This window comes from Gymnoscopelus microlampas (genome assembly GCF_963454915.1).
Source record: "Gymnoscopelus microlampas genome assembly, chromosome: 21".
NCBI lineage: Eukaryota > Metazoa > Chordata > Actinopteri > Myctophiformes > Myctophidae > Gymnoscopelus > Gymnoscopelus microlampas.
In genome coordinates, this window is record NC_139958.1 from 9,373,547 (window position 1) to 9,496,726 (window position 123,180).

At 42.7% G+C, this 123,180-nt stretch overlaps 4 protein-coding genes across 9 annotated transcripts; 1 reads left to right on the plus strand and 3 right to left on the minus strand.

The window, feature by feature from the left end:
- Nucleotides 1–31,374: 31,374 nt before the first annotated feature.
- Nucleotides 31,375–78,906, minus strand: apc (APC regulator of WNT signaling pathway). Of its 4 annotated transcripts, none has more exons than XM_084047359.1 (22): nt 78,749–78,906; nt 63,975–64,127; nt 63,084–63,131; nt 59,450–59,522; nt 58,411–58,648; nt 58,203–58,311; nt 57,212–57,325; nt 56,071–56,127; nt 55,807–55,857; nt 55,570–55,668; nt 54,522–54,699; nt 52,885–53,085; nt 51,328–51,423; nt 50,337–50,476; nt 50,155–50,232; nt 49,554–49,670; nt 45,805–46,019; nt 44,817–45,147; nt 42,967–43,575; nt 41,499–41,879; nt 37,794–40,327; nt 31,375–37,067 (listed from the first exon to the last, which is right to left on the minus strand). In XM_084047359.1, the coding sequence occupies exons 2-22, from the start codon at nt 64,107–64,109 to the stop codon at nt 34,022–34,024; spliced, it is 8,850 nt and encodes a 2,949-aa protein (XP_083903485.1). In that variant the 5' UTR covers nt 64,110–64,127; nt 78,749–78,906; the 3' UTR covers nt 31,375–34,021. The 4 variants fall into 4 exon arrangements, with proteins under 4 accessions (XP_083903485.1, XP_083903484.1, XP_083903486.1 ...); XM_084047358.1 differs by having other exon boundaries at nt 59,450–59,537; XM_084047360.1 differs by lacking the exon at nt 63,084–63,131 and having other exon boundaries at nt 59,450–59,537.
- Nucleotides 78,907–82,216: 3,310 nt separating this feature from the next.
- Nucleotides 82,217–103,382, minus strand: ythdc1 (YTH N6-methyladenosine RNA binding protein C1). 2 transcript variants are annotated; one of them, XM_084047463.1, is made up of 16 exons: nt 103,118–103,382; nt 96,889–96,990; nt 96,263–96,477; nt 94,557–94,935; nt 93,483–93,557; nt 93,278–93,378; nt 92,503–92,611; nt 92,200–92,317; nt 91,725–91,809; nt 90,699–90,958; nt 86,718–86,797; nt 86,005–86,041; nt 85,697–85,736; nt 85,233–85,298; nt 84,031–84,258; nt 82,217–83,103 (listed from the first exon to the last, which is right to left on the minus strand). In XM_084047463.1, the coding sequence occupies exons 1-16, from the start codon at nt 103,143–103,145 to the stop codon at nt 82,861–82,863; spliced, it is 2,166 nt and encodes a 721-aa protein (XP_083903589.1). In that variant the 5' UTR covers nt 103,146–103,382; the 3' UTR covers nt 82,217–82,860. The 2 variants fall into 2 exon arrangements, with proteins under 2 accessions (XP_083903589.1, XP_083903588.1); XM_084047462.1 differs by having other exon boundaries at nt 94,557–94,938.
- A 973-nt stretch (nt 103,383–104,355) lies between these two features.
- On the plus strand, nt 104,356–105,912 carry ufc1 (ubiquitin-fold modifier conjugating enzyme 1). The gene is made up of 3 exons (XM_084047611.1): nt 104,356–104,555; nt 104,956–105,109; nt 105,499–105,912. Exons 1-3 carry the CDS (start codon nt 104,477–104,479, stop codon nt 105,764–105,766), a joined length of 501 nt encoding a protein of 166 aa, XP_083903737.1. The 5' UTR covers nt 104,356–104,476; the 3' UTR covers nt 105,767–105,912.
- Nucleotides 105,913–106,908: 996 nt separating this feature from the next.
- Nucleotides 106,909–119,665, minus strand: fktn (fukutin). Of its 2 annotated transcripts, XM_084047609.1 has the most exons (11): nt 119,381–119,665; nt 119,264–119,302; nt 119,070–119,126; nt 117,364–117,564; nt 115,811–115,957; nt 113,934–114,064; nt 113,320–113,452; nt 110,059–110,188; nt 109,019–109,152; nt 108,767–108,891; nt 106,909–108,559 (listed from the first exon to the last, which is right to left on the minus strand). In XM_084047609.1, exons 1-11 carry the CDS (start codon nt 119,480–119,482, stop codon nt 108,346–108,348), a joined length of 1,413 nt encoding a protein of 470 aa, XP_083903735.1. In that variant the 5' UTR covers nt 119,483–119,665; the 3' UTR covers nt 106,909–108,345. The 2 variants fall into 2 exon arrangements, with proteins under 2 accessions (XP_083903735.1, XP_083903736.1); XM_084047610.1 differs by lacking the exon at nt 119,264–119,302 and having other exon boundaries at nt 106,913–108,559.
- Nucleotides 119,666–123,180: the final 3,515 nt, after the last annotated feature.

A 123,180-nucleotide genomic window follows, 5' to 3' on the forward strand; every position in this document is an offset into this window, starting at 1 on the left:
CACAGAGGTCCTTACATGTTCTGTTGACTTGCGTGGAATTTGTCTGAAAGATTATATAAAGGTAAAAGCCCCAGGTAAAAGTTAGAAAGATGTCCTTGCGAGATTTGAACTCAGGACCTTCAGTGTGTAAGGCCTGAATCTTAACCACTGCTCCATCATGGTACATACTTTCTATGGTGTCTTATACGCTGTTCAGTGAAAGATCAGATAAAGGTGCAAGAGTCAGGTATTTGTTGGAGACCTGTCCTGGTTGGATTTGAACCGGTAACCTTCTGGTTGCAGGTCCTGTATCTAAACCACTGCACCACAGAGGTTCTGACTTATTCTGTTAACTTAGCCTTGAAAACTTTGTACCCTTTTCCCTTTAAATATCCATTGCCATTGACAATGCATTAGGCGCTTAAAGTTAAATATTTCAAAAACTACAAATCATTTCAAAGTAAAACATCTCAAGGATGCATGTCCACAGAAGGGGGAATTTTTGAACTGTGAATGGAGTTTCTAGGTGAAAGTGTTTTTTTGAGGTCCCAAAACCTTCCATCCGCCTCCATTCTAAATCTCTGAACTTTTAAAGGAGTACAATTCTAAAACTATGCAACATTTCAAAGATTCCTTTTCAGGCAAACATGTCCAGAGTAAGACGAACATTTTAAAGTATGAATGAGGTTACTAGGCGTAAGTATGTAGTTGTAAGCCTGCCTTTAAATGTCCATTGCCGCATCGACAATGAATGGGGCGCTTAAAGTTAAATATCTCCAAAACTACAAATGATTTCAAAAGAAAAAATCTCAAGCATGCATGTCCACAGTAAGGTGGAATTTTTGAACTGTGAATGGAGTTTCTAGGTGAACGTGTTTTTTTGAGGTCCCTATAGCCTAACCCTAACCTTCCATCCGCCTCAATTCTAAATCTCTGAACTTTTAAAGGAGTACAATTCTAAAACTATGCAACATTTCAAAGATTCCTTTTCAGGCAAACATGTCCAGAGTAAGACGAACATTTTAAAGTATGAATGAGGTTACTAGGCGTAAGTATGTAGTTGTAAGCCTGCCTTTAAATGTCCATTGCCGCATCGACAATGAATGGGGCGCTTAAAGTTAAATATCTCCAAAACTACAAATGATTTCAAAAGAAAAAATCTCAAGCATGCATGTCCACAGTAAGGTGGAATTTTTGAACTGTGAATGGAGTTTCTAGGTGAACGTGTTTTTTTGAGGTCCCTATAGCCTAACCCTAACCTTCCATCCGCCTCCATTCTAAATCTCTGAACTTTTAAAGGAGTACAATTCTAAAACTATGCAACATTTCAAAGATTCCTTTTCAGGCAAACATGTCCAGAGTAAGACGAACATTTTAAAGTATGAATGAGGTTACTAGGCGTAAGTATGTAGTTGTAAGCCTGCCTTTAAATGTCCATTGCCGCATCGACAATGAATGGGGCGCTTAAAGTTAAATATCTCCAAAACTACAAATGATTTCAAAAGAAAAAATCTCAAGCATGCATGTCCACAGTAAGGTGGAATTTTTGAACTGTGAATGGAGTTTCTAGGTGAAAGTGTTTTTTTGAGGTCCCAAATTCGTCCATCGACCTCCATTCTAAATCTCTGAACTTTTAAAGGAGTACAATTCTAAAACTATTAAACATTTCAAAGATTCCCTTTCAGGCAAACATGTCCACAGTAAGATGAACATTTTAAAGTTTGAATGGGGTTTCTATTCTATATATGACATTTTGAATCATTACAGTCAGTTCACCTTCTTTTGGGTCTTGAGTCGAACCAATTACTCCCGCGGAGACATCAAATTTCTCTTTTGGGCCTTGAGTCTTGGGACTCATGGCCCAAAAGAGAAATTTGATGTGTCCGCGGGAGTAATTGGTTCGACTCAAGACTCTTTTGGGTCTTGAGTCTTGGGAAAGAAAAAAAAGTGTGCCAGTTGGATTTGAACCAGGAATCTTCTGGTTGCAAGTCCTGTATCTAAACCACTGCACCACAGAGGTCCTTACATGTTTTGTTGACTTGCGTGGAATTTGTCTGAAAGATTATATAAAGGTAAAAGCCCCAGGTAAAAGTTAGAAAGATGTCCTTGCGAGATTTGAACTCAGGACCTTCAGTGTGTAAGGCCTGAATCTTAACCACTGCTCCATCATGGTACATACTTTCTATGGTGTCTTACACGCTGTTCAGTGAAAGATCAGATAAAGGTGCAAGAGTCAGGTATTTGTTGGAGACCTGTCCTGGTTGGATTTGAACCGGTAACCTTCTGGTTGCAGTTCCTGTATCTAAACCACTGCACCACAGAGGTTCTGACTTATTCTGTTAACTTAGCCTTGAAAACTTTGTACCCTTTTCCCTTTAAATATCCATTGCCATTGACAATGCATTAGGCGCTTAAAGTTAAATATTTCAAAAACTACAAATCATTTCAAAGTAAAACATCTCAAGGATGCATGTCCACAGAAGGGGGAATTTTTGAACTGTGAATGGAGTTTCTAGGTGAAAGTGTTTTTTTGAGGTCCCAAAACCTTCCATCCGCCTCCATTCTAAATCTCTGAACTTTTAAAGGAGTACAATTCTAAAACTATGCAACATTTCAAAGATTCCTTTTCAGGCAAACATGTCCAGAGTAAGACGAACATTTTAAAGTATGAATGAGGTTACTAGGCGTAAGTATGTAGTTGTAAGCCTGCCTTTAAATGTCCATTGCCGCATCGACAATGAATGGGGCGCTTAAAGTTAAATATCTCCAAAACTACAAATGATTTCAAAAGAAAAAATCTCAAGCATGCATGTCCACAGTAAGGTGGAATTTTTGAACTGTGAATGGAGTTTCTAGGTGAACGTGTTTTTTTGAGGTCCCTATAGCCTAACCCTAACCTTCCATCCGCCTCCATTCTAAATCTCTGAACTTTTAAAGGAGTACAATTCTAAAACTATGCAACATTTCAAAGATTCCTTTTCAGGCAAACATGTCCAGAGTAAGACGAACATTTTAAAGTATGAATGAGGTTACTAGGCGTAAGTATGTAGTTGTAAGCCTGCCTTTAAATGTCCATTGCCGCATCGACAATGAATGGGGCGCTTAAAGTTAAATATCTCCAAAACTACAAATGATTTCAAAAGAAAAAATCTCAAGCATGCATGTCCACAGTAAGGTGGAATTTTTGAACTGTGAATGGAGTTTCTAGGTGAACGTGTTTTTTTGAGGTCCCTATAGCCTAACCCTAACCTTCCATCCGCCTCCATTCTAAATCTCTGAACTTTTAAAGGAGTACAATTCTAAAACTATGCAACATTTCAAAGATTCCTTTTCAGGCAAACATGTCCAGAGTAAGACGAACATTTTAAAGTATGAATGAGGTTACTAGGCGTAAGTATGTAGTTGTAAGCCTGCCTTTAAATGTCCATTGCCGCATCGACAATGAATGGGGCGCTTAAAGTTAAATATCTCCAAAACTACAAATGATTTCAAAAGAAAAAATCTCAAGCATGCATGTCCACAGTAAGGTGGAATTTTTGAACTGTGAATGGAGTTTCTAGGTGAAAGTGTTTTTTTGAGGTCCCAAATTCGTCCATCGACCTCCATTCTAAATCTCTGAACTTTTAAAGGAGTACAATTCTAAAACTATTAAACATTTCAAAGATTCCCTTTCAGGCAAACATGTCCACAGTAAGATGAACATTTTAAAGTTTGAATGGGGTTTCTATTCTATATATGACATTTTGAATCATTACAGTCAGTTCACCTTCTTTTGGGTCTTGAGTCGAACCAATTACTCCCGCGGAGACATCAAATTTCTCTTTTGGGCCTTGAGTCTTGGGACTCATGGCCCAAAAGAGAAATTTGATGTGTCCGCGGGAGTAATTGGTTCGACTCAAGACTCTTTTGGGTCTTGAGTCTTGGGAAAGAAAAAAAAGTGTGCCAGTTGGATTTGAACCAGGAATCTTCTGGTTGCAAGTCCTGTATCTAAACCACTGCACCACAGAGGTCCTTACATGTTCTGTTGACTTGCGTGGAATTTGTCTGAAAGATTATATAAAGGTAAAAGCCCCAGGTAAAAGTTAGAAAGATGTCCTTGCGAGATTTGAACTCAGGACCTTCAGTGTGTAAGGCCTGAATCTTAACCGCTGCTCCATCATGGTACATACTTTCTATGGTGTCTTACACGCTGTTCAGTGAAAGATCAGATAAAGGTGCAAGAGTCAGGTATTTGTTGGAGACCTGTCCTGGTTGGATTTGAACCGGTAACCTTCTGGTTGCAGGTCCTGTATCTAAACCACTGCACCACAGAGGTTCTGACTTATTCTGTTAACTTAGCCTTGAAAACTTTGTACCCTTTTCCCTTTAAATATCCATTGCCATTGACAATGCATTAGGCGCTTAAAGTTAAATATTTCAAAAACTACAAATCATTTCAAAGTAAAACATCTCAAGGATGCATGTCCACAGAAGGGGGATTTTTTGAACTGTGAATGGAGTTTCTAGGTGAAAGTGTTTTTTTGAGGTCCCAAAACCTTCCATCCGCCTCCATTCTAAATCTCTGAACTTTTAAAGGAGTACAATTCTAAAACTATGCAACATTTCAAAGATTCCTTTTCAGGCAAACATGTCCAGAGTAAGACGAACATTTTAAAGTATGAATGAGGTTACTAGGCGTAAGTATGTAGTTGTAAGCCTGCCTTTAAATGTCCATTGCCGCATCGACAATGAATGGGGCGCTTAAAGTTAAATATCTCCAAAACTACAAATGATTTCAAAAGAAAAAATCTCAAGCATGCATGTCCACAGTAAGGTGGAATTTTTGAGCTGTGAATGGAGTTTCTAGGTGAACGTGTTTTTTTGAGGTCCCTATAGCCTAACCCTAACCTTCCATCCGCCTCCATTCTAAATCTCTGAACTTTTAAAGCAGTACAATTCTAAAACTATGCAACATTTCAAAGATTCCTTTTCAGGCAAACATGTCCAGAGTAAGACGAACATTTTAAAGTATGAATGAGGTTACTAGGCGTAAGTATGTAGTTGTAAGCCTGCCTTTAAATGTCCATTGCCGCATCGACAATGAATGGGGCGCTTAAAGTTAAATATCTCCAAAACTACAAATGATTTCAAAAGAAAAAATCTCAAGCATGCATGTCCACAGTAAGGTGGAATTTTTGAACTGTGAATGGAGTTTCTAGGTGAACGTGTTTTTTTGAGGTCCCTATAGCCTAACCCTAACCTTCCATCCGCCTCCATTCTAAATCTCTGAACTTTTAAAGGAGTACAATTCTAAAACTATGCAACATTTCAAAGATTCCTTTTCAGGCAAACATGTCCAGAGTAAGACGAACATTTTAAAGTATGAATGAGGTTACTAGGCGTAAGTATGTAGTTGTAAGCCTGCCTTTAAATGTCCATTGCCGCATCGACAATGAATGGGGCGCTTAAAGTTAAATATCTCCAAAACTACAAATGATTTCAAAAGAAAAAATCTCAAGCATGCATGTCCACAGTAAGGTGGAATTTTTGAACTGTGAATGGAGTTTCTAGGTGAACGTGTTTTTTTGAGGTCCCTATAGCCTAACCCTAACCTTCCATCCGCCTCCATTCTAAATCTCTGAACTTTTAAAGGAGTACAATTCTAAAACTATGCAACATTTCAAAGATTCCTTTTCAGGCAAACATGTCCAGAGTAAGACGAACATTTTAAAGTATGAATGAGGTTACTAGGCGTAAGTATGTAGTTGTAAGCCTGCCTTTAAATGTCCATTGCCGCATCGACAATGAATGGGGCGCTTAAAGTTAAATATCTCCAAAACTACAAATGATTTCAAAAGAAAAAATCTCAAGCATGCATGTCCACAGTAAGGTGGAATTTTTGAACTGTGAATGGAGTTTCTAGGTGAAAGTGTTTTTTTGAGGTCCCAAATTCGTCCATCGACCTCCATTCTAAATCTCTGAACTTTTAAAGGAGTACAATTCTAAAACTATTAAACATTTCAAAGATTCCCTTTCAGGCAAACATGTCCACAGTAAGATGAACATTTTAAAGTTTGAATGGGGTTTCTATTCTATATATGACATTTTGAATCATTACAGTCAGTTCACCTTCTTTTGGGTCTTGAGTCGAACCAATTACTCCCGCGGAGACATCAAATTTCTCTTTTGGGCCATGAGTCTTGGGACTCATGGCCCAAAAGAGAAATTTGATGTCTCCGCGGGAGTAATTGGTTCGACTCAAGACTCTTTTGGGTCTTGAGTCTTGGGAAAGAAAAAAAAGTGTGCCAGTTGGATTTGAACCAGGAATCTTCTGGTTGCAAGTCCTGTATCTAAACCACTGCACCACAGAGGTCCTTACATGTTCTGTTGACTTGCGTGGAATTTGTCTGAAAGATTATATAAAGGTAAAAGCCCCAGGTAAAAGTTAGAAAGATGTCCTTGCGAGATTTGAACTCAGGACCTTCAGTGTGTAAGGCCTGAATCTTAACCACTGCTCCATCATGGTACATACTTTCTATGGTGTCTTACACGCTGTTCAGTGAAAGATCAGATAAAGGTGCAGGAGTCAGGTATTTGTTGGAGACCTGTCCTGGTTGGATTTGAACCGGTAACCTTCTGGTTGCAGGTCCTGTATCTAAACCACTGCACCACAGAGGTTCTGACTTATTCTGTTAACTTAGCCTTGAAAACTTTGTACCCTTTTCCCTTTAAATATCCATTGCCATTGACAATGCATTAGGCGCTTAAAGTTAAATATTTCAAAAACTACAAATCATTTCAAAGTAAAACATCTCAAGGATGCATGTCCACAGAAGGGGGATTTTTTGAACTGTGAATGGAGTTTCTAGGTGAAAGTGTTTTTTTGAGGTCCCAAAACCTTCCATCCGCCTCCATTCTAAATCTCTGAACTTTTAAAGGAGTACAATTCTAAAACTATGCAACATTTCAAAGATTCCTTTTCAGGCAAACATGTCCAGAGTAAGACGAACATTTTAAAGTATGAATGAGGTTACTAGGCGTAAGTATGTAGTTGTAAGCCTGCCTTTAAATGTCCATTGCCGCATCGACAATGAATGGGGCGCTTAAAGTTAAATATCTCCAAAACTACAAATGATTTCAAAAGAAAAAATCTCAAGCATGCATGTCCACAGTAAGGTGGAATTTTTGAACTGTGAATGGAGTTTCTAGGTGAACGTGTTTTTTTGAGGTCCCTATAGCCTAACCCTAACCTTCCATCCGCCTCCATTCTAAATCTCTGAACTTTTAAAGCAGTACAATTCTAAAACTATGCAACATTTCAAAGATTCCTTTTCAGGCAAACATGTCCAGAGTAAGACGAACATTTTAAAGTATGAATGAGGTTACTAGGCGTAAGTATGTAGTTGTAAGCCTGCCTTTAAATGTCCATTGCCGCATCGACAATGAATGGGGCGCTTAAAGTTAAATATCTCCAAAACTACAAATGATTTCAAAAGAAAAAATCTCAAGCATGCATGTCCACAGTAAGGTGGAATTTTTGAACTGTGAATGGAGTTTCTAGGTGAACGTGTTTTTTTGAGGTCCCTATAGCCTAACCCTAACCTTCCATCCGCCTCCATTCTAAATCTCTGAACTTTTAAAGGAGTACAATTCTAAAACTATGCAACATTTCAAAGATTCCTTTTCAGGCAAACATGTCCAGAGTAAGACGAACATTTTAAAGTATGAATGAGGTTACTAGGCGTAAGTATGTAGTTGTAAGCCTGCCTTTAAATGTCCATTGCCGCATCGACAATGAATGGGGCGCTTAAAGTTAAATATCTCCAAAACTACAAATGATTTCAAAAGAAAAAAATCTCAAGCATGCATGTCCACAGTAAGGTGGAATTTTTGAACTGTGAATGGAGTTTCTAGGTGAACGTGTTTTTTTTAGGTCCCTATAGCCTAACCCTAACCTTCCATCCGCCTCCATTCTAAATCTCTGAACTTTTAAAGGAGTACAATTCTAAAACTATGCAACATTTCAAAGATTCCTTTTCAGGCAAACATGTCCAGAGTAAGACGAACATTTTAAAGTATGAATGAGGTTACTAGGCGTAAGTATGTAGTTGTAAGCCTGCCTTTAAATGTCCATTGCCGCATCGACAATGAATGGGGCGCTTAAAGTTAAATATCTCCTAAACTACAAATGATTTCAAAAGAAAAAATCTCAAGCATGCATGTCCACAGTAAGGTGGAATTTTTGAACTGTGAATGGAGTTTCTAGGTGAAAGTGTTTTTTTGAGGTCCCAAATTCGTCCATCGACCTCCATTCTAAATCTCTGAACTTTTAAAGGAGTACAATTCTAAAACTATTAAACATTTCAAAGATTCCCTTTCAGGCAAACATGTCCACAGTAAGATGAACATTTTAAAGTTTGAATGGGGTTTCTATTCTATATATGACATTTTGAATCATTACAGTCAGTTCACCTTCTTTTGGGTCTTGAGTCGAACCAATTACTCCCGCGGAGACATCAAATTTCTCTTTTGGGCCATGAGTCTTGGGACTCATGGCCCAAAAGAGAAATTTGATGTCTCCGCGGGAGTAATTGGTTCGACTCAAGACTCTTTTGGGTCTTGAGTCTTGGGAAAGAAAAAAAAGTGTGCCAGTTGGATTTGAACCAGGAATCTTCTGGTTGCAAGTCCTGTATCTAAACCACTGCACCACAGAGGTCCTTACATGTTCTGTTGACTTGCGTGGAATTTGTCTGAAAGATTATATAAAGGTAAAAGCCCCAGGTAAAAGTTAGAAAGATGTCCTTGCGAGATTTGAACTCAGGACCTTCAGTGTGTAAGGCCTGAATCTTAACCACTGCTCCATCATGGTACATACTTTCTATGGTGTCTTACACGCTGTTCAGTGAAAGATCAGATAAAGGTGCAGGAGTCAGGTATTTGTTGGAGACCTGTCCTGGTTGGATTTGAACCGGTAACCTTCTGGTTGCAGGTCCTGTATCTAAACCACTGCACCACAGAGGTTCTGACTTATTCTGTTAACTTAGCCTTGAAAACTTTGTACCCTTTTCCCTTTAAATATCCATTGCCATTGACAATGCATTAGGCGCTTAAAGTTAAATATTTCAAAAACTACAAATCATTTCAAAGTAAAACATCTCAAGGATGCATGTCCACAGAAGGGGGATTTTTTGAACTGTGAATGGAGTTTCTAGGTGAAAGTGTTTTTTTGAGGTCCCAAAACCTTCCATCCGCCTCCATTCTAAATCTCTGAACTTTTAAAGGAGTACAATTCTAAAACTATGCAACATTTCAAAGATTCCTTTTCAGGCAAACATGTCCAGAGTAAGACGAACATTTTAAAGTATGAATGAGGTTACTAGGCGTAAGTATGTAGTTGTAAGCCTGCCTTTAAATGTCCATTGCCGCATCGACAATGAATGGGGCGCTTAAAGTTAAATATCTCCAAAACTACAAATGATTTCAAAAGAAAAAATCTCAAGCATGCATGTCCACAGTAAGGTGGAATTTTTGAACTGTGAATGGAGTTTCTAGGTGAACGTGTTTTTTTGAGGTCCCTATAGCCTAACCCTAACCTTCCATCCGCCTCCATTCTAAATCTCTGAACTTTTAAAGCAGTACAATTCTAAAACTATGCAACATTTCAAAGATTCCTTTTCAGGCAAACATGTCCAGAGTAAGACGAACATTTTAAAGTATGAATGAGGTTACTAGGCGTAAGTATGTAGTTGTAAGCCTGCCTTTAAATGTCCATTGCCGCATCGACAATGAATGGGGCGCTTAAAGTTAAATATCTCCAAAACTACAAATGATTTCAAAAGAAAAAATCTCAAGCATGCATGTCCACAGTAAGGTGGAATTTTTGAACTGTGAATGGAGTTTCTAGGTGAACGTGTTTTTTTGAGGTCCCTATAGCCTAACCCTAACCTTCCATCCGCCTCCATTCTAAATCTCTGAACTTTTAAAGGAGTACAATTCTAAAACTATGCAACATTTCAAAGATTCCTTTTCAGGCAAACATGTCCAGAGTAAGACGAACATTTTAAAGTATGAATGAGGTTACTAGGCGTAAGTATGTAGTTGTAAGCCTGCCTTTAAATGTCCATTGCCGCATCGACAATGAATGGGGCGCTTAAAGTTAAATATCTCCAAAACTACAAATGATTTCAAAAGAAAAAAATCTCAAGCATGCATGTCCACAGTAAGGTGGAATTTTTGAACTGTGAATGGAGTTTCTAGGTGAACGTGTTTTTTTTAGGTCCCTATAGCCTAACCCTAACCTTCCATCCGCCTCCATTCTAAATCTCTGAACTTTTAAAGGAGTACAATTCTAAAACTATGCAACATTTCAAAGATTCCTTTTCAGGCAAACATGTCCAGAGTAAGACGAACATTTTAAAGTATGAATGAGGTTACTAGGCGTAAGTATGTAGTTGTAAGCCTGCCTTTAAATGTCCATTGCCGCATCGACAATGAATGGGGCGCTTAAAGTTAAATATCTCCAAAACTACAAATGATTTCAAAAGAAAAAATCTCAAGCATGCATGTCCACAGTAAGGTGGAATTTTTGAACTGTGAATGGAGTTTCTAGGTGAACGTGTTTTTTTGAGGTCCCTATAGCCTAACCCTAACCTTCCATCCGCCTCCATTCTAAATCTCTGAACTTTTAAAGGAGTACAATTCTAAAACTATGCAACATTTCAAAGATTCCTTTTCAGGCAAACATGTCCAGAGTAAGACGAACATTTTAAAGTATGAATGAGGTTACTAGGCGTAAGTATGTAGTTGTAAGCCTGCCTTTAAATGTCCATTGCCGCATCGACAATGAATGGGGCGCTTAAAGTTAAATATCCCCAAAACTACAAATGATTTCAAAAGAAAAAATCTCAAGCATGCATGTCCACAGTAAGGTGGAATTTTTGAACTGTGAATGGAGTTTCTAGGTGAAAGTGTTTTTTTGAGGTCCCAAATTCGTCCATCGACCTCCATTCTAAATCTCTGAACTTTTAAAGGAGTACAATTCTAAAACTATTAAACATTTCAAAGATTCCCTTTCAGGCAAACATGTCCACAGTAAGATGAACATTTTAAAGTTTGAATGGGGTTTCTATTCTATATATGACATTTTGAATCATTACAGTCAGTTCACCTTCTTTTGGGTCTTGAGTCGAACCAATTACTCCCGCGGAGACATCAAATTTCTCTTTTGGGCCATGAGTCTTGGGACTCATGGCCCAAAAGAGAAATTTGATGTCTCCGCGGGAGTAATTGGTTCGACTCAAGACTCTTTTGGGTCTTGAGTCTTGGGAAAGAAAAAAAAGTGTGCCAGTTGGATTTGAACCAGGAATCTTCTGGTTGCAAGTCCTGTATCTAAACCACTGCACCACAGAGGTCCTTACATGTTCTGTTGACTTGCGTGGAATTTGTCTGAAAGATTATATAAAGGTAAAAGCCCCAGGTAAAAGTTAGAAAGATGTCCTTGCGAGATTTGAACTCAGGACCTTCAGTGTGTAAGGCCTGAATCTTAACCACTGCTCCATCATGGTACATACTTTCTATGGTGTCTTACACGCTGTTCAGTGAAAGATCAGATAAAGGTGCAAGAGTCAGGTATTTGTTGGAAACCTGTCCTGGTTGGATTTGAACCGGTAACCTTCTGGTTGCAGGTCCTGTATCTAAACCACTGCACCACAGAGGTTCTGACTTATTCTGTTAACTTAGCCTTGAAAACTTTGTACCCTTTTCCCTTTAAATATCCATTGCCATTGACAATGCATTAGGCGCTTAAAGTTAAATATTTCAAAAACTACAAATCATTTCAAAGTAAAACATCTCAAGGATGCATGTCCACAGAAGGGGGATTTTTTGAACTGTGAATGGAGTTTCTAGGTGAAAGTGTTTTTTTGAGGTCCCAAAACCTTCCATCCGCCTCCATTCTAAATCTCTGAACTTTTAAAGGAGTACAATTCTAAAACTATGCAACATTTCAAAGATTCCTTTTCAGGCAAACATGTCCAGAGTAAGACGAACATTTTAAAGTATGAATGAGGTTACTAGGCGTAAGTATGTAGTTGTAAGCCTGCCTTTAAATGTCCATTGCCGCATCGACAATGAATGGGGCGCTTAAAGTTAAATATCTCCAAAACTACAAATGATTTCAAAAGAAAAAATCTCAAGCATGCATGTCCACAGTAAGGTGGAATTTTTGAACTGTGAATGGAGTTTCTAGGTGAACGTGTTTTTTTGAGGTCCCTATAGCCTAACCCTAACCTTCCATCCGCCTCCATTCTAAATCTCTGAACTTTTAAAGCAGTACAATTCTAAAACTATGCAACATTTCAAAGATTCCTTTTCAGGCAAACATGTCCAGAGTAAGACGAACATTTTAAAGTATGAATGAGGTTACTAGGCGTAAGTATGTAGTTGTAAGCCTGCCTTTAAATGTCCATTGCCGCATCGACAATGAATGGGGCGCTTAAAGTTAAATATCTCCAAAACTACAAATGATTTCAAAAGAAAAAATCTCAAGCATGCATGTCCACAGTAAGGTGGAATTTTTGAACTGTGAATGGAGTTTCTAGGTGAACGTGTTTTTTTGAGGTCCCTATAGCCTAACCCTAACCTTCCATCCGCCTCCATTCTAAATCTCTGAACTTTTAAAGGAGTACAATTCTAAAACTATGCAACATTTCAAAGATTCCTTTTCAGGCAAACATGTCCAGAGTAAGACGAACATTTTAAAGTATGAATGAGGTTACTAGGCGTAAGTATGTAGTTGTAAGCCTGCCTTTAAATGTCCATTGCCGCATCGACAATGAATGGGGCGCTTAAAGTTAAATATCTCCAAAACTACAAATGATTTCAAAAGAAAAAAATCTCAAGCATGCATGTCCACAGTAAGGTGGAATTTTTGAACTGTGAATGGAGTTTCTAGGTGAACGTGTTTTTTTTAGGTCCCTATAGCCTAACCCTAACCTTCCATCCGCCTCCATTCTAAATCTCTGAACTTTTAAAGGAGTACAATTCTAAAACTATGCAACATTTCAAAGATTCCTTTTCAGGCAAACATGTCCAGAGTAAGACGAACATTTTAAAGTATGAATGAGGTTACTAGGCGTAAGTATGTAGTTGTAAGCCTGCCTTTAAATGTCCATTGCCGCATCGACAATGAATGGGGCGCTTAAAGTTAAATATCTCCAAAACTACAAATTATTTCAAAAGAAAAAATCTCAAGCATGCATGTCCACAGTAAGGTGGAATTTTTGAACTGTGAATGGAGTTTCTAGGTGAACGTGTTTTTTTGAGGTCCCTATAGCCTAACCCTAACCTTCCATCCGCCTCCATTCTAAATCTCTGAACTTTTAAAGGAGTACAATTCTAAAACTATGCAACATTTCAAAGATTCCTTTTCAGGCAAACATGTCCAGAGTAAGACGAACATTTTAAAGTATGAATGAGGTTACTAGGCGTAAGTATGTAGTTGTAAGCCTGCCTTTAAATGTCCATTGCCGCATCGACAATGAATGGGGCGCTTAAAGTTAAATATCCCCAAAACTACAAATGATTTCAAAAGAAAAAATCTCAAGCATGCATGTCCACAGTAAGGTGGAATTTTTGAACTGTGAATGGAGTTTCTAGGTGAAAGTGTTTTTTTGAGGTCCCAAATTCGTCCATCGACCTCCATTCTAAATCTCTGAACTTTTAAAGGAGTACAATTCTAAAACTATTAAACATTTCAAAGATTCCCTTTCAGGCAAACATGTCCACAGTAAGATGAACATTTTAAAGTTTGAATGGGGTTTCTATTCTATATATGACATTTTGAATCATTACAGTCAGTTCACCTTCTTTTGGGTCTTGAGTCGAACCAATTACTCCCGCGGAGACATCAAATTTCTCTTTTGGGCCATGAGTCTTGGGACTCATGGCCCAAAAGAGAAATTTGATGTCTCCGCGGGAGTAATTGGTTCGACTCAAGACTCTTTTGGGTCTTGAGTCTTGGGAAAGAAAAAAAAGTGTGCCAGTTGGATTTGAACCAGGAATCTTCTGGTTGCAAGTCCTGTATCTAAACCACTGCACCACAGAGGTCCTTACATGTTCTGTTGACTTGCGTGGAATTTGTCTGAAAGATTATATAAAGGTAAAAGCCCCAGGTAAAAGTTAGAAAGATGTCCTTGCGAGATTTGAACTCAGGACCTTCAGTGTGTAAGGCCTGAATCTTAACCACTGCTCCATCATGGTACATACTTTCTATGGTGTCTTACACGCTGTTCAGTGAAAGATCAGATAAAGGTGCAAGAGTCAGGTATTTGTTGGAAACCTGTCCTGGTTGGATTTGAACCGGTAACCTTCTGGTTGCAGGTCCTGTATCTAAACCACTGCACCACAGAGGTTCTGACTTATTCTGTTAACTTAGCCTTGAAAACTTTGTACCCTTTTCCCTTTAAATATCCATTGCCATTGACAATGCATTAGGCGCTTAAAGTTAAATATTTCAAAAACTACAAATCATTTCAAAGTAAAACATCTCAAGGATGCATGTCCACAGAAGGGGGATTTTTTGAACTGTGAATGGAGTTTCTAGGTGAAAGTGTTTTTTTGAGGTCCCAAAACCTTCCATCCGCCTCCATTCTAAATCTCTGAACTTTTAAAGGAGTACAATTCTAAAACTATGCAACATTTCAAAGATTCCTTTTCAGGCAAACATGTCCAGAGTAAGACGAACATTTTAAAGTATGAATGAGGTTACTAGGCGTAAGTATGTAGTTGTAAGCCTGCCTTTAAATGTCCATTGCCGCATCGACAATGAATGGGGCGCTTAAAGTTAAATATCTCCAAAACTACAAATGATTTCAAAAGAAAAAATCTCAAGCATGCATGTCCACAGTAAGGTGGAATTTTTGAACTGTGAATGGAGTTTCTAGGTGAACGTGTTTTTTTGAGGTCCCTATAGCCTAACCCTAACCTTCCATCCGCCTCCATTCTAAATCTCTGAACTTTTAAAGGAGTACAATTCTAAAACTATGCAACATTTCAAAGATTCCTTTTCAGGCAAACATGTCCAGAGTAAGACGAACATTTTAAAGTATGAATGAGGTTACTAGGCGTAAGTATGTAGTTGTAAGCCTGCCTTTAAATGTCCATTGCCGCATCGACAATGAATGGGGCGCTTAAAGTTAAATATCTCCAAAACTACAAATGATTTCAAAAGAAAAAAATCTCAAGCATGCATGTCCACAGTAAGGTGGAATTTTTGAACTGTGAATGGAGTTTCTAGGTGAACGTGTTTTTTTTAGGTCCCTATAGCCTAACCCTAACCTTCCATCCGCCTCCATTCTAAATCTCTGAACTTTTAAAGGAGTACAATTCTAAAACTATGCAACATTTCAAAGATTCCTTTTCAGGCAAACATGTCCAGAGTAAGACGAACATTTTAAAGTATGAATGAGGTTACTAGGCGTAAGTATGTAGTTGTAAGCCTGCCTTTAAATGTCCATTGCCGCATCGACAATGAATGGGGCGCTTAAAGTTAAATATCTCCAAAACTACAAATGATTTCAAAAGAAAAAATCTCAAGCATGCATGTCCACAGTAAGGTGGAATTTTTGAACTGTGAATGGAGTTTCTAGGTGAACGTGTTTTTTTGAGGTCCCTATAGCCTAACCCTAACCTTCCATCCGCCTCCATTCTAAATCTCTGAACTTTTAAAGCAGTACAATTCTAAAACTATGCAACATTTCAAAGATTCCTTTTCAGGCAAACATGTCCAGAGTAAGACGAACATTTTAAAGTATGAATGAGGTTACTAGGCGTAAGTATGTAGTTGTAAGCCTGCCTTTAAATGTCCATTGCCGCATCGACAATGAATGGGCCGCTTAAAGTTAAATATCTCCAAAACTACAAATGATTTCAAAAGAAAAAATCTCAAGCATGCATGTCCACAGTAAGGTGGAATTTTTGAACTGTGAATGGAGTTTCTAGGTGAACGTGTTTTTTTGAGGTCCCTATAGCCTAACCCTAACCTTCCATCCGCCTCCATTCTAAATCTCTGAACTTTTAAAGGAGTACAATTCTAAAACTATGCAACATTTCAAAGATTCCTTTTCAGGCAAACATGTCCAGAGTAAGACGAACATTTTAAAGTATGAATGAGGTTACTAGGCGTAAGTATGTAGTTGTAAGCCTGCCTTTAAATGTCCATTGCCGCATCGACAATGAATGGGGCGCTTAAAGTTAAATATCTCCAAAACTACAAATGATTTCAAAAGAAAAAATCTCAAGCATGCATGTCCACAGTAAGGTGGAATTTTTGAACTGTGAATGGAGTTTCTAGGTGAAAGTGTTTTTTTGAGGTCCCAAATTCGTCCATCGACCTCCATTCTAAATCTCTGAACTTTTAAAGGAGTACAATTCTAAAACTATTAAACATTTCAAAGATTCCCTTTCAGGCAAACATGTCCACAGTAAGATGAACATTTTAAAGTTTGAATGGGGTTTCTATTCTATATATGACATTTTGAATCATTACAGTCAGTTCACCTTCTTTTGGGTCTTGAGTCGAACCAATTACTCCCGCGGAGACATCAAATTTCTCTTTTGGGCCTTGAGTCTTGGGACTCATGGCCCAAAAGAGAAATTTGATGTCTCCGCGGGAGTAATTGGTTCGACTCAAGACTCTTTTGGGTCTTGAGTCTTGGGAAAGAAAAAAAAGTGTGCCAGTTGGATTTGAACCAGGAATCTTCTGGTTGCAAGTCCTGTATCTAAACCACTCTACCACAGAGGTCCTTACATGTTCTGTTGACTTGCGTGGAATTTGTCTGAAAGATTATATAAAGGTAAAAGCCCCAGGTAAAAGTTAGAAAGATGTCCTTGCGAGATTTGAACTCAGGACCTTCAGTGTGTAAGGCCTGAATCTTAACCGCTGCTCCATCATGGTACATACTTTCTATGGTGTCTTACACGCTGTTCAGTGAAAGATCAGATAAAGGTGCAAGAGTCAGGTATTTGTTGGAGACCTGTCCTGGTTGGATTTGAACCGGTAACCTTCTGGTTGCAGGTCCTGTATCTAAACCACTGCACCACAGAGGTTCTGACTTATTCTGTTAACTTAGCCTTGAAAACTTTGTACCCTTTTCCCTTTAAATATCCATTGCCATTGACAATGCATTAGGCGCTTAAAGTTAAATATTTCAAAAACTACAAATCATTTCAAAGTAAAACATCTCAAGGATGCATGTCCACAGAAGGGGGATTTTTTGAACTGTGAATGGAGTTTCTAGGTGAAAGTGTTTTTTTGAGGTCCCAAAACCTTCCATCCGCCTCCATTCTAAATCTCTGAACTTTTAAAGGAGTACAATTCTAAAACTATGCAACATTTCAAAGATTCCTTTTCAGGCAAACATGTCCAGAGTAAGACGAACATTTTAAAGTATGAATGAGGTTACTAGGCGTAAGTATGTAGTTGTAAGCCTGCCTTTAAATGTCCATTGCCGCATCGACAATGAATGGGGCGCTTAAAGTTAAATATCTCCAAAACTACAAATGATTTCAAAAGAAAAAATCTCAAGCATGCATGTCCACAGTAAGGTGGAATTTTTGAACTGTGAATGGAGTTTCTAGGTGAACGTGTTTTTTTGAGGTCCCTATAGCCTAACCCTAACCTTCCATCCGCCTCCATTCTAAATCTCTGAACTTTTAAAGCAGTACAATTCTAAAACTATGCAACATTTCAAAGATTCCTTTTCAGGCAAACATGTCCAGAGTAAGACGAACATTTTAAAGTATGAATGAGGTTACTAGGCGTAAGTATGTAGTTGTAAGCCTGCCTTTAAATGTCCATTGCCGCATCGACAATGAATGGGGCGCTTAAAGTTAAATATCTCCAAAACTACAAATGATTTCAAAAGAAAAAATCTCAAGCATGCATGTCCACAGTAAGGTGGAATTTTTGAACTGTGAATGGAGTTTCTAGGTGAACGTGTTTTTTTGAGGTCCCTATAGCCTAACCCTAACCTTCCATCCGCCTCCATTCTAAATCTCTGAACTTTTAAAGGAGTACAATTCTAAAACTATGCAACATTTCAAAGATTCCTTTTCAGGCAAACATGTCCAGAGTAAGACGAACATTTTAAAGTATGAATGAGGTTACTAGGCGTAAGTATGTAGTTGTAAGCCTGCCTTTAAATGTCCATTGCCGCATCGACAATGAATGGGGCGCTTAAAGTTAAATATCTCCAAAACTACAAATGATTTCAAAAGAAAAAATCTCAAGCATGCATGTCCACAGTAAGGTGGAATTTTTGAACTGTGAATGGAGTTTCTAGGTGAAAGTGTTTTTTTGAGGTCCCAAATTCGTCCATCGACCTCCATTCTAAATCTCTGAACTTTTAAAGGAGTACAATTCTAAAACTATTAAACATTTCAAAGATTCCCTTTCAGGCAAACATGTCCACAGTAAGATGAACATTTTAAAGTTTGAATGGGGTTTCTATTCTATATATGACATTTTGAATCATTACAGTCAGTTCACCTTCTTTTGGGTCTTGAGTCGAACTAATTACTCCCGCGGAGACATCAAATTTCTCTTTTGGGCCTTGAGTCTTGGGACTCATGGCCCAAAAGAGAAATTTGATGTCTCCGCGGGAGTAATTGGTTCGACTCAAGACTCTTTTGGGTCTTGAGTCTTGGGAAAGAAAAAAAAGTGTGCCAGTTGGATTTGAACCAGGAATCTTCTGGTTGCAAGTCCTGTATCTAAACCACTGCACCACAGAGGTCCTTACATGTTCTGTTGACTTGCATGGAATTTGTCTGAAAGATTATATAAAGGTAAAAGCCCCAGGTAAAAGTTAGAAAGATGTCCTTGCGAGATTTGAACTCAGGACCTTCAGTTTGTAAGGCCTGAATCTTAACCACTGCTCCATCATGGTACATACTTTCTATGGTGTCTTACACGCTGTTCAGTGAAAGATCAGATAAAGGTGCAAGAGTCAGGTATTTGTTGGAGACCTGTCCTGGTTGGATTTGAACCGGTAACCTTCTGGTTGCAGGTCCTGTATCTAAACCACTGCACCACAGAGGTTCTGACTTATTCTGTTAACTTAGCCTTGAAAACTTTGTACCCTTTTCCCTTTAAATATCCATTGCCATTGACAATGCATTAGGCGCTTAAAGTTAAATATTTCAAAAACTACAAATCATTTCAAAGTAAAACATCTCAAGGATGCATGTCCACAGAAGGGGGATTTTTTGAACTGTGAATGGAGTTTCTAGGTGAAAGTGTTTTTTTGAGGTCCCAAAACCTTCCATCCGCCTCCATTCTAAATCTCTGAACTTTTAAAGGAGTACAATTCTAAAACTATGCAACATTTCAAAGATTCCTTTTCAGGCAAACATGTCCAGAGTAAGACGAACATTTTAAAGTATGAATGAGGTTACTAGGCGTAAGTATGTAGTTGTAAGCCTGCCTTTAAATGTCCATTGCCGCATCGACAATGAATGGGGCGCTTAAAGTTAAATATCTCCAAAACTACAAATGATTTCAAAAGAAAAAATCTCAAGCATGCATGTCCACAGTAAGGTGGAATTTTTGAACTGTGAATGGAGTTTCTAGGTGAACGTGTTTTTTTGAGGTCCCTATAGCCTAACCCTAACCTTCCATCCGCCTCCATTCTAAATCTCTGAACTTTTAAAGGAGTACAATTCTAAAACTATGCAACATTTCAAAGATTCCTTTTCAGGCAAACATGTCCAGAGTAAGACGAACATTTTAAAGTATGAATGAGGTTACTAGGCGTAAGTATGTAGTTGTAAGCCTGCCTTTAAATGTCCATTGCCGCATCGACAATGAATGGGGCGCTTAAAGTTAAATATCTCCAAAACTACAAATGATTTCAAAAGAAAAAATCTCAAGCATGCATGTCCACAGTAAGGTGGAATTTTTGAACTGTGAATGGAGTTTCTAGGTGAACGTGTTTTTTTGAGGTCCCTATAGCCTAACCCTAACCTTCCATCCGCCTCCATTCTAAATCTCTGAACTTTTAAAGCAGTACAATTCTAAAACTATGCAACATTTCAAAGATTCCTTTTCAGGCAAACATGTCCAGAGTAAGACGAACATTTTAAAGTATGAATGAGGTTACTAGGCGTAAGTATGTAGTTGTAAGCCTGCCTTTAAATGTCCATTGCCGCATCGACAATGAATGGGGCGCTTAAAGTTAAATATCTCCAAAACTACAAATGATTTCAAAAGAAAAAATCTCAAGCATGCATGTCCACAGTAAGGTGGAATTTTTGAACTGTGAATGGAGTTTCTAGGTGAAAGTGTTTTTTTGAGGTCCCAAATTCGTCCATCGACCTCCATTCTAAATCTCTGAACTTTTAAAGGAGTACAATTCTAAAACTATTAAACATTTCAAAGATTCCCTTTCAGGCAAACATGTCCACAGTAAGATGAACATTTTAAAGTTTGAATGGGGTTTCTATTCTATATATGACATTTTGAATCATTACAGTCAGTTCACCTTCTTTTGGGTCTTGAGTCGAACCAATTACTCCCGCGGAGACATCAAATTTCTCTTTTGGGCCATGAGTCCCAATGGTTCGACTCAAGACTCTTTTGGGTCTTGAGTCTTGGGGAAGAAAAAAAAGTGTGCCAGTTGGATTTGAACCAGGAATCTTCTGGTTGCAAGTCCTGTATCTAAACCACTGCACCACAGAGGTCCTTACATGTTCTGTTGACTTGCGTGGAATTTGTCTGAAAGATTATATAAAGGTTAAAGCCCCAGGTAAAAGTTAGAAAGATGTCCTTGCGAGATTTGAACTCAGGACCTTCAGTTTGTAAGGCCTGAATCTTAACCACTGCTCCATCATGGTACATACTTTCTATGGTGTCTTACACGCTGTTCAGTGAAAGATCAGATAAAGGTGCAAGAGTCAGGTATTTGTTGGAGACCTGTCCTGGTTGGATTTGAACCGGTAACCTTCTGGTTGCAGGTCCTGTATCTAAACCACTGCACCACAGAGGTTCTGACTTATTCTGTTAACTTAGCCTTGAAAACTTCGTACCCTTTTCCCTTTAAATATCCATTGCCATTGACAATGCATTAGGCGCTTAAAGTTAAATATTTCAAAAACTACAAATCATTTCAAAGTAAAACATCTCAAGGATGCATGTCCACAGAAGGGGGATTTTTTGAACTGTGAATGGAGTTTCTAGGTGAAAGTGTTTTTTTGAGGTCCCAAAACCTTCCATCCGCCTCCATTCTAAATCTCTGAACTTTTAAAGGAGTACAATTCTAAAACTATGCAACATTTCAAAGATTCCTTTTCAGGCAAACATGTCCAGAGTAAGACGAACATTTTAAAGTATGAATGAGGTTACTAGGCGTAAGTATGTAGTTGTAAGCCTGCCTTTAAATGTCCATTGCCGCATCGACAATGAATGGGGCGCTTAAAGTTAAATATCTCCAAAACTACAAATGATTTCAAAAGAAAAAATCTCAAGCATGCATGTCCACAGTAAGGTGGAATTTTTGAACTGTGAATGGAGTTTCTAGGTGAAAGTGTTTTTTTGAGGTCCCAAATTCGTCCATCGACCTCCATTCTAAATCTCTGAACTTTTAAAGGAGTACAATTCTAAAACTATTAAACATTTCAAAGATTCCCTTTCAGGCAAACATGTCCACAGTAAGATGAACATTTTAAAGTTTGAATGGGGTTTCTATTCTATATACGACATTTTGAATCATTACAGTCAGTTCACCTTCTTTTGGGTCTTGAGTCGAACCAATTACTCCCGCGGAGACATCAAATTTCTCTTTTGGGCCTTGAGTCTTGGGACTCATGGCCCAAAAGAGAAATTTGATGTCTCCGCGGGAGTAATTGGTTCGACTCAAGACTCTTTTGGGTCTTGAGTCTTGGGGAAGAAAAAAAAGTGTGCCAGTTGGATTTGAACCAGGAATCTTCTGGTTGCAAGTCCTGTATCTAAACCACTGCACCACAGAGGTCCTTACATGTTCTGTTGACTTGCGTGGAATTTGTCTGAAAGATTATATAAAGGTAAAAGCCCCAGGTAAAAGTTAGAAAGATGTCCTTGCGAGATTTGAACTCAGGACCTTCAGTTTGTAAGGCCTGAATCTTAACCACTGCTCCATCATGGTACATACTTTCTATGGTGTCTTACACGCTGTTCAGTGAAAGATCAGATAAAGGTGCAAGAGTCAGGTATTTGTTGGAGACCTGTCCTGGTTGGATTTGAACCGGTAACCTTCTGGTTGCAGGTCCTGTATCTAAACCACTGCACCACAGAGGTTCTGACTTATTCTGTTAACTTAGCCTTGAAAACTTTGTACCCTTTTCCCTTTAAATATCCATTGCCATTGACAATGCATTAGGCGCTTAAAGTTAAATATTTCAAAAACTACAAATCATTTCAAAGTAAAACATCTCAAGGATGCATGTCCACAGAAGGGGGATTTTTTGAACTGTGAATGGAGTTTCTAGGTGAAAGTGTTTTTTTGAGGTCCCAAAACCTTCCATCCGCCTCCATTCTAAATCTCTGAACTTTTAAAGGAGTACAATTCTAAAACTATGCAACATTTCAAAGATTCCTTTTCAGGCAAACATGTCCAGAGTAAGACGAACATTTTAAAGTATGAATGAGGTTACTAGGCGTAAGTATGTAGTTGTAAGCCTGCCTTTAAATGTCCATTGCCGCATCGACAATGAATGGGGCGCTTAAAGTTAAATATCTCCAAAACTACAAATGATTTCAAAAGAAAAAATCTCAAGCATGCATGTCCACAGTAAGGTGGAATTTTTGAACTGTGAATGGAGTTTCTAGGTGAACGTGTTTTTTTGAGGTCCCTATAGCCTAACCCTAACCTTCCATCCGCCTCCATTCTAAATCTCTGAACTTTTAAAGCAGTACAATTCTAAAACTATGCAACATTTCAAAGATTCCTTTTCAGGCAAACATGTCCAGAGTAAGACGAACATTTTAAAGTATGAATGAGGTTACTAGGCGTAAGTATGTAGTTGTAAGCCTGCCTTTAAATGTCCATTGCCGCATCGACAATGAATGGGGCGCTTAAAGTTAAATATCTCCAAAACTACAAATGATTTCAAAAGAAAAAATCTCAAGCATGCATGTCCACAGTAAGGTGGAATTTTTGAACTGTGAATGGAGTTTCTAGGTGAACGTGTTTTTTTGAGGTCCCTATAGCCTAACCCTAACCTTCCATCCGCCTCCATTCTAAATCTCTGAACTTTTAAAGGAGTACAATTCTAAAACTATGCAACATTTCAAAGATTCCTTTTCAGGCAAACATGTCCAGAGTAAGACGAACATTTTAAAGTATGAATGAGGTTACTAGGCGTAAGTATGTAGTTGTAAGCCTGCCTTTAAATGTCCATTGCCGCATCGACAATGAATGGGGCGCTTAAAGTTAAATATCTCCAAAACTACAAATGATTTCAAAAGAAAAAATCTCAAGCATGCATGTCCACAGTAAGGTGGAATTTTTGAACTGTGAATGGAGTTTCTAGGTGAACGTGTTTTTTTGAGGTCCCTATAGCCTAACCCTAACCTTCCATCCGCCTCCATTCTAAATCTCTGAACTTTTAAAGGAGTACAATTCTAAAACTATGCAACATTTCAAAGATTCCTTTTCAGGCAAACATGTCCAGAGTAAGACGAACATTTTAAAGTATGAATGAGGTTACTAGGCGTAAGTATGTAGTTGTAAGCCTGCCTTTAAATGTCCATTGCCGCATCGACAATGAATGGGGCGCTTTAAAGTTAAATATCCCCAAAACTACAAATGATTTCAAAAGAAAAAATCTCAATCATGCATGTCCACAGTAAGGTGGAATTTTTGAACTGTGAATGGAGTTTCTAGGTGAAAGTGTTTTTTTGAGGTCCCAAATTCGTCCATCGACCTCCATTCTAAATCTCTGAACTTTTAAAGGAGTACAATTCTAAAACTATTAAACATTTCAAAGATTCCCTTTCAGGCAAACATGTCCACAGTAAGATGAACATTTTAAAGTTTGAATGGGGTTTCTATTCTATATATGACATTTTGAATCATTACAGTCAGTTCACCTTCTTTTGGGTCTTGAGTCGAACCAATTACTCCCGCGGAGACATCAAATTTCTCTTTTGGGCCTTGAGTCTTGGGACTCATGGCCCAAAAGAGAAATTTGATGTCTCCGCGGGAGTAATTGGTTCGACTCAAGACTCTTTTGGGTCTTGAGTCTTGGGAAAGAAAAAAAAGTGTGCCAGTTGGATTTGAACCAGGAATCTTCTGGTTGCAAGTCCTGTATCTAAACCACTGCACCACAGAGGTCCTTACATGTTCTGTTGACTTGCGTGGAATTTGTCTGAAAGATTATATAAAGGTAAAAGCCCCAGGTAAAAGTTAGAAAGATGTCCTTGCGAGATTTGAACTCAGGACCTTCAGTGTGTAAGGCCTGAATCTTAACCACTGCTCCATCATGGTACATACTTTCTATGGTGTCTTACACGCTGTTCAGTGAAAGATCAGATAAAGGTGCAAGAGTCAGGTATTTGTTGGAGACCTGTCCTGGTTGGATTTGAACCGATAACCTTCTGGTTGCAGGTCCTGTATCTAAACCACTGCACCACAGAGGTTCTGACTTATTCTGTTAACTTAGCCTTGAAAACTTTGTACCCTTTTCCCTTTAAATATCCATTGCCATTGACAATGCATTAGGCGCTTAAAGTTAAATATTTCAAAAACTGCAAATCATTTCAAAGTAAAACATCTCAAGGATGCATGTCCACAGAAGGGGGATTTTTTGAACTGTGAATGGAGTTTCTAGGTGAAAGTGTTTTTTTGAGGTCCCAAAACCTTCCATCCGCCTCCATTCTAAATCTCTGAACTTTTAAAGGAGTACAATTCTAAAACTATGCAACATTTCAAAGATTCCTTTTCAGGCAAACATGTCCAGAGTAAGACGAACATTTTAAAGTATGAATGAGGTTACTAGGCGTAAGTATGTAGTTGTAAGCCTGCCTTTAAATGTCCATTGCCGCATCGACAATGAATGGGGCGCTTAAAGTTAAATATCTCCAAAACTACAAATGATTTCAAAAGAAAAAATCTCAAGCATGCATGTCCACAGTAAGGTGGAATTTTTGAACTGTGAATGGAGTTTCTAGGTGAACGTGTTTTTTTGAGGTCCCTATAGCCTAACCCTAACCTTCCATCCGCCTCCATTCTAAATCTCTGAACTTTTAAAGCAGTACAATTCTAAAACTATGCAACATTTCAAAGATTCCTTTTCAGGCAAACATGTCCAGAGTAAGACGAACATTTTAAAGTATGAATGAGGTTACTAGGCGTAAGTATGTAGTTGTAAGCCTGCCTTTAAATGTCCATTGCCGCATCGACAATGAATGGGGCGCTTAAAGTTAAATATCTCCAAAACTACAAATGATTTCAAAAGAAAAAATCTCAAGCATGCATGTCCACAGTAAGGTGGAATTTTTGAACTGTGAATGGAGTTTCTAGGTGAAAGTGTTTTTTTGAGGTCCCAAATTCGTCCATCGACCTCCATTCTAAATCTCTGAACTTTTAAAGGAGTACAATTCTAAAACTATTAAACATTTCAAAGATTCCCTTTCAGGCAAACATGTCCACAGTAAGATGAACATTTTAAAGTTTGAATGGGGTTTCTATTCTATATATGACATTTTGAATCATTACAGTCAGTTCACCTTCTTTTGGGTCTTGAGTCGAACCAATTACTCCCGCGGAGACATCAAATTTCTCTTTTGGGCCTTGAGTCTTGGGACTCATGGCCCAAAAGAGAAATTTGATGTCTCCGCGGGAGTAATTGGTTCGACTCAAGACTCTTTTGGGTCTTGAGTCTTGGGAAAGAAAAAAGTGTGCCAGTTGGATTTGAACCAGGAATCTTCTGGTTGCAAGTCCTGTATCTAAACCACTGCACCACAGAGGTCCTTACATGTTCTGTTGACTTGCGTGGAATTTGTCTGAAAGATTATATAAAGGTAAAAGCCCCAGGTAAAAGTTAGAAAGATGTCCTTGCGAGATTTGAACTCAGGACCTTCAGTGTGTAAGGCCTGAATCTTAACCACTGCTCCATCATGGTACATACTTTCTATGGTGTCTTACACGCTGTTCAGTGAAAGATCAGATAAAGGTGCAAGAGTCAGGTATTCGTTGGAGACCTGTCCTGGTTGGATTTGAACCGGTAATCTTCTGGTTGCAGGTCCTGTATCTAAACCACTGCACCACAGAGGTTCTGACTTATTCTGTTAACTTAGCCTTGAAAACTTTGTACCCTTTTCCCTTTAAATATCCATTGCCATTGACAATGCATTAGGCGCTTAAAGTTAAATATTTCAAAAACTACAAATCATTTCAAAGTAAAACATCTCAAGGATGCATGTCCACAGAAGGGGGAATTTTTGAACTGTGAATGGAGTTTCTAGGTGAAAGTGTTTTTTTGAGGTCCCAAAACCTTCCATCCGCCAACATTCAAAAACTCTGAACTTTTAAAGGAGTACAATTCTAAAAATATGCAACATTTCAAAGATTCCTTTTCAGGCAAACATGTCCAGAGTAAGATGAACATTTTAAAGTATGAATGAGGTTACTAGGCGTAAGTATGTAGTTGTAAGCCTGCCTTTAAATGTCCATTGCCGCATCGACAATGAATGAAACCAGGTTTCCTGGTGGAACTTTTAAAGGAGTACAATTCTAAAACTATGCAACATTTCAAAGATTCCTTTTCAGGCAAACATGTCCACAGTAAGATGAACATTTTAAAGTATGAATGGGGTTACTAGCAGTAAGTATGTAGGATTAGTAGCCTGTACTCGTTTCCCTTTGCCGCATCCACAATGCATGGGGCGCTTAAAGTTAAATATCTCCCAAACTACAAATGATTTCAAAGAAAAAATCTCAAGCATGCATGTCCACAGTAAGGTGGATTTTTTGAACTGTGAATGGAGTTTCTAGGTGAACGTGTTTTTTTGAGGTCCCAAATTCTTCCATCGACCTCCATTATAAATCTTTGAACTTTTAAAGGTCTACTGGTCGATCGCTATCTACGTAATGGGCACCCCTGCTCTAGGATCACAATCTATATGGACAGTCCCTGGCAACGGCATCCTAAGTAGCATGGAACTTCCTTCTTTGCACAGGAACAGTTTTTCTGGCAGCCTTTGATGCCAGCTTTGATGCCAGCTGCATGATATTGCCTTGTTCATTGACACAGGCCAGGCTGGCTCGGTAGATGCAAGGGGGACTGCATTGCTAGCACTGAGAGACCATCCATACTCTGCGAAAGAGGGAATATCCGGCTTGGCGATGTGTGCACATTTATCTATTATGGTTGCGAGAGCAGCTCTTCTCAGGTGCAGGTCAAAGACATTCTCTGTCGGGGGCAGCAGCCTGATTGATGACGTCATCTGAGAGGGAATCAGAAGAGTTTTCACCAAACTCCTCAAGTGCAGGGAGATCCAGACACATGCTGGCCTTGAACCATGCCTTCTTCCCAATGAAGAGGGGATAGCTGGTGGTATCTCTGCCACTTAACCTATGGATAAAGGGCAGGGCACGACACTGTGCGAGCCCCAGTGCTGATACCATTTGATGGATAGGAAGGTATTAATTTTGCTCTGTTCTCACCCACAGCTCTGGAAGGCATCTGAGATGGGTTGCTTTAAGGCACATGATGATGATGTCTGTGTCATTGGCATGGATGACAACTCTGTCAACGTTGTCATTCTGGACACTGTACACTGTGTACAGGGTGTGGAGTATTATTCTTGTATCAGCCTCCTGTTGTGTGGATTCTAGTGCAGGGACATCTTCAATAGACCCCTCATTGATCACCACACTCATTGTCTCTTCTTTAAACTCCCCACCCAGGTAAAGATGTGTTGGACCAAGGGCCGACTTAAGTTTCTCATTTTCACACCATTCGTCACAGAGGAAACTCAATAGGTATGCCTTGTTAGCTGACACAGCAAAAAAACTCCCGAGGATCTGGAGCTGTGTAATGCATACTGACTTCATATTCTTTGGAAGGTTTTGGTCGAGCATATCTGTGTTCTTGCTCAGCTGTCTTAAGACTAGGTCCACTGTACAGGTCACAACAGAAGTGAATGATCTCTGTGCCAGCAGGCACATCATTCAACAGCAGACGTTGGTATCGTTCAGCGATTGTTCCAAATGCTTCACCTAATCACCTTTCAGGAACGACCAATTTGGGTCATGCGCAGGAGGGCAGTAATTTCATTGCTCTTGCCAGGTGCTGAGGTTTTCCCCTTCGATTTTTTGGATTTTGGATTGAGTGTGGAAAGTGTTAAGCTTCATTATGCTTGTCTTCTTCTGATCACTGGACAGTGATTCACACAGTGCCTTCAGACCCAGTTCTTTCACACTCATCAAGTCGTCCTTGACTGTGGAATCAGCACACTGTCCTGTAGATATGTTGATCATGGATGATGTGCTCACTGTAAATGGGTTAGTCTCCACTGCTGCCATGACCTTGACTACCATCTCTGCATCCCGGGTTACACGACTCTGACCAGACTCATGGTGTGGGTTGGAGGAGTGGAGGTGGAGCATAGACTTGAGCTCTGCAGAGACAGCTGCAGTGAGTGGTTTTGTGTAGATACATTTTGTCCGGGCAGCATGGCTGAGTGTAATGCCATCCAGACCGCTTGCTTCCTTGGCATCAGCATTATAGGTCTGCTCCAGTAGCATGTCAAGAGCAACACTGTTGTGGCTGCCATCTGCTCGTCTGCCAACAAATACACCTGCCATCAGTGCTTCATGTACCTCTGAAGCTGTTTCTGGTAGTTTCTTCATCTCAGCCAAATACAGAGGTAAATATTGCTGCAGGCCAAAGATAGTGGCCTGCTGCAGTGAGGTAGGGTAGCATTCTTGCTGATTCACAGAGATGTCCTGTCCAGTCACCTTCCCGATCGTAGTAGATAAACCTTTGGAGAATAGGCTATCTGACATCTCCAGGAAGGTTGCCCAGAGGACTGCAGTTGGTTGCCCATTCAATGAATCCTGAAAAAGCAGCAGCTGCTCTCCTAGGACTGCCATCTCTGGACGCCTCGACTGGATAGCAATGCAGTCCCCCTTGCATCTACCGAGCCAGCCTGGCCTGTGTCAATGAACAAGGCAATATCATGCAGCTGTATCAAAGGCTGCCAGAAAAACTGTTCCTGTGCAAAGAAGGAAATTCCATGCTACTTAGGATGCCGTTGCCAGGGACTGGAGACACAATGCAGCAGGATCAGTGCAACACGTGACAACAGTGACAGTGAATAGCATTGTACCATAGTATCATTGGCTTTAGAAGCAGGCAAGACAGCACCATAGAGGTCAAAATGAACCTTTTGTAGGCAACCGCAAATCCGCTTTTACTCTGTTAGTCACTAAGTAGTCTATATTTTGTTATGTTACTTGAATGCATACCACTATGTTAATTTGTATAGCCCTAAAGTTGAAGTTTTTGGCAAGTCTGGGAGTGTGCAGGTGTCTGTTTATATTGTAGTTAGTTTATTAAAATGATACATTGTGGGGTTTTTCTCAGATTTTTCTCTGCAATCATCCCCACAACTATAGATAGAATATGAGCAAAAATGTAATACCATACATTATTTATGACTGCAGCCATATTGACAACATAGAAATTAAAGCTCAAACTGACCAAATGTGTTCATATTGCTTAAAAAGCAGATTTTTTGCCATAACAGTTAGCTGTCATCGTAAAACTCATTTTCGGGTGGCGTCCATCTTGGAAATATGCAAAGTAAAGGTCCAGACACACCTAATCATAAAGATAAGTATTCCATTGAGTTTGTCATGCTCTGAAACCATGAAATAGACACCAAGTTTGCATTTCTAGCCCATCTGGTTCAAAAGTTATCGCCAAAGCTATTTTCTGATAGGGGCCAATATTGAGGCGGCCATATTGGATTTCCAGCAAAAAATTGACCGGGTTGTCCATATAGGTTGTGATCCTACTGGGTCACAGATATTATTTCTGGTGGCCGCCAACCTTTTATGGCAGGGCAAATGCAGGGGGGTACCCTTTGCCCCCTGGGTAGAAGTTGAAAAACTCCAGCATTGAACTATGGGGCTGAGATTTGGACATGGAATCTCTGTACTGAGAGTCTGATCATTAGAACACTTCACTCACACTTAGCAGGTCACTTAGTACTGTTGAAACTGTGTCATCAAAAATGTGGAATGCCCTACCAAAAGGAGTAAAGGAGTGTAAAACCCTACTCACTTTCAAAACTGCCCTAAAAACACACCTTCAGGAGGCTGCAATTCGAAAATGGCCCCTGTCCTAGTCTTAACCTACCCCCTACCCCCCACCCCCCTTTTTCTTTTTCTTCTCTTGTACATATTTTTCACTCTTCATACCAGTAACCTGTAAGCTGATTGTATGACATTCCGTATAGTAGTGTGTATATCTGTCTGTCTCTTATGTCATCATGATTTGTGTGCATGGGGATCTCAACTTAAACAAGCTCAGTGCTTAATGAGGCTTAATGTTCTCATGTCTTACTAAATAAAGTACATAAATCAATCATGTAATTTAACTGTTCTACCCCAGATTTGTCTTTTAGTGCTTTTGAGTTGTTCTTTTGTAGTTTGGCCTTCATAATTTCAGAGTCAGCAATGAATAATAGTAGAACTGGGACTTGAACAAAATTTCAGCTGGCCAGGGTTTCTTCAGACATAACCCATGTTTACCTCTCAGGAAACAGGGGGAGAGACATGGTCCCCCTGTCTGTCTCTCATGCAGTGGTGTAAAGTACATTTACTAAAGTACTGTACTTAAGAACAATGAGGTATTTTTCACTTTACTGGAGTATTTCCCATATCAGTACTTTTACTTCTACTCCCAATACATCTCAGAGGTAAATATTGTACTTTTACTCCACTACAATTATTTGAAAACCTTTACTAGTTACTTTGTAGATTTGGATTATTACAAAAACTACATTAGCCACTTCAGCCCTATATACATTTCAGCCATTTGAAAATAGCCGACCTACAAGCGTGACCAGTGTTGTTGAGACATTATCTACCAAGGGTGGCCTATAGACTTTACTGCCAAGTATGTTTTGAAGACGTAACATCCACAAACTATTTACTTAATGACAGCCACAACAGAAGAAACAAACTGCAAAGGCGACTTCTGAGCCTGCATGTTCTCAAAACCTGATTACACCCTGTATTTTCTGTATTTTAAATACATAAAATACATAAAAATGTACACATTTCAAACAGTTAAACAGGTTACCTCATTTGCATCTTTGGAAATAAATGTTTCCAAGCAATCAATCAATGACTCAACCAACCAACCTTTATTTAAACCTCAACGTTTATTAATTCAACCACCACTTTTATTTATTTGTACATTTGGTAAAACGGACTCACCATTTATTCATTTTAAAATTGCGTTAAAATTAGCAAACAGGAAAGAAAATAAGAGACTTTTTGTTATTCCTTTTTTTTTGGCAAAAAACAAACAGAAAAACAAGTCAGTTCCTTTTTTTCCTAATCTCATGCAACGGCGTGTCCAGAGTGTTTTTTGACTGGGGTGGCCCAAGTGAGGCACTGATTTATGTATGCGGGGTGAATGAAGCACGAGCGCATGTGCATACGTAGACGCACGCACATAAGCGGACACATGCTTCTCATTGTTACCACTTTTTCTCTCCACAACCCATTTCTACTTTAATTACTAACAATACAGTGTCTTACATTCCTGTGATTCAAGTTTAAAGTTGGTAAATATGCTCTGAATCAGATTTCATAGTGCTCTGATTTCAGAGTGCTCGGGTGTTGACGTTATAGAATGCTCTGACGTCAGAGTGCTCTGGTGTTGACGTTATAGAGTGCTCCGTTATGTTTATTCACGAACAGTCAAGTCGATACTCAGCGTTGCCATTTACATCTTTTGAAATTCATTCAAATGAACGTAAAGTCACCCCATCTATACACATAATAACAACCTGTTTAACCTGTTACACGTACTGTATGCATGTTGAAAACTCTAGTCTAGAGGACCAAAGAACCATCACATTTTGCAATAATTTCATCCATCACTGTTATCACAAATGTTCAGACGCACGTCGGACAACCTGGCTTTTCACTCAGAGTGGTCATTGTGTGCTGCTCCAGAGAATCCAGGGGTGGCTTGTGCCACTTTAGGCAACTCCTTGGACACAGCACTGCTCTCATGTGCTTTGTGAATTTTAACAGTGAGAGAGAGAGACAGACAGACAGACAGAGAGAGGTGTAACGAGTGTTTACGAAATAAATCCGAAACCTTTATACGAGCAATAAGTTATTTTTTACAAGTGATTATTTTAACTCTACGTTAACGTCGTTTTTTTCTGCAATTGTTAGCTTTAGCCTAGCATAGCGTGCGTTCATACGACTTTCATGTCTACCATATGAATACTTTCAGGATATAAAAAAAGCCCCTCAAATTCTGCCCCTCCTCTGCAAAATGGCGGTAACCACTTCCTGCTTCGCTTTTAAGAAAAAGGTTAGAGCCTAGAGGTCATGGGATTTCAGCTCAATTCAGAACAAATTATGCCCGGAAATGAGACCCCATATTTATACTTAGAATAATTATTCTTCTCAGGTGGTTACTGCTCTTTGGCCTTGACGAGGGGGTGGTGGGGTAGCTACTATTCCTACTGTTGCTGTTGAACTCTGGGTAAATTACAGAACAGGGTGCTTTTAAGCTGAAAACTAGAAGTTAGACAAATTTTGGCTTCATTAGAATATTTCAGACAGACAGTAAAGTGACTGAAAACAAGGCAGCGGATACGATCGACCATTTAGGGGGAAGGATTTCATTCAGCGGACGTCCCGATTTCATCGACAAGCGATGACAGTCTTGTGTGATGTGCTACTCAAGTAGGATCTAATCTAGCAAGTACATAGATTTTAGGATTGTTCCAAATAACGCTATAAATTAATGTCGGAATATTGGCCTCTCCAAAAGCGAAATCCTTCCCTTTCATGCGGCATATATTTCTTCTTTTCTTCATATCTATTTACACAAGACGTTAAGATGCCGTGTCAATGGTGACGCATGTTCCAAAAAACTATACAAAACAAAAAAAAAGACATGGGCCGAAACTTGGGTTTCTTGTAGTCTTCTTGCGAAGAAAAAGAAGAGGAGAAAGACAGTGAGAGACTGCTGTTGGGGGGGGGGGTCTAACCTTTTGGGAGGCAACATGCAGAAAAGGGCAGGTGGGGTATTATATATATATATGTATATATATACACACACACACACACACACACACACACACACACACACACACACACACACACACACACACACACACACACACACACACACACACACACACACACACACACACAGGCTGGACCCCCGTTGCAGAAAGTGAGCTCAGAGAGGGGGAAATAGAGGGGAGAGGAGTGAGGGAGTTGTAGTTTTAAATAAGTTCAATGTCTGTACAGCAAACGATTCCCATGTACGGGTCCTCATAAATATTGCTCGCTTTTTTTTTTCCTTTTCTTTTTCTTTTTACATGGATGAGGAACTCTTCTCCTGTCCAAAAGTTCCTTCCTGTCCGAAAGTTCCTCCTTCACCCCAAAATTCTTTCCCCCATCCCACAGCAGTTGATTAGCTGTTGTATTAATATTTACATGTCAAACCGTTCTGTCTTCCAGGGAGGGGTCCGATACACCGCCAATGAAAGTAAAGGGAAACAAATTCCAAAATAAGCACAATTGAAGTCCATGTCTGACGATAATCAATAACCGACGATATTCCATCTTGTGTTTTATATTAAAAATAATAATAATACGGAAAAAACATCTCGAGGGGAAGGAGGAGTGAGATGACGGGTTGTTAGGGAACGCCCCTTGGCGGACGGGAGAGTTAAGAAAACTTAAATAAATAATGGAATACTCTCACTGCAAACTTTACCCTCTTCCACAAACCCGTTCTCCTCTCTCCCCTGTGTGACTCAAACCGACGTCACAATGTACGAGCCGCTCTCCCCTCCCGGCACGGTCTCCGCTCCGCTGCCCCCTCCTCCTCCTCCTCCCTTGTCTCCTCCTCCTTGGCTCCCCCCCTTCTCGCCCGCGTCTCGCTTCTTGCCGCCGCCCGCGTTGATGGGCGTGGGGATCTGCGAGGGCCGACCGGCGCTCTGTGGGCCGTCGCCTCCCGCCGCTGCTGCGGTGGTGGCGGCGGCGGCTCCGGCAGCTCCTCCCCTCCGGGGGCTCGGCGTGTAATTGAACGGGCTCACCCGGGCGGCCAGGAGCGCCTGGCTGGCGGAGGGAGGCGAGGCGGAGGGAGGAGCGAACGGGTTCGAGCGCTGCTGCTGCTGCTGCTGCTGTATCTGTGGCTGTGGGTCAGAGACGATGCAGGGGTTGCTCCGCGCTAGCCGGCGCCGCTCCGACAGGAGGTGGTTGAGGTTGGTCTCCGAGGAGGAGGACGAGACGCCGTCGATGACGGGAGGGGCGTTGCCCGTCGTCCCCGGGGTGGAGCGCGGCTTGTTCACGGGGCAGTCCTCGATGCGCACCCACACGTCCTCCTGGTTTGACGAGGAGGTGTCCATGGGCGACGTCGAGGAGGCGGCGGCGTGGGCGTTCCGCGTCTTCCGCCGCCACGTGCCCTTCCGCTGCTTCTTGCGCTCCTCCTCCTCCTCGCTCCTCACGCCGCGCTCGCTGGACTCGCTGGAGGCCGACAGGATGGACGAGGCGCTGCCGGCACGCTTCCACGTCCCCACGCGGGGGAGCGAGGACGTGGTGGAGGACGGGTTGTTGGCGGTAGTGCCTCCTCCTCCTCTGCCTCTTCCCTCCCTCTTCCAGGTTCCCGCCAGGGGCCGTGGTCGGGGGGAGGGGCTCTCTGAATGCGAGCGGTTGGGATCTCCACCGCCTTCTCCTCCTCCTCTCCTTGCGCTTCCTCCCGTCTTCTCCTGATTGGACGTGGACGAGGGCTTGGTCCCCGGGAGGAGCGGCTGCTGATTGGACGAGGGGACGGGGGACATGTCGGGGAGGGAGGGGCTAGAGGAGAGCGACTCGACGGAGGCCGACTCCTCCAGTTTCCTCTTCAGTGTTGGACTCGGCGCCTCCTTGATGAACGTTGATTGGCGCACGAGGCCGGGGGGTTTGTCAGGACGCTCAGAGGTAGAGGAGGCGGAGGACGACTTCCTGGGCCCTCCTCCAGCACCTCCTCCTCCCAGGGCCTTAGACGACGACTCGCTGCGCGGGATCCCACTGTTGGAGGAGGTGTTGTTGGTGGTGATGGAGGGGGAGGAGGTCTGGCGGGCGGGGGAGGGGTGGTGGCTGGAGGAGGAGGAGATGCGGCCGGACGACAAGGACTTGGTGGAGGAGGCGGAGCTGCCTCCTCCCGGGGAGGCCGTGCGAGGGAGGTGGGAGGAGAGTTTGGAGGCCGGGGAGGAGGAGGTGGGCGGGGTCAGAAGGCTCTGACCCCGCCCCGGGGAAGCGGAGGAGGACGAGGAAGGTCGGAGGCCGGCTTTGGGCCCCGGGGGTCCGGGCATGGGCTTCACGGCTCCTCTCAGGGCGTTCTGATTGGACGGGGCGCCGGCGGCGGAGGAGGAGAGAGCAGGGAGCGCTCCTTGCTTGACGGGAAGCTTCTTCTGAACGGGGGAGGTGCTGGGGGACGAGCTCCGGCCGCCTCCTCCGGGGAGGTGGGCGTTGCTCCGGCCCCGGGGCCCCAGCAGGGCCGTGGGAGGAGCCGCGGGATCCCGGGGCCGGCCGGTGATCAGGCTCCGGTAGACTTTCTTGCCTCCCTTCACGGCGGCCGTCTCTTTCTCCTCGACCCGCCGCGCCTCCAGGGAGCTCCGCTCGCCCGGCTTCAGGATGCGGGGGCCCGCGCCGGGGGGGCCTCCTGCCAAGCCTGGACCTCCTGGAACGCTTCCTCCTCCCGGAACTCCTGTTCCTGTTTTAGAAGAAGGAGCAGAAGAAGGCGCGGCAGGCAGAGAGGAGGGCAGCGGGGGCTTGGAGTTCTCCTCCTTGTTGTTGTTGCTGTTGGACATGGAGGGGAGGTGAAAGGGAGAGCCGATGGAGGACCTGAGGGAGAGCACCGAGTCAGAGTCCTCGTCAGAGGAGGAGACGGAGTCGGTGAAGGAGCGGTGGGAGAGGCGCGGTGTAGCGGCGGCGGCCTGGTGCAGGCTGCACACCACCGAGTTGGCTCCCTCCTGGATGGCCTTCCAGTCCAGCGTCTCCTCCCCTTCCTCGTCCTCTTGGACCTCCAGGTGCTCCTCCTGGGTCTCTTCCTGAGGCACTACTTCTTCCTCCTCCGCCTGTATCTCCTCTTCCCCTTCCGTCGCCTCCTCTTCCTCCTCGTCCTCCGCCCGGCCCTCTGGCTCCTGCTCCTCCATCTCCCCGTCGTCCGGCATCCTGAGAGCTCGCTTGTCCTCCTTCTCCGGCTCCTCCTTACCCATGCTTCCGAGAGCGCCTCCTCGGCCCCCGTCTCCGGCAGAGAGAGGAGGCGTGGCTTGCTTGCCGCCGTGGTTCGATGCCGACGGCGCCTTGGCGGAACCGGCCGTCTTCTTCTTCTTCTTGGGCATGGCCGAGGAGATGCACTCCTGCAGGAGGTCGTCCTCCGAGTCCACGACGCTCAGCGACGACAAGGAGGAGTTGCGGGAGAAGCAGACGGGCGTGTCCTCCACGTGGAACGCCCGCGGCGCGTACGCCGAGGAGGGAGGAGGAGGAGGAGACGAGGAGGCCGGCAGGGCCTGCTGGCTCTCCGTCTGGCAGGAGGAGGCGGGAGGTGGAGGAAGGGAGGAAGGAGAGGGAGGCGATAGAGTAGAGGAGTCGACTCCTCTGTCCGCTTCTGTCGGCCCGTGGCGTGACCCGGGCGGCGCCTCCTTGTTGTTGTTGTTCTCCTGGTCCACGTCGCTCAGGTGACGAGAGGAGGATGAGGAGTAGAAGCGGGGCCCGTCCTCGCTCCCCTCCTCCCTGGTCGGCTGCTGCTGGCGGGCATCTGGGAGGCGCCTGGGAGGCTCCGTCCCCCCGTCCTCATGCTCCTCCCTCTGCCGAGAGCTGTCACGATTACAAATTGAAGTTGACGATTAATCACTCAAATAATTGCGATTAATGATTTAATTGTGTGTTTGGCTGCATTGAACATATGAATAAAAAACATTTCTGTTTGCCTTTTAGGCTTCATAATCAAACATTGCACAGGCCAGGTATGACACATAACTATTGACATATTTAATAATTTTATACATTTGAAAATAGCAGAAATAGCTGATCTACAAGCTTACAACGCGTCACAAAGTCACAAAGTGACGCGTTGTAAGCTTGTAGATCTGCTATTTCTGTTGTTTTTTTTGGTTTTTTTTAAATGTGTGAACAATTTTCAACATGGAAACGATTATGCAAAAATAATTGCGATTATCGTGTGTTTGGCTGCATTGAACATTGGAACATATGAATAAAAACAAACATTTCTGTTTGCCTTTTAGGCTTCATAATAAAACATTGCACAGGCCAGCTATGACAAATAACTTAAATATCCAAATAAACTATTGACATATTTAATCATTTTATACATTTAAAAATAGCAGAAATAGCTGATCTACAAGCTTACAACGCGTCACAAAGTGACGCGTTGTAAGCTTGTAGATCTGCTGTTTCTGCTTTTTTTTTTATATTTGAAAATGTGTGAACATTTTTCAACATGGAAACGATTATGCAAAAATAATGGCGATTATCTCAAATAATTGCGATTAGACAATGACGTAATAACTGTGACAGGCCTACCTCTGCCCGGGCCCCAGCGGCCTGCCTCCTTCCTCCTCCTCGTCCTCGTCAAAGTCCAGCGAGCTCAGCGAGTCGTTGCGCGAGAAGCAGCAGGGCGTGCCCTCCACCGGCGTGTAGCGGTGCGGCGAGTCCAGGGAGAACCCGGCGGCGGTGGACGGGTTCCGCTTGGCCCCCAAGCCGCCGCCGCCTCCCCCGCCCGGAGGCGCGGGCGGGGGAGGAAGAGTCGAGGAGGAAGGAGGGAGAGACGAGGGATGAGGGTGGGTGGGAGGGGAAAGGTCGCGGGGGGTTCGCCTGGTCATGGGCTTGACCGGCGAGGTGGGCTTGCTCCTCCGCCGGTCCTCCTCCCTCACCTCCTGCCGGTGGAAGGGCGGGTGGTGGTGGTGGTGGTGAAGGAGGTGCTGGGGGAGGTGGGAGGGGGTGGGGTCGGGCCTGGGTCCCCTGGGGAGGTTATGGGCGGCGGGAGGAGGGCGGCCCTTGGGCATGGCGGCGCTGATGCACTCCGCCAGGATGTCGTCGCCCGCCGCCTCGCTGTCCAGACAGGGGGGGCCGCGGCGGGAAGGAGGTGCCGGCGGCAGGAGGCGCTGCTGCTGCTGCTGCTCCTCGTTGCCCTCGGCGACGGCGTGCATCCGCTCGTTGGGCGGAGAGTCGATGGTGAGGTCACTGAGCGACGAGGCGGCCGTGGAGAAGTTGAGGGGCGTGTCCTCCACGCAGTACACCCGGGGAAGCTCCTCCCCCGCGACCGCCACGGAGGAAGAGGGAGGGACGGGTCCTCCGCCGCCCCGTGGGGGGAGGAGCTTGTAGACGGGGAGCTGGCTGGGCGGAGGCAGCTTGCGTGAGGAGGCGGCGGCGGAGGAGGATGTGGGGTTGTTGTTGGCGGGAGGAGGGGCCGGTTTCTTTGGCTTCCGCGAGGAGCGCGTGGGCATGGCCGAGTTGATGCACGCCTCCAGGATCTCGATGTCGTCGCCGTCCGAGTCGTCCAGGAGGTGATCGGGCTCCTGGAGGAGAAGAGGAGGAGGAGGAGGCGGCGGTTGAGGCGGCGGCTGCTGGGGCGGAGCCTGTCTCGTCATCTCCTGCACTCTGAGGGGTGGAGGAGGGGGAGGAGCCGCCGTGGCCGCCACGTGGGACATGCGGTCGGCCTCGCGGAGCTGCTGGGGCGTCCGGAGGAGGAGGAGGCTCCCCGGGTCCCGGCGGATGAACGGCTCGTCCAGACTGAGCGCGCTCAGACTGGAGCAGCGGGACAGGAAGCCGTCGGGGGTGCTCTCCGTGGCGAAGTGGAGCAGCGCGTCTCCCCCCACGCCTCCCCGCACCTCCTCCTCCTGGAGGAGCAGCAGGCGGGGCCCGCCGACGCCGCCGCCGGCCGACGGGGGCGACGCCTCCTCCACCACCCGCTCGCCTCCCGCCGGCTTCTGGGCGGCCCGGTCCGGGCGGCCCGGCGCTCTGGGCATGCCCTTGTGGCACACGGGGAGCTCGCGGACCTCGCGGTAGTCACCTTCGGCGCCGTCGGAGACCGCCGGGGCCCCCGTGGGAGGGGAGGCGGGCTGCGGGGGGGGCGTCTTGGAGCGGCTGGGGGGCATGGTCTGCCCGGGGCTGTCGGGGAGGTCGCTGGGGCTGATGAGACCGCTGCAGCAGCCTCCGCCCGCGCCGTCCTCCCCGTCTCCGCTGGACGGGATGGAGCTGGCGATGGAGTGCGTCCCGAAGCTCTCCAGAGAGCTGACGGAGGTGCAGCGGCTGAACATGAGCGGCGTCTCGTGCTCGACGTGAGCGGGAGGGGGCAGAGGAGGAGGCTGGGAGGAGGAGGACGCGGGAGTGCCGCCGGAGGACGTCGCCGACGGATGAGGCGGGGTCTGGGAGCCGGGGCTGGTCTTGTGGGGGAGGACCAGGTGCGGGTGGCCGGAGCCGGGGGGAGCGTGGTGGTGGTGGTGGCGCGCCTTCATCCTGCCGTGCTCCTTGGAGGAGGAGGTCGGGCAGGGAGCCGCGTTGGCGCCGGCCCCGTCCTTCTGAGCCATGGGACGGGCGGTGGGCTCCTCCCCGTCCTCGTCCTCCTGCGAGGACAGCGACGACAGGCTGGAGCCGCGCGAGAAACAGATGGGCGTGTCCTCCACGCAGTACGTCTGGAGGGTCTCGTGATTGGCCGCCGCGGGCCGGCTGGCCACGCTGGCCCCTCTCTCGGGGGGAGGAGGCGGCTGTTTGGGCCTCCTGGACGAGCTCTTCATCAGGGAGGCCTCTTCCTTGGAGGATGAGCCGGAGGTAGCGGTCGCCACCGCGGAAGGAGGCGGCTGCAGCTTGCCGCCACGGAGGAACAGCTGGGGCTTCTGGGAAGGCGCGGCGGCGTGGCCGTCGTCGCTGGACCCGCCCCCGTACTTGAGGCTGTAGTCGATAGGCTGCGGGTTGGCGTCCCTCTGACTCTCCTGGCGCTCCTCGTCGTCGTATCGCTCGCTGTAGTTGATGGGCTTGTCGTCGTCGTCGTCGTCGAAGGAGGCGACGGCCAGGGTCTGCGGGGAGGTCTTCTTGGGGTCCGAGGACCTGAAGGGGGCCTGGATGTAGAGGGGTGAAACGTGTCACTGATTAATAGAAATGTTACGGAATTAAATTCTGTCCATGACTTTATTAGCTTATTTCACCATCATTTTATGGTCTTAACCCATTAAGACCTGAAGCCGATTCTACAAATGTCTTCTAAATCCTAACAGTTTTCTGAAAAACGTATGTTTCTATATCAGTGGTGCTCAAACTTTTTTTTATGTCATGGACCCCCAAAATGATATGAATTTGGCCGCGGACCCCATCTCAAAATATTTTGTTCCAGGGACCCCCAGAAGATTTGCACACATTTTCCAGATTTTTCAAAAATATCAGATCTACAAGCTCGTAGCGCGGTGCGCTACGAGCTTGTATATCTGCTATTTTTGAATAGCCAAAGTGTAAAATAATGCTTTTTAGCTCAAATGAAAAAGTGACACAGACGCGTTCCAGGTCTCAATGGGTTAAAGGGCAAGACCACTTTGGTAGAGGTTTGGGTTGTGTAGTTACCTTGCCATGATGTAACTCCAAAGGTGGACAAGAAATCAAAAATAATTGCTCCATTGATTAGAAATTGATCATTCTAAATATGCTCCTCATTGGCTTACATTCTACGGAAAAAAAGCTCTCAAAAGTCACTCTTTTAGCACGTAAACAAACACATACAAAGTTGATTCAGACAGCAGAGAACATCACCAAACCCAGCACATAAAAATGATAACTTCCTGTTGGTTTTGATATTTGTATTAAGAAGAACACCCGGACTGGAACCGCGAATCCGGATCTTCAAATAGTAAAATCAGCAGGAAGTTAACATTTTTATTTTAAAAAATGAACAGTACTGGGTTTGGTGATGTTCTATATTGTCTGAATCAGCTTTGTTTATGTTCGTTTATGTGCTGAAAGAGTGACTTTGAGAGTTGTTTCACCGTACAATGTAAGTCAATGAGGAGCATATTTAGAATTATCAATTTCTAATCAATGGAGCAATTATTTTTGATTTCTTGTCCACCTTGGAGTTACATCATGGCAAGGTAACTACACACCTTAAACCTCTACCAAAGTAGTCTTGCCCTTTAACTCTAGCATACATTAATGTAACAGAGTAAAGGATCAAGAGATTAATGGAATAACAGAGTACTGAAACAACAGATTAATAGAATAATAGAAAGTATCGTTAAGGACCTGGATGTGGTACTTCCTCTTGAGCAGTACTTTCTCCTCGCCCTCGTTGGCCGCCACGTTAGCCCCGTTGCCCCCGTTGTCCTGGTAGTGCGTGGGACGGTAACCGGGGCTCCCCGGCGCGCCCCTCCCCGGGGTCGGAGCGGTCGCCCAGCGGTCGGCGGGGTCGCAGGTCGGGCTCTGGCGTCCGGAGTTGAGCTGCTCGTCCGAGTACTTGAGGCTGTAGTTGATGGGGGTGTCCAGCTCGGCGCCCTCGCCCGCCTCCATGTCGTGGTTGGCGCTGTGGATCTTGTGCGCCAGGTCGGCCGGGTACTTCCTGTAGGATGCCGCACAGCGGACACCGCTCGAGGCGTTCGAGCCGGAAGACGCAGAGACCTCGTCGTCCTGGAATTGATATGCAGCAATTAATGGGGAAATGTGGGGGTTAAAGAAATAGTTCACCCAAATATGTTTTTATTTTCTATCAATTACTAATAGGAACCCCATGAAGCCTTCCTGCATTCCGCATTCCTGAGCCAATAATTTGATGACCGGGTGTATTTCCGGTAGGAGACTCAAAGAGTCTACTTTGTGTCTCCTACCGGATACATTAGCATCTTTCCGCCGGTAATCAAATGATTGGCTTAAGAATGCGACAAAAACAAAAACATCTCCATGAATTCAATGCTTCATGGGGTGTGAAATTGATATAAAATAAGTACTTTTTTGGGTGAACTACTCCTTTAAAATGGGAAAATACGGCAATATATGGGAAATAATGCGACTATGTATATATACGTACTTCTACTACTGCTACTACTTTACCTACTTGAGTACTACTACTGTACTGAATCGATTTAATTGTCACTTCCATAATACATATTCAGAACACATGGGAGCAAAATACCGTTCTCCGTAACTCTGGTGGTGCTTGTCACATTAAAAACAGAAGAAAAAATAATAATTAGTTCTACGGCTCCTACTACTATTAGTAAAACTATTATTACTAGTACTCCTAATACTATACTGGTACTACTACTAGGGCTGTCACGATTACAAAATTGAAGTTGACGATTAATTGTCATACAAATAATTGCGATTAACTATTTAATTGAACATTGGAACATATGACTTTTGCCTTTTTAGGCCTTGTAAATCAAAAATTCCACAGGGCAGATATGACAAATCACTTAAAAATACAAAGAAATTACTGACATATATAATAATTTTATACTATATATAAAAAAAGGAAAAAATAGCAGATCTACAGGCTGATCTACAATGATCTACAAGCTCACAGCTTGTAGATCTGCTATTTCTGCTTTTTTTTATTTTGACGATTATGCAAAAATAATTGTGAAATCTCAAATAATTGCGATAAGACGATTTATCTACAACTTAATATTACTTCCACTATTAGCACTCCTACTACTAGCACTAGTGCTACTAGTATTGCTATTCATACAGCTAGTCCTACCATAACTCCGCCTACCTTGTGGGCCAGGTCTGGGGGGTACTTCCTGTACCCGTGGCGACTCCCCGACGTAGAACCCGCGTCGTCGTCTTCAGAGTAGTTGGAGTCGGCGGCCGCCGCCCGTTCCCGCCGGCCGTAGCCGTCCGCACTCGTGACGCTATTGAGGCTGTCGCTGGAGGCGCGGGCGTACGCCGAGGTCACGGCGACCGGCGGAGGAGCGGTCGGTCTGGTCTGGTCGGACGGAGCGCCTCGCTTGGCCTCCGGGTCCATGTGGAACGCCCCTGGGCCTCTTCGCTCTCCTCCGCTCCCTGCTCTTCGGTCCCTCTCTCCTCCTCCTCGCCCTACTCCTCTTCGGTCTCTCTCTGCCACTCCTCCTCGAGAGGAAGGACTCGATAGGACGGGGGTGTTGACGTAAGGCGAGCGTCCTCCGGGGCCGTTCGGGCTCCCCGTCGTCGCCTCGTAATCCCCGTAGCCCCCCGTTCCGGCGCCGCCGCCACCTCCGCCGCCTGCGCCGGGCTTGGCGCCCCGCCCGCCCGCCTTGCCCCGGTGCATCTTGGGGCTCAGGTTGTCGATGTTGTCGAAGGTCTCAGAGAGGTCCTGGGCGTCCAGCTCCTCAATGAGAGCTTTCTGTTCAGGAGGAACGGAGTGAGGGAGATTTGGAGAGAGAGGGAGAGAAAATGGAAAGGAATTCAGAATGGATCCTCTGCTATTTTATACAAAACACGTACAGTATACTACTACAACTATTAATACTAACAATACTAATATTACTACTACAATCACAAATGCTATGCCTTGTACTACTATTAACCCTTTCCCAGCCATCGACGGAGATCTCTGTCAATAAAAAGAAAATCATGTTTTTTGTGATTACGCTAGAGGGCGCTCTTCACCAACCCATGAATGATGCCTCTAATGCGAGATAACCGGAAATGACGTCATCCAAAAACAAATAACTCTGTCCACTCCAATGTTATGTGATGTAGAAAAACACATCTAGCTCGGATTTCTTCTCCCAGACTGCGTTTTTTTTGTGCCACATTCAACTGCCGATAACAACAGAACGGACTATCGCGGTTACAATGTTTTGGTTCGGGTGGAAAGAGGAGAGACTCGTCTCCCCACGGAGGAGACATCGTTTGTTTACATCCGGGTTGAAAAAAAAGATTGGCGGATCGTCAAAATTCAAAACTCAAACTAAGGTAAAGCTGCTGGCAGTGACGGATGAATGAATTAATGAATACCTGGCAATGAATGTGTTACTACTAATAATACAGCTGAATCTACTGTACAACTGCTAACACTACTACTAATAATAACTAAGAAATATTGCATCGCCAACCGGTTTAGGGTCTGTCAAGGCTCATATTCAGTATGTAGTTTACTAGTGGTGGGGAAAAAAGGCTCATTTCAGTGAACGAACGATTTCGTTCACGTTCATGGCAATGATTCGTTCAAATGATTCGTTCACGTACTCGTTCAGTAGCGCTATTTTCTAGTGTTCAAAATTTACTCGAGTAAAAGTACAAAAGTATTGGCATCAAAATATATTTAAAGTACCAAAAGTAAAAGCGCTAACATATTTGAAAATAGCAGATCTACAAGCTCACAACGCGTCGCGATGCGACGCGTTGTGAGCTTGTAGATCTGCTATTTTCAAATAGCCTAGGTATAAAATAGGGTTAAAGTGGTTAATGTGTGTTTTATAATGTGTGTAAAACACCATCGCGGGAGCGTATTTTTTGTGCGTCGCGCGCAAACGTAGCGGTTTCAGAAAGTGAACGAGCTCGTTCGCGTTCACGGGAAAAATGAACTAGATAGTTCTTTTGAACGAATCGATCATGAACGACACGTCGCTATAGTTTTACCTGCTTCCTGGCGTGCAGCGACGGCTGCTGCGCCCCGCCGGCGCCGCCGGGCGGCGACATCACCACGTTGGCGTCCTTGTACTTGGGCGGCCGGTTGGCGAGGAGGTTCCTCAGCGCCGCGGCGCTCCCCATGGCGATCATGCGGTGCTTGGAGTGCACCAGGTTGCGGAGCGCCGAGACGGCGCCGGCGTCCCACAGCGCCTCCTGGTCCCGGGCGCAGCGGGCCGACAGGTTCCACAGCGCCCCGCAGGCGTTGGACACGATGGTCAGGCTGTGGGAGCGGAGGTGGCGGAGGAGCACGTGGAGACAGTCGTGGTCGCGGAGGATCTGGCTGTTTATTATGGTCAGGGATGGAGAGAGAGAGAAGAGAGAAGAGAAGAGAAGAGAGAGGGGGAGGCAAGGCAGGCAGAGAGGGGTGGGAGGGAAGTAGAGAAGGAGAAGAGAGAGAGAGGGGGATAGAGGAGAGAAGGGGGTTAGTACATTTAGTAAACATTTAGTAAAAAAACATTTTTTTTCTGAAAAACGTATGTTGCTATATCAGTGGTGCTCAAACCTTTTTGGGTCAATGACCCCCGAAATTATATATATTTGGCCGCGGACCCCCATTTAAAAATATTTAGTTCCAGGGACCCCCAGAAGCGATGGTTTGAGTTAAAAATGTTCGCTTTAAAAAATATCTATATTCAAGGATTTGCACAAATCTTCCAGATTTTTTTTAAATAGCAGATCTACAAGCTCATAGCGCGGCACGAAGTGACGTGCTATGAGCTTGTAGATCTGCTATTTTTGAATAGACAAAGTATAAAATGACACAGATGCTTTCCCGTGTTTTAATGGGCTAACAGGTGTTTGCGGATGAAGATCGTTCAGCACTTGTCGATGCGCGAGGCCATGGGTTGCCCAGCGTGTCCCTTCTTCTGCCTCGTTGTCAAGCGATATGTAAAAAAACGTCATGCATTTGTTGTGAAACCATTAAATGGTTATTTACCGGTAATCCTCGTTGGTCGCTATCAGACTGGAGACGTTGCGCAGGATCCCGCCTCCGCTCTCGACCACGGCCAGCGTGTTGCTGTGGCTACGATGAGAGAGGGCGGCGACAAGGAAGGCCAGGGCTCCGAGGACGCGGCAGATCTCCGCCTTGTTCTCGGTGCAGTGAGCCGATAGGTTCCACAAGGCTGAGAGGACGGACTTCAGGGTGGACTCCTTGGGTGATGAGATGGGATGGAGAGAGAGGAGGAAGAGAAAAGGATAAGAGAGAAGGAGGGAAGGAGTAGAGAGAGGAAGAGGCAAGAGATTTCATAGAATTGTCATTTCTTTTTATACATGTATTGTTTTCCCAAAGTATACATATTCATAGATACTGGAATGCTAAATGAGGACAAAGAAGGTACTGTAAATCTATTTTATGGATGTTTTGCGGGGTAAAAAAGTAATGGACATTTATTGAACAGGGGCGGTTTCTGAGGATTTAAACAACGCCAAGGGTGTTTTAAATACTGGCAGACATGGGTATGTATGTTGTACACTAGGGATGTGCATGCTACCACCACACTTTATCACTCTGCCCTCAGATTTCTAACAGGGGACAGCTACAACACCCATCACTGCATACTGTATAATAGGGTTGGTTGGCCCTGACTTGCGACTAGGAGAGATCAAGCATCGTTTTGTATTTATCTATAAAGTTTTAATTGGGAGTTTACCCCTTTACTTAAATCATTGGTTCTCAAAGTGGGGTCCGGGGACCCCCAGGGGTACTTGAGGGGGTTCCAGGGGGTCCCCAGCTAAATTATGGATAGGAACCAAATGGACCCTTATGGGTCTTTAACTCTGAAAGTGTACAAATGGAACCAAATGGACCCTAACGGGTCCATTTGGTTCCATTTGTACACTCTCAGAGTTACATTAACATTGATTTTACAATATGAATTGGGGTCCCAGAGGTATAAATACCATTAAATGGGGGTACGTATCCTAATGCATGTCAAACTGGGGGGTCCTTGAAATTAAAATGGTTGAGAATCACTGCTAGAGCCGTAACAATCTTCTCTTATGGGGAGTCCCTGACATATCTTTTCAAATGGGGGTCCGTGGGCTAATAAGTGTCAATTTGGGGGTCCTTGACGTGAAAAAGTCTGAGAACCACTGACTTAAATTATCTTTGGAGGTGGAAAACTAGTACTGATCACACACGCTCTCAGGACTGTTTCATGCTTGAGATTCTGCGTGTCTGCACCGAGTTTGGAAAGTCTGCTTTTCAGTTTTGTACTCTGCATACCTGAACTAACGTACAGGGTTTGTCTCTTGTTCCTCTTGGTAATTTTCAGTTGGATATATCAACTCTGGTCAAGCTAAATGCACCTGTTTTAATAGATGCTGATAAATCATGTGATGTCATTTTCTTTTAAATTATGTTATTTTATGTGTTTTTTGTTATCTCTGCACCACTGGAAGAGATGGTATCAATCAGTGTGTTTTCTGAAAATTAAATAAAGGCTGAAATCAAATTATATGAAACAGCATAGCACTCGCCTATTAAACAAACAAAAACAGTAGCATGTGCATCTTTTAGATTATTATAACTAAACCAAATAAATTAAGAAAACACAAGCTTCAACAATGAAAATGGCATTCATTCTGGTACCCTTATTAATGTGTTTGTGTGGCTAACATAACAATGCTAATGCATACCAGAAAAATGTTTTACTACTAGGCATACCCTAAAATGTAGTTACTGTGGTCAGCCTTCGGATGGCAGTATATACAGTAAAGAAAATGTATTAAAAGGCATCAACACATTTCTAATGGGACTTATATCTGAGTTTTGCTAATGGTATTAAGGACAGCACTTCTTTGATCCGATGTGTGAATGATTCAGGCTTATCAGTCTTCTAACTGGCTTGGGGGCAATTGTAGTATGACAAATACCCGAGGAAGCTACAAAGATACAATCCTAAATGCAAGGATGTGCATTCCCAAAACATGGCCAACTGTGGCTGGCTTCAAGTGGCACCTAATACAGGTAGGTGCAACTTTAGGAAACATTTTGGACAGTTTCTCTCTCATGAGAGCATGTATGGTCAAAAGAATTAAAAGGACAATCTGCCGTGCTGTAATCGTGTTAACCAGCAATACAAACAATGTGCTTTATATGGAGACACAGGCTTCCTCTGCATTCCCATACCAGATCAAATATTTTGGGGCGGAAAAAGATGACTATGTGTCATGTGTATATGGCCACATGTACTGTACTATGGTTATTGGAGAAACATTGGCATTAGACACGACAGCATCTCCAGAAGAGCCCAGGTGGGGCCCTGTTTATTTATCTTACTGAGTGCTCATATCAGCTATATTTGCTGACCAGTTCTAGAAGGGTTCTTTTAGCTCACGGGTTGGATATATTCCAAATAAAATACGGAGATGTGACTGTCAAGATCTCGGAACATAGATTTAGGTAGAAAGAAAGGAATAATTTGAAACAGATACGGCAAATGAGGCAACACTGTCATTTTAAATCGTGTTAACCATGGCCCGCCACGGAAACCGGCAGTGATGCCCATCTCACGAGATCCAATTTTGTATGGTCTAAAAGTGTTTAAAAGGGGGAAAGCCACTGTCCTATTTCCTCCTAAATAATGATCATTGGGTGTTATTATATATGCATCTGTGTCACTTTAGATTTCTTTGGCTATTTTTGAAAAATCTTGGGGAAAAAAATAGATTTTTTTTCAAAAACTGTTAGGATTTAGATTTTTTTTAAGAATCGCCTCAGGTCTTAATGGGTTAAAGAATACCAGGTTGGGAGCTTAGGATCACCCACTTCATACATAATCAATATCTACAGCTACTTGCAAAAGGGACTGAGGTACTCTGCCTTTTAATTTATTTAGTTCGTATTGATTGATTAGACACGACAGGCATGTTACTTGGAGTGAAGTGATTGAATATTAATATTAATGTGACTGAAGGGAGGTAATATGACCTTGGGTGCATCATAACTTAGAAACAAACTTGACTTATGATAAGTCAAGTTTGTTTCTACCCGCCTGTTTGAAAGAGGAGCTTGCTGCTTACAAAAAAACAAACCAAAAGCACACAGGGAAGGCGTTTAACCCCATCGTGTGGCCTAGAGGAGTAACGTCAGCTCCACAAACACATAAAAAACTAAACAAAATGTTTATAAGTTATGTCTGTATAAATCTTTGTTGGATCATGTAACAGAAATTCCAAGATAATATTCCAAGATTTTCTATCAATTATACACCCCATGGAACCTTGAATTCATGGAGATTTGTTTTGTTTTTGTCGCATTCCTAAGCCAATAATTTGACGACCGCGGCATCACTCTTGACTATCGGCTCAGGAATGCGACAAAAACAAAACAATCTCCATGAATTAAAGGCTTTATTGGGTGTGTAATTGATAGAAAATAAGTATTTTTTGGGGTGAACTACTCCTTTAATGTGGTTAATGTAGATAGTATTTTTAAGACTCCTTCCCTATTTGCCCGTGGACCGCTGAAACTCCTTCGACGACCCCCTGGGGGCGTCCCGGGACCACTGAGCAAGTAGTGATCGAGGTGTTTATTTATCTCTCACTCACACCACCGGTACAAGCAGTGAAACGTTGCTGTGACAACGGTCTGCAAGACTGTGCAACATCAGCGATACAATATACACAAGACAATAATAGCACTGTGTTATTATAATTATCATGATAGCGCTATGTTCCTACCTTCTGGACTTCCAGGGCGCACTCCATCAGCGCACGTACGCTGCCTACTTCTCTCAGCGTCTTCTTGGAGTTGACGTCGGCCCGCCAAGACAGGTTCCTCAGGACGCTGGCGATCACCTGCAGCACACGACGACGGTGCAAAACGGTTACTTTTCGGGGTTCAAATAAAGAAAATAGCAAATCTACAAGCCATTGGTAAATCCATTTACCAATGGATTAGATCAGTGGTTTTCAACCTTTTTCATGCCAGGGACCCCTAAATTGATATACATTTGGCCGCGGACCACCATCTGATTTTTTTGTTGTGCCAGGGACCCCCAGAAGCAAAGATTTGAGTTAAAATGTTCTCTTTGAAAAATTTATATATTCAAAGATTTTCACACATTCTCAAGATTTTTCAAAAATAGCAGATCTACAAGCTCATAGCGCGGCATGAGCTTGTATATCTGCTATTTTTGAATAGCCAAAGCTAAGTGGTTAAAATGATTCTGAGGCTATGTTAACTAATTCAGCTGGGGGGACCCCCCTGCTAGCCCCCCAAGGACCACTGGTTGAAAACCACTGGATTAGATTATTAGGCTACATTAGCCTCGTCCCATACCTGTTGCAGATCTTCGCTCTCCGATTTGAGCTGAGCGACCATCGCACGCATGCATGCCTTCATGGAGCACAGTGTGGCCTGATGGGAAAAACAGAACAAAAACCATCACCACCCACAGGTTAGACAGATCGACAGATTACACAGATCGATAAATCTCCAATCAGAGGGATAAGACTTCAAACCTTGTTGGCCACGTCTCCGAAGGTGAGGTTGGTCAAAGCCATGCCTGCGTAGCGGCGTAGTGTGATGTTGTAGTGCTCGCTGGTCAGTCCGTAGATCTCGCAGTCCACGTGGAGCAGCTCGCCGATAGCCTGCAGACCGCCTGAGGACGAATGGGACAACGATGAGCCAGGGTGAGAGTAAGGGACGGTCAGTAAGGTCTGTGAGTATAACGCTTGGTCAGTAAAATGGTCCGTCAGTGAAACTGTTGCCAAGTAAAATGGTCTATAAATAAAACGGTAGATGAAATAGTCGCAATAAAAATAAATAATAATAGGCCTGACCTCGATTAGTCGACTAATCGATCGAGGGAGTCTGAGTCGACTGCCAATCTCTTAGTCGAATAATATATTTAAAAAAAAAATAAGTTTATTTGACTGAGAGATTGGCCTAATTTGTTATGTTAATTAACTAATAGTTTGGAGAAAAAAAATGGATATACATCATGATTTATTGGGAGAAACCAAGCAAGTATATGTTAAATCAGACATTAAGCACCCCTACAGCCCAAATGGAATGTTCCTCTATTGCATAACATCTTGTTTGCATGATTCGACTGAGAGATTGGCAGTCGAATCAGACTGATTCGACTGCCAATCTCTCAGTCGAATCATGCAACAAAAAAGTAAAGTCGATCAGAGTCGACTATACTGCCCTGCCAAGCCAAAGAGCAGTAACTACGTTTTTGTACACGCCGACTTATTTGTGTATCCCAAAGGTCAAATTAGCCTTTGTGATTTTGGGGGATAAACAATTACCTCAAGAACAGATGCACAATTAGTGTAATATCACTTATATGCCGATATCTCATTTGGCTGACCAGTTGAATCACTTTTAAACCCATTTTTCAGTGATTTTTGATTTCGTAGTTACTGCTCTTTACCTTGGCAGGGCAGTATAGAAATCCTTAGTTGGGGACAGGCCTAAACAATAATAATAATGACGACATTGTACCCAGTTCGTTCATGGCGTGCCGGTGTTCCTCATCAAACGACAACTTCATGAGGACACACACCGCCGGACAGATCTGGTGGTCCACCGGAGACGGCACTTAAAGAGGACAGACAGACAGACGCATGTAAGTTTATTCTTCCCCTACAGTCTCACTGTGTCACACAGGAGTCTGTCAAACTAGGTCTCAGTAGGCTGTGGAAGGTCTCAGGATGTCTCAACTGGGTCAGTTGTTCTACAAATGCAACAGGAAATCTCATGACATTTCAGGACATCCTAAAATATCTTAAGACATCCTGACATAACTTAGGACATTCTGAGACATCTTAGAACATCCTCACATGCTTTAGGACATTCCAAGACATCTTCGTACTGTACATGCCGACACGTGTTAGGTCGGGACATTCCGGGGCGTCTTAGGACATTAGAAAAGGAAGGGAAGAAATGTATTAAGTTGACATAATACATTTTTCTACAGGGAGCTAAGACACAGTGTGCGGACTTCCCTTTCTTTTCTAATGTACGTATTTTAGTTCAGCACCTATGAAACAAAATGTGTTGGGAATCTGTGCGTGCTTCCCTTTGGACTCTACGTCTTAGGACATCCTGACATGCGTTAGGACATTCCGAGATGTCTTGGGACATACTGACATTTTAGGACATCCTGAGGTTTTTGTAGGACCAAGAAAACACAGCAAAGCCCATCTGTTCATCTGTTCATCCGTATAGGACTTAAGGACGTTCGTTCCTAAAGACATTTTGGAATATCCTAACACATCATGATGTCTTAAGATATTTTGGAATGTCCTAACACATCTAGGACCTAAGGTGTCTCCAAATGCCCTAATACCTGAGGATGTCCTAAAACGGTGCAGCCATCAGGACACAAACATAAATGTGTTGTGACAGATCACACAAACATTGACAATACTACACAACTCCTCTCTTACAGAGAGAAAAATAGAATAGGCTATATCAGTCATAGTTCGAGGGCATCACATATCACATGCGGCATCACATATCGGGTGCATTGGGTGCATTCTATCCCTGGTAATAGCCTTCCCCTTTCCTAAGTACCCGGAAACCATAACCACAATTTTAAGATCAACTGTCCTAAAACATCTAAAAAACACGTCAAGGTCTAAAGGTCCTTACACACCGGGGGCGATTTTTTTCATACGAATAATATGTTTTTTTAAAAACCTTATAAAGTCAATGCAAGCTTCCACATCAGTTTCGCGGAGCGAAAAAGCGTCTTTTATTTATTCAGACCGAGTCCGAATTTTGCGTATATTCGCATAATCGCCGGTGTGTAATGACCTTTAGAGTTCTTTATAAGGATTCCCCCCGGTATGGTCTAGGACTAGTCCTGGTTTCCCCCGTGTAATCCTGTAATCCTGGTCTAGATTGAAGGGGTCTTTTTAGGGATCTCACCTGGATCTAGTCCTAGTAGCCCCCCAGGTCTAGGTTTAATCTAAAAGGAAGAGGTCTTTTTAGGTACCGTCTAATCCTAAATCTAATCCTGGATTTAAAAAAAAGGGATGTTTTAAGGGAACTTACTAGGGTTGTGGTCCTGGTCCAGTCCCTGTTCGTGGGCGTCCTGCCAGGCCCAGCATGCCTCGCAGTAGACCCGGATCTGCTCCAGGAGGTGCAGGACCCGGATCTCCCTTCGGCCGCGCTTGTCCTCCGGCCGGCTGTGCACAATGTTATGGAGCGCAGCGCTGGCACGTGCACGCGCCTCCTTGCTTCCTCTGGAATTACCTGATAGGACGGACAGGTGGGCAGGTAAGATCAGGGCCTGAAATACATTTCTAAAGTTTCTAAATGTGTGTGTATGGGTGGGGGGGGGGGGGGGGGGGTCCATGGCTAATAAGCCTTAATACAGTACATTATAATTGCCCTCTATAACACAAATTAAAAATGTAAAACTATATTTTAAATATTTTACTTATTTTAGAAATAGTTAATCTTTTACTCAAGGGTGACAATGCCCGTGGCAAGATGATTGATGAAATTTGTCCACGTGAAAAACAAAACAATATTTTAAATACATTTTTAGCACATGCATTCCATACATTCCATGAACAAATGACATCATCAACTTGCGACGGGTGCTGTCGCCCTTGAGTAAAAGATAGTATAGAGTACAGAAGTCCTGACGTCACTCGTTCATCCCCTGGTTCGTAAAGTCATTTCTCTATGGAGAATAACATTGGGTCATCTTAGAATCGTCTCATATAAGAATTGTGGTCCAAAAATAAACAAACTGTCTCGGCGATATTGTCAGGGGTGGCTCTGTATCGTTTATGATAGTCAGTCACTCATATTTGAAACAGTCTGTTTCTGGCGAAAATTTAACTAATTCGTCGGAAGTAACATTTTCGTTTTCTCACCGTCAGTTGATGATTCATATCCATAAGAGTAAAACCGCCGGGGTCATTTGTTTATTTTTGGAACACAGTTCTTATTTGACGTGATATTAAACACGTCTATGGGAATTCAGAACGGGGGGGAAAAAACGCGACCCAGGTAGGATGTGTAAATTACATCAGACTTCAGCGCTCTATTGAAGGTGTTTTACATTTTTAATTTTAGCTATAGAGGGCAATTATAATGTATTAAGGCATATAAGGCTTATTGGCCAGGGATCCTTTTAACTACTTCACAGAGGGAGGATTTATACACTTTAGTGGATAATGCTATCTTGTGAGCTTAACTAAAAAGGTCTTACACTGTCCGTCTCAGATTGCATTTCGTCGCTCTGCTCCAACTTAATGTGTTCTCTGAACTATGCTGTAGACGGATGTCTCTTTCTCCTTCTACTCTCAGTGCTCTATTCTTGTACTCGGTATCCTTGACTTCACGTCTTTCCACTTAACTTTACAAAGTTAAGTTTTACACACAGACTCACACACACACTGCAGTTACAACTGCAGTGTGTGTGTGTGTGAGTCTGTGTGAGTGAGTGAGTGAGTGAGTGAGTGAGTGAGTGAGTGAGTGAGTGAGTGCGTGTTATACACTACTCTTTGGAAAGTTCCTCAAAATAATGGGGAAAGGGAAGAAAAATAGAGAACGAACATAGACGTTTGTGCCAGTACTTTAGAAGTGCTCTAGAGAGAGAGAGAACGCACGCCCATCTCTCGCGCATTCACGTCGGCTGATTATATTAATTAACATTGCTGTAAATGGATTGTTACCTAGCAACAGGGAGTCCTTGTCGTTGCCATGGAGAAGCTGAATAAGCAGGGGGAGACATCCGGACTGTCTCATGGCGATGCAGGAGTCCTGGGACGAGGACATCGCCAGCAGAGTGCGAGACATGTCGTCTTTATCATGTGTCCCCAACATGGACAACAGACTGTACACCATCTCAACCTGGCAATACATCATCATCATCATTATTATTACTACTATACTACGACTATTATGAGGAATGAGGAATAGCGGTTAATGTCAGTGGTGGACAAAGTATATACTCAAGTAAATACTATTACTAAGTATTCAAAAGAACAAATTGCGAAGTACATTTTCTTTTTAACACATCGGGTGCCAAACACGGTCTGGACCGTGTTTTTACATAGTAGCGCTCTGATGCCGATCACGGTCCGAACCGAGTTTGGTGTCTTTTTTTTTTTTTTTTTTTTTTTTCATACGGGAGGGGCTGGAGCAGCTTTGGGATCACCCACGGTGAATCTGAGAAGGATGGGCCAGATGCATCATCGTGTCAAAAAACATGGCGCACATCCGCTTCCACTCTATTTCCTTCTCTAAAACCCCTATAACTCCGAAACTTTTTACTCTGGGGAAAACGACTCATTTTGTATGCGCGATTGCTCCGCCATTGTTACTCGCGTGAGAGATGTTATCGTTCCAGGCCTTAGCCAGGACCATCGGGCAAAATGGAGGCATGCTTTTTTTTCTCATGGAATGCACGTCGTGGAGTCTACAGCTTAAACAGCGCTGCGCAGCTCAACAGTGAGATTTCGGCACCGAACGTAATCCGTTATTATAAAATGCTGGCACCCGATGTGTTAATATCAATGCATACATTCATTTCAATACAACGCTGTATTGCTAACTATTTTCACTATTTGATATAGGGTTTAAGTGGTGAATTCATAACATATTTATACTCAAAAGTGCCAAATACTCAAACAATTTACTTAAGTACATTTACTTAGTTTACAGTCCACCACTGGTTTAAACTAACAAGCTAGCAGTTAGCAACGGGTTTACAATTATCACCTTGGTTCCCAGGTGACTGGTGAGTCGCCGAGGGGCGGAGTAACCTCCCACACAGCTAATCTCGTTTGACGGCTCATGGTCCAATCGGCTGCCAGCAACCTGGGCGGACAGAAAACATTAGAAAAAATTAAAAAATATTTAAAAACATCCCGACATGAACAATGAATTATAAAGTACTTTGAATTGCCCTGAAACGTCCCATACAAATAACCTTCCCATGCACAGTAGTATTATTACCTGTGAGTCTGCATTCACTCCGTCAACCTGTAGCGTAGTACTGGAAGGAGACTGGAGGATATATAGATGGAGAGAGAGAGAGAGAGAGAGAGAGAGAGAGAGAGAGAGATAGATAGTGTTAAAAGAAAAATACCACTATCCGGTATTCTGACACTCTATTCTCTCTCTTTCACGTTCTCAATCTTCCACTCTCTCAGTTATTCTCAGTTTTCCCCCGTTCCTCATATTTTCTCTGTCTCTCTCTCTTATTCTGCCCATTATTACCTCTTGTCGATGTTGCCGGAGTTCTTTCTCGATGTATTGGATGCGCGCAACTCGGGCCTGGCGGTGGGGTACGGTTCAGCACACAGGAGTAACAAATGCACATGAAAGCACAAGAGAGAACAGCATACAAAAGTACATGAGTACACGTCATCATGGCTGCCTCGAAAACGAGGATCCGCACAAAAGTAGGTGAGCGTACACAAAATTTGTGTACATTTAATGTACAGTAGATTACAGTACACAGTACATGAGTACACAAACAGATGAAAGTAGATCAGAATAGGCAAAAGTACACAAGAGTGCACAATAATACAAAGTGCAACTGTGCTACAAATAACACTCAGCAATAACTACATGCTGTGGACATATTAGTTATTTATCCATCTAGCTCTCTCTACACAGACGATATTCAAATGTTATCATCGGGCCTCATGCAGGAAGCAACATACAGTAAGACAATAATACAAAAGTCCTCCAAGCTCCAGTGTTTTCTTATTTTTGCTCTTCTCTTAGGCATGAGCAAGTTTTAAGTTGCCCAGAGCACTCAAGAGGAAAACATCTAGTTTTCAGTCCACAAAGTATTTGTCCAATGCAAGGAAACATACGCTTAAAATCTGAGGAAAACAAAAACTGCACGTATATCATGTAATCAAATTTAGATGATTATTATTATTATGTTTTAGATTAATTATAATGAGTATTATTACATCTGTGGTCTACTTTCACTCATAAGGGTGAAAGGGCTAGGGTTATTCACTTATTTTCAGTCATCAGAGTGAAAGTAAGTAAAAAGATGAAATATACATATTACGTTTATTTAACCCATTACAACTGGGAAAGCATCTATGTCATTTTAGATTGAACGTTGGCTATTCAAAAATAGCAGAGATACAAGCTCACAGCGTGTCACGTCATGTCCCGCTGCGAGCTTGTACATCTGCTATTTTTGAAAAGAATCATGAATAATTTAGAATTTTGAACGTTTGAGAACTACTGATTCAGAAGGCATTTGTAGAATCGGCCTCAGGTCTTCATGGGCTAACAGTGCTGCGGTGCTTTTGCGACACAAATTTGACCCTCTGTCTCCTGCTCCTCCCATTAGGCCTCTCCTCTCTCCCTCCACCCCTCCTCCATCGTCTACCTGTCCTCTCTTCTCCATGTCCTGACAGGTCCCCAGCTCCTCCTCCATGGCCGCGCGGAGCTGCCGCGCTTCGAACTCCAGCTGTCGGCGAGTCATGTCCGTCTGCAAGGAGAACTGATGGGAGTAATGAGAAGGAGATGGAAAGGAGGAGACAGGAGGTTAAGAGATAAGGGGGGAGGAGAGCCGAGAGAGAATAGAATCAAGGATGTAAATAATTAACACAAAATCCAATCATACCCAAATTGAATTGTAGAGAAGCCTCTATAGAGGGCACCTGCAGAAACGTCTTCACAGCTGCCCATAGGGACTCATACATACTCTATTACCCCCCCCCCCCCCCTCCCCCGGGCCACCTGTTTCCTTGTGGCCTGGCTGCTGCAACACATTCATTGATTGACACAGCCCTGGGTAGGCCATCCCGGCCTGGCGGAGATCTGTGCTTTGAGCAGCGCACTTTTCTAGTCTTATTCTACTACTAATGTAGTACCAGCAGCAGTGTTGATTTCGTCGACTATCTTTCTTCACTGACAAACTAAATAAAAACAAAATAAAAACTAACCTACGATGACTAAAACTTTATTTGTTGACGGAATTATCAATATATTTAGACTAAAATGTTAGGGAGGGACTAGTGGAGAAGAGATCCAGTAGAACTAAAAGACAAGTCATTTCATGTTTGTTTGCGCTCGGGTGTTGCGCTCTTAAAATAGCAGATCTACAAGCTCACAACGCGTCGCAGCACGACGCGTTGTGAGCTTGTAGATCGGCTATTTTCAGCATGCAACCAAGTGTAAAATCAGCCATTACGACGCCATCAAGGCACCGGCAAAATACATTTTTGACTAAAACTAGACAAAAACCAAAACATTTCAAGTGACTAAAATATGACTAAAACTAAATGGAATTTTATTCAAAAGACTATGAAATCAGAAATTTGCTGTCAAAATCAACACTGACTAGCAGTGCATGTAGAAGTAACAATACTACGTACGTTCTCCGTCAAAGGGAGGCTATCGATCCTCTTCGTGAGGTTCTGCAGTTGAGCATAATACCAATCCTTCTCTTTCTCCTCCTTGTCCAGCTCGGCCAATAGCAGCGACCTGGGGGATACAGACACGGACGTTAGCCAATTAGGAAGAGTGGAGGCTCCCGTAACAGCCAATCAGTAGCCCCAACGGGTCAACCGATCGAAAGCTCACCTCTCCTTCTCCAGCTCGTCCAGATAGCCAGGCTGCGGGGCGTCTCTGGGGTCCCTGACGCCGGGCGTCGGGGGGTCTCGAGCCTCCCTGCCTGGCGGCAGAGGTATCCCTCTCCGGGGAAAGCCCGTGGCAGAGGGCCCGGAGCCCTGGGGGTTGTTGCCCGAAGACGAGGCACCGAGCTGGGGCTTGGAGCGAAGCTTCACCCCCTGGAAACCTCCGTTTGGGTCCATACTCATTTCTGCCAGAAAGAGAGAGAGAGTATTAATCCAAGTACTATTTGGGTGTACTTTATAGAGTACTGAAGTCCTGACGTCACTCGTTCATCCCCTGGGTTGTGGAAGTAATTTCTCTATGGAGAATAACATTGGGTCATCTTAGAATCGTTTCATATAAGAATTGTGGTCCAAAAATAAACCCCGTCCCGGCGATATTGTCGGGGACGTGGCTCCGCATCGTTTATGATAGTCAGTCACTCATATTTGATACAGTCCATTTCTGGCGAAAATGTAACTAATTCGGCGGAAGTAACATTAGCGTTTTATCGCCGTCAGTTGATGCTTCATATCCATCCATCAGACCGTTTGTTTATTTTTGGACAGTTCACAGTTATAAAATAGCAGATCTACAAGCTCATAGCGCGGCACCGAGTGCCGCGCTACGAGCTTGTAGATCTGCTATTTTTGAAAAATCGTGAAAATGTGTGCAAATCTTTGAATATATATTTTTAAAGCGAACATTTTTAACTCAAATCTTTGCTTCTGGGGGGTCCCTGGAACAAGATATTTTGATGGGGGTCTGCGGCCAAATACATATCATTTTGGGGGTCCTTGACATGAAAAAGATTGAACACCACTGACATAGAAACATACGTTTTTCAGAAAACTGTTGAGATTTAGGAGACATGTAGAATCGGCTTCAGGTTCTAGTCTATGGGAATTCTGAATGGGGAAATAAACCGCGACCCAGGTAGGATGAGTAAATGACGTCAGACTTCGGTGCTCTGTTTGTTGATCTTGATCTTCATGTATTGTGTACTCGCCTTTCAGTCGATCAATGAGCAGCTCCGACTGGCTGGGCACCTCGTTCGGCTCTTCTTCGATGCTGCCCTGTAGCTGCTTGAGGACTTCCTGAAACGACAGGAAGAGGAAGTGATGCATCAGGGGCGACATAAAGTCCATCCCTCTTTGCTTATGTAATACCATCGATGGTAACAATGAAAGTATATACTGTACATAAAATCTATATGATATACAAGATTGTATATATGAGTATATTAATTACTTTATATATTAATACATCCAGTATATATATCGTCACCTTCGGGTGGAAACCTTGCATGTCCAAACAAAATAAATAAAGTTGTGTTCCAATGGATCCAATGCAGTTATTTAGTCAAAACCTGTTGTTAAAGCGGCACTATGTAACTTTTCTTAAATCAATCTGTACGGTAGAGAATGTTAATGTTAATACAATATAACTTATAACAATTGGGGTGATTATATTTTGACTCCCTGCTCTCCTATTGAGTCATTTAGATGGTGTCAAAGGTCACGTCTCACCTAGAAACAGGATCTGACCCGAATTTTGACCTGATGGTCAAGATTCAATTTATCCCCTGAGCAAGCAGGCAGGCTCTATTAAAATGTCAGCACTTACACAGGAAACCGGGTTCCCGGGGCAGAATAGAAAAGTTACATAGTGCAGCTTTAATACTTTTTCATTGATTGAATATTTTTAAAACCCATACTTAAAGCTCTATTATGGAACTTCTTTCAGTGAATAAAATGTTATTTTGTCCAATCTGTATGGTAGAGTATGTTAATACAATATAACTAATAATAATCTTGAACAGGGGTCCCCCGCTGGCACAAAATATTTTCAGATGGAGTCCCACGGACAAATACATTTTGGGGTCCTTGACATGAAAATGTTTGAGAACCACTGGTTTAAACAGCATTAGGAATGAAGCCCAAATAAGCAACTCACTACACTTTAAAAACAAGCCCAAAAACAACAGAGACCGCAACTACCAATATTAACAAGCAACTTTACAGAAAAACAAGCCCAAAGTCGCTTACTATAAGCGGACCTGGTGGCAACACTGGGTTCAGTGTCTTTCTCAAGGACCAACGACACTTCCGACACTAAGCCAGGATCCAAGAATCGAATCAAGAGTCACCGTATTCTACTAGTACTTTTCCACTAGTACTACGACTACTATTACAGATACTAGTATTACTACTGCTAAAGCTACTCCTCCGAAGCCGATCTACTAGCGCCCTACTGTAGGGGTGAAACGCTTATTGGAACTAATCAATATAAACCATTTAGACCGGGAAAGTATCTGTGCCATTTTAGATTTCTTTGGCTATTCAAACATAGCGGATCTACAAGCTCATAGCACGCTATGAGCTTGTAGATCTGCTATTGAAAAATCGTGAAAATGTGTGCAAATCTTTGAATATATATATATTTTAAAGCGAACATTTGTAAAATATTTTGTTCCAGGGACCCCCTAGAAGCAAAGATTTGAGTAAAAAATGTTTCAAAAAAATATATGTATCCAAAGATTTGCACAAAATGTTCCAAGATTTTCCAAAAATAGCAGATCTACAAGATACGAGTTTGTATATCTGCTATTTTTGAATGATAACAATTAAGTATAAATTAATGGTTATAACTAAAATGACACAGTAGCCTATGCGTTCCTGGACTTAATGGTGTTAAAGAGTTATGACAACTGTATTACTCACCACTATGAATCGACATCTCTTATAAAGCTTCAAGTCCATAAATCGACATCTCTTGTAAAGTTTCAAGTCCATTCAGGAGCTGAGTGAGAAGCCAGAGTGAACGTACTCTCAGCCTAACTACTCTCATGGAAGTCTACTAGTATTCTGTCAGTAGTCTAACTAGTAGTCCAGAATGTCTACTAGTCGTCCAGAATGCAGAGCGAATGTCAACCGCCCGATGAAAACGCCAGACAACACCTCTCCCCCTTTCTCTTCCTCCCTGAGGAAGGAAGCCAGCATTTCCACATACATACGGAAATAAAAGCATTTCCCTTCTATTTTCAACACAATAGCTAGCTTGTGTGACGGGGCTAACTCTCAATATGAGTGTGTGCGCGTGTGTGCGTAAGACCTTTGAACACCCCCCCACACACACACACACACACACACTGATGAATGATGATGTCACCAGGTCAACACAACAGGAAAAAAAAAATACAAAAAAAAAACACTGAGTTCTTCTCTCCGAACACAAAAATACAGGAAGGGGATGGGATGGGAGGACGGCCGAACGCAGGCGCACACAGACAATGAATCACAAGCCAGTCACATTAATCGTGTGTGTGTGCGTCTCAAACAACGAATCTTGTTGTTGTGCGAGTCTCACGACTCACGAGGCCCTTTGGAGAGGGAGGGTGTCATTGAGTTCCACCAGCATGTCATTTTGAACACTTTCATGTCGTTTGTTCATACATGGATAGAACTTAATTGAACAGAAATCAGTCCCCTTTTTATCATCGGGCGTATTTTACCTTTCTAACCCGGCTAAGATAATGGGTCACTTTGCTATAGTTAGTTATAGCCGTTTTCTTGTACACGTGGGATGTCGAACGGTTTAACGCAGTTAACTGTTGCGTGATGTTTACAGCAAACAAATTAACATTGCAGTGCACATCATTGGACACAGAAACTGTATCATAATATGTAGCGCAACTGAAGCGCTGTCAGCAGTGCAGTGAACGAAGCCATGATCTCTGACGTACTTAAGATACTTTCCAGAACTGTTCAGTTTGTTGTCACTGCTAGCATCACCCGTCACACGGACCGACACATCAAAGCAGAGCACATATCATTAGGAAACGCTCGCAAGAACTAATCAATGTGCTAAATCCAGTCTGATAATTAACTGCTGACCCGTCACTTTGAAAAACAGAACGAGCGTGTAACACTTCTCTAGAGCAGTGGTTCTCAAACTTTTTCATGTCAAGTACCCCCAAATTGACACTTATTAGCCCACGGACCCCCATTTGAAAAGATAAGCCAGGGACCCCCATAAGAGAAGATTTTTTAAGGCTCTAGCAGTGATTCTCAACCATTTTCATTTCAAGGACCCCCAGTTTGACATGCATTAGGCTGCGGGCCCCCATTTAATGGCATTTCTATCTCTGGGACCCCAATTTAAATAGTATAATCAATGTTAATTTAATACTGAGTGTGTACAAATGGAACCAAATGGACCCGTTAGGGTCCATTTGGTTCCATTTGTACACTCTCAGAGTTACAGACCCATAAGGGTCCATTTGGTTCATAAAATCATTTAGCTGGGGACCCCCTGGAACCCCCTCAAGGACCCCTGGGGGTCCCCGGACCCCACTTTGAGAACCAATGCTCTATAGTCTTATGTGATGATAGTTCTCAAAACCTTTCAAAACCCCCAAATTGATATATATTTAAAATCCCCTTCCGTCCACTCCTATGTTATCAGTTGTAGGAAAACACATGTAGCTGTAGGATTTCTTTCTTTTTTTGAGAAAACAAGCCTTATTCAACGGCCGGTATAGCAACAAAATGACCGGTTAGTACAACATTTTTGTTCCGGTGAATAGAGGAGACCCCCCCCCCCTCCCCCCACACACCCATTGTTTACATCTGTGTACACACCGTGGTTCCCGTGGGTCTCCGTGGATCGTCAAAATAAGGTAAAAACCGCTGGCATGGGGATGAAAAACGATGTTTTAATGTTGGCAGTCAATGCGTTAACAGCAGTGATGATAGTACTGTGGTAGCTACAGCAGTAGTAACACTAGCAGCAGTGGTAATGGTAGTAGTACTGGTAGTAACAGTAGGCATGTAACGATTTATCGTAAAATCGATTAAAATCGATTCAAACTGGTTGCAATTTAAATCGATTAATAAAAAATGTATCGCGACGGAAACAGCAGGAAAAAATGAAGAAAATACAGGATCTTTGTAAGTAAATTGATTTAAAAAAAAAAAGGTTTTCAGTCATTTGCTACTGCATTGAAAAGAGGATAAGATCAAACACAATATTGTAAAAAAATAAAAAAAATAAATAGAAAATGTCTCCGCCAGTACTGTTCCTGATTAATCCTGTCTTACCTATTTATATTACATATTGTCACGTGTCACTTGACCAATGTTAGCTTGGCTGATGGAAGCTCACTTCAAAAAATATAAATGATTTTTTTAAGTGACATACCTATTTATAGGTTTCTATTTCGTCATGCGTCTCGCTAGCCAATCAAAAGCATTGGTGACAACATATTGTCACGTGAAGCTTGACCAATGTTAGCTTGGCTGAGACGGACGGACACACGGAAGGACAAGAACGAAAACATACTCTCCACAGACAATAAAAGAGAAGAAAATACTGGATTTGTGTAAGAGAAATACTAATAGTTTTTTTTGGCAGATGTCTGTGTTTAAAAAATTATGAAAAATCATATTGTCAATCAAGATTCGAATCGTATCGTGACTTGAGTGAAGTGAATCGTTACATGCCTACAGTCAACAGTATTACCAGGTACTCACTTTCATATTAAAGGCTTCAGACTCCAGTTTGGTCAGATGGTTGGAATTGTCCTGTAACTCCTGTCGTAGGTTGGAGTTCTCCATCTTCAGCGCCTCAACCTGCCTGAGGAGCTGATCGTAAGACGCAGCACACATCTTCTACTTCCTGCTGACCTGCGGGACACACAGAGGTTATGGGTTATTAGGGGTCTTCAATGTTTTTTTTACATGCCAAGGACCCCCTAGCTGAGAGAGAGAGATGAAGCAGGGGCGGCAGTGGGCGGCAGTGGCTCAGGGGTAGAGTGGCCGGCCGGGTAGAGTGAACTGGAAAACCGCAAGGTTCCCAGTTCGATCCCGGACTGGGGCGCTCCCCTGGGCAGTGGCGTGCACAGACATTTTGAGGGGCAGGTCTCAAGTAAATTATACTTTTTTTTGTTTACTTGGTCTGCTCTTTTTTCCCTCTACACCTATACCTCTTTGCCAAAAATAGCCGATCTACAAGCCCACAACGCTTGTAGATCTGCTATTTTTGGCTAAAGTTGTCCTCAGAAAAGGGATGCTAGGTTTCAAGTGGTTATGGTAAAAAGAAAAATCATATCACATAAAGATTTGGCAGACCCCCTGTAGTAACTCTGAGGAACCCCTAGGGGTCCCGGACCCCCTGTTGAAGACCCCTGCTGTAAAGCACCACCTAGAGTCTATCTGTGCACGTCCCTGCCCCTGGGGTTAGTGTCGAAGTGTCCTTGAGCAAGACTCTGAACCCCTAATTGCTCCCGATGAGCAGGTTGGTGCCTTGCACGGTTTCCTCCGCCATCGGTGTATGAATGGGTTAATGGCACAATCAATGTAAAGCGCTTTGGATAAAAGCGCTATATAAATGCACCATTTACCACACATATTGTATATAATTGTGTTGCAGATTAAACTTTTTCGCAGATAGCTTCATAGACATGTTTGACCTTACTGTCATCAATGCAGGTTGGATCCATGTTAACGAGTATTTTCAGGCACTTAAACACTTAAAACGGTCAATGCTTAGTAAACTTGACCTTTCACCTCTGTACTTGGTCTACTTCCCCCCCCCCCCCCCACACCAAACCTCTTTGCCTGAAAATAGCTGATCTACAAGCTCACAAGGCGTTGTGAGCTTGTAGATTGGCTATAGACCACCGAAGTCCTGACGTCACTCGTTCATCCCCAGGTTCGAAAAGTAATTTCGCTATGAAGAATAACATTGGGTCATCATAGAATCGTCTCATATAAGAATTGTGGTACAAAAATAAACAAACTGTCTCGGCATAATTGTCAGGGAGGAGGTTCTGTATCGTTTATGATAGTCAGTCACTTATATTTGATACAGTCTGTTTCTGGCGAAAATGTAACTAATTCGGCGGAAGTAACATTATCGTTTTCTCACCGTCAGTTGATGCTTCATAACCATAAGAGTCAAACCGCCGGGGTCACTTGTTTATTTTTGGAACACAGTTCTTATTTGACGCGATATTAAAGACGTCAATAGGATTCAGAATGGGGGTGGAAAACCGCGAACCAGGTAGACAAACCAAGGATGTGTAAATTATGTCAGATTTCGGTGGTCTATTTCCTCCCCAGAATAGGGATGCTGGGGATAAAGTGATTAATGTATCAAAAAAAAGTTCCTATTACACAAAGATTTGGCAGCCCCCCAGTAATAACTCTGAGGATTTAATTATAGACAATAAATAGAGCTGATAATACAATACTCCGGAGAAGAATGTGTGGCGGTACGCTGGATGCGAACCGCCGTAAAATAATAGTTGTGCTCAAAACAAAGTGCTGCACATGGGTAGAGCCACTTAGAGCATTGGTTCTCAAAGTGGGATCCGGGGACCCTCAGGGGTCCTTGGGGGGGTACCAGGGGGTCCCCAGCTAAATTAGTTATTTTATACTTTGGGTATTCAAAAATAGCAGATATACAAGCTCATAGCACGGCACCGAGTGCCGCGCTATGAGCTTGTATATATGCCATTTATGAAAAATCGTGAAAATGTGTCTCAAATCTTTGCTTCTTGGGGGACACAAACGGGGTCACAAAATATGAGATGGGGGTCCGCAGCCAAATACGTATCATTTTGGGGGTCCTTCACATGAAAAAGTTTGAAAACCACTGGACTAGAGAGCCAAAAATAAAAACAGCGATGGTATATACATTCTTTTCACCGTTTCAGAGGTAGATAAAATTATTGCAGTTTGCGACAGGGACAGTTCAGGTGTTGATGACACACACACACACATCCAAACATTGCAACGGGGGCTGGATAAAAAGTAGCACATGTGGATGTGCATTCGACCTGCTGGAGGGGGACTCTTTCATTGGTTTGTGTCGCCTAGGTTGTGTCTAAACACTAACATTTAACTTCCTAAAAACTACGCTTAAAATTAACCCTAACCTCACAAAACAATATGCCTAACCCTAACCTTAAAAAATGTATATCAATCCCCCCATACATAACAACCCATGTCCCCGATACACAAGATCTCAAAAAGAAGACCTTGCAGGTAGAAAAAGGACCCACCCCCTTTAATGCAACAGGCCTACATATTTCACCAAGGATTCCTAGAGGAATGGAAAAGGTCTATGAGTTTTAACACAACAAATCTTCTAATTCACCTGAAATGTTGTCATGATTAAAAACAGAATTTTCAGAAGAAAGGAAGTTTACTAAAGACAGCCCAAAGGCCTTTTTCCCAGGGGTCCTTGAGGGGGGGGGGGGAGGGGGGGTTCCAGGGGGTCCTCAGCAAAAGTAGTTCAACAATCATTTTAACCACTTTATCCATTTATATGTTGACTATTAAAAAATAGCAGATATATATATATCTGCTATTTTTGAATAGCCAAAGTATAAAATAATGGTTAAAGTGGTTACACAGATCCCGGTTCCCGGTTTTAATGGTTTAAGACAGTGAGTTTACAGACTGCGGTGTAAAATGGGGAGTCAGTGTGAGTCTGCAGTCCTGGCTCAGAGGGGTCACTGTAGGTCATTCCACTTGGGGGGGCCAGGAGGGAGAAGAGGAGTCTCTGGGATGCTTGGAGCGTTGCCCAAGGTGTTTTGGGGAAGGGACAAACTTCCTGCCATGCCCTGGCCTGGCAGGCCATCACCAGTGACACCATCTGTGTCATTTTAAGATTTCTTTGGCTATACTACAAAAAATAGCAGATATACAACCTCATAGAGCGGCACTGATCTTGTAGATCTGCTATTTTTGAATATAAAATATGCGAAAATGTGTTCACGAACAAGGACGCTTTATGTCAAAAACAATGAACAACCAACCAAAACTATTTGCCATGAGCCTGAGAGAACAGGTGTCTTTTCAAGGCAGCCTTATAAAAGAGTCCAGAGTTGGAGCATGGCAAATCTCCATTGGGAGAGAGAGTTCCACAGGGTGGGGGGGGGCCTGGGGGGGCTGGACTGCCACACTAAAGGCTCTGTTCGCTTGCTAGTTTGGGGGGTTAATACTAGTAGTGCTATTCCTGCTACTAGCATTACTAATACTCTTGTCCTTTTTGTATCTAGTAGTATATTACTAATACTAGGACAACAGCAGTGTCTCAGGAGACAGAGAGCTCCTGGTTTCATCTCTCAGTGGCTTTGAAAAAAACAAACACTGAATGTGTGTGTGTGTGTGTGTGTGTGTGTGTGTGTGTGTGTGTGTGTGTGTGTGTGTGTGTGTGTGTGTGTGTGTGTGTGTGTGTGTATGTGTGTGTGTGTGTGTGTGTGTGTGTGTGTGTGTGTGTGTGTGTGTGTGTGTGTAAAATTAATTTCATGTTGCATCGTTGATACGATTACATAGTATTTGTAGTGATGTGTGTCCTGTGATGATCATGTGTTGGTAATAGGAGTTAGTAGTACATGAAGTAGTAGTAGTACTACTAGCAGTAGTGGTAATAATAGTATGATACGTTATTAGGGCTGGCATTGTAGTAGTAGTAATTCTAGTAGTAGTGGTAGCATCTTTAGTAGTATGACAAGTCGTTTGAGCATTTAACCCATTAATACCGGGAGAGCATCGGTGACATTTTGCATTATTTTATACTTTGACTATTCAGAAATAGCAGATCTACAAGCTCATAGCGCTGCACTCGGTGCCGCCGCTCGGTGTAGATCTGCTATTTTTTCTTAAATCGTGGAGATTTGTGCAAATCTTCGAATATATATATTTTTAAAGCGAACATTTGTAACTTAAATCTTTGCTTCTGGAGGGTCCCTGGAACAAAATATTTTGAGATGGGGATCCGCAGCCAAATACATCATTTTGGGGGTCTTGACATCGGCCTCAGGTCTTAATGGGTTAAATAGTGGCTAAAATTGTAGGCTACTACAGCTGAATCCATGTTTGACTAGTTAACATGATGTCAGAGCTATTGCCGCTCACTAAAGTAACCAGTAGTAAGCATGGATTAAAGCAAAATTTTATCTCACGGCTGAAAACCTAATGTGCGATTTGTGAAACAGTGTGAAAGGACCCCCCCCCCCCCCCCCCCCCCCCCCCCCCCCACACACACACTAGCACCGATATGACACAATATGTACAATTAGGATGCTTTAGTAATGTTGGTCCTGCTGTTCTACATACTGCCAACGGGTTCAAAAACACAAATTCACAGATTCAGGCTTTAACCGTTGCTTTTATATTAAATATCCGAGACGATTAAGATATTCTGGAAGATGCTTCTGAACATATTGCTAGTTTGAGCACTTCAAATGCTCTAATCTTAAAATAACCGAAAATAGCCTTTCTACAAGCTCTCAATGCGTCGCAGACGCATTGAGAGCTTGTAGATCGGCTGTTTTTGCTGCGCAACATGCTTCCATAGAAGACATGCTGGCTTCCATGGAATCCAAATGACTGAAATCAGTCTTGGCGACTGAGAACTTCAATCCATGAGTAAGACTTTCTGTGTTACTAGTTCAGTCCAGAGGGCCACTACTAGTACATCAACAAGCTGACTAGGTGGGACTTTCATGCTGCTAATGCTCTAGAAAAGTGTCACTAGTTGCTGAAAAAAGAGTGACTACTAGTACTGCAAGATGTTTTGTTCAACTAGTAAAAACTAGTGCCGACATTGACCGAACTGAGGTCTGATATCAAGGACAGGGAATACATGCTCAAACAGTTTGCCATATGGTAGAAGTAACAGGAGTAGTTGTAGTAACAACAATAGTAGCAGTAGTGGTGGTACTACTAGTAGTAACAGTGGCAGCGATATAGTATAGTAACAATCTAGTAATACGGAGAGAAGAGAAGAGAACGGCCATTTTGAATTTGACTGTAGCTGTCGGTTGAATGAAAATAGAGTCTGATGTCAGGGTTTATAATGATAGAACGTAATGTAAATTACATTAATCTAATACCATGCAATGTTTAATTATATAATATACATACAATTTAATAATATTCACTATTTCAGTATACCTTTGTATTTACGAGATAATAACATTCATCATTTCAGAATGTTTAGATATATATTTATGGTTATATTTATATAATTATGTGACTAACGCAAATATTTTAAATATATATATATATATATATATGATTTAAATTCAAGGAAACCTCCATCAACGATATAGACTCAACTAAGCACAAGCAATCAAGGACCTCTAACATCGACGCAAAACAGCCAAGCACTTTCTCACTGCCCAAACAAGTAATGCAATTATTAATCATTATCAAGCACCTTCGAGGACTTCACTTAGTGATGTCATCTGAGCACATAACAGGAAGATGTCATATATGTCTCATCTGGTCCAAAAAATGGCCATGAAATTCCAGCATTCTCCAGCACTTCCTCAAAGCATCCCCAGCACTTATAATGCTCGACTCAGAGAAACACCAGGAAAAATCAAGCACTTCAAATGTCTGGTTTCAACAACACCAAATGGCGTCCCCTCAGACACTGCCCCTCTCTGCATGTCAAATTTAAAAAGACTTCCTAGGTTTTTTATCCAACACCACCTTAACCCCCCCGTCCAATCGAACGCCTAGCCTTCCCGGACGCCATAGAATCAAGCACATTCAAGCGCTTCCAAGAACCTCCTTAGTAACAGTGCAGCAAAAGGCCGATCAGACTGCAGAGAGACTGGAGTGAATGGATCCACACCTCCCCCCACTCACCATTTTTTTCCACCCATCCCCCCTTCCCCTGATTCTCTCCTCTTCTCTCTCTCTCATCCCTCTCTCCTCGGCAACAGACAGACAGACGGGGGGGGGGGGGGGGGGAGACCAGAGAGTATCGCCACGGCGACCCCTCCCTCTGTCTCTCTCCCTCCCTGAATCCATTAACCTCCTTTCACCAAAGATGGAGAGAGAGAGAGAAACCACTCATCCCTTTGTCTCTCTCTGCCCCGTGCCATCTGTCTATCCCTCCGTCCGCCACGGACTCTCCATCCCTCCATCCCAAAAAAAGGGACCATAGCGGGGTAATGCATTTAATAAAAGAAAACGAACGAGGAGGAGATCTCTTACCCCATCGCCAGATCAGCAGCATCCATCACTTCTCTCTATCTCTCCCTCTCTAGCTCTCTCTCTATTCTAACCATCGGCACAGAGAGAGACAGGGGTCATGTGGTACCGCGGGCTCAGCCAATGGGAGGAGAGGAGAGGAAAGGAGAGGAGAGTCTAATGGGTTGGGATTATTTTTTTATTTAACAACGCGCATCAAGTTATTATATAATACAACAATTTGACAGCTGAGGAGGACATTCAAGCCTTAATGCACTCCTTTTTTCCCCCTTTTGCCTAGTAAACTTTCCCATAGATAACACAGTACATGGATTAACAACATAAGTGTAGGTGAGCGGGCACAGAAACAAATAATAAACAGTAGCCTACAAACAATATAAAAATAATATCAAATGTAACAGTGATAAGGAATAATAATAATGATTATTATTATCATCATCAAAAAGGAAAGAGGCAAATGACAAAGCAAACAATGCATTTTGTTGTATTTCTAACCTTTTTTCTTTTCTTTTTTACAAATCAAATGGTTTTTAATGCTGAGACTTACTAGGTTTACTTACTCTGGGTCAGTTAATGCCAGTATTATTAGTAGTACTGGTATTATTATTATTATTATTATTATTATTACTACTAGCACTACTACAACTCACAATGTTAATACTGTCTGTCAGTATTAATTCTATTACTGTTATATTAATACTATTTAGCACTACTGTTATTACTACTTGCATTACGTTGTTACAACTAATAATAATTACTGAAAAATGGAAAAATGCTAACAATACAGATTCGTTACTGCCCTTAGTACAACTATTAATGACTTTTACTAGTTCTGCTACTACTAACAATGTTATTGCAACCAGAAGTAGCCTAGCTGCTATCGATTTGTAAAAGTCTGTGTGGGTGCTACCAGTAAATGACCAGAATGTTAATGGTCGCAGAGAGGAATGAATGAAAGCGAGAAAGGGTTGTGTTCTTGCATGCAAATGAAAGAGGGATGAAACCATTCCAAAAAAAGACTTTAGATGGCTATGAAGACCATGGCTACACTACGTATAGTACTGCTACTTCTAGTAGTAATATTGCCACTACTCTTCTACTACTACTACTAATAAGAGTAGGACAATGTAGTAATAGTTGTAACTTTAATACAGCAGACATACTAACAGCAATAGCAGTAGTAGTAATACAACAGTAGTAGTAGGCCTGTCACAATTATTACACACGTTTTCAAATATTAAAAAAAGCAGAAATACTGACGGGTTGTAAGCTTGTAGATCTGCTATTTCTGTTATTTGTAATATCTGCCCTGTGCATTTTTTTATAACGAGGCCTAAAAGGCTTAATATGTTCCAATATTCAATGGCTAAACACACAATTAAATTGTTAATTGCAATTATTTGAGTGATAATTAATCGTCAACTTAAATTTGTAATCGTGACAGCCCTAAACAGTAGTAGTATTAATAAAAGCGGTCTTAGTAGTAGTACCAGTAAGACTCCCTAATCGGGAGATAAGCGACCGTAGGTCACATGTATACAGAAGAGGGCTGTAACGGCGATTGGTTCCTAGTTGTGTGGGCAATGTATAGTTTTGTTTGGTGGTCTAAGAAATGTGGTGGCAGGCATGTTGATGACATGAGTGTACACATACTGTGTAGTGTGTAGCAATTTGCGTGTTTTTAGGGGCAAAACTGTAGGAGTAGTGGGCAAAAATGTGTTGTGAAAAGCGGCCTGAAGGTGGCGCTAGAAGAGGGCCATGTGAGAAATTAGGGGTGGGGTGTCCGCGTTGCCTTGGCGGACGAATAGGTACCGGCCGCGGCTCTCCCGGACGCTCCTAGCTCGAGTTACGGCATTTTATGTGAGCTGCAGTGGCAGGGGGTCCTCCACTGGGGGCGCCACCACTTTTGCATCCGTTCTGGAGCACCAGGAGTGGGTGGTCCCCGGGAATGCCCCGTGAGCAGCCCCGTTGGGGTGGTCATTTGGTAATTTGTCCACATGTGCTCATTTTTTACACTTGGGGGTCCCCGAGGCAGCTGGGGGTCCCTGGAGCTCCGGGGGTGCTTGGAGGGTGTAGTTTGGCAGGTAAGGAGTGTGTGTGCAAAATCTGGCATGGATCGGGGCAACGGGTGCGGAGATACGAGCAGGGCAAAAGTGTGACGGGACGTGTGTGACGGAGGGACGCACGGACACCTGGAGCAGGTTTCTATAGTAAATGCGACCTACGGTCGCAATTATCAGTAGTAACAGTAACCGTAGTAGTAGTAAGAGTGGTAGTAGTGATAGTTACAGCAGTAATAGTAACAGTAACTGCAGTAGAGTTGGGTGATGTGAAGGCCCTGACAATGAAAGCGTCAGTGGTCGTGCCTCGCGTTATCAAACGCACCCATTGTTTACAACGGCTGCAGCCACATTGGAGGCGCCAAGTGCACATATCAAAACCTGTCAACGCGTCTTTCAGAAGCACGGTTCTGATTTTGGAGCGTCGACGACGACGTGTGGCGCAGACCACCAAAACACAATGTGCATCAACTAAGGCATTGCCAAGTTCAAACTTGTATTGTTTAGACCATTCTAAATTCTCTTTTGAGTAACTAAAGCCCGTTCTTTTTAATGTTATTAAATACACAAAGGTCTGCAGTGCAGACTGTGCTTTAAAAAGGCACAAATATAGATGAGGAGAACAACAGCTACCCCGTTAGGCTGTTACTAGTTCAAGTTCAAGAGCACTTTGCTGGTGGTTGGAGTCGCAGGTGGAACGGAGAGAGGAGAGAGAGGGTGAAATTAACTGTGCTGTGTGTTCTTGATTCGGAACTTGTATTCTTGTTAGAATAGACAGCATTCTCTTTTAGTATAGGCTACAGAGGTGTAAAAGTCATGGCATGTGCAACTGTAGTTCTCCTTCACTTAAATCATGTTTTTTTTAATTGACCATCAATTAAAACAGTCTCTCAACAAACGCGTTGGTGACCGGGATGTTTAAGACAAAGCCGAGCATTGCTGTCCAGTGTCCACTTTTTTGTGACACAGAGCGATCAAGCGTTGTGTAACAGAGGAAGCAATTAAGCTCAAGTAATGCCCCGTAAGTACAACTGTGCCGCTTGCCAAAAATAACCGATCTAAAAGCTAGCGTCGTGTCCGAGGTGTTATGGGCTTCAGATGATATCCTGTTTATAGAAACAAGAACTCAAGTAATACTCTGTGGAGTGCCAGAACAGCTCACACATAACAAGCACAGACTAGTGCACAGACTTCACTGCACCCTCCTCCAGGCATCGCTAATCGAATCCATTGCCTACGCTATCATGATGAGCTGACAGGACCTTGTGACCTAATCTGAAACCCAAAGCCTGATTTATATTTCGCCATACAAGGCTGCAGGCCGAAAATAGCAGATCTGCAATTTTCCATGTGCTACATCGTTGTATGATGGATGCAACCTTAATAAGAATGGAGTTTTTTTTATATACAATGACCATGATATAATTATATTAATAATAATCTAATATAATGACTAATGAGCAACTGCTTTTACAGAAATGTATAGTAGCTAGTTTTTATTTTATTTTTTATTACGGGGTCAATTCTCGACGAATGTTCCTGGGCCAGTGGTTACAATGGTGGAGCAAGTGATCTTGAAAAAATGTCCCTTAATGTCTACCCCTGGGCCCCAAGTACTCTGGATGAGCAGGTTGGTGCTTGCATCGCGATGCAACACATTGAGAACGTGTAAATCAGCATAATACTGGACTATAAATCATTCTTTAATCAGTTCTGTCTTACTCTTGACTGTCGTTTGGCACAGAGTGTACAGAGCAGGCAATAATGCAATACTGGTTGCAAGAAGACATAGATTAGCTTGTCTAGCTTGTCTTTATATTTTCTTAAACCCCGGACAGCACGCTGACAATGAGGAATATAGCTGATACAACATAAATGAATTGTATGACGTGAATGTTGAATCAATCAATAGCATGTTTTGCTTTACATCGTATGATTGACATTGCAACTTTGAAGCAAATAAAGTCAACATGAATGCAGTATGACGTATTATTTACAAATTAGATCACATGTATGAATCAAGGTCATTATTTTTTCTCAGATTAATTGTGCAGGCCTATAATAGTGTCTCTCGCTGACAATAGCTGATCTACAAAGTCACAACACTTTGTGTGTGCGCGACGCATGTGAGCTTGTAAATCGGCCATTTTCAGCGAGCGAATCGGACGGTTGTAGAAGTATCAGGCTAAAGGAACTTTGTGCTTGAAAGGAAGACCAAAGTGTTAACGCCAAGCACAAAAGGTAAAGGACTGTCATGTCTCAGGAGTCAGGACCCCCTGTCCACACATTTTAAAATCAAAGTTAAACCGGCCAAAGGGATGCCTTTGCGTCCATACCTGATAATGTCAGCAGTCAGCACATTAACAACAAGCACTGGGTAGATGTCAACAATGACGCAAGCAATTATAATCACAGATTCATCCAGGTGTATCATTCACGGTCTCACGGAACGGAAAACAAAGTCCTGCAACTTCACATTGGCTATCGCACATTGAAGTTACAGCAACCCAATCATTTGATAGGAATATGCAAGTAAACACCAGAAATGAACAAAATTTGGAAGATCGTTCTTGTTAGTAGCCTAGGGTATTCCACACGCACCGATTGTTTACTTCTTCCTGGAGGCAGACCTTACTATACAACACAAGGAGGGCCACAGTGATGTGCAACAGCTATCAATCTCAAAGACAACTGACAGATTCCCTCATGGAAAGATATTAGCGTACATACAATAGGCTCTATGCACAGCAGCCATATTGGGAATGAATTGGGCCCCTTCCTTACTTCCTTCACAGGTGTTGCCAATGATACCAATTAAGGCTCTGTTCCATTTAGTGTGGCATAGTGGTTGTCTTATTTTCAAGGACCCCCATAACTCTGAGGCCATTTGGAAACCAAAATGGAGTGTTTCTAGTGAGCCAACATGCACAATATTAGCACCCGGACCAGAATGGAACAGAGCCTTCATTAGTATCATTGGTAACACCTGTGAAGGAAGTAAGAAGAGGCCCAAATTCCTTCCCAATATGGCTGCTGTGCATAGAGCCTATTCCCTTAAAGAAGCATGAGTTATTCTCTCTCTGAAAATGTAATTATAAAAATAATAATAACAACATTGTTTGCTAGTTGGAGTTTTGAAAGGGGACCAAATGGACACACATTTTCAAAATGTTTTTACATGTTGCTAAATACCATTTTATTGACCGTTTCTCCAACTGGGCAGGACAGGCGGTGAGACAAGGAAACTCACTAACTCAGTCAGATATGAGTGGAGGAGGCCAGAGCAGAGGAAGTGAAGGAGAAGCAGGACAAAAGCATAGAGGAGAGGAGCAAAGTGCTGCTGCTGTTGTTGTTGCCATAACCGGAGGCGCAGAGGTAGGAGAACCAATAACGGCAAGACGGGCTGCTGCTACAGCATGCCCGATTACTCATAGGCAATATGGCTTTCATAGGAATGTCCCAGAAGGGTATGCTTTGCAAGCACAAAAAAAAATAAAAATAAATGACACCCAGTATGAAGCAGTGCCTTTGATATGTTTATTTCATTGAGCTATATATATGAACTAGAGGAGCAATGTTAAATCCCTGTTCATTCATTTCAATAGACTTCTCTTGAAGCAAATCAAACCCACTGGTAAAGATCTAAATAGCAGGCTGCTGCTAAAGTGTGCACTGTGCGTATCTCTCCCTGTGTGTGTGTGTGTGTGTGTGTGTGTGTGTGTGTGTGTGTGTGTGTGTGTGTGTGTGTGTGTGTGTGTGTGTGTGTGTGTGTGTGTGTGTGTGTGTGTGTGTGTGTGTGTGTGTGTGTGTGTGTGTGTGTGCGCGCGCACGCGCGCAGGACAGGTGCATTCAAACTTTGCATTCACTTGTTTGTGTGTGCATTTATGAGTGGCGTGCGTGTGTGTGTGTGTGTGTGTGTGTGTGCACATTGCATACGCACGCATGCACGCACACACACATGTGTGCCTTGCGCAGAGGCGGCCAGTGTGTGCGTATCTTTTTAAGTGCTGCATGTGAGTGCAATGTTTGTTGTAATGTTCGTTTTGGAGCACCAGGGGGCAAATTGACAGCTCAGGCATTTAAAGTGGCACCAAAGTGAAGCACCAAAATCTGCTCTGTGATTCCAACACATACTGGCACAAAGTTAGAGTACCCAACCCAAACGCAGACTACAGATTCTAATCAACACAACCCTGCCATGACATACCCAGTCATTTTAACCACACAATAGTTTACCGATAGTGTCCAACAACATGGATGATTGGAGCCTTTTGCAACGTTTCAATGTCACATTACATCTTCGTCAGGTCATGACCTGACTGCAGTAGCAGCAGTAGTAGCAGCAGCAGCAGCAGCATTGTAACAGTATTGGTACTGCAGTAGTAGTAGCAGTTACAATAACAGTAGTAGCTAATACTAGTAGTAGTAGTAGTATCATAATAGTAGTAGTCACAATAATAACAGTAGAATAATAATGTAGAATCATTGTAACAATGGTAGAACTGCAGTATTAATAGCAGTCACAATAACAGTAATAATACTGTAGTATCATAATAGTAGCAGTCACAATAATAACAGTAGTAGTCACAATAATAACAGTAGTAGTCACAATAATAACAGTGTAATAGCACTGCAGTATCAGCAGTAGTAGTTAGCACTGTAGCAGTAGCCGGGTACTGCAGTAGCAGCAGCAGCAGCAGCATTGTAACAGCAGTAGAACTGCAGTAGTAGTGGCAGTCACAATATAACAGTAACAATACTGTAGTATCGCAATAGTAGTAGTCACAATAATAACAGTAGTTGTCATCATAATAACAGTGTAATAGCACTGCAGTATCAGCAGCAGTAGTAGTAGCAGTCACGATAACAGTAGTAATACTGTAGTATCACAATAGTAGTAGTCACAATAATAACAGTAATAGTAGTAGTCTCAATAACAGCAGTGATAGTACTGTAGTAGTATAGCAGCAGCAGTAGTAGCATTACTAATACTTTTAGCAGTCACTGTAGTGACTTACTTAGCCTTGGATGTGACAGTGTTAAGTTACTACAGTGACTGTTAAAAGTATTAGTAATGCTGCTACTATACTACTACAGTTACAAGAAGACTCTTGTACCATAAGGCTATGTAGTAAACAGCAGCATAACAAACACCTCCAAAGTATTCATGTACCTCATGTACTCTTTGCCATCCAGTACCTGTAAGTAAAGTATGCACATCACATCAGCAGGTGCCACCAGAGTAGACCGTGGTGTGCTGCTGAGCACTGACTGCACTACTCCCTCCTCTCAGGATTCAGGAATGGCACCATCAACCTTTTAGCTAGCAGGCTAACCGGCCGGTGGCTAGTAGGCTGGCTGCTAACTCATGTCAAACTAAGTACTAACTACTATGGTTTGCGGTCAGTCGTTGTGTTTAAACTACCAGTTAAAACACACACATGGACAGAACGTCCATGAAACAGTAAATATTACAAGCGTTGGTTGTTTGTTAATGGTTGTAAACTAAGCAGGCTGCTATAAGGCTAACAGCCAGGGTTGCCAAGTCCGCTTATTATAAGCGACTTTGGGCTCGTTTCTCCTGTGAGGTTGCTTGTCAGGGGGGGTTTGGGGCTTGTTTCTGAAGTGCAGTTGCTTATTTGGGGTCGTTTCCTAAATGTTGTTTAAACCAGAGTTTCTTAAACATTTGCATGTAAAGGACCCCCAAATTAGAATGCATTTGTCTGCGGACCCCCATCTGAAAATATTTTATGCCAGGACAGGGACCCCCCCATACAAGATTTGTGTTGTTAAAATGTTTCCAAAAATATTCCACATTTTTTAATTTTTACTTCAAGATTTCTTACATTGTTGAATATATAAGATCTACAGGCTCACAAAGCGTCGCGATATTTTCAATTAGCCAATGTATATGTTTAAAGGGCGAAGGAAGGGCTCGTTTTCATAGACCTGGTTGCTTGTCTCTCTCTCAAAACTTGGCAACACTGCGAAGAACCGCTGTGTGCTCGAGCTCGACTCTTTTTTTTCCTTTTCTTTTGGGAGGATATACACGGAAATGTATTTTATTATTAAACGTTACTAAAACACGTTTTAGTTTCAAGCGACTAAGTGAGAGAAATTCCCCTTTTATTTATTAATTTCTTGAGCTTTAAAAAGAGACATGTTCCCCCAAACAAAGACACAACAAACATAACAAAGCACAAAAAAAAGAAGGGAAAAAAAGGCTACCTTTTCCCACGTGGGTCCGAGAAAAGAATCCTGCTGTTTCTTTTTCACGGAATCCGACAGTAATCCCAGTAAAAGTCCATGTTGTTGTAAGAAGTACAACTACGAAGCTTTTCCCAGGACTTTATTGGGCATTCATGTCTAGTTGAGGCTGTTTGGAAGCCATGTTGTATGAGTGTGACTCTCCAGCAGAGTTGCCAGGTTTTGGGAGAGAAACAAGCAGCAAGTAACCAGGTCTAAGAGTGGTTCTCAAACTTTTTCATGTCAAGGACCCCCAAATTGTCACTTATTAGCCCGCGGACCCCCATTTGAAAAGATATGCCAAAGGACCCCCCATAAGAGAAGATTTTTACGTCTCTAGCAGTGATTCTCAACCTTTTGAATTACAAGTACCCCCAGTTTGACATGCATTATTAGGCTACGGACCCCCATTTAATGGCATTTATATCTCTGGGACCCCAATTTATATTGTAAAATCAATGTTGATGTAACTCTTAGAGTGTACAAATGGAACCAAATGGACCCGTTACTATGGTTCCATTTGTTACTCTCTCAGAGTTACAGACCCATATGGGTCCATTTGGTTCCTATCCATCATTTAGCTGGGGACCCCCTTAGCCCTAGAATGTCTGTGATCTTACATACATTTCAAGTACTTGTAATGTATGTAAGATCACAGACATTCTAGGGCTAGGGACCCCCTGAACTCCCTCAAGGACCCCTGGGGGTCCCCGGCCGGACCCCACTTTGAGAACCAATGCTCTAAGAGAACGGTAGCAGGATAGGTGGGCATAGTGACATCTGGGCACCTCGATGTAAAATTGTCTATTTTGTGCAAAATGTTAAAAAAAATATATATATATGAAAAATGGTCTTATGTAAAATGTAAAGTATACATGATGTGAACATGCTTAAACATTCGACAATTAAGGTCAATTTCTACAATTGCTACAAAACCTGTATATCCAGTAATTTTGGGGCATAAACAAGAAGTTGAAGGATACAATTAAGTCTGATAATGATGTACCGTGCATGTTCACATCATGTATACAGTACACTACAACAATTTGGACAAAATAGCCAATTTTACATGCAGGTGCCCAGATATTCCTAGTGCCCACTTGTCCTGTATCCAAGAAAACAAGCCCAAAAGAAGCCACTGTATAGGCCACATGAACACTTTGAAAATAGCCGATGCAATGCGTTGTGAGCTTGTAGGTCGGCTATTTTCAAAGAAAAATCTTGAAAAATAATGTTTTTGAAACATTTTGAGTACACAAATAGGGGTCCCTCCCTGGCTAGTCTCGCGTAGCCAGACCCCACAGAAAATGAAAAACAGCGACCTCGCAGGTCGGAATCTGTTCTTGAGAGATTACTCCCTGGCTGGCACACAATATTTTCAGATCTGTGGCCAAGAACATATTAATTTGGGGGTCCGTGACATGAAAATGTTTAAGAACCGCTGGTTTAAACAACATTAGGAAACAAGCCCAAATAAGCAACTACACTTTAGAAACAAGCTCAAATAAGCAACTACACTTTAGAAACAAGCCCAAATAAGCAACTACACTTTAGAAACAAACCCAAATAAGCAACTACACTTTAGAAACAAGCCCAAATAAGCAACTACACTTAAGAAACAAGCCCAAATAAGCAACTACACTTTAGAAACAAGCCCAAACCAGCAACTACACTTTAGAAACCAACCCAAAAAAACGCAGCCCGCACCAATATATCTACAAGCTACTTTACAGACAAAACAAGCACAAAGTTGCTTATAATAAGCAGACATGGCAACACTGCTCCAGACGGGAAGGGAGGGCAATGAGGTGCCAGATATCGCGAGAAACCCCCAAAAGGCCTCCTTTCCAATCAATAAGTTACTGTACTGTATACATGATAATAAATATACTGTAGTGTCAGTGTCAGGTACTATTTACTGTGTGTGTGTGTGTGTGTGTGTGTGTGTGTGTGTGTGTGTGTGTGTGTGTGTGTGTGTGTGTGTGTGTGTGTGTGTGTGTGTGTGTGTGTGTGTGTGTGTGTGTCATAGAGCAGCCTATGTTGAATGGGTAGAGAGGCCGCATGGGAGAAAGTCCCAGGTTCGATTCCTGGCCCCCAACGTGTCGAGGTGTCCCTGAGCAAGACACTTAACCCTTAACTTAATTCCTGCAGTCAGTCCCCACTTGGAGGAGAAGTTCTTGTCACCTGTCTTGTTTCCATAGCCTAATTGGAGAGCAGTGGGATGTCATCCGTGAAGTCCAGGTCTGTCTCCAGAACTGCTGGGCGGTGGTGACTGGTGGTGACCTCCTCATAGTGATGGTAAATCCGAGTTCGGTCTCCAACCCAGCTTACGGCTCTTCGCAGTGCAATGCTTAACAGGAAGGGGGTTTAACTTTAGTGTATCCCCCTGTTGTTATGGTTGTGAACCAATCCGAGTCCCTGATTTCATAATCAGTTATCAACTTTACTTAGCATGCGTGTTGTGAGCATCTGTTCAATTGCATGGGACACAGGGACAGACAGGGTGGTGCTCCGAAGGCTTCATTATTCTCATCTTTGCCCAATGGATAGAATTGAACGTCAGCTGATGAATAATGAACACTGCTGATGATGCGCCTGAGCCAGAATTTGAGCAACAGCAGAGCGTTTAGTGTGGAGACAAATATATTTCAATAAATATAACCATATACGTGTGTGTGTGTGTGTGTGTGTGTGTGTGTGTGTGTGTGTGTGTGTGTGCACTACTACTGAAATATGAATAATAATAATTAATAATATCTAGACATTAAAAAGGTACAAAACAATGATATGATACAATAGATTAGTGTTTGTTTAGTAACGGGGGCCGGCGGCCCGTCTCTCAGGCTCTTTAGAAACAGAAAACACCATTACAGGTAGGGATACCAATCATAGCCAATCAGGAGAGAGAAAAACTATTATATAAACAATTCCCAGATTTCCCACACAACTCAATAATAAATATGCCAAGCAACAAAACATTTATATAAGAACTTAATAGTAATATTCAAGAGTTTGTTACATCTCATATACAGATATAAGAAAAAAACATTTGGTTTTGGTTCCTCAATAGTGTTGCAAAAAGACATTAAAAAGCAATAGAGTAACATTATATAGCTGCAAGCAGCAGTGATCAGAGCCTCAGACCTTCATGCATGTCAGGATCAAAATGACTCCTTGCATTACAATAGGGCCTCACACCAGTGGGTTCTTGGGTCCTAAATATATCTGCAAACGCAACGATCGGCCCTTCACTCTGAATAACTACTACGGTTATTATTAGCACCATTATTGGAACTATTGTTATTTTAATACTTCTATTACTGGTAGTAATACTATTGCGAATAGACAATTACTACTGGTACCAACACTATTACCCCTATAATGATTGTGTGTACTCTCGTATTAGTACTACTACAAATTGCAACCATGAACCACCACAGACGATGATTTTTCCATACAAAAAACTTTATTCATGTCAACATTCAAGCATAATATGGACAAAAAAAAACTTGACTTTTTACATTTTTCTTGATTTGTGTTTTTAAACAAATGTACCACTTGCTAAGAAACTTCGTAAACAAAAAAAGAATAAAACACAGAAAATACAAGAAAACATGCGACTAAAACTGTTGACTGAAGAAAACTTGTGGCGTGATTTTTACAGAAATGACACTGGCCTTTAACAAGGAGAGGGAAACTTTGTCCATGTTCATTCTACGTTGAAATATTGCCAGGAAAAGTCACATGTAAACAGAAACGATGCTATTCACACAAGCCTACTGAAAGACCTTGCTTCGTCCTTTCTGATCTCAGTTCCATTAATAACATTTTAAAAGTATGGACATTATTTGTATGGATATCGACATCAAGAACTACATACATCATATTCTTCGCTTTTAAAAAAAGGTCAAATGTTGGGGCGATAAAACTGAAAAACACAGAAAAACGACGGATAGGAACCAACAGCATAGATGCTGGCCAATCAGTCTTCTGAAAAACTGAATTCTTCTGAGGTGCGTTCATTCCTGAAAGAGAAAGATGCCTCCTTCCCTAGCTCGCCTGTCTCCTTTTTCCTTCCCTACTCTCGCCCCCGCCTACCTCCGGTACCTCCCTCTCTCCTTGTCCCCTCGCTCCCTGGGCCTCTCTCGCTCTCTGTCCCTGTCGCTCCTCCTCTCCCTCTCCCTCTCCCTGTCGCGCCTCCCTCCTCCGTCGCGGGCCCCGCCTTCCCTCTCCCTCTCGCGGGGGCGGTCCCTCTCGCGGGGGCGGGATCTGCGGCTGTCCGGCACCACCGCCTGCGTGCGCCGGAGGAAGTCGTCCACGCGCATGTCGTAGTCGTGCTGCAAAGTGCAGAAACGAGAGTAAATGGATGTTACATGAACGAGAATAAACAGAATGCCGTCGGGTGGAAGCCTTGTATGTCCAAAACTGTTACTTTTATGGAAACGTAAGTAAAGAACTTGTGTTCCAATGGATCCAATGTAGTTATTATTTAGTCACAAGATCTTATCAATGAGTTTAATTAGTTACACAAGTATTAAAGAAAACAAACATTTAAACCACTTTCATTTTAAAAAGAAATCTAGAATAGCAGAAGCTCACAATGTGACACATTATGAGCTTGTAGATCGGTTATTTTTGTGTGACACTGTAGTATGATGAAGTGGGGCCTTAATTTATGAAAGAAAATAAGTTGAAACATGGATACAAGGTTTCTGCCCGACAGCAACGATTACATCAGCGGTCCAAAAACTATGTATCGGGACATCAAGTGGGGTCGCGGGTAGGTAAAGGTGGGGGCGGTGTTGATTTTGACAACAAAATTGGATTTAGTCATAGTCTTTTGAATCAAATTTCATTTAGTTTTCGTCAAATTTTAGTCATCAGTAATGTTTTGGTTTTAGTCTAGTTTTAGTCGACTAAATCTACAGTTGATTGTCGACACAAAAAATGATGAGGGTGTTGTAATGACTGATTTTACACTTGGTTGCATGCTGAAATTAGCCGACGCGTTGTGAGCTTGTAGATCTGCCATTTTCAGAGTGCAACACCCGAGCGCAGCCAAACAGAAACTGACTTAGTTCTACTGGATCTCTTCTCCACTAGTCACTCCCTAACATTTTAGTCTAGTTTTTATTTGTTTACGAAATTGTCTCAGTTTGAGTCATCATAGCTTAGTTTTTATTTAGTTTTTGTCAGTGAAAAAATGTAAAAAGGTAGTCGACAAACATTTTCAGAAAAAAAAGAAAAGAAAAACTCATATTCACCAGGCTGGAGGAGAAGTTCCTTGGCCCGCCGGAGGAGCGCTTGTTTTCCCGGTAGGCCTGGTGGGCCAGGGGTCCCGCACCCTGCGGGGGATAGGGGTGGTGGTGGTGGGGGGGCGGGGCCGAGGAGGAGGAAGAGGCCACGGCCGACTGGTGGTGGTAGTACTGGGAGGAGTGGTGGGGGTGGTGGTGGGGGGGCGGAGCCTGGGGCTCCACTGCCGAATAAGGAGCCTGGAGAGATGGAGAGAGCGAGGAGGATTTATCTGTGGTGTGTTTACATGTGGGGGTATCCTAGTAAAACTAGCAGTAATAATACTTTTACATGTTATTACTACTAACACTAGTAATAACAGTAGAGGTAACAGTAGTAACAAGTGTGGTTGCAAAGCGTTTCTGCAACATACAGCTATCTTTTTCTAAAATGGTGGCGCCCCCCATAGGTCAAAGTGAAATCCAGCACCTTTTTGTACAGAGCCCCCCCCCCCCTCAATGTGATTATCTCAAATCACAGCCAGGCAGGAAGGCTGCGAGGCAGAGATTATGTTTGTGCCCTGTGTGTGAGAGAGCGTGTGTATATGTGTCTGTGTCTGTGTGTGTGAGAGAGCGTGTGTATATGTGTCTGTGTCTGTGTGTGTGAGAGAGCGTGTGTATATGTGTCTGTGTCTGTGTGTGTGAGAGAGCGTGTGTATATGTGTCTGTGTATATCTGAGTGCTACATATCTTGGAAATTGCTGGGTAGATCAGGCCGACAGGCCGCTTTACATTTTGGACTGTAACCCTTTTACTGTAGGTCTGTAGGTGTGTCTGTGTGGCCCCTGTGTATTGCGAGAACCATCGGGCCAATCGTCACAAAAAAGATTTGTTATAAACGTCAAAATTGATGAATCTAATTAACCACTTAAGCCTGTATTATACATCGCTGTACAATGGTGGCATACAGAAAAAGTGAAAATCGCTGATCTAAAAGCTGCAACGTGTTGTGAGCTTGTAGATCAAGTTGGAATAATCGTGATATTGAAATGATTTTAAGTCATATCGCCCACCCCGGCCCCCCCAGTACCCTGATAATAACAGGTACTGCACGAGTGCTACTACTGTTTCAGACGAAGCACTTTGAAGTGGCTCGTTCAGATTTGCTATACAAATAAACTTGCCATCCTAGTGTGAGTACAGTCAGTGTGAATATAGTGTGAGTGTAGGCGTACCATTCCTTGCCAAGGCGGAGGTGGGCCCATGTTGTGATGGAAGTCTCTCATGTAGTCATACTGAGACTGAAAGCAACACAAACAAAACATGTAAATGCCATGTCAATATATATTTATATATACATATATATATATATGACTAACAAGGCATGATTTAGAATGTAAAACTGAAAAGAAAAACAGTGTTTAAAAAACACATAATAATAATCAAAATGTCATCTAAACATTAAACTGGGAAAGCATCTGCGTCATTTTAGATTTTACACGTTCGGTTGGTATTCAAAAATAGCAGATATACAAGCTCACAGAGCGTCACTTCGTGCTGCGCTGCGAGCTTGTACATCTGCAATTCTTTAACATTTTTGAAAAATCTTTAAAGTGTGAGAACTACTGGTTTAGAAGGCATTCGTAGAATCAGCCTTCAGGTCTTAATGGGTTCTTAAGCTAGAATGTTTGGTACTCACGCCGTTCAGGAAGACGTCACGTCGGACACCTGAGAATCTCCTGAAAAAAAAAGACAATAAATCTCTGCGAGAGAATACCAGCACTCACGGAACAGTCCTTTTAAGGCACTTTTATTTAAATATATACTAAGTAGTCCTGGCATGCTGCAGAGCAGACCGCAACGTACGCGCTTCGGCATCAAGCCTTCATCAGCGTTGTGTTTTCTTCCTAACAATAGCCGTAGGTCAACCTTTTGCGCAGAATGTTAAAGGCTAGCAGTGAACTCCGAAAAGGTTAATGATGAATACTAAGTGGAAGGCTTGTTTACCTGTCTACCGGTGGGTTGCGCGGGTCCTGGATGAAACCTGGATGGGGGAAAGAAACTGTAAAAAACTGTCTGTGTGATGAACCAGTGAAGTGGTCTGTGAGTGTTGGGGGAGTAAATAAAGTCTGAGTAAAAAACACTTTGAGTAAATGAATACATTTGTCTGTGATTAAAGCAAGTCTAAATAAAAGACAATTTCAGTCAATAAATAAAAGTCCAGACCTGTGAACATTTGAGGGGTGAAAATGGTGAAAAGCTCTGAAATCAGTGGGGTATGGCTTGATTATCTACCCTGGCAAATGTGTGGCAGCCAATCAGAGTATAACGGTTATCATTTAGTGACATAGCGAACTGGAATCCAGTCTACGCACACCTCAACATTTTTCAGAACCATCTCCAGACACTGTCAGCCGCTCCAAAGTTAAAATTGACTGCCCCAGATATGAAAATGCCTTTTGTACATAATTGTTCCATTATGAAATGTTTGTGTTGCCATTACAAACATTGCCATAAAAATGGTCTCGGGCAAATAAATACAATGGCCTGAGTAAATTAATAAGATGGTCTGTGAGAAACTAATAAAATACATAAAAACACTGCGAGTAAAAACAAAAAAAAAAGGTTTTTGAATAAAACAGTGATTCTAACTAAGCCAGTGTCTCTGAAGTGTCTACTAGTCTCACACTAGACGTAGTCCAGTAATAGTATTAGCGTACCTGGTCTAGGGTTGAAGTCGGGCGCGTAGTCAACGCGCGGCCGCTTCCTTCCGTGAATGTCGTACTCTTCTGGACGACGCCTACGTGAACAGGTGGGAAAGTAAGACAACAAGAAGGAAAAACACACCTAGTACAAGCATGGTATGCACATGATACACAACCATTTGACCTGAAATTGTATGCTTAATATCTACCGTTAAAACTTACATTTCACCCTTTACATTCGGACCACTTGGAAAAAGTTGAGTTATTTAAAATACCTTCAAACCTCAAGTATTAATGGTAAAATACACTGGTTTCCATGACATTTCTAAATGCTCCCCCAATTAAACTAACAATTTAAATGTCTTCTTTTGGTTGTGCCCCCTCAAAATGACTACAAATGCAATTTACTTATTGTGCCATCCACACTCTGATCAATCTAGTGCGTTATCCAAAAAACTCATCCAACAAATCAAACATGGAGGGTAGCACTCAGAAATAAAAGTCCATGACAAGGATGAGGAGGAAAAGTTTGTTATCCTTGTCAATATGAGGCATATGGAACAATACAAATGATGGACTTTTATTTCCGAATGTGACCCAACATGGTTTAATTTGTACAAATAAAATTACTTAAACAAAGTTCCATTTAAAATCTGGGTTCTTTTCCTGTTCCTCCCCCATATAAACCATTTAATTTTAAAGAGATAGTTCACCGCACACCGCATTCATAAGCCAATAATTTGATGACCTGCGGACTGGTAGGCAGCGGTTCCGGTAGAAGACACGAAGGAGACTCTTTGTGTCTCCTACGGGAACCGCTGCCAGTCATCAAATTATCGGCTTAGGAATACGACAAAAACAAAAGAATATATCCATGAATTCAAGTCTCCATGGGGTGACTAACCTATAGAAAAAAATAATAATAATCTTGAACTATCCCTTTAAAACCTTTTGGGGGGCCAAAGCAAAACTACAAATGTAATTAAAATGTTTGTTTCATATTGTTTGTCAAAAGAAATCTATAAAGTTTAATAAAAAATCTTAGCCCCCCCTCCCCAATTATATTATCTTTTTTCCAAAATAACACTTTCTAGCGTCTTCCCTAAAATTGAAAGTATAATCTAATGGCAATAAAAAACGTTCTGCTTGTTTTTTAGAAGTCAAACTAAAATGTCTTTCTTTCTGCTTCATATCATCTTACTTGTCTTTCAAAAATAATAATCTTCCTGCTTGTGGTTTCAAAATGCAAATCAAATCTAAAAATCTTTCACACTTTCTGTAATGGTTCTCATTTTTCAGTGCACACACACTCCCCTCAAACACAACTTTCCAACACTCTCACACACACACACACACACACACACACACACACACACACACACACACAATCTTTTGAAAAGTGACAACATACCGCATTTCCCGTTTTTCACTTTTTGCGTTAAAAAAACAGGAAACAGTTCATAATGTGACATCATCATCACCACCTTAAGTCCATTTTTAAGCAAATATTCTCTCTCTCCCCCTTTTTTCCGTCTGTCACCCCCGTTTTACAACTGCTGTGGCTTTTTGAGAGGAGCTTAGGAAAAGGGGGGAGGGGCCAACAGCAGAGATGCCAGACTGTCCATCAAATTAAAAAAAAAAGTAAAATGATAATAAAAACAACAGAAGAGGAATAAATGGCAAAAACCAGACAGGGGGGCTGGGGCACCTCAGTCCATTTGTAGCAGCAGAGCTCTCTTTCTCTATCCCCCCTTTCCTTTTCAGACAGAAAGGGGAGGGGGGCATTTTTCAGTTCATGGACAAACAGGAAGTGGATAAAAGCTACCCACAGTTCCTTGCTCCTCGCTACACAGTGGGTGGGGGTTTGGGGGGTGGGGGGAGGACTCCCTCCCTCTTTTCCTCTCTCTCTCCCCCCCTCCATCCCTTCTTGTTGGAGAGAGAGAGAGAGAGAAATCCCTCAGTTTGTGAGACGGGAAACAGCCCCCCTCTCCAGTCCAACGTGGAGTGACCCTTGAACATGAGAGGTCAACCTCTTTTCTTTCATTTCCCCCCCTTTAGTCCTTTTTATGAATTCTGTACGAATTCTTTCGTACCCCGTCAGTCCTTTTTTATGAATCCTGCACAAATTCTCCTTTTTTTTTATTATCCCTTAGTCCTTTATGTATTCTCTTTTCCGTTTCAATTTCAGTTTGTATGCAAAAAACCTTATGACATTCCTGTTGTCGTGTTTTTGAGATATACACATCCCCCCCAATATTCTAACATCCCACAATGCAACTGTTCACACAGGGTGGGGTGGATGGGTTGGGTTCAACACACCGTCCTCAAAGACTCCCTCTTTAACTTGCAACTTAAGCACTTACACCCCTAAAAGCACTTTAAACCCTGCGATATTTCTCATCTCCCACAAGGCAACTCTCCCGCAACAGTTCAACCCTTATTTCTCAGTTCTTGGGACCGGGAAACTGTATGGCAGATCTGGGATTTTCAACGCGTCCTCAAATCCCACATTCTGATTGGCTCACTAGGCCCAAAACGCAGCCCACCTCAAAACATTTCTCCGCCCCCGATAACAAGTTCTTTTTTTTCAAGCCACGCCCCTTCCTTCCGTTCTCTCAAGGGTCCCTGATAAACCAAAAAGTCTGTAGTCCAAAACCGGCCGTTCACTCGCCAGTGGAACTGAAAGGAGGGGAGGAGCTTGGGGGAGGAAGGAGGAGGGGCTTAGAGCTGAAAGACCCCTCCCTCCCCCCCATCTCTCCTTCTGTCTCTAATTTATTCAATTATTTTCTTATTTGGGAAAATGGGATAATCAGTCGGTCAACGTCCTGACAACCATCGTCCAATCAGCTAGCGACAGAACGCCTCCGTGGGAAACTCCTGGAAAGATAAAGAACTCAGGCAAAGAACGGTTATGAAAGACGAGAGGAGAAGAGGAGGGAAGAGTAGGGAAGGAAAGAAGAGGAGAGGGCAAGAGAGGAGAGTAGGAGAGAAGAGGAGTGGGGAAAAGAGAGGGGAGGAAAGAAAAAGGAGGAAGAGCGAGGGAATAAAAGAGAACAGAGAAGAGAGGAAAGGGGAGAATAGGGAAAAAAAATGCGGTGCAATGGAAACGTATTCTAGCTAACCTCCTAGCAGGTACAGGACACGACGCTTAGCTTCCCTGTGTGCGGAAAACAACTCCCTGTCACCTAAAAGAATTGCCCGCTTCCGACCACAAGTTAACCGTTTGTTTTTAGGGGTGGTGCCGCTGAGCAGTGCTTGGAGGCCTAGCCTAACTGTGGTTAGCCTAGCCTCCCCTTCCCGGCAGCTCCAGAACACGACGGGGAGCTATAGCTTTAGCAACTTAAAGGCTTTTTTCTTTGATTCGTTCAAAGTCGTTTGAACGTCACCAAACTTACCTGAAAATAGCCCAGTTGTCGTTTGCTAAGCGAAAATAGGTGCAAGGTTTACAAAGTTGATTCTCCAGGGACTCTGGTCCCTCTAAGTTGACTTAGTAAGCGTAGACTCAAGACCATATTTAACCCTCTATCGTCTCCGCCCGACTTACGTCATTTAAGCCACCGTTAAGAGGTCTAGCATGGACTCTGAACCAAACCGTGGCTAGCTTCAGCGGGTGAGACCTCAATCGCGGAGGATTAAACCATGAATTCAGCATCTTAGCCGCTTACTTATGGGGGTCCAGAATAGCTTGTAACTCAACAGAAGCCAAGCTTTAGGCCTGAACCATCTATCCCCGGGTCAAACCTACTTAGGTCTGGATGGAACTCGGAACCACATTCAAACCTGGGCCTTTTCAAAACCTGGAAACACTGGGGGTCCGAGGCAACTCGGAATCCCAGAAACGCAAATTATTTTAAGGAGGGAGTCCAAGTTGTCCTGCGGCTCCGATCGAAAACAGCGGTTGGAGGGGGGGGTGGTGGGGGGGTTATCCGCCAGCAACCCCTCGAAACCAGAGGGAGGGTCCTAGGTGTCCAATAGGTTCTTAGGATCGCTGCTAACCTTCCCGGGTCACCATGGGGGGCGGGACCGTTGCCGCGGTGAGGAGGTGGGCGCCCTCCGCGATGGTGATGGTGGTGGTGGGGGGGCGGGGCATCCCCCGGGGCGACGGCGGAGGACACGGCGCCGGCGTTGGAGGCCGGATGGTGGCGCTGCTGGTGGTGCTTGTGGCGATGGATGCGGTGCATGAGCTGATGGAGGTCCACGCTGTCATCAGGGGGGAAGAGGGTGCACAGCTGGAAGCCTATTTCTCCTTCGATCTCCTAGGAGGGGAAACACCAGTGTCAGCAGAGGGAAGGCAGGGGATTTAAATAGGCTAACATGTAGGTATCTCTAGTGTTCTTGGGTGTCTTGTATTTTAGGTCAAAACTAGGCGTTTTTTTTACTGTCAATTGTGTTTTTTTCTAGAGATGCACCGGTTGCAATATTCTTGGTCGATTCCCATTTTTTTATTAGTATGACCTGCCTGTTCCGTTTTTTTTCCGATACAGATGAAGAACTAGACTGTAGGGTTTCTCCAATGCCATTTTTTTCAGGCTGAGTAGAAGTACTTAATTTTGAGTACTCGCCAATACAGAGTACCAATACGATTAAAACCAGAAAAAGACAACACTACACAACATCACAAAACCGGAATAAAATCGGAATTTATGACAGTGACCGGCCGGTCGCCTATGTGGCCGGTTTGACATAAAACCGGACCATTTTGATCGGTGCATATTTCGTTTTTTTTTACCTGTTCAGTACCCTTTTGTACACTTTGTGTCCTTTTGTAATGTTGCCTGTTTTCTGTATGGGGACTAAGGAAGGAAATTACCATTCTCGCTAAATCCGGTTACACTACATTTTGTAAATTTTAATGTTCATCAATATACACTGTCCCGTTCAAATAAACGTGTCAATAGGAAAGTGTGGCTATTATCAGCATACAGAGATGTATGGGGTAAATTTGCACTGACAACGCGTCGCAAAGCAACGCGTTGATCAGATGGTAAGGAGGAAGGAGAAGGTGTGAAGGGAGGATCCTACCTGTCCGTCTCGTCCAATCTTAACAGGTTTGTTTTCATTCCAGGGGTTGAACAGATGAGCCGTCTTAGTGAATGGAAGCTCCCGTCTGAAACGCATGGTGGCACAGCGTTAGGATCACTAGTGGTAATACTATACGGCAGGGGGGTCTTCAACATTTTTCAGCCCAAGGACCCCCCCTTAGCTAAGAGAGTGATGAAGCAGGGACCTCGGGCTGCGAGGCGTTGTGAGCTTGTAGATCGGCTATTTTCGGCTTAAGTTCTCCTCAGAATAGGGATGGCTAGGGTTCAAGTGGTTAATGTAAAAAAAAAAAAAAAGGATCTTATCACACAAATATTTGGCGGTCCCCCTTTAGTAACTCTGTGGACCCCCTGTTGAAGACCCCTGATATACTGTATTGAATATAGTATTATGTTTTATAGCCAAGGCTGACAAACACTGAAAAACACCTTCAAACAACCAATAGCTAGCCACTGACCTGCATATCCAGTGGATGCGGAAGACTCCGCCTAGCATCTTGGCGTTCATGCCGGCGGGCAGGACCCAGTGGATGGGAGATCCACCGTGGCGTGACTCCGACGCCAGACGGGCCATACCTGGAAAATAGCATTACAAATCATTTAATAATAATGTTTAAAACAGCCATAATATCAACGATTTAGGACCCAGTGGCCTGCTCAATGTGAAAGGTGCCATTAGGTAACTTCTGTTGTGATTTGGCAATATATAAAATAAAATGTATGTGACTGTATATACTGTATATACGAATAAGAAACATCACCTTGAAACTTGCCACTCTCCCGGACGGAGAATACGAGGACGACACTCCTCGCCGAACGGAATGCGGCGTTCAGCTTGTTCTCGTTCATCGGGAGGGTCGACCACACGCCCTGCGAGAGGACGGAGGAAAAGAGTGTGGAAAAAAGAGGAGAGGAAAAGGAGAAGATTTGTCAACCAGGTGGAAAACACGGTTGTCTAGAATGGAATCAAATCAGTATATAATAGAACTGGGGGTCCCCGGGCCCCACTTTGAGAACCACTGAACAAAGGAATAGAGGGGAAAGGAAATGTCCTAGTTATCTCCGAGATAACTAGGACAGGGGTTCTCAAACTTTTTCACGTCAAGGACCCCCAAATTGACACTTATTAGCCCGCGGACCCCCATTTGAAAAGATATGTCAGGGACTCCCATAAGAGAAGATTTTTATGGCTCTAGCAGTGATTCTCAACCATTGTAATTTCAAGGACCCCCAGTTTAACATGCATTAGGCTACGTACCCCCATTTAATGGCATTTATATCTCTGGGACCCCAATTCATATTGTAAAATCAATGTTAATGTAAAATCAATGTTAATGAACCAAATGGACCCTAACGGGTCCATTTGGTTCCATTTGTACACTCTCAGAGTTACAGACCCATAAGGGTCCATTTGGTTCCTATCCATCATTTAGCTGGGGACCCCCTGGAATCCCCTCAAGTACCCCTGCGGGTCCCCGGACCCCACTTTGAGAACCAATGAACTAGTAGACTAGTGCTTGTTGTAGTGCCACCAACCTTTGCTTTGGCCAGCGATACATTTTCATGGTTGTTGCTCTTGATGAGGAAGAATCGAGCGTCTCTCAGGATGTACTTCAGTTTGCTGCTCTGACTCTGGTCTGCAGAGAGGAGAGGAGTCAGTACACACTGGTAAACAGAATACACTGAATGCGGCAATGAGAAAGAAAAAAAAGATGTCCGTGTGTGACTTCTGGACACTTACTCTCCATGACCGCCTTGCGCACGGCGCGCACGGCACGCACGGACGACGACAGCTTCTCCCGCTTCTTCTCGGAACCTGGAAGTTACAAAAAGAACAGACTTTAGTAGTGCTGGTGCAAGTAGTCGTTGAACTCTTATTACCAGGCCTGTCAAAATTATTACATAATCGCCTAATCGCAATTATCTTTGCATAATCGTCATCATAATCGTTTTCATGTTGAAAAATGTAGATACATTTTCCAAAAATAGCAGAAACAACTGATCTACAAGCTTACAACGCGTCGTAAGCTTGTAGATCAGCTATTTGTTATTTTTTATTAAACTTTTTGGAAGCATAAAATTATTGAATGTGTCAGTAATGTCTTTGTATATTTCAGTTATTTGTCATATGTGAACAGAAATTATGTTTTGATTCCAATGTTCAATGCCAAAAACACAATGAAATCGTTAATCGCAATTATTTGTGTGACAATTAATCGTCAACTTAAAGGTAGGGTAAGTGATTTTCTTTGGTTAAAATAAGTGTTTAATAGCACTATATTCTGATAGTACTCATTGCTATAGAGTGTTTGTTCAGTAAAAGGAGTCTCCTTGTCTCTCCAGCTCTTTATAAAACAGAAAATGCATTTTCGTTTCAGTTTCATTTCCAATTTTATCCAATCAGGATAGAGAACTAAATCAGGATATAAATCAAACAAGTGAAATTGTAAGTGATGACACTAAGAAATGAGCAGACAAAATTGGAACTGGAACACTATAAAAATGAAGCTTAAAAATTAGTACTTTCTCCTGATTGGCTGAGATTTTGACACCTACGGGAAAATGTATTTTCTGTTTATTAAAGAGCTGGAGAGACGGGGAGACTCCTGTTACTGAACAAACACTCTATAGCAATGATTACTATCAGAATATAGTGCTTTAACCTTTTAACAAAATACTTTTTGTTTTAACCAAAAAAATATCACTTACCCTACCTTTAAATTTGTAATCGTGACAGCCCTTACTATTACTAGTACTAACTAGTAGTACTAACACTACCGGCATTCCATCAGAGAGGTATCACTAGCAGCAGTACCTGAGCCATCAGAATCGGAGCCGTCCGTCCTCACAGAATCTCCATCGGAGAAGCTGCCCGAGCGCGAGCGCGAGTCGCTGGCCTCGCTCCTCGTGTCGTACCCTCCGGCTACCCGGCCCTCCTCTTCCTCCTCGATCTCATACTCCTCCTCCTCGCCTTCCTCTTCCTCTTCTTCCTCCTCTTCCTCTCCCTCGTCCTCTTCCTCCTCCTCCTCCTCCTCGCCGTCGGTGGAGCGGGCGGAGCCTTCCGACTCCCCCTCCTCCGAGGCGGCCCCCCCGGCCGCGTCGTCGTCCTCTGCCGCCTCGTCCGATTGGTTGTCTTCCTCCTTGACTGGGACGACGGGACTGGGGCGGCGCTCATCAGCACTCGGCCGGCGAGCCTTCTGGGAAAAGATCATAAAAACATTTATATGAATTATCAATACTAGTAAATCATAAAAAAAAATCCCCATTTAGTCATTCTGCCATGTCCCAATCCCACTTGTACTGAAGTCTCACGTCTTAATGCCAACCCCTACTGGTTTGTTCGTTAGGGGGGCTCTAGCAGGTGCCCCCCGGTGAAAAATATACTTTTATAAGTTCACGGGTACAGGCGGTACTGAACTAAATGCGAGTGGGTAACATTTTATTGTGAAAATCAGAGAGCACTGTTTCCGGCCAAACAACGTCACTTGCGTAACTCAACACAGCACACCGGTCAGTTGTCTTAACTCACAAAAACACATTGAACAAAAAATAATGTATGCATGACTTTTTACTGTTCTAGTATGTGTTGTTCTATACGACACGGTACATACACTTATCTATTCATTCATAAAATGATAAATAATAGCACGCTAGCAGGTGTGTTTCAGGAAAGGTTTTGGTTCCAGGTGACAGTCGGGTGTAACGTACTGTACTGTTTGTACAGTAGGCTACGTAACGTCAATCCAGACAGGATGTTATGTAGGTGCATGGCGGTGGTGGTGATACACTATCCGCCCACACCCAGCTGTCAATTCAACATATTCCTGCCTAAGGGAGGCATTTATTCAATCACAGTGTCCTTGTTATTTAGCAATACATTGGTTAACTTTGCATGGGATTGTGTCTCCAATAAGTCGTAAGATGGGACCCAGCATGAAGTTAGATAAATTGTGTCATCCGTGTAATTTCTAAAATCATTCATAATCATGTCATGTTGTCCTACATTATGGAGGGATGGTCAAATTAAAACCATCTGACAATGTAAACAACGACACGTACGTACTGCGTGTATGCACAAAGCTATATATGGAAAGCTTGCTCCTCCGTTCTTCACTTGACGTGCAGATTTCTGAACGAACCTGACCACTGAATGTACCGCTATTGTTGAAGGCTGCCATCTTGTGTTAAAAGCATTTTAACACACTTTTCTAAATTGAGTGACTGTCTGTAGTCAAAATTGCAACAAAAAAATCACCTGAGGGCGATTCTAAAAATGTCTTCTAAATCCAAACAGTTTTCTGAAAAAAACGTATGTTGATTTGTATGTGGTTCTCAAACGTTTTCATGTCAAGGACCCCCAAAATGATATGTATTTGCCTGCGGACTCCCATCTCAAAAGGGACCCCCGGAAGCAAAGACTTGAGTTTGAAATGTTTGCGTTAAAATAAAATATATTATATATTTTCACGATTTCTCTAAAATAGCAGTTCTGGGTTAATACTAGTAGTTTATGGTCTTCACCTCTGTCATTTCAGGGAGGAGGAGAGGTTTAATCCGATGCTCCTCTCCCCTCCTCCTCCCCCCGTGACCCTTGCGGTCGTCATAGTAATTGTAGCCCTTCTTCTGGAGCGGAGCCCTCTTATTGGCCGCCTGTGACCGAGGGGTGTGGCCTGAAGATTGACGGGCCCTCTTGTGATCCTGGCCGTCAGGGCGGCCATCCGACTTCCTCTTTAAAACTACAAGAGAGAAAGAAAAAGATGGGAGAGAGAGAGAAAGATGAGAGGGAGTGAGAGAAAGGTTGGAGGGAGGGGGGAGAGGAAGAAAAATGGAGGGAGAAAGATAGGAGGGGGATATTGAGTTCAATTTCTTTTTTTTGAAATTTGTCAAATTATTCTAATTTTAGATTATTTTTGAAAATACATTTTCCTAAATTCTCATTTAAATAACATTCTGATCTCTTATATTTCATATTATACATATTTATATTTTTGAATAATTTAGTATAATATTCCATTCATATTGTATTACTTGAAATGAAAGATTATATTTTAACAACTAATTAGAACTATACATTTTATTTTAAATACAAAGTATGATCTTGCATATACTGTATATATATATTTAAAAACAAATCTATAGTTTTGTACCTTTCTTGTCAGTGACATTGTGTTCACTCTCGGGGTTGTAAAGTTCGTCATCTTGGTCAGGAGCTTCTGTCAGAATGTCTTCGAGGACGTTCAGTTCCCCCTCTGAAAGGAAAGGTACAGCAGTGTTTTTAAGACCATGTGACCTCTCCTCTGTGATAGTTAAAGGACGACTTCACCCCTTTTCAACCTATCTTCATATAATAGGTCCTCACTAATGCTCAAGATAAAATGATTTAAAAAAAATCTACTTGGTCTGTGTCTCATAGGAGGGCTGTGGACAGTCCAGAAACCCGTCTACCAGTGACATCATCGTTAGGCAGGATTTTTTTTTCCAACAAGATTTCAATTTTTTTATTTAGATTTTTATAAACACGAGAACAAAGGCTTCTTTTATTGCATTGCAACTTTCCAGGAATAGAAAGCCTGCAGTTTCTATTAGCTTGGATTCCCCATTGATGATGTCACTGGTAGACGGGACTCTGAACTGTCCACAGCCCTCCTCTGAGACACAGACCGAGTAGAAAAAAATTGTACCATTTTATCATGAGTATTAGTGAGGACCAATTATATGAAGACAGGTTGAAAAGGGGTGAAGTCGTCCTTTAAATAGATACCCCACCGCCCAAAATTATATCCCTTTGCAGTTGGATGGTTAAAGGGATAGTTCACCCCCAAAATGACTTTTTTTCCTATCGATTACAGTCACCCCATGGAGACTTGAATTCGTGGATATTTTTTTGTTTTTTGTCGCACTATGTCAGCAATAATTTGATGACCGGCAGCGGTTCCGGTAGGAGACACGAAGAGTCTCCTTTGTCTCTCCTACCGGAACCGCTGCCTACTGGTCCACTCACTGGTCATCAAATGTTTCGCTTAGGAATGCGACAAAAACTAAAACATATCCATACATTCAAGTCTCCATGGGGTGACACATTTTTTTTGGGGCGAACTAACCCTTTAAGTGTGAAAATCAGTGTTGCTAAGTCTGCTTATTTACAGCGACTTTTGGCTTGTTTGCCGGAGAAAAAAAAAACAAGTCACGGGTTGTGTTTTCTTGGGCTTGTTTAACAGAAAACCTGGAACGCATCTGTGTCACTTTAGATTTCTTTGGCTATTCAAAAATAGCAGATATACAAGCTCATAGCGCGGCACCGAGTGCCGCGCTATGAGCTTGTAGATATGCTATTTTTGAAAAATCTTGGTAAAAAAAGTGTTTAGATTTTTTTCAAAAAAACTGTTAGGGTTTAGATTTTTTTTAAATTATCGCCTCAGGTCTTAATGGGTAAAAAAAAAATCTAAGAAGCCAACATTTCGGGTCTCCCACATTGAGGGAGACTTGATCCCGTACTGCATGTCCACCAGTAGGGTGTGTCCTACCCAAAACCATGTTTCAATGGAAGAGTAGGTAGAGTAGATCAGTGGTTCTCAACCTTTTCAGGCCGTGAGTGACCCCCCCCCAAAAATAATCCTATTTGAACTGGGGACCCCCCCACCCTGACAAGCACTTGGAATTGTAGGAGTTGAGGCATTCAATTTAGTTTGACTCGGTTCCACAGATAAATATTGTGAAAACAGCCGATTTACAAGCTCACAACGCCCCATGTGGGCCATTTTCACCTTTTTTTTTGCCTCTTTCTTATATTATTCAATATTCAACAATTTAGTCAATGTTTTACCAGTTTTTAATGTAGTCCTTGGGCCAAACCCCAAAATCTCACATATCGCTACCACCTGGGATGGCAAATTCTAGTTGGGATTTTTTTATTCCTATACATCCCTAGATATTATTTTTGTATGATAGACATTCCTGAGGCCCAGCTAAATTGGGGTTATCAGCTGCTAAAGTTACCACCCCCCATTGAAAAATGGCATTTTAGACACATGTGCATATCTTGGTATTGGCTCACGTTCAGGGCATATTACAATGTTTTATATTTTATGTTTGGTATCATTTTTAAGGGGACACTTTGAGCTTTCATTCGAGCCCTTTGGTGACTATGTATGATAAGTACAGTGGTCACTGGAGCTCTTCAAACCTTTAATAACCTTTTTTTTCTCACAATTTCCGCCTAAACCATATATTTTCTTTTAGTTCTGTGGCATCAAGAAACATCAGAGACACAAAACACAACAACTGGAATACTGACATGACCCTAAGGATTCAGGAAATGTATAATTTACCCATAGTATTTCATTCTGGGGTGGTAATTTTCAGCCTTATCTTAAACAAGCACTTTTTATGAGAAATAGACCGGTCAATAGGCATATAAGAAAGAGTACCACTAAACCTCCCTAAACATTGATACAAAAGGGTTTTCAATTGATTCTGGTACCTTTAGGCATGCTTGAGAACATCCCAAATATCCAGGAAAATATACTTAGCAGAAAGGCATAATTTTCAAGATGCCATCCAAGATGGTCATGCAGTTCTGGGCAAGAACCATGCAGTGTTTTGCATTCAGTACAAATATGTAATTTCTGCCTATTGTAAAAAGGAGACCACTTCTAGGAGAGGAGACTGCATCTATAGCTGTATGAGACCACTGTACTGTATCTAGAAACCACTGTACTGTATCTAGACCACCACACTGTATCTATTGCTATCTGAGACCACTTTACTGTATCTAGAGACCACTGTATTGTGTATATATACCACTGTACTGCATATATAGACCATTGTACTGCATCTAAAGACCACTGTACTGCATCTATAGACTAGCTACTGTATCTATAGACTGCTGTACTGTATCGATAGACCACTGTAGTGCATCTGTATACCATGTAGTGCATCTGTAGACCCCTGTCGTGATCTGTAGACCCCTCTAGTGTGTCTGTAGACTACTGTCGTGATCTGTAGACATCTCTGGACACTGATACTGCATCTGTAGACCCCTCTACTGCATCTGTAGACCCCTCTAGTGCATCTGTAGACTACTCTAGTGCATCTGTAGACCACTGTAGTGCATCTGTAGACCACTCTAGTGCATCTGTAGACCACTCTAGTGCATCTGTAGACCACTCTACTGCATCTGTAGACCACTCTAGTGCATCTGTAGACCCCTATACTGCATCTTTAGACCCCTATACTGCATCTGTAGACCCCTATACTGCATCTGTAGACCACTCTACTGCATCTGTAGACCCCTCTAGTGCATCTGTAGACCACTCTAGTGCATCTGTAGACCCCTCTAGTGCATCTGTAGACCACTCTAGTGCATCTGTAGACCACTCTAGTGCATCTATAGACCACTCTACTGCATCTGTAGACCACTCTAGTGCATCTGTAGACCCCTATACTGCATCTTTAGACCCCTATACTGCATCTGTAGACCCCTATACTGCATCTGTAGACCACTCTACTGCATCTGTAGACCACTCTAGTGCATCTGTAGACCACTGTAGTGCATCTGTAGACCACTCTACTGCATCTGTAGACCACTCTACTTCATCTGTAGACCCCTCTACTGCATCTGTAGACCACTCTACTGCATCTGTAGACCCCTCTACTGCATCTGTAGACCACTCTACTGCATCTGTAGACCACTGTAGTGCATCTGTAGACCACTCTACTGCATCTGTAGACCACTCTACTGCATCTGTAGATCACTCTAGTGCATCTGTAGATCACTCTAGTGCATCTGTAGATCACTGTACTGCATACTACTACCAAGCCTTTGTGGCGACATAGTCATGTTAAATGTGCTTTATATATACATGTTTAAAGCTGTGTTGAGTTGAGATGCAGTATAGTGGTCTATAGATACAGTACAGTGGTCAATGTATGTGGTCTATAGATGCAGTACAATGGTCTATACATGCAGTACAGTATTTTATAGATTCAGTACAGTGGGATTGGATGCAGCACAGTGGTCTAGATGCAATACAGTGGTCTCATATATATGCAGTAGTGTACAGTGGTCTCATGTAGCAATAGATGCAGTACAGTGGTATATATACAATACAGTGGTCTCTAGATACAGTAAAGTGGTCTCATATAGCAATAGATACAGTGCGGTGGTATATATACAATATATATATACAATACAGTGGTCTCTAGATACATTAAAGTGGTCTCATATAGCAATAGATACAGTGTGGTGGTCTAGATACAGTACAGTGGTTTCTAGATACAGTGCAGTGGTCTCATACAGCTATAGATGCAGTCTCCTCTCCTAGAAGTGGTCTCCTTTTTACAATAGGCAGAAATTACATATTTGTACTGCATGCAAAACACTGCATGGTTCTTGCCCAGAACTGCATGAGATAGGCATACATTTGGCATGTCTGTACAGGAGAGGCTTGTAGGTATCCATGTAACTCATTTTCATTCACATATATTGAGTTGACAGCTCAAGGGACCATTTGGAAAATGGTGATGGTCGTTTTTCCCTCGCCAAAATGTTGTCTTAACTTTGAATCATTAGGTATTTAGCCCCCTTCCCGACAAGGTAGCATGACAAGGTTGGTCCCATTGGAAACCTGAGGTTGTCTGGAATCAAATGGTATCTCTATCTTTGGGCTACGTCTAAATTTGAGTGTTCCACAGTCTCCGAAAGACAGTCTCGCCGGCGTTCCAGCCAGCCATCCCGCAGGTCTCATAGGGTTAATAAAACATTGAAAAAAACACACTTGGGACCACTTTTTTTCTTGGGATCATCAAAATCCCAATATTAGAGGTCCTATGGATGCCAAAAATCAAAACTAGAAAAAAGAATAAGCAGTCGCGCGTGGACCCCTCCTAGGGCCTCTACTACTTCAGCTTTGATTCCTGAAAAAACTGCTCCACCACCAAATAGGCCACACCCACTTCATCAACTACTTTAATTGGACACAGGTTTGTTTAATTTATAAAAAAAGGAGCAGTGTGATGTCCAAAAAGTGTGTTATATAACTTTTAATATGTTGTTGGCTATGAATGAAAATCCGCCTATAGAGAAAAATAACAACATGTCAAAAAATATAAAAAGCTGCTCCTATGGAAAGTCTATCATATTTTTATTTACTTATATTGGCCCAAAAAACAATTTAGTATAGGTAAGGTTTTGCCAACTTAGTGGTAGCGATATCTCGTCTGGCCCAAGGACTAATGGTACAGTTTGTTGATTACTTTTGATGCAGTAATGGTCTTTTTTCATTTATTTATTTTTGTATTAAAAAAGGTCTTAAGTCCTTAAACTGTCACTTCACTGTCATCTAGGGACCCCCCAAAATCATGGTTGAGAACCACTGGAGTAGATCACCTCCAATCACTGCAGATGTGTACTAGTTACCTACCAGCAGTAATATTATCAGCAGCTAAGCTCTGTGATTAGATCATTTAGTTGTGAGCATAGTCTGCATAGTAACTGAGGACCCCCAAGGGGTCCAAGACCCCCTAGTTTAGAGCAGTGGTTCTCAAACCATGTCATGTCCTTTTTCATGTCAAGGAACCCCAAATGGACTCTTATTGGCTCGCGGGCCACCATTTGAAAAGACATGCCAGGGACTCCACATAAGTTCTCAACCATTTTAATTTAAAGGACCCCCAGTTTGACATGCATTAGGCCAGTGGTTCTCAAACTTCTTCATGTCAAGGACCCCCAAATTGACACTTATTAGCCCGCGTACCCCCATTTGAAAAGATGAGCCAGGGACCCCCAAAAGAGAAGATTTTTATGGCTCTAGCAGTGATTCTCAACCATTTTAATTTTCAAAATTCAAACCCCCAGTTTGACATGCATTATGGCTACGGACAACCATTTAATGGCATTTCTATCACTGGGACCCTAGAGCTGGCGAAAACTTCTGGGAACTCAGATTACTGGGACCCCAATTCATATTGTTACAGACCCATAAGGGTCCATTTGGTTCCTATCCATCATTTAGCTGGGGACCCCCTGGAACCCCCTCAGGTACCCCTGGGGGTCCCCAAACCCCACTTTGAGAACCAATGTATTAGGCTACAGAGGCGGACCCCCACTTAATGGCATTTCCATCTCTGCGACCCCAATTTATATTGTAAACATCAATGTTAATTTTAACTCTGAGAGTGTACAAATGGTTTCATTTGTACACTCTCAAGAGTTACAAACCCCATAAGGGTCCATTTAGTACACTCCCTCAAGGACCCCTGGGGGTCCACGGACCCCACACTTTGAGAACCAATGTTTTTTTAGATCATCATTTGGATGAGATCCCCCTCCCTCAGCATTAAAAACAATGCTAGCCGTTAGCACAACGTTAGCATTACCTTTCTCGTCCCGTCGGTCCACCGCCATGTTTCTGTCCTTCTCTCTCCTCTCCTCCTGCTCTCTCTCTCTCTCCCCCTCCTTTCCTTCTTATTCTCGTCGGTTTTTTCCCGACTTCTCCTCCTCTATTGATTTGTCAGATCACTTACTAATGTTATGGTTTAAATAATTGATCGTTTAATGTGTTGTTTCTTTGTTCTTTTGATCCTCCTGGATCGAGTTCCGTCTGTCTTCTTTCTTCACTCCCCTTTCTTTCTCTTGCTGCAGTTTACACACCAGGATCAGTGTTGCCAGATGCTGTCTGTGTGAGAGAAATAAGCCGACCAGGTTTATGAAAACAAGCCCAATATAGATTAGCACTTGTATTGGCGCGTTTGTGAGCTTGTAGATCTGCTATTTTTCAACAATAACAAAAAATAAAATCTTGGGGACAAAAGGGGTAATGTGGATTTATTTTATTTTATTGTTTTTAACTTGTCGCTTATTACAAGCAGATCTGGCAACGCTGCACCCAGGATGCACCTCGGGCCAGTGACGTTGCTTAGCGCGAGCCATAGTGTAGAAAAGAAAGTAACGACACGCTATGATCTCGTTGCAAAGCGGGCTCCTATGGGCTATAGTTCCAAACATTGGAACTATCTCATTGAGACAGAGCACTTACGCATTCCATTCTTACAATGGGGGTCGACGCTAGTGTCAGAACTCTCTTTAGGGCTCTGGCGCGAGCGCGCCTCATTGTCTGTAATGCTTCCTGCCAATCCCCCAAATTCCATAAGAATACTACTTAAAATTGTATTTTTTTTTATCCCAGACATACCAATGACACTAATGTGGCAATAGTAAGTGAGACTTTCTGGTGTGTCCTAAAGCTTAGTATCCACTGACTCAACAGTAGGTGAAATGCGTTCTAAATTCGGTAAACATTACGGTATACAACGAAACATGTATGTGTAGTACCTCCGCTTTGTCACAAGATGGGGGGATTTCCCAACATTCCGTGTGGTGGGGTCTGATTAGGCCGAAATTAAACGTTGGCATGTTGAAAAAATAGCATACTGATTAGTATGTAGCGGCTGAAATCACATACCACATGTTACATATACTACATGCTACAATGTAGCATTTCGGCCACTACATACTAATCAGTGACTTATGGAGGAACAAAAAGAAAAAGATATAAACGCGAAAAAGAGTACTGCTCACTACTGCTTCCGGGGTTGCGCTTCCGGGTTCACCTTCCTTTGAGCATGACAACCATGGATGTATCAACACGTCAGGACTAGAGAACACTGTACACATTCTTATCCTCCTTTGCTTTATAATATTTATATAATAAACTGTTCTTATTAGACAAAACAAGGATGTCAGCCGACGAGGCGACGCGAAAGTTGGTGTCTGAGATCCCTCTGCTGAAGACCAACTCTGGTCCCAGAGATAAAGGTATTATTATTATATTATTATAGATAACGGCATATTTCATAACAATAGTATATTTCATACACAAAGGTGTGCTTTACACTGCATGAGGTTTGGCAACTTACAATGTTGATGACTTCTTGTATGTTATTGTATGTCTTTAAATGTCTTAATGAATTGAATACACAGGACCATAATGGAAACAAGCCCTCAGGGCTTTTTGTGTTATCCTTTTAGCTATCGTACCACTGACTGTACTATTTGCAAACTGTTAATAAAGTATTCAATCAATCAAAAATGTGTTTAGAAGTAAGTCTAGAGCCATACACATACTCATTATTATTGGTATTATTAGTATAGTATTCATTTAAGTACATACTCATGTTACCTGTGCAATATTTCTTACTAAAACAGTGCTTTGCAGAGCTATGGGTGCAGAGGCTGAAGGAGGAGTATTTATCTCTCATCAAGTACGTTGAGAACAACAAGACGGCCGACAACGACTGGTTCCGACTGGAGTCCAACAAGGAGGGCACGCGCTGGTTTGGAAAGTGCTGGTACATCCACGACCTTCTCAAGTACGTATGGCACATCGTGGTTGCTGGCATAGTGCAGTGGTTCTCAACCTTTTCAGGCTGCGGCCCACCCCAAAATAATCATAATTTGAAGTGGGGACACCCCACCCTGACAAGCACTTGGAATTGTAGGAGTTTGACTCGGTTCCACTGATAAATATTGTAAAATCTACAAGCTCACAAAGTTGTAAGCGTTTTTGCCTCTTCCTTATATTATTTGACAATTTGGCCAATGCTTGACCAGTTTTATTGTTTAGTTTGTTGATTACTTTTGATGCAGTAATGGTCTTTTTTCTTTTATTTTCTTTTTTTTTTTAGGTGTTAAAAAGGTCACAGATGTGCACAATCTCCTCTGTGCACTATATCAATAACTTGCCTTGCTTTACCACCAGGTATGAGTTCGACATGGAGTTTGAGATACCGGTCACCTACCCCTCGACGGCCCCCGAAATGACCATCCCAGAACTGGACGGAAAAACAGCCAAAATGTACAGAGGGGGCAAGATCTGCCTGACGGACCACTTCAAGCCGCTCTGGGCCCGAAATGTGCCCAAATTCGGACTGGCCCATCTGGTGGCCCTTGGACTCGGCCCCTGGCTGGCGGTCGAAATCCCAGACCTAATCTCTAAAGGACTGGTTGTCCACAGGGAAGATCAATGAGTGAATTGAACCCCTTTAGCATGGCTTTATTATTTCTTTTACAGGTTGTTTAAACCCACTAAGACCTGAGGCCGATTCTACAAATGTATAATAAATCCTTTGCACAAATGTTCACAATAAAAACTAAATAGCAGATGTACAAGCTCATAGCGTGGCACAAAGTGACACGCCATGAGTTTGTATATCTGCTATTTTTTGAATAGCCAACCAATGTGCTATATACATATATAGTTAGAATAAAACATTACACAGACGCTTTGCTGGTTAAAAAACGTAAAAAATGACATCCATAACTGATGAATGAGTAAATACACGAGAAAGAGTTGAAATAACTGAATAAATATCAATATTAAGCCGTTTATTATGTACATTTGTGGTTTGTAGCAGTCCACGGGCACTGCTCCAAGAATAGATAGTTGCAAATGCAAAGGACACATTTCCATCGGGTCATAATAAAGTCTATAGAAACAGTCCGCACACTAAAATTTAAATAGATACCGCCTTGTGAGTGCAGACTGTTTCTATAGACTGTACAGAGAGTGCATCTCTGAAACTATTGACAGTAGAGCACGCTCAGCTCGGGACTTCTGTCCCCTAGTATTGGGATAATAAAGTGTAACTTAAACTATAATGTGTGTAAATCAGGAGTCTTTAAAGTTTTTCAGCCCAAGAACCTGTTAGCTGAGAGAAAGATGAAGCAGGGAACCCCACACATACTGTTTAAAATAGTCTTGCAGATTAAATGTTTTCACAGATTTCATAGATCATGTTTAAATTAATGTTTTGTGTTTGTTTACACATCTTTTCTATTAATACATTGGATTCATGTTAATTTTCAGACATTTAACCATTAAACCCTAAAACGTAGTAAACATGACCATTGGCTCTGTACATCGACTCTTTTCTTCCCTCTACACACCAAACCTCTCTGCCGAAAATATTTTATTTTATTATATTATATTATATTTTAGGCGAATGTTCCCTTCAGAATAGGGATGCTAGGGTTAAAATCGTTGACGTAAAAGGATTAGGGGTACCAGACCCCCTGTTCAAGACTTATGGTGTACATGGAAGTGTTTAGACTACATTTATGAAAAAAAATACTAGTACAACTATAGTAGCAGTGGTAGTTTGTGTGTACATGGTAAACAAATATTGGTTTTCAATGCATCGTTTTATTGAAAAAACACATTAACAGCAGCTAAAATGCTCTCATGCTAATGTACAAAAATACGAACATAAATAAAAATGAAAAATAAATAAAAATAAATTATAGCATTACTAAATATTGCAGTATTTATTGTATTTACAATCCAGTTACCTGTCAAGACCACACTACCGTAGTCGCCCCCCATTCAAATCAGTGCTAATGTTAACGTCGATCCTGACTGGATGGAAAGGGTTGAAGTTCAGAGGAAAATGCTGTTGTGATTCTACAGTTTTTCCAGTTCCAGAATGTCAGAAGATGACACTGAAGGTATTTACATCTGTTGCATGTCAATGGGTCCAACTCCAGCATTGGGATTTGAAGTCACAACTCCATTATTTGCAACAATCATTAAAAAGATCTTGAATATTAGCACCCTTATTGACCAATGTTACACCAATTCTATTTGTTGTTAGCGTCGGATGTTAACCCATTCACTCCGGGAACGCATCTCTGTCATTTTAGATTTCTTAGGGCTATTTTTGAAAAAACGTGAAAATGTGTGCAAATCGTTGAATATATTTTTTTAAGCGAACATTTGTAACTCAAATCTTTGCTTCTGGGGGTCCCTGGAACAAAATATTTTGAGATGTGTGTGTGTGGGGGGGGGGTCATGGCCAAATACATATCATTTTGGGTGGTCATTGACATGAAAAAAGTTTGAGAACCACTGATATTACAACGTACTTTTTTTTTTTTTAACTGTTAGGATTTAGAAGACATTTGTAGAATCCCTAAAAGCAAAGATTTGAGTTAAAATGTTCGCATAAAAAAAAAAATACAGTATATATATATATTGAAAGACTTGCACAAATCTTTACGATTTTTCAAAAATAGCAGATCTACAAGCTCATAAGCGTGGCACCGGTGCCACGCTATGAGCTTGTCGGTCTTAACACATCGAGTGCCAGAGTTTTTTAAAACAGGGTAAATCCAGTGCCAGTGTTTCTTACCGTTTACGCCGATCGTTTTAGAGCTGCAAAAGCCTCCACGAGGACCCGGATGTAAACAAAGGGTGTCTGGGCGATGGCCGATGGTCCCGTCTAACGACTGGAACAATAATGTTTCTAACGTGATCCGCCATTGCAGAGTGATCGCCCGTCGAAAATGGCTTGTTTTCACCACTGTAAAAAAGTATGGAGATATGGACGGAAGTGACGTTTTTTGGGCTCATGTCACATCAGTCCATTCCATTTTACAGGGACCTAGGATCATTCCTAAGTTGTGTTTTGCCACTTGACGGGTGTATTTGAAAACATGTAGATGTGTTTGGCACTCAATGTGTTAATGGGTTAAGCAATCTTATATGTCCCGGCGGCTCCCCATTCAAATCAATGGGACCGCTAGTACCGTTAAGTGTTGGGACGACAGTTCAGTACACCTGGACGACTTCGTCCCATTCGGCGGGCGGCCAGCGCCCGTTGTCGCGCACGTTGCTGGGAGACGTCTTCCAGTCCCACGCGTGCACGGGCGACTGCCACCCGGGGCCATAGTTGGCCTCCATGACGACGTGCGCCTCGCACGGGACTCGAACGCGCAGCTCCAGGAGCTCCGTCCAGCACAGCGAGAAGCGAGGGAAGACGTACCTGCGGAGAGAGAATGAGAGAAAAGGAGAACGAAAGAACGAAAGCGAGACAGTATCAGTATTAGCAGTATTACAAATATTAGTGTCGGTATTAGTATGAATAGTACTACTATTGCTTGTGGTAGTAAGAAGCAGTATTAGCAGTACTAGTAGCCAGTACTATTACTTGTTACATTAGTAAGTAGCAGTATTAGCAGTGTGTAATTACTTGAACTTCCTGCCGGTTCGCGCCTGAGTTCCTCCGTTCCAGATGACATCACCGTCCTCGTAGTAGAAGAAGACATCTAACTTGACTTCCTGTCCCTGGAAGGACAACTCTAGACTGTCCTCTACCTGATGGAGATGGAGAGAGAGAGAGAGAGAGAGAGAGGGATTTTAAGTTTTAAAGATTTTAAATCTGCCATTGAAACCAATGCTACAATCAGAGTCCCTTTCAAAAGCTCAGAGTTGGCGTGAGCACCTTGCCGAACTTGTGCTTGAGCGGCAGGCCAGCGCGCGCCATCGCTGTGACGATCTCGGGTCGGTAGTCGCGGGCCAACACGCCCAGGTCCACGTCCCGGCTCCATGTGATGATGTCACACTGCCGGAGCCACCCTGATTGGACGAGAGTGGAGCAGAGGGAGAGAGTAGTTTTCAGCATCACTAGCACTTGTACTACTGTGTGTGCTGGTATGTGTGGCTTCTGCCTCCCATTCCACTCTTGGGAGATTCTAGGAACCACAAGAGAGCCTGCCTACTGGGAGTGCAGTGGTGTTCTGGTGGGGTTATAAGGCACGTTGGGCTCTTTAAAGCAGTGGTTTTCAACCTTTTTCATATGAAGGTCCATTATTTATAATAGGCATTTGAGCCACGGACCTCCGTTTGATGAGATTTAGACTCTCAGACCCAAAACTTAGAATACTTTGTTATCGTTGGATGAGATTTTGTCCACAATTCCATGCTGTATTGATGTGGTACCAATAGTAGAGATAACAGGCCGACGTTGATCGAAATAACAATTCTTTAATTAAGTAATGCAGATGTTTAACAATAATTGAACTCTTGAGAGTGTAAAATGAAACCAAATGGACCCGTAAGGGTCCATTTGGTTTCATTTTACACTCTCAAGAGTTAAAGATCTATAAAGGTCCATTTGGTTACCAAATAGTTAGGGACCACCTGGAACCCCCTCAAGGACCCATGGGGGTCCCCGGAACCAGGGCAGGGGCCTCATGCCACCCCTCTACCCAGCCCAAGACACCACGGTCCTGGGTGGAGGGGACCCCCCTGTCGGCCCTCCACGCACCTGCGGGAAAATTCAGCAGGAAGGCAGAGGCCGTGCTTACGGAGGGCCCTGGACAGGTAGCGCGATTTGTTATTTTTCAAAAAGAACCAGGGCAGGGGCCTCATGCCTGTAACACACCGGCTGTAAACGGCACGTGACAAAACCAATAACCAATAATGGAAGAAAGACGATCTCTTCTGAATGTGTCCAATACTTTTAGAAGCACTAGCACTCACCCAGGCAAGTGCCGCTGCTCAGCCAGAAGGGAATGGAGAGATCGTTCAGTGTCTTGGCGGAAAGGTGGAGGAGCAACTTTGCTTGTCTGCGAAACTCTATCGCTTCCTGCCCACCATCATCTGGGTAGAGCTAGGGAGGGAAAGGAATGGATGAGTAAAACCCAACAGTTGGGTTGAGAACATGAGTTGAGACTTAACGAGAGATTTGATCATAGGCTCTTGCTCACGTCCAAATTGATTGCATTGGAAATGTTTTGTTTCATAAATAAGGGCAATCTCCCTCTCCAATGGAGATGGAGGTAGCATAGACCTACGTACATACAAAAACAATGGCTGGTTAGCATAGAGCTCCATACACAATGAACGGCCAGAGAGTTAGCATAGACCTATATACACATGAATAAATATAGAATTAAAATAGAGCTACAAACACTAGGCTTGGGCACGATACCAGGGTATTTCGAAAGCCAGACAGTATGATCTTCAATACTATTTCTACTAAACCCATACAGAGATTCTGTATTGATGCGATGTATTGTAGTGCACAACATATGCCACTAGAGGGCAGTTTGAGATCAGCTGAGAAAGGTGGTGACTGTGAGTGGTGGGGATACAGCATGGGATAAATGCTTTAGCCACCATTTGGGAGTATTTTCAGTGTATGCCTGATTCATAGGATCATGTCGCTGGCCAAAAACAGACAACCTACAAGCTCACGTCTCTATGTGATACGTTTTGAGCTAGGAAATAGGCTATTTTTAGCAAGCAACATTGTTTGACAATACAATGGACTGGAGTATAAATTCAGCATTTGTCCTGACGATAAAGGGGAACCAGTCAACTAAGGTTCAACTCCATTCACATATCATGTCCTACCGACATCATCAAAGCCTAACCCAGCCACAGCCATCAAACCTGTGACGAGGCTACAGCAGTCAACCATACTGGGCACTTGCAAAATTAACAAATTACAAAACATACAGCCAAAACTGTGAAACATGCAGGCTGCCACAACTATGGTTAACTTCCCTAACTTCCCTAAACTTTATTCTGATGGCCATCAACACTGGGGTAGGTACCTTTCGCCTAAAGAGACACTTTGACGCAGTCAACGAGTTACAATGATGCATAATCTGTCCCTGTGATGCATTTTGTTAGGGAAATAACCATGCCTTAAAGGGATAGTTCACCCCCAAAAATTATAGATTTTTTTCAATCGATTAGTCACCCCATGGAGACTTGAATTCATGGATATTCTTTTGTTTTTGTCGCATTCCTAAGCCAATAATTTAACCAGCGGACCGGTAGGCAGCGGTTCCAGTAGGAGACACAATGGAGACTCTTTGTGTCTCCTACCGGAACAGCTGCCTACCGGTAGGAGTCTCCACGGGGTGACTAATCGATAGAATTTCTTTTGGGGGTGAACTATCTCTTTAAGCACAAGGTTGAAAGTTGAAAGGGTGAAACTTGAAGAAAGCCTGTGAAGGTGTTTAATTTAAAAACAATTTGCACACAATAAAAGCATGTTTTTTTCAATAAATAATACCGGTACTTATCCAATTAGTAGTTCCACGCCTACTAACAGGAACGGTACATTTTAAGTATTCAAGTATAGCCGCACACCTTGAGATGACCACTTCAAACTGCGACACTGTCATACTATGAATATACATTAGGATGCAGTGCGTTGTGTAGAGTCTAGATTATTTGTCAGTGCTCCTACTGTTAGACATGTTCCATCCTGATCTGGTCCCTATTCAGCTAAAACCATAATGCAGGGGTCTTCAACGTTTTGAGCCCAAGGACCCCCTAGCTGAGAAACAGATGAAGCAGGGACCCCCCCCCCCACTACATATTGTATAAAATTGTGTCGCAGATTAAACTTTTTCATAGATTTCATAGATAGTTGGATAGTATTTTCAGATAGTTAACCTTTTCAACCGTCAATATTTAGTCAGCTTGACCATTGGCTCTGTAGGTGGTCTGCTCTTTTTTCCCCTCTACACCAAGCTCTCCGAAAATAGCCGATCTACAAGTTCACAACGCCTATAGATCTGCTATTTTCAGCTTACTGTATGTTCCCCATCACACAACGATTTGGCAGTGGTAACTGTGAGGACCCCCTACCTAGGGGTCCCGGACCCCCTGTTGAAGACCCCTGCCATAGTGTATTTCTTTTGGGGGCGGTGCTTCTGGTGAGACCAAGGAAAGCGGATGCCCCTCCCCTACCCACTTCCGTTTTAGCATTGTGCAGTGGCGCAAAGGAGTCCGACTGGAATCAACGAATCTCATAAACATCGTTTATGTCTACTAGTGTCTTCTTTCACATTTTTTTCGCCGTTAATTCCATGATACCTTTCTCAGTTTTCTGTGATAAACAATCCTCGCACAAATAACATGAATCTACCGCTCCTATGACTATGCTTCCGCCTCGGTTCTGTTTCCACTGGGACTACAGGTCCGCGGGCACCGCGTCGTGATTGGTCGAATGTCTTTCCTGTCTGAACAACTTCCGTTAAACAGCTTTCGGGAAGTGGAGTTCCAGACTCTATATAGCATTCAGAGATTGTGGAATAGTTGTCTGGTGACGCGAGACTAGGTTTTGAATGGACTTCTGGAAATCGCAGTTATAACAGATTGCTGTAGTGACCAGTGGTGTCGCTACAAATCAAATCAAATCAAATCAAACTTTATTTGTATAGCACATTTACAACAGCTCAAAGCCGACCAAAGTGCTGAACATGGTTAAAATAAGGTAATTAGACACAAAGAAGAATCAACAAATGATATATACACAGGACCAAAAACAAAAGAAAAACAAAAGAGAAACAAAACAATGCAAAGTTGGGACAGAGCAGGATAGCTAGGTGCGACTAAAAGCAAGAGAGAATAAATGAGTTTTTAGTAAATTTTTAAAAGCCCCAATCGACTGGGCAGATCTAATGGGGAGGGGCAACGAATTCCAGAGCCTGGGGCCCGCAGCCGCAAAAGCACGGTCACCCCTACTCCTCAAATTGGTCATATGAGGGACCAGCAGTAGCTTATCCGCAGAGACAAAGACTACAAAAATTATAAGTCACACAGTATGACCTGAAGCCTGAAAATAGCATGCATTATAAGCTTCGAGTTTGTAGATCCTAGCACTAAATAATAATATTTAAAAAAAACATCATGTACCTTACAATGTCAAGAAAGAGCGACGTGGACGTAATAAAAAAATAGACACTGAACACAAGCCTAACTAACGTAATAAATACTCACGCGGTAGAAGTCACGCGCCTCCCGGTGTCGACATTCAACGTAGCGGGCGCTGCGCCGCTCTGACAGAAAGTGCGAGACATTGCGCGGGATTCGAACATCCAGGCCGTCCAATGTGGTCAAGACAAGCGCCGGTCTGAAAGTGGCCCACCGCGTGTACACACATACAGTACATGCACATGCACACGCACACGCGCGCACACACACACACACACACACACACACACACACACACACACACACACACACACACACACACACACACACACACACACACACACACACACACACACACACACACAAAATACATCAGAACACACAATAATACACATGATTAGTCACATTCTTTATACAATAATCACATTTTAACACATAGCTTTTCATAACCAAATGTTTTAACCCATTAGGACCGGGAACGCATCTGTGTGTAATTTTAGATTTCTTTGGCTATTGAAAAATAACAGATATACAAGCTCATAGCGTGGCACAGAGTGTAAAAATGTAAAAAATATGTATATTCAAAAATGTGCAAAATAAATCACGATTACAAATAAATAAATAGCAGATCTACAAGCTCGTAGCGTGGCACTTGGTGCGCCACAGTTAGACTAACTGACCTGTCGTACGCCCCTGCATGGCGCCCGTAGTCCAGCATCCTGAACGGGGCGAACGTCCGGTCGGCGGACGCCTTGAGCCGCAGCGGACCGTGCCAGAGATAGTTCCCACTACGCTCATACAGGAGCGCCACCTAGAGGGAGAGAGAGAGTTGGATATAATAATAGTAATAATTATGACAATACTGCTGCTAACAGGGGCTAATAATAAGTTATAACATGAATTATAATAACTAGACCATACCCGGTCAACGCATCCGTGGGGGGATATGCGCACATGATCTGGCAACCCGGGAGGCAGTTTGTCCCATAGCTGGGCAGCCCCGTAACCATGGCGACAGTGTTTGACACAAAAACGCTAATAAGAAGCTGAGATTTGGTGAAATTGAAAAACGGGCTTCACAGTTAAGTTCAATGGCTGTGTGCAAAATCAGAGCAATTGCTCCAGCCACTGAGGAGAACCGGGTAGCTTCACGTACTCACCTACTCACCACTACAGACAGAGGTTACTAGAATTATAGTAGGATGACAATACCAGTGCTAATGCTAACAGGACTAATAACTCCAGGGGTTCTAATAATAACATGTAAAACTAGAGAAAGTGCTCCTCGGGTCTCCGCCAGGTCAGGTAGGTTATTATATATACCATTTCTTCTTAGACCTTGCACGGCAGTCGGACACTGCCTTCATGATTTGAGGCATTTTGTTCCAAAACTTTGTGTTTTGCTAAATTAGACCTGCTGGTGGCGCTATAACAGGCAAATGTGAAAAGGGCAGCATTTCTTCCTCGGCCTAGTGGGAATGTGTGTGCAAAATTTCAAATACCCAGCAAACTTTGGAAGCCAATCTTAGCCAATCAGGATGGAACATGGAACATCTGACAGATCCGTGTTGATCACATGACTATAGAGATACTGTGTACCGATCTGCGTGATGTTTGGATAACATCTGTAGAAGTAATATCCAAAAATGGGTTTTGCACAAATCGGCCTCCTGGGGGCGCTATAACAGGCCCATGTGAAAAATCTGCAGAGGTTCTGAATTGGCATCCAGGGAGTGTGTGTGCACAGTTTCGCAGCGAGTGGGCCAACGGTGCGGGAGATTAGCTGGTCGCAGACAGATGGACACACGGACACACGGACGGAACCACGTTAGGACCAATCTGGGAACCCCTCGCCAACTGACAAGGAAAAACAGCGACCTCTGCTGTTTGACACTATGTCAGTTAGCTCTGGGAGGAAGAAAACGGAGCACACGTGCGCAAGGAAACCGGGGTTTTGGTCTGCCTTCAGCGCATCACTTCCGGGTGGTGCGACTATGTTTTCATTCCCACTAACAATATTTCTACACGGAACACTAACACTACTTCTCCCAGAGAACAAGGATCGTTTTGGTTATAAGCCCACTTGTTTCTATGATGAAAGAGTAAGTTAAAATGTGAATATCTTTCCGTGGTTTTGTCTGCTCCGCGGACGCTATTGTTAAATTAGTTTCAGTTCGTTTCTAGTAGGGAAGGATCGACGGACACGTGAATCCCGCCCACTACATTTGATTGGGTAAAGCGCGGCCTGCTTCCTGATCTGAAGGCACACCCACTTGAAACCAATGCGCACGGGTTGCCAACACGGCTACCGACAGATTCAAACGCAGAGCAGAATCTTGAGAGATTACGGACGGACAGACAGGGTGCAAAATGTCTCTCTCGCCATGCCTTTCGGCCTGGCGGAGACAATTATAATAAATAATAACATGGCCAAGAAGAGAAATAATAAAAAAGTTGGAATATCAAATGGATTCAATCTTCTAGTCTTTCCTGGCCCAATGTAACTTTAATGGACCACCATAATTCAGCCTATAAAAGTAACTGAAGATTAGCATACCTGCACAACGTAGCCACGGTGGCGGAACAGGAAGTGTAGTGGAATCTGGTTGGCTGAGAGGTCGTCCATGCTGGCCAATCGCGGGTCTTCGCCTCGCACCTCCAGCACGTCGAAGCCTCTCTCCTCCGCCAACACTAGCAGAGAGGGCTAAACGAATGACAAAGTATTGTACTCTATGTCAGCTATCTCAACCTGTGGGTCGGGACCCTCAGGGGGGTCCCCACATGATTTTGGGGTGGTCCCCAGATGACAGTGAAGTGACAATTTAAGGACGTTAAAGACTTTTTTTAATACCAAATAAAGAAAGAAAAGAAAAAGACCATTACTGCATCAAAAGTCATCAACAAACTATACTATAAAAACTGGTCAAACATTGGCCCAATTGACTAATAATATAAGAAAGAGGCAAACACTTTGAAAATAGCCGATCAACATTTACCTGTGGAACCGAAAATCCAAAGCCTCAAAACCTACATTCCAAGTGTTTATTAGGGTGGGGGGTCCCCAGTTAAAATATGATTATTTTAGGGGGTCACGGCCTGTAAAGTTTGAGAACCACTGCTCTATGTTAGTAAAAGGATTATTTTTTTCACGACAGTGGCACCTAGCGAATAGACCATGTCGATTCCATAAATGTAGTAGAAACAACAATAGGCTGGGCTCTGTGCATGACTGTAGTTCCCTTTTCCAGAAAGAAAGTGGCATTCCCGTTTCCTATTCCGGGTCAGTTGATTGATTGATTGATTGATTGATTGATTGATTGAATACTTTATTAACAAGTTAAAAGTTGTGGTATGTTGAACTCATTCATATCTCGCTTTGATTGGCTCAGCAGCAAATTTGAACCGGCAACGCATATGTACAGTAGGTTTTGTGTGTTTCTAGTTTAAATTTGCTGCTGAGCCACTCCAACGAAGCCATTAGAAACGGACCCAGAACAGGATGGAAACGGGAATGCCACCTTCTGGGAAAGGGAACTACAGTCATGCACAGGGTAAGGGAATCTAGGGATGGGACGATTTGAAATTTACATGTCACGATTATTGTGGCAAAACATTAATTGCGATTTTATCGCGATAATCAAAATATGCTTAAAACGTAACCCATTAAGACCTGGAACTGTGTCATTTTTAGATTTGAGCTAAAAAGCATTATTTTACACTTTGGGCTATTCAAAAATCGTGTAAATGTGTGCAAATCTTTCAATATATATATTTTTAAAGCGAACATTTTTAACTCAAATCTTTGCTTATGGTGGTCCCTGGAACAAAATATTTTGATGAGGGTCCGCGGCCAAATACATATCATTTTGGGGGTCCTTGACATGAAAAAGACTGAGCACCACTGATATAGAAACATACGTTTTTGAGAAAACTGTTGAGATTTAGGAGACATGTAGAATCGGCTTCAGGTCTCAATGGGTTAAAATGGCACTTTTGTTAACCAGCTCAACAATAGCCAATTCATCCTAGTGTACGACAGAGGACAATTTCACGATAAACGATAACGATTATCGTCCCATCCCTACACAGATCCTATTTCTACTAACTTACGTCGTACTTCCAGAGGTTGGCCAGCAGGCCGAAGGAGGTGATGGGCCGCCCGGTGCACAGGAAGGTGCAGTGTGGCTCCTTCAGCCGGCCCTCCTGCTGCAGCAGGTCGTCCTGGGAGAGCAGCGCCAGGCTGGCCACGTCGGCCAGGAACACCGGCAGGTTAAAGTGCTGCGCCAGGCTGAGGAACTTCTTCACTGTATTCTATCAAGATGAAGACATTTATTATTATTATGATCAAAATGATGTCTATTCACAGGATAAAAGCACATTAAAATCCTGATATTAAAGGTAGGGTAAGTGATTTTCTTTGGTTAAAATAAGTATTAATTAGCTCTATATTCTGATAGTACTCATTGCTATAGAGTGTTTGTTCAGTAAAAGGAGTCTCCTTGTCTCTCCAGCTCTTTATAAAACAGAAAATGCATTTTCGTTTCAGTTTCAGTTTCATTTCCAATTTTATCCAATCAGGATAGAGAACTCAATCAGGATATAGATTAAACAAGTGAAATTGGAAGTGATGACACTAAGAAATGAGCAGGCAGAATTGGAACTGGAACACTATAAAAATGAAGCTTAAAAATGGGTACTTTCTCCTGATTGGCTGAGATTTTGACACCTACCGGAAAATGTATTTTCTGTTTATTAAAGAGCTGGAGAGACGGTGAGACTCCTGTTACTGAACAAACACTCTATAGCAATGATTACTATCAGAATATAGTACTTTAACCTTTTAACAAAATACTTTTTGTTTTAACCCAAAAATATCACTTACCCTACCTTTAAATAATAGCTTTAAAAAAGTAGTATTTAGTTAACAATTAGAGTGGGAAAAGCCGTTTAATAGACAAGTCGACTAGCTGCACACATCCCTATGTCATCCTTCGATTTTCTACTTTTTAACTCTGACTATTTGGTCCTTGAAAGACACCATATACCCACTTGTCCTTGGTCTGTATAGTAGGCCTATGTTAATTGTATGTTTTACCTAGAGTTAATTAGCTGTAGTTATTAGTTAACATTTAGTCCCCCGAGCCAGACTGCTGCCTACCACAATTTTCAAATGCTTCCGTCACATACTGTCTGGAGCAGTGGTTCTCAAACTTTTTCATGTCAAGGACCCCCAAATTGACACTTATTAGCCGCGGACCCCCATTTCAAAAGATATGCCAGGGACCCCCATAAGAGAAGATTTTTTACGGCTCTAGCAGTGATTCTCAACCATTTTAATTTCAAGGACCCCCAGTTTGACATGCATTAGGGCCACAGACCCCCATTTAATGGCATTTATTGGACCGCAATTCATATTGTAAAATCGATGTCAATTTAACTCTGAGAGTGTACAAATGGAACCAAATGGACCCCCTCAAGGACCCCTGGGGGTCCCCGGACCCCACTTTGAGAACCAATGGTCTGGAGCACAGAAGTGCAGAAAATGATCCAGAGGTACGTCTTTACAGTTTCGCAAATTTGTCCTATACTACGCCTACTATAAAAAAATAATAATAATAATCTAAGCCTAGCTGCTGATCATTTTCTTATTTCAAAAATAAAATCATAAAATATTTTAAAATATATTTCCGTGAATGGAAATGACAAACAGATGACAGCTTCCTTTGGGGAGGCGTAGTTCCAGACTTTATGTACTGTAGCATTCAGAGATTGTAATAGTTGTCTGGCTACGTGAGAGTAGTTAACTCTGAACTTACCCACGCTACATCATTGGACGACAGGTGCCCTGTTCTACCCAGGAAGTGAGAACCAGGCTGAAAGAGAGAGGGGAGAGAGATAGTTAGTGTACTACTAATACTGCTACTAGAACTGCTACTAATACTACATTAAATACTCTATACTATTACTGCAAATACTACAATAAAAATACTACAATAAACTACTGTCTCACCTTGTAAGAGTACTGTCTGTAGTAATACAGTATAAATACCTTGTAGGAGTACTGTCTGTAGTAATAGAGTATAAATACCTTGTAGGAGTACTGTCTGTAGTAATAGAGTATAAATACCTTGTAGGAGTACTGTCTGTAGTAGTAGAGCTGGAACAGCAGAAACACAGTACTCGTAGCCACTAGTAATCCCAGTATGACTGATTTGTTCATTCGAGGCATTTTCGCTGTTTAGAGCCCAAATCAAGTGATGAGACGGAGGTGAAGATAACGCATGATTGGAGAATAAAAAGCCACTTTAATAACTAATAACATATATAATATATATATATCTATAATAACGTTATTATAGAATAAAAAGCCTATGTAATAACAGCAGCTGCTGATGCATGTTGCTGTTGTTGCCAAGCACTGTCGGAAAACAAAACACTGGGGACACTTCCGGGCGTAAAGCACTTCCGGGTGACGAATATGATCAATTTAAAGGAGTAGTTCACCCAACAAAAAATAATTATTTTCTATAAATTACACACCACATGTAGCCTGGGTGCCAGCCTGCTTCGCTACGTTCGGCGGATTTTTTTTTCTCGGAGAGAGAAAAAAAGTCCACCGAACGCAGCGAAGCAGGCTGGCACCCAGGCTACACCACATGAAGTCCTGAATTCCTGGCGATTTTTTGTTTTTGTCGCATTCCTGAGGCAATAATTTGATGACGAGTCTCCTATTGACCGATGACCCGTCATCAAAGTATTGCCTCAGGATTAGGAATGCAACAAAAACATCTCCATGAATTCAAGGCTTCATGGGGTGTTATTGATAGAAAATACGTTTTTTTTTTGTTTTTATATCAAAAACGGTGGTTCTTAAACTTAGTCACTATCCAGGAGCCCCAAATGTTTGTATTTGGCTGCGGATGCCCATCTGAATATATTTTGTTATAAGTCTAGACTAGAGGCTACTTTAGCTGGGAACCCCATGGAACCCCCTCATGGACCCCCCCTGGGCATGGGGACCCCACTTTGAGAACCACTGCAATAAAATATGCTCTGTGTGTGTGTGTGTGTGTGTGTGTGTGTGTGTGTGTGTGTGTGTGCGCGTATTTTACGAGAAAAGTCATATTGTACCAGTAGGCTATTTTATATAAAATATAGCCTACTTTACAAGTAGCCTACTTTAATATGCAATAAATAAATACTTAAAAATAAATAAATAAATACATAAAAAAGGATCATCTCAAGTATTCTTTTTTTATTCTTGAATTCTTTATACCACGATTTTGTAACCCATTTCTTCACCCAGTGCCAATTGCCTAAGCATGTAATCCTGGGCGCTACTCTCCCTCTGCCAGCCTGGGGAGAGCCCCAAACTGAGGTCATGCCTCTTTCAATGCATGAGGAGTGAGCAGGCCGCTACTTATCACCTGACAGGGGGGAGTTTCCCCAGTAGGACGTACCGCGTGGAAGGAACACATTATTCCAACCAGTTCCTTTCCCCTCCATCAGGCGCCTGGCTGACCAGGGGGAGGCAGTATAGAGACCAGGATTAATGCACATTTTTGTGAGGGTACCTACCCTAGGGGACACGGAGAGAACATGCCAACCCCACTATAGGGTATGGGCACTGATGACGCAGAGGAGAGAACACGCCCCCATCGCTATAGACCAGCTAATTGTGATGATGTCTCCCATGAAGGGGCCATTGAGAGCAGAATTTTTGTTTCATGCATTTTCAGCTGTGTTTTAATGGTTGGGTATTTATTGATATTGACAATTGTAGGGGCAACAATGCTCTTTACATTAAATGTAGTTGGTGTGAATATGCTGCCTGGAGACTGAGGAGGTATTTTCGTTCATGCAGTCCCTTTATATATATATTTCCATTGTGGTGACACTAAGCATCTTCAACATAATGAAAGTAGCCTAATCGCCTGACACTTGAGTAATAGCCCCAGGGACCGGGACCTACAAAGTCTTAATCCGGCCCTGCCACTGAGTATATAGTAACAAAGTTGAACCCCATTCGTCAGCGCAGATGAAGCGCACGTAATACATAAACCACATGATTGCGTCGCCGTGGACAGATCAAAGAGTGTGCATGGCCTAAAAGGAAAGAGTATATTCCACAGCTTTGCTTCATTGCGCTCATAGAATACCATCTGGTCAGAGGTCACGGATATAAATCAATAAATAAGGGTGCTCCACTGAGCGCATATCTCCGCCAGGCTGGGTTGTGTACCAGGGCTCTGTAAGTCATGGGTTGCAGCCCTCAGGACGTGCAGGAAGCTTGGTGGAATAGCATTTTTACGACATGCGCTCAAAGTTAAACTCCGATTGGTCCAGCGGTGTACGAGATTAGCACAGACATACGGACACACAGACAGGGTGCCTCCCGACCTGGCAGAGATAAAAAAATAAATAGATACATACATTTGAACACCCTTAGGGTTTTATATCTGTGTCATGACTCACTTTGATTTGATTTGATTTTCTGCATGATGGGCCCGATTATTATATCTGAAATGGATATAATTAGAATAAATGAAAAGAGGAGAGGAGAAGGAGATGAGAGGAAGAGGGAGCGGGAGCGGGAGAGGGAGAGGAGAGGAGAGGAATGGCATAGAAACAAATGGTAAGCAATAAATCAATGGTCATTTGGGTCAAATTAATACTACTCCTACTACTTCTACTAATAATAAATACAATTACACAGCAGATGCTCTTATCAGAGGGGTTTACAAGTGTGAGATCAGAGTACATGGCACTAACCCTAGTTACAAAAGCAACGTCAATGATTGATTGATTGAATACTGTATTAGAAGTTTGCAGCAAAAAGCACATGAAAGTACAGTTCAATACAAGGTCAGCTAATAGGAATTATAAGAAAGCCATTGGCTTGTTTCCATTGGGGCCCTTTGTACTCAATTCATAGTGACATTAAATGACAGACACAGATATACACTTCTTCTGGACTTTGTAAAAGTTGTAAAACACTGATAAAAGTAAAAGTTGTTAAACACTGATATATGACTTCGGATTTAAATGACTATGCATCATGCAAAGAACTTTATGTCCTGTATGCTGTCCTTCCCACTTTTTTTGTCTTCAACTCTAAGTGTCCAAAAACCCATCCATTTTCAGATAAAATGAAGTCAGTTTTTATCTATTTTTTCTTCTTCTTCTTTTTATTAGCTTTAGTGCCCCTTCTTGTCTTAAAAACAATTACATAGGAAAATGTCTCGTCATCCAAAGTTTTCTGTCTGGTGTTGAGTTTCAGAAATAGTCATTCATGAGAGGAATTTATATTGTGAAATTGACAGCATCTAAAATGATCCATTTACAATTGAAAACACAAATAGCATGCCTTTTTATTATGAATGTTTACAATAGATCATCATTTAAAAAATATAAAAACCCACAAGGGTCACCTTTATCATCTCACTATTAGGGAGAAATATGTTGCACAAAAAGGTTGCAAATAGATCACATATTCTAAACGTCTGCCCCTCCTCCTCATAAACTACTCCCTCCCACTTGATGCTGAGGTGGGTGGGGGGCTGTGAGTAAGAAACGAGTGTCTTGTCATAAGTTAGATTCTCCTTATTTTTTTTACTGAACTCGAGAGGTGTGTCCTGGAGCTCGCTTTAAGAAGTGATCTGCCAGTCAATAGAAAACCACAATTTTTCCAATCAAACTTTAAATCTCCCTTATAAAACAATGCATTCTTCCAAGTCATCATACTCTTAAGTCTTAAACTTGGGCAACTACCTTTCGCGTCCGATATGGACGCGAACCCCTGTTTACATCCCATATTACTATTCTCTTCTGCGATCTCCCTCAGGCACTCCTCACGGGGCTCAAGTCTGCTTCTGATGGAACCCCTGCCTTGTTTTAGGTTTTGATTCCGATTCGTTGTCAATGTAT

Bases quoted from the DNA above. Each gene is read 5' to 3' on its own strand.
- apc (XM_084047358.1), bottom strand. From the start codon at position 64,109: ATGTGTGCTGCGTCTTACGATCAGCTCCTCAGGCAGGTTGAGGCGCTG. The intron at 56,128-57,211 runs GTAGACGATGGA...CCCCACCGCCAG, and splicing joins ACATGGAGAAGAGAGGACAG to GCCCGAGTTGCGCGCATCCA. The intron at 46,020-49,553 runs GTAGGAACATAG...TCATCACCCAAG, and splicing joins GCGCCCTGGAAGTCCAGAAG to GAGTCCACCCTGAAGTCCGT.
- ythdc1 (XM_084047462.1), bottom strand. From the start codon at position 103,145: ATGGCGGTGGACCGACGGGACGAGAAAG. The intron at 92,612-93,277 runs GTTGGTGGCACT...GTCCTCTCGCAG, and splicing joins TATCGCTGGCCAAAGCAAAG to GGCGTGTGGTCGACCCTCCC. The intron at 86,042-86,717 runs GTACGCTAATAC...TCCCCCATCCAG, and splicing joins CGACTTCAACCCTAGACCAG to GTTTCATCCAGGACCCGCGC.
- ufc1 (XM_084047611.1), top strand. From the start codon at position 104,477: ATGTCAGCCGACGAGGCGACGCGAAAGTTGGTGTCTGAGATCCCTCTG. The intron at 104,556-104,955 runs GTATTATTATTA...AGTGCTTTGCAG, and splicing joins CTCTGGTCCCAGAGATAAAG to AGCTATGGGTGCAGAGGCTG. The intron at 105,110-105,498 runs GTACGTATGGCA...CTTTACCACCAG, and splicing joins TACATCCACGACCTTCTCAA to GTATGAGTTCGACATGGAGT.
- fktn (XM_084047609.1), bottom strand. From the start codon at position 119,482: ATGCCTCGAATGAACAAATCAGTCATACTGGGATTACTAGTGGCTACG. The intron at 119,303-119,380 runs GTATTTATACTC...TACTCCTACAAG, and splicing joins ACAGACAGTACTCCTACAAG to GTATTTATACTGTATTACTA. The intron at 115,958-117,363 runs GTAAGTTAGTAG...TCATTCGTTTAG, and splicing joins CCAACCTCTGGAAGTACGAC to CCCTCTCTGCTAGTGTTGGC.